The sequence below is a fragment of the Sphaerodactylus townsendi genome, linkage group LG02 (assembly GCF_021028975.2).
Source record: "Sphaerodactylus townsendi isolate TG3544 linkage group LG02, MPM_Stown_v2.3, whole genome shotgun sequence".
Taxonomy (NCBI): Eukaryota; Metazoa; Chordata; class Lepidosauria; order Squamata; family Sphaerodactylidae; genus Sphaerodactylus; species Sphaerodactylus townsendi.
This window is the reverse complement of record NC_059426.1, coordinates 36,966,224-37,095,536: the sequence shown is the minus strand read 5'-3', so window position 1 is coordinate 37,095,536 and position 129,313 is coordinate 36,966,224. Positions and strand designations below refer to the sequence as shown.

Genomic DNA, 129,313 nt, shown 5'->3' with positions numbered 1-129,313 from the left:
TCTGCCTCACCACCTGTGACTTCCTTGGTGGTCTCCCACCCAAATACTAACAAGGGCTGACCCTGCTTAGCCTCTGAGATTTGACAAAATTGGGCTCCACCTTGGGTCTGGGGCCGGGTGCTTAAAGGGGGCACAGGGATAACGTCAGGGAGATGTTTGGAAGGAAAAGGATTCTGAACTTAATGAGTCTTATTCAACTTGTGTTTATCCCTCTAGCACTTCACAGGCATTAAAATACATAGGTTGCAGAGGGGCAGGTGCTTTTAGAGGTTTCTGTGGCATTTCAGTGGCATAGCATTGCAAAGCGGCATCGGGGACAGGCCCCAGGGCACCTCTCTGCATCCAGCTCCTGGCTAAGCCGTCTTGCTGAACTCCCCCCCCCCGCCCCCAACTCCAACAAACCTTGAGTGCTTGCAGGTGATCAGTCCTGCAGAAAGTGGCCGTAGGAAGCAGTGGTGAGATGGCTGAAGTGGTGGGAAGGGGACAGGAAGTGGCAGAAGGAAACAGTGGTGAGGTGTGGGAAGTGATGACAAGGCAGCAAGGGAGTGGAGGGCAGCAGTGGCAGATTGCGCCCCTAAGAATTTTGTGCCCAGGGCATCTGCCTCTGTGACCCTGCCCATGCTACGCCACGGGTTTCTTTGCAGCCCACCTACAGGAAAATATGGTGCTTCGGCCCTGATTAAGAGTAATAAGGCTAGGAAATCTGCCCTGAAGCAATCAAAAGACTGCTAATTAGTTTGACCAAATATTTGTTCAATTTATATTCTGGTTGCATCTAACATGCAGCCATCTTACAGTGCTGCCCATGAAGCAAATATTTAGCATACTCAAGGTGCCATACAAAGAACTGCTATTTTAACCATATACTTACAAAACACAAGTCTGCTGCAACCCTGTAAACAGTCCTTGGAAGGCAGGTTTCAGTTTTACCAAAGCCAACTAATTTACTGTGTTCTCAAATATACCATACCACTGCTCGTAGAAGACAAAGCTTTATTTAACAACATTCAAGTATTAAAATGCTATAAAAAATATAGGTGGAAATTGCAGAGACAATAATTATGGCTGTCTCCGGTCTGTCTTAATACAGACATAATTGGCTTTCAGTTACAAAGTTCATTAGGGAAATGCTTGTAGAACACACAAGTGGTTTTAATATGTGCATGCTGCATCATTTCAAAGATTGATGATGGCTTTGCAAGAGAAGCAGGTACCTATAAAAGGGCCTGCTTGAGCATTTTTGTCCACACCCCACTGTGCTTCTGACAGCTTCCGGTTCAACCAAGGAGATGTGAACTGATACAGAAGGAACCCCCTGGTTCTAATCAACCAAATATTCAAGACAATTCAACAGCAGTCTCTGTCCTTCTTTCCCCAGACCATTGTTACTGTAATACTGGCTGCAGATCTGAACTGGAACACCTCCTCTTTTATGCATGTAAACTGTTTAAAGTAAGACCAGCACAGGGACTTGTAATGTAAAGAATGAAGAATCGCTAGTTGTACGCCTTTATATGTGGAAGAGTTCTCCCCACTCCTGTAATCGGGGCAAACCCCAAAAGACTTAGACATTTTGCTGGATTCGGGTTACTGTAAACAACAGACACGACCCTACCAATTTTAAGTACTGCAGAATTACTGCTTTAGATGGAGAGACTGAAAAAACTGTAAGGTACTTATGACTGGATGTATGCCCAATATATTTGATGTGTTGATATATATCTAATAGTCAACATGGCTCATCTGCAGATATTTAAAGCTGGAGCACAGGGGCCAAGTTGGCAGAAGACAGGCATTTTTTTCAAGCTTGCGGGATCTACTCACGCTTGCAGAAAAATCTGAAAAATTATAAGCCAGGGAGAGAGGTTTAAATCCCTCCCCAAAGACAGGAATGCTAGTTTGGGCATATGTAGAAGAAGGGAGGGAGGAGTCACTCCAGTATGCACAATGGGACCCCCAGCACCAGGGGCAGCTCTGGCGCTGCCACCACCTCTCAGACTCCTAGGGAGGTAGACCCCTGCTTCAACTGCATCACAGGACTAATGTGAACAGACAGGATTCTGCCAAGTGTGGTAAGGGGGGGAATGGTGGAATGGCTATGTAGAGATGTGCAGGGGAGAGGGCAAACAGCCCAGCAGACACAGCACTAGTAAGAAGGGAAGGGAAGCAGAGTGGTCCCACTGAGTGAAGGACAGACGGGCGGTAAGAAGACTAGTGGGGAACGCGATGGATGGGGAAAACGGTGAACAGGCAGGCAAGGCAGCAAGCAGGTCAGCAAGAACCCCCCATTCTGTGAGTCTGCCTGTGAGATGAGATGTGGGAGTGCAAGCTGAGGGCAGGTGTTGATTTTGAGGGAACTGAGGATGAGGTGGAGAAGGGGAGGAAGGATGGGTTCCTCCCCACTCAGTGAACGTTGTGTGTTCCTGCTTGTGTGTTTGCGTGTGCATTTTTGTAATAGAATTTTTAAAAAACCTGGTGCATCAGTTTCTGTCCCCCATCCCCGATGGTTAATCTTCCAGAAGAACAACGTTCCATTTTTGGAACAACCCTTTCGTATGCAGGGAATTGCTTTCTGTGAGAAAGTTCAAATCATTTCACAAAAACAACTGCACAGTTCAAACTGACATTACATACGGAAGATGTTTAGATGAATATTGTCCACCCCTTTGCAGATTTCCTTGTAGGATTGCTCTCAGGATAACCTGTTGTCCCTTTATAGTGTCATGTCTTTATAAATTAATGCAATTTAGGCTGTATGTTCATTTTCCTCATCTATGAGAATCGCTTCATCATTACACGGGACTTGTCTGGAGAAACTGTATACCATAGATGTAGTAGAAGAAACCTTCCTTTGGTACAGGAACCAGAGAAATGCTGCAGAGACTGATACAATGACTGTTGAAGTTATTAATAAGACTGTTGTCCAGATTTTACCTGAAACAAAAGATTTATCCTATCAAAAAAATGCAAAGATTGTGCCCTCCGGGCTCTATTCTGTTATACTTAAAAGCACATTTAGCATTTCCTGCCAGACAAGCTGTATCTCTTAGCTTTATTTTTCTTTACGTTTGACAGTCTTTTCCATTCCACAAGCTGCTGTGGAAAGCCAAAGTACAGCTTAGCATCCACATTCCTGAATAGCTCAGTTAACTTTTAACCAATTTCTCATGAAGTGGGTATTTCTGAGAGTGGTAAATTGTTGCTGATGTGCAAGATGAGAAAGCATGTGAGGCCACTAAAATGTTACAGTGTTCCTTTTATTTTATTGTGTTTCTCCTACATTACCTTGTGCTACCACTCTGAGTAAGTAGCTGAAAGTTCTCTACAAAGGAGACTCCACTCATCCTTATGATCAGCTCTCCTTTTTAACTGTGCTTGACCTTTTTGATGCTGCACAATCAGCACCAAAACAGGACAATATTTCTATTTTTAAAAAAGCCTATCTGGCAGCAGCAAATTCCCAGCTTACTACTAACTTCTGATAAAATAAAATAATCTAAAATCAGAAAAACTATGCCCTACATCACCCACCAAAGCCTACTAAATAGGACTAGTGGCATATCTAGAAAGAGATAATGTATAGTAATATAAGTGAACATATCTAGTTTTTCTTCAAAAATTGTCCAATGATTTAATATTTTACAGCTACTATTGACATGTTAACTTTACAACCATTGTGTGAGTGAAGTTATGCCTGGAATATAAGCCCGCACTATAACTCACATCAAGTCAAGACCCAAGAGTCAATTCATGCTCCTTCTGAATTCGGATAAGCAAACGTGCCCAAATACACAGGCAGCCTGTAAATTGTGATCAATATTAACAGAAAGAGCCACTGTGGAAGTTGGGGGCCCCAAGGCACATGCTAAATTATGTGCTTATGGTTCATAATTGATAAGCTGCAGGCGTGTTTTAGTATCCTGTGAGATGCAAAAGGACCTGGTAGGAAAAGCAATTTGAGCTGTGACACTGAGCACATTTATGTAAGTCTCACTGCTGTGTGGCATTCAACTTGCTTAGGTGTCAGGTGTAGATTCAGTGTTGAATTGCATGATAATTGCTGTAATTTGCTGTTTTCTTGTGGGGATCATTCAAGAAAAAACAACCAATCTCAGTAACCGGAAGAAAACATTGCCTTTAAATTATCTGTGCCAACTTTCCTAGACTTTGTCTTAATCTCTTAATAAAAATGAAAAATGAAAAAAAAAAACATTGCCTTCTCAAAGCTCAACTGTAAACAGCACGAAGAAGAAAAGTTGGATTTATATCCCTCCTTTCTCTCCTGTAGGAGATTCAAAGGGGCTGACAATCTTCTTTCTCCCCCCCCCCCCCACAACAAACATCCTGTGAGGTAGGTGGGTATGAGAGAGCTCAGAGGAACTGTGACTAGCCCAAGATCACCCAGCTGGCATGTGTTGGGAGTGCATAGGCTAATCTGAATTCCCCAGATAAGCCTCCACCACTCAAGCAACAGAGCAGGGAATCAAACCTGGTTCCTCCAGATTAGAGCACACCTGCTCTTAACCACTACACTGCTGCTCCCACCCATCGATGGATATTTTTCATTTATTAAAACATTTCTACCCCATTTTTCCTCATGGTACAAGTTGGCTTACAATAATAATTTTAAAAAATCCCTTCTAAACCAAAATCGAACAACAAATCCTAAATATTGTCCTATCACTGCGTTATAGAAATTGTTTGTAACTGGATTTATTGCCTGAACAGTAAAATTCAGGAGTGAACGACTGTTGTAGAGTGATGATCGTGCACTATTTCATGATGGATAAATATAGCCTGAAAGGAAAAGATAAGACTACACTCACCTGGCAAATATTTGAGTTCATACGCAGCTGGAAACATGCATGAAAAAGAAAGACAAACATGAATGTGCATTTAACATTAGCATTGTTGTACTTAATGCTATAACAGATCAAAGCAGTATCAGGGTGGATCCAATTATCAGTCCGCAAAAGGAAGGGGCGTTTGCAGATCCTTCTTGCATCCCCGTTTCTTAACAGTTCTTTCAACCCTGGAGACATTTATTCTCGGTTGTACAAGACTTGCATGGAGTAAAGTCTGCTCTGGGGAGAGGGGAAGGGATGAGATTGTGCTCATTCGTCTGTTGGCATAGCTGTGCTGATAAGAGACAGGAGAGGAATTTCACCCCTGAGTCCCTCCCTACTCGATCCATATGGCTGTTATTTGAAGAGTGTCCTGCCTAGAACATTGTTTCGTGGCTTGCTTTCTTTACTCTGACATATTCTAATGCTAGTATAATTATAGGCCATCCTTTTCAAATACCTTCTTTAAAGAATCTGCCCATTGCTTATTATTTATATTATTTCAGTTACTGCTCCACACTGCTGGTTTCTGTAATTAATTACAAAGAGATGCAAGGTTAATTCTAAATCCTGAGTACTGACCTCACCACTCTGCAGATTCTGAGGAATATATGGAGCTTCTGAACGGACAGGTTTTCCAAGGGACACCAGTTCTGGCCATAGAATCAGACTAAATGAAACAGTCTCTGCATTTAAGGGCAAGTTCCTCTGTATGCAAGAAGTCCTGTGCACCTATCAGAGCTTTTCTTTGTTGAAGGCACTGAAATCAGTATGTCTTAATTGCATACAGCAGGATGTGAGCAGAAGCACTTATTACTTTATAATGATTAGTCTTACGGTCCTTAAGAAAAGAATATATTCCAAACAGCCATTTTTGCAGCCAAGCAACTCCTCTGGTTTTCCAAGGGTTTTTCTATAACTAACCATCTCATCAGAAGCACTGAAGTAAGTTTGCAAATATATATTCCTGATAGTGGCATGCCGTCTGTCGGAACAAATGGACTAACACAGGGAGTTGTAAGACGTTTGCAGTTTTGCAGCTTGTGTGGTCCTGTCCACATTCTTCAACATGAAACATTGCCGCTTATTCTTGGAAATGCCTGCCACTTATCTGAATGATAAACTGGGTGGATTAGATTGCTGTATTTTCTAATTGTAGAGTGTGGTTTCATTTATCTCTGTTTCTCATTAACTTTCAAGGCACGTTATCTGGATAACTAATACTAAAGAGACCTAGAAGATACATGAAGAGAAGCCACAAGAAAGAGAAAATCATATTTCCCCTTCCCTTTGCTCCCCCATTGCTCTTGTTACCTGAAGCCCCACCCTATCTCTGCCCCCCCACCCCCGCACTGCTGTCATCTCCAACTTCCTACTGCCATTTGCCTCCTTTCTCCCCTCTGCTTTCTGCTGTATATACATCCATTTCTTCCCCACCCCTCTCTCTGCTGGGTGGATATAATTTTACTGCCAAGTCACAGCTGTTTTATGGGGTTTTCAAGGCCAGAGTCATTCAGAGGTGGTTTGCCATTGCTTTCCTCTGCATGGGCTGGGAGAGTTCTGAAAGAATTGTGACTGGCTCAAGGTCACCCAGCAGGCTTCATGTAGAGGAGTGAGGAACTGAAGCCGTTCTTCAGATTAGAGGTCACCACTCTTAACCTCTAGAGGAAGAAGAGTTGGGATTTAAACCCAACCTTTCTCTCCTGCAAGGAGACTCAAGGTGGAATCCAAGTTCCTTTCCCTTCCTTTCCCCACAACAGACACTTTGTGAAGTAGGCGGGGCTGAGAGAGTTCTGAGATCCTGACTGAGATCTGAAGAACTGTGACTAGCCAAGGTCACCCAGCAGGAATGCAGGAGTGTGGAAGGAGACCATGATGGCTCTGTATCTCCCTGCTACCACTTGCCTATATTCTGTTACACAGAAAGATGATGGTAGGGTATATTCCTCTGCTACAGAACACAGCATGCCGAATGTTCTTTGTTGTAGAATGCTCCACCTGGTGCCTACCTAACCCTGTTCCCTCCATCTGGTTGAAAATAAAAATACATTTTGACATAAATGCTCTTGTATCAAAGTACCATGTTCAATAATGCACAAAATAATGGTTTTTGACAAAGGCAGAATGTAAAAATGAATAATTCTCACATTCATTTGGAACTATATTCTAATGCGGAAGCATACAATTTTCTCAACTGCTGCACCTCAACTGGCCAAACTATTGTCTTTCTGTGGAACAGAGTACAGTTCCTTCACCTGGTCTTGCTGTTTCCTTTCCTTCCTTTGTTCCACCATATTTTCTTCCTCATTCCTGGGTGATATTGGGTTTTTTTTTGGTGTGATAACTGCACATGGACAGCTTTTTGTTTTTTCTGTAAATCCAATTTTATTATTAAAAATATTTTCCTGGAAATCTAGTCCTGGTTGGCCCAACTGTGCATCTGTGAAATCTAGTCATTCATGGCATGAGGAAGACATGACTCATACATACAAGTGGCTTCACAAAGGATCTCAGTCAGCGGGAGATGTTCACAGCTGGTTTTTCTCCATCCTCCTGATATAGTGTGCATTGTAGCACATGTGTCCAGGAGCTCATTGCTGTTTCCTTCCTCCAACCAGTTTGTAAAATTTACTTTAGATTCATCGTACCATTTGAAAACATCATCTGCAATAACAAGTTGGGGGAAAAAAACCTATGGTTTAAAAATGTACTTTGGTTCAAAAGATGGTCCAATCTAAATACCCATTTTAATTACTTGACAACTAAAGCATCATTCTGAAACTCGCTGAAACTATGCTCCTGTTGCCATGAATAATCTGCTGCTGTAATAAGCTAATGGCACAGTTATCACGTCCCATCAGAATAGCCCATGTCATTGTGAGTGATCATTGCTATTTCTATGCATCTCTTGCCTTCTTCCACTAGGGACCTCAAGGCCAATTCCATAGGATTCCCAGGAGGTCTCTTATCCACACACTTCAACAAGATTCTCATATCATGGGCCCTCCAACCATTGCCAGGATATCATCGCAGGAGACTGCAATAGCTATTTTTTCACCTGTACTGGGAAGAGGTTCTGGGTCTGCTGAAAGGACTCCATAGTTCAGTGCAGAACATATGATTTGCATGCAGGAGGCCCCCCTGGTCATGAAGCAGAACTTAGAAAGACAACAGATACCTTGGAAAGCTACTGCCAATCATAGCAGTTAATGTTCATCTAGGTAGGTTAACATTCCAATGCAGCATGAGGCCACTTGAGTTGATCTAGATCAGGAGTCACCAGCCTGATAACTAATGAGCAACCCGTTAGAAACCACAATCTTCTAGGCAATAGGTTATTATTCCATTCCCACTCCTCCCTTCAGTTCAATAACAAAATAACAACTTTCACTCTCTTGTTTTGTCTACACCCTTGTAATTTTTTGGTTCTCAAAGATTCTCTACCTTGTGGACCAAACACATACTCAACCCCAGGGAAAAGGTGAGCAGTTGCAAATGAAAGGCCATTTTTGTGTTGATTTCAATACATCTGGAAAGCTTCAAAAGTCTTCGGCTGATTCTGCATGGGCCAAAAACAGCGGTGTGAAAATGGTGTGAAAACACTGTTTTAAACCCTTTTACACCATTTTCACACCGCTGTTTTTGGCCCATGCGGAATTTGCCTTAGATGGAGAGATAGAAGAGAACTCTCCACGAGGAAGTCATTCTTAAATTGAGACATATTTTCAACAAGATTTAATTCAAGGCCAGCCTGCATCTCTACTGGAATAGGAGACACTTACCATCGGTATCGAAATACATGCCCAATGAAATATATTCAGGACCATGCCAATGGGTGTGGAAGGCATTCAAGATAAAAGCGTTTTCCTCTTTACTGTTTATGCTAATGATGCTGGCTCCAGAGGCTGCAAATGAAAGAGAAAAACTAAAGACCATCAAATTCCAGCACTTTTGTCAAATATTAGTTTAAAAACAGAGCGCAAAAAGAGCTGGTGCAGGTAACGATACTTAGTATGTGTTTGCTCCCATCAAGCTAAGCTGAGGCATAATCTTGTAGTTGGTTACGCACAGTTAAATCCTGCTGCTTTCTGAGAGAATTATACACACATAACCAGCCATAGGCGTGTAGGCGTCTAGGTTTAAAGACACTAAACACATTCACTCAGAAGTATGTCCCACTGTGATGAGCAGATATCCGTAGCGATTATGAGCGCTACGCAGTTAGTGAGTCTGATTTCTAACTACACAGCAGAACAGCAATAAGGCTTTTCACAAAGCATTTGGACAACCTATAATTGGGCTAGATTAGTGGTTCATAAACTGTGTTGCGGGGAACCCTGGGGTTCCTCGGAGGTTTCCTAATGAGAAAAAAAATCAGCAGTGGGGAGAGAAGTTTGCCTGAAAACTAGTTTGCCTGTTCACCACCAATCATACCCTGCCTACTGCAGCTCCAGAAAAGTGTTTGGTATTCCTTAAGTTAATTTATCTGTTCCTGTTAGACAACAGTGAGTTCCTATGGTGGTCCAGATGAACTGATCCCAGAGCATGCCAGAAAACCTTTTGCAACGTATTTGAGGGGCGCAGGTTGGCCCCAGTGCACGCTCAGAGGTTCCTCCATTGATATCAGTAATGTAACCAAGCCTTCTGAGCTTGGCCAGTCAAGTCACACTGCTTTCTTTACTGAGAAAGTTAGACAGATGTTTAAGATCAAACAGAATTACAGTTTGGCAACAACACGTTCACATACAATAACAAAGCGACTTCTAAATACTCGCTGAAGACTATAGCATAGTTGTTCTTGAGGCCTTAAGTTGCAAAACATAAGCAAAGTTCTCTCTGGCAGAAACCAGGAGGGAGAGACTAACTATTACACCGAAGACTCATTATGGAAAATACTGGCCATAGTCTGATGACCCCTCTCAACCAATCCTGGGGCTGCCAAACTTTCCAGGCTTGGAGCAAATTGCCCCTTCCCAACTGGAAGTTTTCTCAGCTTCATCAAATACTCTAATTAGAACCAGACTGGGAAAACCTCCTTGAAGATAACAATAACCAAAAAAACCCCCCAAACAAAACAACCCCTCCACCCCACCCCCCCAAAACATTCTGTTCCTGGGTGGGCTTGTGGCTAGCCAAACTTGGACGATTCTCCCAAGATGGATGCTTTCTTGACACTGGCAATACAAAGTTTGAAAACGACTGGTGTAAACTATTAAATAGCAATTGTACCCACCCTCTTTACTCCAGATGTCCCTGAAGACAAAGCTTCCTAAAATCAATTTAATCAACAAGTTTTGCAGTGGTCGGGTTGATTACCAAGAAGACAGGATGGGCAAAACTGAATCATATTGTACCCTGAAGCTTCCAACAAAAGTTAATACTGCTTCAACCATCTACTTTTCTTATCAGTATAATGCAATTATATTTATAATCACAATTATACATCAGAAAAAGATGTTAGTACAGTCAGTTGAGGTGCAGCAGATTGAGAAAATTTTATGCTTCCACATTAGAACATAGTTCCAAATGAATATGAGAATTATAATTCATTTTTTTCATACTGTTTTTGTCAAAACCATTATCTTGTGCATTATTGAACATGGTATTTTGATACAACAGCATTTACAGTTCATTGAGCATTCTGCAACAAAGAAGGTCCAGGATGTTGACTTCTATGGCGGAGGAATATACAACCTTACTAACATCTTTTTCTGAGACAGACTATGCAAACTGTGATTAAAGATGTGCAAGTAGCCCAGCCATCCTTGACACATCACAACAGACTGCACACCTCTTGAGTGAATCAGCAAGGGGATGGGGTTCATGCAGAGGTGGGATCCAGCAGGTTCTCACAGGTTCCCGAGAGTAGGTTACTAATTATTTGTGAGTGCCGAGAGGGGGTTACTAATTGGTGATTTTGCCACGTGATTTTTGCCTTAGTTATGCCCCTCCTCTCAGCAGTAGCGCGCAGAACTTGAAGCAGTCTAGCAGGAGGCACTGGTGAGCGTGGCAGCCTGCGCCTGCGTGCATTCGTTTCCTGCCCAAGGACAGCGCAGTGGCTGTGTCCTTGCCACAGCCCTGCCCAGGAATGCCCCGCCCCCGGAATGCCCGGCCATGCCCCCCTCGTGCCCCACCCAGCCCCATTGGCGCTATGCCACAGTTTGAATCCTACCACCATGGAACCTGTTACTAAAATTTTTGGATCCTACCACTGGACCGTTCATGGAAGACACAAGGATGGCATTACCTTCACAGAACTCTCTAGCATCATCAATACTCTCCAACGTTGTGTGAAGTAAGGCGTAGCAATTACTTGCAAATGAAATCCAAGAGGAAGAAGGGCATGCTGCACAGGAAAAGGAAGCACAGTCACTATTTTTACCATCCTCTCTGTATGTAAAGTGCTGTGAAGTCATTGCTGATTTATGGCGGCCCCATAAGGTTTTTAAGGCAAGAGATGAACAGAGGTGGTTTGTCATTTCTTGCCTTTGCCTAGCAACCCCAGAATTCCTTCATGGTCTCCCATCCTGAGCACTATCCATGGCCAACCCTGCTTAGCTTCTGCTCGCCGGGGCCATCCAGGTCAAGGCAATTACATGCCTACTGATTAATAATAGCAATACTGTTTATACAGCCAACTCCAAGGCACTGGTGTCCAAGCTGCTTCAGGAGATAAAATAAAACACAATTAGCACTCCAGTTATTTATACAAAATGAGGACTATTGTTCAATAATTGAACTTCTGCAACAGTCACACTAAATTTAGCCTGAAATGAATGAAATAAAAGTGGCCAAACTGTTAGGATGTGGGTTTTAGTTCAGGTCTTGAACTCTAGGTGGTTCCCAAAATGTTTATTCTCAATTCTAATGTTTTAAAGAGTACTTTTTGATGCGAAAGAATAAATATTCATTTAATAGATATGCATATCAGATTAAAATTAAGATATACATCAAATCACACGTCATTCTTCCCAATATATATTGCACTGTATTCATTTCCAGACCAGTATGTAAAGTATAAGTTTGCACCCATGAAAGTTTGTTTAACTGAAAGGAACTCCACAGTTCAATGGGACTTTCTGATCAGTGTGCTTCAGAAATGAAGCCTTGTTTCCATATTCTTAAACCAAAGTATTTCACTGGTTCCTCCACTCAGAACAAATGTTGCTTCTGCTCAAAACATGCATCAAATCAGGATTGTTTGCCACACTTTTCAGTCTGGGACTGGACAGCCATTGGAAATAATACCAGGAAACACTGTGAGAATGACTTGTTAATATGTATCATCAGAGACGTAGCAAGGGGGAAAGTGCTCAGTGCACTGGTGCATCCTCTGCCCCCACCCCGCAATGCTCCTGCCCCCCACCCCGGAACGCCCTTGCCACACCCCCACAGAGGCGCGGGCCCGGTATGCCGCGGGGCCCCCTGTCCCCTTGGAGCTATGCCTCTGTGTATCATGATTATCAAAAGTTACCGTAATATCTTAACTTGGGTTTACATGCCTCAAATTTACTTTAGAAATAAAAGATTTACAGCAGTGTAACAGTTCAAGCATTACATCTTCTCTATTTCTTCTGGTAACTATCAATTGGTATAAGTCAAGCATGCAAGCCAGAAACAGAATTGAAGAGTACTGTTGAAGGCTTTCATGGCCGGAATCATTAGGATGTTGCGGGTTTTCTGGATTGTATGGCCGTGTTCCAGTGGTATTTTCTCCTGACGTTTTGCCTGCATCTGAGCTGGCATCTTCAGAGAATTAAAGAGGCTCAATCCTCAAAAATTTAGAGGAACTGAAAGAAATGCAGTGCTTCTCAGAAAATCAGTCGGTTCAGAACTGAAAGCACATTCTCAGCTCAGCTGAACAGATACAGCAGTTCCTCATCAAAACCAACGAGCAACTTAGACTTCCAGCTTCTGGCACCACGAATGGCTGCTGCTCTCCTGAAGGAGAGATGATCCTGTTGTCTCTTTTCCGATTGGATGTTGTTTATGAGCGACTGTAACCCCATGGATTCAATGGAGCTACAAGAAAGGTGCTGTGTTCTGGAAAGATGGGAATGAAGGGGTGAGGGGCACTGGGTGAAACACAAAATGAGGGCCATTTCAATCCCAGCCCTACCAGACCAAATGCAGAGAATTAAATTGATGTTAGTATCCATGCAGAGAGATATATCAGAAATGAAAAATAAGATTGATAAAGTTGATAGATGCCTGGAGGACATAACACAAATAAAGAAAGAGATTAAAGGTCTGACTAGGGATTTGCAAAAAGTTTCAGATGACTCAGAAACAAAACTGGAAGTAAACCAGAAGGAAGTACAACACCAAGCTGAAAAAAATCAATTGATCTGGAGTTAAGACCAATTTGTGTTGAGGAGTTCGTGCCCTGCCAGAATTAAATGGAAAAGATCTGTGTAAGCACTTTGAACCAGAGCTAGCAAAATAGATGTCTCTTCCTGTTCCAGAAATGCAAGCAAAGATTGATAAAATATACTGTGTGAAATCACTTGCTGCACAAAAGAAAAAGGTACCCCAAGACTATGTGATGTACCTGACATTAAAATCAACAAAAGAAGATATACTTTGCATGCATTTTAAAAAGAGAATGCAGTATGTGGTGCAGGACTTGATGATTATGAAGGAGAATCCACAGGAGATATTGGTGAAGAGGAAAGAATACAGGTTCCTCATAGAGGAGATGAAGAAGAATAAACATTTCCTTTAGATGGTGGCTACCAGAAAGACTGGTCTTCACCTTCAATGGAACTCAGTAGAAGATCTTTGATATACAAGAAGCAAGAAAATTCGTCAGCAAGACTAAAAAATACTTTTAAAGGATAGTATATCAAGATAGAAAAGTTAGGTTTAGAAAATACGATGGAAGGGAGAGTCATTGAAATTATTTACAAAATATATTCAAAAAATAGAAGAGGTTATTTAGCAGACTAGGAAGAGCAATAAAATACATACGAATGTGTGGATATGTAGTAACAGAATTCTAGATAAAGAGGTAATGGTATAAAGTAGATTTTGTATGCAAGTATCTGTAATCAGGTTGAGATCTGAATAACGCCAATTAAAATACCAAGGGTGCGTTTTACAATGATTCAGTAGAAATTAAACTAAGAAGTATATCCACCTAATCTAGTGCTAAAGGCTAAAAGGCAATTCTATCTATAAAAGATTGTTTGTTTACAGTCACAAAAGAATGTCTCGGTACTGCATGCAGAAGGTCAGTTTCAATATTTGAAATCTCCAGTTAAAAAGGATCAGTCAGTAGGTGATATGAAAGATCTGAGTTTCAGCAATCACTGACCAAAGGTTTTATTGTATTCCCTTGGAAAAACAAAGATGGATAACATATGTTCAGGGCAAAAAGCAGATGGTATATTTAATTAACATTGAAAATAAAAATTAATTTGAAGTATCACAAACAATTTAACTGTACTTTCTGTCCTGTTGCATATGGCAAAATCTTAAGCACGTGTTGTCCTTTGATTTATAAGCATGCTGAAAATCTGCGCCAGGGCTCTCTGGCCTTTTTGAGCCTGTGAGCATCTTTTATAATTCTGGCACAATATAGTGGGCACACATCTGCAAAATGACTGCAACAAAATGGCTGCTGCAGGAGGCAGAGCCGGTCGCAATGTGGCTCCCAGAGCTTACCTTCAATCACACAGTGAATATCTTTGCGTCGTGGCGGCAGATGTTGCCAAAGCAATGATTCTAAACATGTGCACAATCTATCAAATCTCCAATGGACAAACAGAAGACTTCCTGAGCAAAAATCCCACCTGGCCCCACTTTGCTAAAACACTTGCTGGGTATCAAGAAAGGTGTTTGGTGGGAACCATGACTTCCATGGGCACCACGTTGGGGACGGTGATCTATGCAATGCTCAAATTAGTGTGGGGCTGGGTCCCTACCTGTTTTGATGCTCCCCTTAAATACTATTTTAGAAGATTTCAGAGACAGGGGCATTCCACTCCCTTTCTTCTGCTTGAATATCTCCACCATTTTCATCATAGTTATGTGCCTGGCCAGGAGCAGGACTGTCTGGTATCCATCTCTGCATTGCTTTAAGTTCTTCAGGTCCATTAATATTACGATCCCCATGTGGCACTTCTCATGGTTGTCCGCCTGTCCCCCGCATGCGGTGAGATACCCCTCCCTCCCAGTCATCAGCCTCTTGCCACAAGACTTTACCACATGCACTGGCTAAGGAAACTTTCCAGTTGGGTGTAAGGTGGCTCACTAACTGCTTTAAAATTTCCCTTCTGTTTGTGGCATCCAAAAGACCCTCAAGGGAACAATGCACATTCTTGAACAAGAGGGGAGTGAGCTAGAAAGGATGCGTGAGGGCGGGGGAGTGGGGCCTCATTCAAATGGGATGGAATACTACATTCTTTTTCTCAGGAGGGGGCAAAACCTCCGACCCAAAAGGAATGCTTAGGCTAAACTGGCCTCTTTTCTTAGTGAAGATCCAGAATGAGGGATAAAAGCAATAAACAATTTCCTTAAAATTATGTTTTTGCATTAAAGAGGATGGATCCGCTCCCATAGCCTTATAAATCTGAGAGGAATCTGAGGAATTTTCCTGCTGATATAGTCTGTGCTCAGTCAATGCACTGGTTGACCTATAGAATGGGGAAATAATCTGGGTAACTGACACAATTGCACCTAGACACTCCTTCAAAGGTCAAAGAGCTGAGGTTGATGAAAAGACAATGGCTAGAATGACAATGGCTAGAATGACAGTGGAGAGAGACTTGGGACAAATCTGATAGGGCCCAGGCTAGAGCTCATTTGAAAGCCTACTCCGTGGTAATGACGGTGGTGGCAAAGGAGAAATACATTTCAGCCACCATTACATTCACACAGTGTAGACCTGCAGAGGTCATCCAGGTGATCGGGGCCTATTGGGTTCTGGCCAATAGGAAGAGGTGGACTTCTCTGTAGCCCACCGTGATCATTCTAAGTAATTTGTGGATAAAACTTCTCCAACTTTAGCAGCAACAGGATCAGATGGTCCAGTGTGCCGATTTGTCCAGTTGTGTGGGATACCTTTCAGCATGTAGAGTTTAAGGATGTGGATAGGATTCTGGCAAGTTTGAGACCTACCACCCTTGTCCCTCCTGGTTGCTTAAATCTGCCGGGGAGGGAGGGGGGGGGGGGCTGGAGGACTGGATCTAGGAGACAGTTAATGCCTCCATGAGAGCCAGGGTGGTTGCTCCTTCCTAGAAACAGGAAGTGGGGTGTCAATACTAAAATAAATTTACTCTGCACCCAGGAGAGTTGAGTAACTTCTGTCCAGTCTCAAGTGTACCATTCTTGAGCAAGGTGATTGAACAAGGGGTGTACTGGTATAATGTTACATCAGTTTCACAATTAAAGGGTGTTTCAAATTTTAAAAATACCTTGGTAATGTGATCAGGGAGGAGACAGGAATGGTTGTTGTGCGGGTTGAGAGCATAGAACATGAAGGAAACCCATCATGTGGAAACCCTATGTCAGTGATGGCGGACCTTTTCGAGACCAAGTGCCAAAACTGCAACCCAAAATCCACGTATTTATCGCAAAGTGCCAACACACCAATTTAACCTGAATACTGAGGTTTTAGTTTAGAAAAAAGGGTTGGCTCTGAGGCATGGATTACGCAGGAGTAAGCTTGGTGGTAGTCGGTGGCTTTGCTTTGAAGCAACCGTGCAACTCTTCCAATCGGTAAATCACGACCCTAGGAGGGTTTACTCAGAAGCAAGCCCCATTGTCAGCAACCGAGCTTACTCCCAGGTAAAGGAGTTCTTTGCATGAGTTCTTTGCATGAGCTTTAGTTCTTTGCATGAAGATCAGTGGGGTTTAACAGTGCTTAACAGGGTTACCTACACTGCTTCCCCAAAACTTGGTCTTAGGTTTAATGCTAATAATCGAGCCCAGTGGCCCAGGCCAGCCTAGATGTGGGGGAGGGCACTCAGTTTGTGCGTGCCCACAGAGAGAGCTCTGAGTGCCACCTCTGGCACTCGTGCCATAGGTTCGCCACCACTGCCCTATGTCAGTGCTCTATCAGTGACAATGGCTTAGAATTCTGATGTTGTTCCAAATGGGCACTCATGTGGGCCTGATTGGGAAAGAAGGGGGGGGGGAGCATGATGCAGGAAAACACTAGCAAGGCTTTGTTCTCCATTGTAGCAGTATCTTAATATTTCACACATTTTTAATACTTCATAAATGTACCTTCTCACAATGGAATTATGGAGCAGGAGGAAGGGGGCGTTTCACTCCTTTTTGTGTGCCCTCACGTCACAGTTTATGGCAATCCTGTAGGGTTCTCAAGGCCCAAGAGGTGATTTGCCATTGCCTGCCTCCACGTCACGATTCTGGTATTCCTTGTAGGTTACCTATCAAAATTTTAACCAGGGTCCACCCTGCTTAGCTTCTTATAGCTGACAAGATCAGGCCGGCCTGAGCCTAAGTAGGTCTGAGTGCTTACTCTTACAAACATTATAACAGACGTCTGAGCTGCAAAAATCAGCAGTTGGAACTTTACATATCATGGAGCTAATGACTTATCACCCACTAACAGCTGCAGATAAAACCTGTTCAAACAAAGTTGCGGGACCAGTTCAAAACATGCTTTCCAGTTAGAACTGGCAACCTTTCATATTTCTAGGGGGGCAAACTGAACTGCACTAGCCTTATTGACAAAGGACTGTAGCTAGGAAAATACTGTATCTTCAGATGTAGTGTCATGTACATTCACTCCAATTGTGGCCCTCCCATTGTTTTAAAAATAAACAACCCTAATTGAGCTCACCCTTGTGATTAAAACTTTCATAAGTAGGCCCCAATTTCACATCATCACATTTCTGTGCTATACAAACTGGACTGTATACGTGCTCCCACTCATCATTTAGGTTTGGGAATTCATATAAATGTGTTTTATGAAACAGAATTCCACTTCCAAACTCTATTAAGGCTTTCGCCATGTATCTGGAGGCTTTGTTTGTTTTGTATCTTGTTTCTCAACAGCAGTACATTGGCCAAATGGATCTCAAACAAAAAAAACTTCCCAGCACAACAGCTGGGAGAAAAAACAGGAAATTAATTTGCCGGTCATCTATTTAATCTGATTTCTGGAATGATGAAGCCTGGAAAAAACATAATGCGATTATATGCAGCATTCATTTGCTCATCAATGTTAACTGTCTTCATCTTTGGGCAGATAAATGAGACCCATTAACCTCCTGCTCTCATGAAACAGAACTAATGGTCATCTGGCCTATGGGTTGCTTTAAAAGAATCCTTTAAAGAAGAATTGCTTTAAAAGAATAGCCAATTTTCTAGTTTGTGCTAAATATAGCAAAAGTTTTCAAAGAGATATCAAGTGTCACATTTACAAATATATTATTCTATGCTGAAATTATTAAGCATATTATACTTTCCCTTTGCAATGGTACTGGTATATCTCCCAAAAGAGAAAAATCAATGGTACGGAATAAGATTACAGAACAAGGCTAATTTATCTAATGACTAAATGTGATAATAGATCCTTTAGGTGTAGTGGTAAAGCGTACAGATAATCTTTTGAAAAGAGTTCAGAGGAAACAAAACACAGGGCAGGAGTCCATTGTTTCTATTTCATTCTGAACCAAGAATATGTACAGCAGAGGTACCAGCATTCAAAGGGGGTGGGACTAAGATTAGGGGCACATGATTATGATTACTCATTACACGTCGTATTTACTTAAAGATGCACATTGTTGCTGATGCCTCCCTAGACTGTCCCTACTGTGCCTTTCACAGTGGCAAGCGAGGCAGATACCCAACAGGCAAAGAACTGCTTGCAGAGGCATTTACAGGGAAGTTTTCAACTCCTGAATTCCTCCCCCGTCATGCAACTATTGCAGCCACAAGAACTTTGCCATGAAAAGGGGGACTCTATTGTGGAAACGCTAAACTCTATGATTTTTTTTAAAAAAAATCAGATTCTGGGGCAGAACCTGGTTTCAATTAAGGGTGCAGCCCTGTGATTTTTAAAGCCCCCAACTAAGTAAACATCCTTCAAACTCCGCGCGTGCAATAATACACAGGCACGCCCTGGATTTAGGGGGCGGACAGGCCTCGCCGCAGGACGGGTGTTTGTAAGGGAAGCCAATTTAATGCCGGAGAGCGCCGTTGTTGCAGCCAGGCAGGAGGCAAAAAACGGACGGGCCGGCGGAGAAAGCCACCCCCAGCCAGGCATTCCCCGACCTAGCGGAGACCCCAAGCGGGCAGAAGGAGCTGCCTTACCGTCCGCTCCCGGGAAGGGCAACGCGACAGCCAGGAGAAGGCAAGCGCATGGGAGCAAGGGGCCGCCCATGGCCCAAGTAGGCTTCGTCGGGGCGGCTACAGGACCTTGAAATGGTGGCCGCCAGCAGCTCTCAGACGCCTCCCATTCTCGGCTAGTCGGAGGGGGCGGCCTTGGCCATTGCTGAAATGTTTAAAAGGCTTTCCGGCGGCGGGGAGGAAAGGCAGAAGAGAACTGGGAAGTTGAGCAAAGAGTCTGAAGTGAGAGCATCGGGAAAGCCTGATCGTTTCGCTGCTCCTTTGGTGCAAGGAAAGCGACAGGCCCCTGTTTATGAGCCCTTCATATCTGTGACAAGCAGAAACCCCCTTCCACACATGCAGAATAATACACTTTCAATCCACTTTCACAATTGTTTGCAAGTGGATTTTGCTATTCGGCTCAGTAAAATCCAGCTGCATAGTGGATTGAAAGTGCATTATTCTTCATGTGCGGAAGGGGCTTTAGATGACTGAGGATGGAACCCCTCATGAACAGGTTTATTTACTTTAAAACAATTATTAATAATGAACAAGTGGAGAACCCTTCATGAGTTTCGTTTTCTGTGGCATGCTTGTTAAAAGCCTCCTCAGGAAAAGCACGCTTCCAGGTTCCTTTTCCCTCCACACAGTTAATTCATTGCAGAGGTGTAGCTAGGGAAAAGGGAGCCCCGGGGAAAACCCTGAGTTTTGCGCCCCCCACGCCATATGGGCGGCCACCCTCCCCCACCACGACCAAACAATTTTTTTTCCACCAGGTCATCTCAAAGTCACCATCACATTATAGAACATGCCCCAACACACAAATCTGAACACACCCAAAGCTCCCTTGTTTAAACAACATTGAAAGTGATGCTATTTTTGGAGGGGATCCACCCTGAAACAGCATCACTATTAATGTTGTTTAAACTAGAGAGGCCAGATTCTCCTTTTAAATCCACCTTAAAGGGAGACTCTGGGCTCCCTAGTTTAAACAACATTGAAAGTGATGTTGTTTCAGGGTAGATTCCTCACGCCACCCCCCCACCCCCAAACAGCATCATTTTCAATGTTGATTGTTGTGGTTTTTCTGGGCTGCGTGGCTGTGGTCTGGTAGATCTTGTTCCTAATGTTTCACCTGCATCTGTGGCTGGTATCTTCAGAGGTGTATCACAGAGAGAAGTCTGTTATACACTGTGTCCAGACTTCTCTTATAACAGACTTCTCTCTGTGATACACCTCTGAAAATGCCAGCCACAGATGCAGGCAAAAGGTTAGGAACAAGATCTACCAGACATGGCCACACAGCCTGTAAAACCCACATCAACCAGTTGAATCTGGTTGTGAAAGCCTTCAACAATACTTTCAATTTTTTTTTAAATCTAGGGGGCCCAGATTCTCCCTTTAAATCCACTCCAAAGGGGGTGGATTTAAAGAGAGAACCTGGGAAAAATTTGAGGGTGCCTGACAGGGGAGCAATGTTTAAGCTAACAGTACCAAAATTTTAGGCTATCTTCAGGAGACTTTCCTGATGAAACCACCCAGGTTTAGTGAAGTTTGGTTCAGGGGGTCCAAAGTTATGGACCCTCAAAAGGGTAGCCCTGTCTACCATTAGTTCCCATTGGAAACAAAGGGGGATGGGAGCACCCCATTTGGGGGTCCATAACATTCGACCCCCTTAACCAAACTTCACCAATCTTGGCTGGTATCATCAGGAGTGTCACCTGACAATAGCCTGAAATTTTGGTGCTGCTAGCCTAAAAACTGCATGCCCTGCTGGCCGACAAAATAAAAACACTAAAAATACCCAATAAAATTAGAAATGAGCCCAAATTGTTCTGCTCCCCCAACCCGAAACCTCAAACTGACCATCGTGCTATTTTTCAACTGCGCCCTAGAACTCACTGTAATACTAAGGCAAGCCAGAGCCCTTACTATTTGGTTAACCCTAGCACTAACTGATCATATTGTATTTAATTTTTTCAGTCATAAATTCTTCCCAAAATTATAACAAAAACCCGAAACCTGAAACTGACCCTAGCACTATTATCAGACTGGGCCCCGGAACTCAACGTAACACTAAGTCAAGCCCGAGCCCCTGCCGTTGCCTTAACCCTAACTTATTATTTGTATTAAATTTTTTCCGTCATAAATTGCTCCCAAAATTGTAACCAAAAATAAAGGTAATAAAAAACATAGGTTAGGGTTAAGGGAAGGGCAGGGCAGGGCAGGGGCTCGGGCTTGCCTGAGTGTGACATTGAGTTCTAGGGCGCTGTCCGAGAATAGGGCTTAGGTCAGTTTTAGGTTTCTGGTTTTTTTTCCAATTTTGCAAACAATTTTTGACTGAGTAAAAAAAAAAAAGTAAGGGTTAGGGTTAAGGTTAAGGCAAGGGCAGGGGCTCAGGCTTGCCTTAGTGTTACGTTGAGTTCCGGGGCCCAGTCTGATAATAGTGCTAGGGTCAGTTTCAGGTTTCGGGTTTTTGTTATAATTTTGAGAAGAATTTATGACTGAAAAAATTAAATACAATATGATCAGTTAGGGTTAGGGTTAACCAAATAGTAAGGGCTCTGGCTTGCCTTAGTATTACAGTGAGTTCTAGGGCGCAGTTGAAAAATAGCACGATGGTCAGTTTGAGGTTTCGGGTTTTTGGGCGCAGTCCAAAATAGCACGATGGTCAGTTTGAGGTTTTGAGTTTTTGGGCGCAGTCAGATTTAGGGCTATGGTCAGATTTTGGTTTTGGGTTTTTGTTACAATTTTGGGAACAGTTTATGACTGAAAAATTAAATAAAATATGATAAGTTAGGGTTAGGGTTAAGCAAACGGTAAGGGCTCAGGCTTGCCTTAGTGTTACTTTGAGTTCTAGGGTGCAGTCCGAGAATAGGGCTATGGTAAGTTTTAGCTTTCGGGTTTTTGTTACAATTTTTTTGTGGAACAATTGATGACTGAATAAATTAAATAAAAATAATAAATTAGGGTTAGGGTTAAGGCAATGGCAGGGGCTTAGGCTTTCCTTAGTGCAGAGGTGGCGAACCTATGGCACGGGTGCCAGAGGTGGCACTCAGGGCCCTCTCTGTAGGCACGTGCAAACAGAACTCATCATGTGGGAGGGATCAGCCCCCCCACATCTAGGCTGGCCTGGGCCACTGGGCTCGATTATCAGCATTAAACCTAAGACCTAGTTTTGGGGAAGCAGTGTAGGTAACCCTGTTAAGCACTGTTAAACCCCGCTGATTTTCATGCAAAGAACTAAAGTATGATCCTTTACCTGGGAATAAGCTTGGTTGCTGGCAATGGGGCTTGCTTCTGAGTAAACCCTCGTGATTGACCCGTTCGAAGAGTTGGCTTCAAAGCAAAGCCAACTACTACCACCAAGCTTACTCCTGAGTAATGCATGCCTCTGAGCCAACCGTTTTTTCTAAATGAAAACCTCAGTATTGAGGTTAAATTGCCGTGTTGGCACTTTGCAATAAATAAATGGGTTTTGGGTTGCAATTTGGGCACTCGGTCTCAAAAAGGTTCGCCATCACTGCCTTAGTGTTATGCTGAGTTCTAGAGAGCAGTCTGAGATTAGGGCTGTGGTCAGTTTTAGGTTTCGGGGTTTTGTTACAATTTTGGGAAAAAATTATGACTGAATATATAAATAAAAATTATAAATTAGGGTTAGGGTTAAGGCAAGGGCAGGGGCTCAGGGTTGCCTTAGTTTTACGTTGAGTTCTAGGGAGCAGTCCGAGAATAGGGCTGTGGTCAGTTTTAGGTTTTGGGTTTTTGTTACAATTTTGGGAGCTATTTATGACTGAATAAATTAAATAAAAATAGTAAATTCGGGTTAGGGTTAAGTCAAGGCCAGGGGCTCAGGCTTGCCTTAGTGTGATGTTGAGTTATAGGGAGCAGTATGAGAATAGGGCTGTGGTCAGTTTTAGGTTTCGGGTTTTTGTTACAATTTTGGGAACAATTTATGACTAAATAAATTAAATAAAAATAATAAATTAGGGTTAAGGTTAAGGCAAGGTCAGGGGCTCAGGCTTGCCTTAGTGTGACGTTGAGTTCTAGGGTGCAGTCCGAGAATAGGACTATGTTCAGTTTTAGGGTTCGGTGTTTTGTTACAATTTTGGTAACAATTTATGACTTAATAAATTAAATACAAATAAAAAGGTAGGGTTAGGGTTCAGGGAAGTGCAATGATTAAGGCAAACTCCCAAAACCAAATAGCATCATTTTCAAACTAGAGAATCTGTGCTCTCTTTTTGAAACAGCATTAAAAGTGATGCTGTTTCAGGTTGGATTCCCCCTTTCACTTTCAATGTTGTTTAAACTAGGGAGCCCTGGTTGTGTTCAGATTTGTGTGTTGGGGCATGTTCTATAATGTGATGGTGACTTTGAGATGACCTGGTGCAAAAAATGTTGTTTGGTCGTGGTGGGGGAGCGTGGCCATCCATATTGGGGGGGGGGGGGGGGCACAAAACTCAGATTTTGTCCCGGTCTCCATTTTTCCTAGCTACGCCTCTGTCAGGAGATTACTCCGTATATGCCTTTTCACATGGTTGCTGCAAATGGCGGCTTGTACATGCTGCTGGGTACAAATGAACTATTCGAATCTAATATGGGCAACCTTTTCAAAAACTTTCACTGAGACTACATTACAAAATGAAATGGCATGCAGTTTGAATAGATGGGAGCTGAATTTGGCTACACATTGGAGTAAGTGATCACGTGAGTGTTTTATCAAGATTCCGAGCCCTGATTTTTGTATGTGTTCTTTTAAAAAGGACATGGTGCTATTTTATTATTTGTAAAGATCAGTGATATGTTACGTAAGAAAGTGTAATATTCAAGTATGTATGTGTTTTATATTGAATATATAAATTAGGGACAAATTTGCTCCCTGCTGGTCCTTCTATCTGCTTTTACCTATAAATAAAATTGCTCTTTAAATATTTTCCACTAAGTAGTAAAGATCTATGTCAATGTAAGTTTGTGGGTGAATGTGGCAGTAAAATAAAGATAAATAAAAAAGTAAGATAAATAAAGCTGCTCCTTGAACACCCGCCCACCCACCCACCCACACACACACCCACCCACACTCTCATCAGCAGATGTCATTGTCATTTTATTAGAAGAATATGTGATGTCTTTTCAGTGTATCACATTTTTGGATTCTCTTTAGTTACCTTTTAATAAATGGAATTTTAAGGTGTATAAATTTGACAACATTATAGCCAGTGACCCTGATCCCAATTTGGTCAGTTGTAGACACGTGCAAAATTAGTATAATATTTTCATCCCGATTCATTATTTATGGTTAATGACCAATAATAACTGATATTGACAACTGATATAAAAAGGGATAAAATACAAATAATCAAATATATATAATTATAACATTACTTGAAATTAATGAATAAAATTGATTAAAATCTAATAATAAAATTTACAATTTTTGTCACCTGTTTTACATCCTGCTTTTAAATAATTGTGAATTATGGTCAGTTTCTCTTTGAACATTGAGGGGGATTTATTACATCTGCAAAGCCCCCCCCCCATCCTTCCCTGAGCTCCCCTACACACCTAGGAGGAAGAGAGCAAGAAAGAATGGAAAGAAGATGGGTGTACAGTTATCCCTTCTGGATTGTGACTTTTCCCATTGTGGTTTTGATATATCACAGGTCAGCTTAAGAAATTAAATGGGAATTTTGAGTAGCTTTGCAGAAGTCACAGACGACATCCAAAGGTCAGTAGGCGAAACAGAAAAAGTTTAGAAACTCAGCAATGCATAAAATATATTACAGTATTGTATAATATTGACATATTTTATATTTCAATACCATAAATATACACAATTTCTTTTTAAAATAAATGAAAAAGATAAAATTCAGACTTATTCTCTGGTGCAAAGTGAAGGCCAAATTTTTTTACAAGGATTTCCAGATTGCGGGGGGCGCTGTGCCCCTAACCCCCGTGATGTAGAAGGGATAACTGTATATTTGTACAATTCTATCAGCTGTCACCATTACAATAGAAGTAACCAAATAAGTGCCATTTTTCTCATACATCATTCCTGTTTCTGGGAAACGTATGAGCCAGCCAGGAATGAATAAGGTCTATTTTCTGCCCATGGGCTAATTGTTGCAGAGCTTCGTGTGGCTTGCTTGACTCATCAAGGGCTATTTGCCCTGTAGACATTGTTTTTATATACACCTGCTCTCTCAGTAGCAGATTAAGGTTTGAATTGCATAGGCTAGATGAGGTAACACATGAATTACTCAGCTTCCAAAAAGGGAGATCAGAGTGACCTCTTGGGACCTGCATAACTCTGTTATTTGTGCTACAGCCACTGGAAATGGTTTAATTAAACTGAATAGCCTATATTAATAACTAGCAGGGCCCAGCCACGCGTTGCTGTGGCTTATTGTGGTGAAATGGGAAAGGAACAGTAGCAGCAAATCAATTGCAGAGGCCAGCAGTATGTGCTCATGGAAACGCGCAGGCTGATACTGTGCAATGTCATTGATGTGTGTGCCCGCATTCCTTGGGGGGGGGGGGAATGGAAAGGCACCCCTCCCACACATCTAGGCTGGCTGGTCATGATCCTTTACCTGGGAGTAAGCTTGATTGGTGGCAATGGGTGCCGCTTCTGAGGAAACCCTCTGAGGGGCGTGATGCACCCATTCAAAGTATGTCACGGTTGCTGTACCAAGCTGACTCCTGAGTAATGTGTGCCTGGTTTTCTTAACTGTAACCGCAGTATTCAGGGAATCTAGGGTGCCTGGCCCCTCCCTCCCTCCCTTCCCTTGCATGTCGCCCCTCACTCTCTTCCCTCCCTCACTTCTCTTCCCTTGCATGCCACCCCTCACTCTCTTCCCTCCCTCACTTCTCTTCCCTTGCATGCCTCCCCCTCCGTCCCTTACCTCTCCCTCCCTCTCTTCCCTTGCATGCCACCCCTCTCTCTCCCTCCCTTCCCTCTCCCTTGTGTGTATGTGTGTGTATGTGCTTCACTTCCACTTGAGTTACTGCCTATGTACTGTTTTCACTGCTCATATCTGGCCATCTGAGTGAACATTCTAAGCAGCACGAACATTCTAAGGGTGACAATTACACACAGGCAGCTGCATGTCCTTCACCATGGAGCGCCAGGAAAAAGGCATTTTACCTGGGCCAGGTGTGAAATTTCAGGTATGTGAACATCTAAAAACACTCTCGCCTGGCTGACTGTATTGGCTGGGAATTTTCAGAGGAATTGGCCCAGTGTTAGCTTTTTATATATATAGATTATTTTTTGCTAAACAGCATTAGTGATTTCCTAAATGAGGAGAAGGAAAATCTTTTAGGGACAAGGTGCTTGAAGAATTAACAATTTCGGAAATTGAAAACAAGAACATCACAATCCAGCCAATGATAAAAAACTTATTTCCAGAAGAGACCGTAGCAAGTGGGACTTAAGGGCTACAACCCTAGGCAGAACGAGACCAACGGACAGCAGAGCTTTGCCTTGGAGCGCAAGTTGCTTCCAGACATTTGTTAAGCAAGAAAACGTAGGATGAAAAGTTAGGGATCCCTTTCTTTTGCCTTTTCTGCCCACAATGATTATTTCCCCAGCTGACTTCTGAGACAGGAAATGAATCTAGATGAACATGTTTAGGTGTGCATTTGTTTACAAGGGTTAGCCTGTGTTTTTCTCTTTTATGTGATTGCTTTTATGACTTTTTATGCTGGTTTTAGTGAATGCCCTTTTAAAATATTACAGGTGGCTTTTGTTGTTTAAGTCTGTTCCAGTTTAGAAGAGCATTTTTCAGTTATGATATCAACGCTGCTCTCATGTAAAATCCTGTCCCCCCACTCCACAGGCCACCCAGTTTGAAGTCATTTCCCTTCAGACTGATTCTGAAAGAAGAATCAGGCCCTTTCACCTTTGCAATTCTAAACCGGTTGTTAACTATTGTTGGCTCAATTCCAAGGAAAGCAACATTGGTACAGGGGTTTCATACAGTGAATTTAAATCCATTTATGAGCTGTATCTGAAGCACTTTAGCCATTTCAAATCATGCCACTTCCTCCTTTTTTGTGGTGAGTTTTGTGTATTTTTTTAAATATTGCAATTTTTGTGCTATAGCGCTAGACTAATATAGCAATTAAGTGCTGTATTGCCAGCATTCTGCAAACATCTAAATGCTGGTAATATAGCACTTAATTGCTGCATTGATCTAGTGTGATCATACAAAAGTTAGAATGTAAACCTCCCCCCCAGAATGCTTTGCAAAAAAAGGGAGGACGGCAGTTTCAGAAATGCCTTAGACATTTCCAACACCATACTTCAGTGATTCAGAAATGCAGGAAGATCTGAAAAGATCTGAAAATGGAAGAAAGTCATTTTCAAAAGAATCAATTCAGCCCTGCTTTGCAAATGGGACAGAAGTATCTTTGTACAAAAGGGTACGGAAAATCCACTAGCTGCCAGGATCCAAAATGGTTGTGTCTGAAATGGCACAAAAAAATCTGTGAGCAACAGGCTGCAAAAACTGATTACATAGACTATTAGAAAGGGGCCTCAAGGCCAGCAATCCAGGACAAACCCAATCCTACAGCAATAACATGAAGATGCAAACAGACAGGCATTTCACTGCATTCTGTGGTAAAAACCGCTCTGAAGCGGCAAAATAATCCAACACTTACACAAGTTAGTCAAAACAAGTTGTACAGCTTTATTTATTTCACAAGTAAAATAAAAAATACATCCTTTATTTTAACACACATACCTCTAAGCTTACACCCATTCACATACAGGTATCTTCCAGCTGCTGTATTCTATAGGCCTACAAAAGAGCTCCAAAACACGGCTCTTTTGTTTTTCATGGTCTGTAAACATTTGTCACAATCCTGTAAAATGAAAAGCTGGAAGCTGAAAAAAGTTACTGCTTTCAGATGCCTCCTGCTATAAAGATGTGAAGAAGGACTGCTCTCGGGAAGGAAGGAAAGAGCAGAAAGGCATGTGCAGTGGTCAGAGCATGTTGTTTCTGCAGAGAATCTACAATGGGACAGATGGTGAGGAAATTGTCACCTCTTACTAAAACAGTTACCTGTTAACCAAGGGAAGGGGTATAAAATGCTGGACTCAGGTTCCCCTTCCTACCTAAAAAGGTATCAATGATGCAATAGCCAGTGCTTGTCATCTATTAAGCAGTAGATGAATGGGGAGACTGGGAACGGTAACAGACATAGTACCCTGACATGCTAGTACACTTTTTATTTTATTCTCCCTTTGTGATGTGCTCACTGCCCTTCTTTTCCCAGCCCCCAGCTAGAAAATACATCAGAATACACTCTACTTGTTTCTAGCTTTAACACAGTACTCTTCACGATGAAAACAATTCAAAATATTGCAAACAATGTATTTAATCAGGTAAAAACATCTCAATTTAAATCTTTTATGTACATATCTGAGCCGGCGGGGTGTTAGTGGTTAAGAGCAGGTGCACTCTAATCCGGAGAACTGGGTTTGATTCCCTACTCTGCCATTTGAGTTGTGGAGGCTTATCTGGTGAACCAGATGAGCTTGTGCACTCCAACACATGCCAGCTGGATGACCTTGGGCTAGTCACAGTTCTCCGGAGCTCTCTCAGCCCCACCCACCTCACAGTGTCTGTTGGGGGGGGGGGAGGGAAAGGAGATTGTAAGCTCCTTTGAAAAAGGGAGGATATAAATCCAAACTCTTCTTCTTCTGATGATGATTTTTAATAAATCTGCTATTTCTAAGAACATAATCAGTGTAGATTTAATTGTGAACTCCCAACAATAAGGCTTAATAGTTATATTAAGGCATTTGTACTTATTCACATAATGACATTTCGCAGCTTGTCTAAAAACAGATATTTCTAGGAAAGAAAACCCCACAAACCCAAAACCATTAACTTACAAAATTCAGGTAATTCATAACATCATATAAATCAACAATTTACAGAAACACTGAAACGTTTTGTACATATTTATCTATACCTTGCATAACTAGATAGCCCTAGGAATATTTAAAATAAACTTTCTCAGCATAGGTTCACCTCAAGAGGCGCCTGCAAGTGCAAATAGTCATAAAATCAGTAAGGCAGAGCACACCTCCTTAGAGAATACAAAATGATAGAAGACCCTCATTACCACTGAATCCATGGGACAAAGCTTCCCATCCTGTGCCTTTGCATTTCCCCCTGCATTGCCTAGTTTCCCACGGCTGGTTATATGAACAGTTCCAGATCTTCCCTCTGTCCCCACCTTAAAGGAATTACACTCAAAAAACAACAGTACCAACCATCATTTTTGCCAACATGGAACGAGATCTGTGGACTGGGACCGGTGTCACAAGCAGGCTGCTATCAAATGCAAATTTACAACATCGTGAATAGATTCCACGTAGTGCTAACTTAGAGCAGTGTAGGCTGCCAGGACATTTTATTCCTCTTAATCATGCTTTCAATAAAATCAAAGTGCGTAATATTTTTCTCTAACTTTGGAAATATTAATCTACATCATTATTCTGACCTGGGCTATTCATGTATAGGCACTACATTAAAGGCTAGGTTTTACACTATCAATGGTACCCCCTTTTTTGCCCACCTCGCAGGGTGTTTGTTGTGGGGTGAGGGTGGGGTGCAAAAATATATTATTAGAATGAATACATTTCACGAGATTGGTCAAGGAATCATTTACACATTGGGGTTTTAAGGTGCTACCTGTGATAGCTGACACCACATGGTAATTGGCTCGTGCTACCTTAAAGAGAAAAGATGTGTGGTGGTAGTGGTACACTATAGTTCAACTGTAGGCCTATGTATGCAGAAATTCTCCAATTTAATTTCCAGTTCAAAGGATCTCAAATAGTAATCAGAGACCCTGCAGAACTGCTGCCAATTGTAACAGCCAATTTTGGGTGAGACACATCAATGTTTGATTCAGTGTAAACCAGCTCTCACATCATTCAATTCTTGTGTAAGTCAACTGCACAATAAACGACGAATGGAGCAATTTAAAGCAAGCTCTATGTGGACGTGGATACCTGTAATGTAAGCTTCTTTTCAGTAAATATAGTGAGGAAGCTCAGAGAGCCGGCGTGGTATAGTGGTTAAGAGCAGGTGCACTCTAATCCAGAGAACTGGGTTTGACTTCCTGCTTTGCCACTTGAGATGTGGAGGCTTATCTGATGAATCAGATTAGCTTGTGAACTCCAACACATGCCAGCTGGGTGACCTTGGGCTAGTCACAGTTCTTTGGAGCTCTCTCAGCCCCACCCACCTCACAGGGTGTTTGTTGTGGGGGGGTGGCGAAGGGAAAGAAGACTGTAAGCCCCTTTGAGTTTTCTTACAGGAGAGAAAGGGGGGATATAAATCCAACTCTTCTTCAGCCTCCATACGATAGCATGACGCTGAGGGCCTCTCTTTCCTACTACAACTATCCCTCACTAAAGCTTCTTCTAAATGTCATTGGTTGAACAAATCTTCCTATAAAAGGAAAGGGATTATTTTTTACCATAACCTCTCTCAGCCTATTGCTGGGACCTCCCATTCATCAAGAGTAGCAGAGAGCATATTGGGCTGCAGTGGGTGGATCATAAAGTCACACTAGGCAGGTGAAAATCCTATAGCCCACAGTGCATTCTCGCAGGATGCAAAGTGTCGGGTCCTCCAGATGCAATATATGGAGTTACAGTATATATATATATATATTAAATCACACAATTCCTAGGAGAACCAAGGAATTGTTGGAACTTATGCAGTGCAGATATTTCAACCCGGACAATTAACCAATACATTTCTAATATCCCTTTTTGGGGATGTATACATATGGCAGAAGAAATAAAAATGAACACAACTATCTGGTGCTCTTCTGTTTCAGCATGTTGCCTTCCATTCACTGTGAAGCATTTTGCTAGACAATGAATCTTTGAATTTGGCCCTTAATTTCAATTTGTCTGCTTCCGTTTTTATCTGTGAGGGATGAGGTACGTGGTTAGTCACATAAAGCTATACTGATAAATTTTTGCTTTTTTAAAATTAAAAGGCTCAAATGGACTATAAATAATTAAAGTACCTGAGAAAAAGATAACATTCTACCTCAGAAGGGTATCTGTAAGATGCCAGAAATCTTTGGCGCTTTTATCAAAAGGCCACCAATTAAAAAACCCTGTACCCAATAGATCTTAAATAATTACAAGCTGTCAAATTGAACATTGAACATTTTTCTGTGTAATAATTTAATTCTAAAACAAAAAAAAAACTATTGGGCATTTACTCCATCTTTCTTCATATGTATCCCAACCTTAACATTAGGATATAACATTGTGCCTTGCTGCACGTGCAAATCTCAAGACTGTGAAAAGTGCCAAGCTTGATTAGACGATGCATATATTAGGATCGCTTTGCTCTTCAATTTGGAAAGATGGTTGTTGTGAAATAAAATAAAATCCTACATTACGAACAAAACGCACATTGTACCCACATGTCACAATTTAGCTCTGGGTTGATGCATTCCTCATAGGTTTGTTAAAACAAAACCTATACAACAAGACACCAACACAAACCATCCCAGAAATTGTTTAAAGAACCGCCAGCGGATGTAGCTGTTCAGTCATCATCTCTGGTAAACATGCTATGACTTTCATCTTCGTATATCCCCCGTTCGTAACGTACGGAAGAGAAGCCAGCCCACTGCAGCCGTTGTTTCTTGTACAGGAACCATACCAGCCCGCCAAGGAAGGCCAGCATGATTATAATAGCAAAAGCGATCACCGCTCCTGTTTTATTGGAACCTGGAAGAAGAACAAGGAACAGCATTAATCACCGTGTGCAATTTTACTGAAATTCTTATTCTCTGCATAACGACACAAGTGTCATCATTATTTTCATATACTCTTTTCCACATAAAGATCAGAGTACAATTGTAAATTCATCTGCCACATGCTGGACTGTCTTTGTTTTATACCCTGTTCCTGATAAAGATGAGAGCTTGACTGTAGATCAATCTGGCACTTCTTCCTGGCACTTCTTAGCTGAAGGTCTGGCTGTGGTCCTAGTGTTTACCTTGTTCAGTTCCCCCACTTATGACTATTTATAATTTATGACTTGTCCACATACTGTAACACTTATTGAATTTGATTATAAGACGCAGATTTGTGTATGTGAAAGCATCTTTTGCATAAAGTAGTGATTTAACTTTTTGGCAAGTATCTGGATTCTCTTGCAGTTTGTTCTTCCTTCTGGCAAGCAATGGCTGCCCTCTCCGGCCTCCAGAGCAGCTGGGGAAGTCTCAAGACACCCAGACCAGCAGTGGCTGGCCAAGCCCCGAGCCACCCGGAGCAGCAGCAGCTATCTTTGTTGAGCCCTGAAACGGAACACTACAACAGCATTCCTACCGTCACACAATAATTGTGGGACTGAGTTTGATACTCCTGCTTCTGCCTTGTTGGCCATTTTCACTGCTATTCTCCTGCTGCTGCTCCGTCAGCCATTTTCTATATGGAGAGGAGTGTCTCCAAATGAAAAAAGGTAAGTTTTCACCTGTGTTTGTTTCTGACAATAAAAATGCTCTTTCAAAAATTCCAAGTTTAATTGTGTAAAAGGATATTTTTGAGGAAAGCTGTATATAGAAATGATTCTTCAATGCTTATTTGGATTTGGCATTATTTTCTCTGGCAGAAGCAGCCTCGTCACTTCTGGTGCACAACGCAGGACTGCACTTTCATCTTTATCCCAAACAAGGTACAGAGTGCTCCACTTGGGTCCTAGTGCCTACATAGTTCTGTTAGTGGATGAATTGATGTAGTGGATGAATTGGAAGATTCTACTTTGCTCTTCATGCGGAAAAGAGTACAGCTGCCACAGAAAGCATTCTCCCCACCACTCATTTTCAACAACGAAAACTCTTTTGTTCTTCCACACCCTGAAAATTGTAGCCTTCCTTTTCATTTTCAGTGGCATTTATAACAAAGCCTCTTACTAGGGGTGGAAGAAAGATTTTGCAGACAGATGGATTCCTATCACCTCTGTGGAATTTTTTTTCTGAAGCGGTGCTTATCCTTTTATTTACCATTCTGAGGAGATTAGCCTATCACCCAGTCCATTATGGCCTCCAGACCCTTGAACCCACAACTACGTTTGACAATAATAAAAAGGGAAAATACAGCTGAATGTCATCAGCATATACTTAGACTGGAAAAACAAAACAAAACCCAGAATGTCATCAGCACATTGATGACATTTTATGATTTTTTTTTTGCAATCTAAGTATATGGCTTATGTAGAGTTTTTTTTTAAATCAGCAGAGCCCTGCAAATCTATGAGGGGGGCAATTTTGGAACCTCTCTTCCTAATAAAAGCAGAATCATGTGCATGATTCCTTCCACTCCTAGACTTTACAGATGCTTTGCAACGACTTGTGGATGTTGGAACTGAAATCTACTTACAGATTCAGAATTTTCAGCAGGGCAGCACTTCAACAGTAGCCATTTCCTCAAATAGCTGTATCAGCATCAGCGTACCCTGATGTGGGGCAGCTGCTGGAGCCCAGGGCTTCCAGTGGGGTCCCCTGCCGATGACTCTCCCCATCCATACACCACTTTACCACCTGTTCATGTGCCCTTTCTCATCTTGGAAGTGCTCCAGCAGCCATCTCTTCAGAATTGATGGAGAAATGAATGGAAGTGGTGTACAATGGTGACACTCTTAGTTGGCATAGCAGAAGCACTACCAGCTGCATGCATCAGTCAGAGTTGTTGGGGGAAAAGGTGGTTGTGAGTACAGGCAGTGAGAAAACTGTACGTACAGTGGATAGAGGGCCTGGTGGTAGTGGGCAGAAGGGGGCCCCTGTGCATGGTCTGCCCAACATCTGTCAGGGGTGTGCATATTCGCTGAATGCTTGCATATGTAGCGGAACAGATAATGCTGCCCCAGGGCTATTTTAAGACAGGAAAATGGTGTGTGTGGTAGGGGAGGGACTGTAGTCTAAATCTGAATTGGGCCCTTGCCTCTCTCTACCTCCTACTGCTCCTTAAATTATTAGTTTTAAGCAGCTTATTAAAATATTAAAAAAACCTAGAACAGCTAAGAAAATCAATCACCAGGGCAAAAAATAAAAGGGCCCCTGTGGCACTCCTGAGCTTGCAGATCATCATGGTAATCACAAGGTATCTTTAATGTGTAGTTTGGATCTATGATAAAATGAATAGTAGAAACATATCCAACATCTAGTTCACAGGTGTCAAACTCACGACCCTCCAGATGTTTGGGGGGTGGGGGGGGGGGGGGGTGGGGGGGGGGGGGGGTGGGGGGGGGGGGGGGTGGGGGGGGGGGGGGGTGGGGGGGGGGGGGGGTGGGGGGGGGGGGGGGTGGGGGGGGGGGGGGGTGGGGGGGGGGGGGGGTGGGGGGGGGGGGGGGTGGGGGGGGGGGGGGGTGGGGGGGGGGGGGGGTGGGGGGGGGGGGGGGTGGGGGGGGGGGGGGGTGGGGGGGGGGGGGGGTGGGGGGGGGGGGGGGTGGGGGGGGGGGGGGGTGGGGGGGGGGGGGGGTGGGGGGGGGGGGGGGTGGGGGGGGGGGGGGGTGGGGGGGGGGGGGGGTGGGGGGGGGGGGGGGTGGGGGGGGGGGGGGGTGGGGGGGGGGGGGGGTGGGGGGGGGGGGGGGTGGGGGGGGGGGGGGGTGGGGGGGGGGGGGGGTGGGGGGGGGGGGGGGTGGGGGGGGGGGGGGGTGGGGGGGGGGGGGGGTGGGGGGGGGGGGGGGTGGGGGGGGGGGGGGGTGGGGGGGGGGGGGGGTGGGGGGGGGGGGGGGTGGGGGGGGGGGGGGGTGGGGGGGGGGGGGGGTGGGGGGGGGGGGGGGTGGGGGGGGGGGGGGGTGGGGGGGGGGGGGGGTGGGGGGGGGGGGGGGTGGGGGGGGGGGGGGGTGGGGGGGGGGGGGGGTGGGGGGGGGGGGGGGTGGGGGGGGGGGGGGGTGGGGGGGGGGGGGGGTGGGGGGGGGGGGGGGTGGGGGGGGGGGGGGGTGGGGGGGGGGGGGGGTGGGGGGGGGGGGGGGTGGGGGGGGGGGGGGGTGGGGGGGGGGGGGGGTGGGGGGGGGGGGGGGTGGGGGGGGGGGGGGGTGGGGGGGGGGGGGGGTGGGGGGGGGGGGGGGTGGGGGGGGGGGGGGGTGGGGGGGGGGGGGGGTGGGGGGGGGGGGGGGTGGGGGGGGGGGGGGGTGGGGGGGGGGGGGGGTGGGGGGGGGGGGGGGTGGGGGGGGGGGGGGGTGGGGGGGGGGGGGGGTGGGGGGGGGGGGGGGTGGGGGGGGGGGGGGGTGGGGGGGGGGGGGGGTGGGGGGGGGGGGGGGTGGGGGGGGGGGGGGGTGGGGGGGGGGGGGGGTGGGGGGGGGGGGGGGTGGGGGGGGGGGGGGGTGGGGGGGGGGGGGGGTGGGGGGGGGGGGGGGTGGGGGGGGGGGGGGGTGGGGGGGGGGGGGGGTGGGGGGGGGGGGGGGTGGGGGGGGGGGGGGGTGGGGGGGGGGGGGGGTGGGGGGGGGGGGGGGTGGGGGGGGGGGGGGGTGGGGGGGGGGGGGGGTGGGGGGGGGGGGGGGTGGGGGGGGGGGGGGGTGGGGGGGGGGGGGGGTGGGGGGGGGGGGGGGTGGGGGGGGGGGGGGGTGGGGGGGGGGGGGGGTGGGGGGGGGGGGGGGTGGGGGGGGGGGGGGGTGGGGGGGGGGGGGGGTGGGGGGGGGGGGGGGTGGGGGGGGGGGGGGGTGGGGGGGGGGGGGGGTGGGGGGGGGGGGGGGTGGGGGGGGGGGGGGGTGGGGGGGGGGGGGGGTGGGGGGGGGGGGGGGTGGGGGGGGGGGGGGGTGGGGGGGGGGGGGGGTGGGGGGGGGGGGGGGTGGGGGGGGGGGGGGGTGGGGGGGGGGGGGGGTGGGGGGGGGGGGGGGTGGGGGGGGGGGGGGGTGGGGGGGGGGGGGGGTGGGGGGGGGGGGGGGTGGGGGGGGGGGGGGGTGGGGGGGGGGGGGGGTGGGGGGGGGGGGGGGTGGGGGGGGGGGGGGGTGGGGGGGGGGGGGGGTGGGGGGGGGGGGGGGTGGGGGGGGGGGGGGGTGGGGGGGGGGGGGGGTGGGGGGGGGGGGGGGTGGGGGGGGGGGGGGGTGGGGGGGGGGGGGGGTGGGGGGGGGGGGGGGTGGGGGGGGGGGGGGGTGGGGGGGGGGGGGGGTGGGGGGGGGGGGGGGTGGGGGGGGGGGGGGGTGGGGGGGGGGGGGGGTGGGGGGGGGGGGGGGTGGGGGGGGGGGGGGGTGGGGGGGGGGGGGGGTGGGGGGGGGGGGGGGTGGGGGGGGGGGGGGGTGGGGGGGGGGGGGGGTGGGGGGGGGGGGGGGTGGGGGGGGGGGGGGGTGGGGGGGGGGGGGGGTGGGGGGGGGGGGGGGTGGGGGGGGGGGGGGGTGGGGGGGGGGGGGGGTGGGGGGGGGGGGGGGTGGGGGGGGGGGGGGGTGGGGGGGGGGGGGGGTGGGGGGGGGGGGGGGTGGGGGGGGGGGGGGGTGGGGGGGGGGGGGGGTGGGGGGGGGGGGGGGTGGGGGGGGGGGGGGGTGGGGGGGGGGGGGGGTGGGGGGGGGGGGGGGTGGGGGGGGGGGGGGGTGGGGGGGGGGGGGGGTGGGGGGGGGGGGGGGTGGGGGGGGGGGGGGGTGGGGGGGGGGGGGGGTGGGGGGGGGGGGGGGTGGGGGGGGGGGGGGGTGGGGGGGGGGGGGGGTGGGGGGGGGGGGGGGTGGGGGGGGGGGGGGGTGGGGGGGGGGGGGGGTGGGGGGGGGGGGGGGTGGGGGGGGGGGGGGGTGGGGGGGGGGGGGGGTGGGGGGGGGGGGGGGTGGGGGGGGGGGGGGGTGGGGGGGGGGGGGGGTGGGGGGGGGGGGGGGTGGGGGGGGGGGGGGGTGGGGGGGGGGGGGGGTGGGGGGGGGGGGGGGTGGGGGGGGGGGGGGGTGGGGGGGGGGGGGGGTGGGGGGGGGGGGGGGTGGGGGGGGGGGGGGGTGGGGGGGGGGGGGGGTGGGGGGGGGGGGGGGTGGGGGGGGGGGGGGGTGGGGGGGGGGGGGGGTGGGGGGGGGGGGGGGTGGGGGGGGGGGGGGGTGGGGGGGGGGGGGGGTGGGGGGGGGGGGGGGTGGGGGGGGGGGGGGGTGGGGGGGGGGGGGGGTGGGGGGGGGGGGGGGTGGGGGGGGGGGGGGGTGGGGGGGGGGGGGGGTGGGGGGGGGGGGGGGTGGGGGGGGGGGGGGGTGGGGGGGGGGGGGGGTGGGGGGGGGGGGGGGTGGGGGGGGGGGGGGGTGGGGGGGGGGGGGGGTGGGGGGGGGGGGGGGTGGGGGGGGGGGGGGGTGGGGGGGGGGGGGGGTGGGGGGGGGGGGGGGTGGGGGGGGGGGGGGGTGGGGGGGGGGGGGGGTGGGGGGGGGGGGGGGTGGGGGGGGGGGGGGGTGGGGGGGGGGGGGGGTGGGGGGGGGGGGGGGTGGGGGGGGGGGGGGGTGGGGGGGGGGGGGGGTGGGGGGGGGGGGGGGTGGGGGGGGGGGGGGGTGGGGGGGGGGGGGGGTGGGGGGGGGGGGGGGTGGGGGGGGGGGGGGGTGGGGGGGGGGGGGGGTGGGGGGGGGGGGGGGTGGGGGGGGGGGGGGGTGGGGGGGGGGGGGGGTGGGGGGGGGGGGGGGTGGGGGGGGGGGGGGGTGGGGGGGGGGGGGGGTGGGGGGGGGGGGGGGTGGGGGGGGGGGGGGGTGGGGGGGGGGGGGGGTGGGGGGGGGGGGGGGTGGGGGGGGGGGGGGGTGGGGGGGGGGGGGGGTGGGGGGGGGGGGGGGTGGGGGGGGGGGGGGGTGGGGGGGGGGGGGGGTGGGGGGGGGGGGGGGTGGGGGGGGGGGGGGGTGGGGGGGGGGGGGGGTGGGGGGGGGGGGGGGTGGGGGGGGGGGGGGGTGGGGGGGGGGGGGGGTGGGGGGGGGGGGGGGTGGGGGGGGGGGGGGGTGGGGGGGGGGGGGGGTGGGGGGGGGGGGGGGTGGGGGGGGGGGGGGGTGGGGGGGGGGGGGGGTGGGGGGGGGGGGGGGTGGGGGGGGGGGGGGGTGGGGGGGGGGGGGGGTGGGGGGGGGGGGGGGTGGGGGGGGGGGGGGGTGGGGGGGGGGGGGGGTGGGGGGGGGGGGGGGTGGGGGGGGGGGGGGGTGGGGGGGGGGGGGGGTGGGGGGGGGGGGGGGTGGGGGGGGGGGGGGGTGGGGGGGGGGGGGGGTGGGGGGGGGGGGGGGTGGGGGGGGGGGGGGGTGGGGGGGGGGGGGGGTGGGGGGGGGGGGGGGTGGGGGGGGGGGGGGGTGGGGGGGGGGGGGGGTGGGGGGGGGGGGGGGTGGGGGGGGGGGGGGGTGGGGGGGGGGGGGGGTGGGGGGGGGGGGGGGTGGGGGGGGGGGGGGGTGGGGGGGGGGGGGGGTGGGGGGGGGGGGGGGTGGGGGGGGGGGGGGGTGGGGGGGGGGGGGGGTGGGGGGGGGGGGGGGTGGGGGGGGGGGGGGGTGGGGGGGGGGGGGGGTGGGGGGGGGGGGGGGTGGGGGGGGGGGGGGGTGGGGGGGGGGGGGGGTGGGGGGGGGGGGGGGTGGGGGGGGGGGGGGGTGGGGGGGGGGGGGGGTGGGGGGGGGGGGGGGTGGGGGGGGGGGGGGGTGGGGGGGGGGGGGGGTGGGGGGGGGGGGGGGTGGGGGGGGGGGGGGGTGGGGGGGGGGGGGGGTGGGGGGGGGGGGGGGTGGGGGGGGGGGGGGGTGGGGGGGGGGGGGGGTGGGGGGGGGGGGGGGTGGGGGGGGGGGGGGGTGGGGGGGGGGGGGGGTGGGGGGGGGGGGGGGTGGGGGGGGGGGGGGGTGGGGGGGGGGGGGGGTGGGGGGGGGGGGGGGTGGGGGGGGGGGGGGGTGGGGGGGGGGGGGGGTGGGGGGGGGGGGGGGTGGGGGGGGGGGGGGGTGGGGGGGGGGGGGGGTGGGGGGGGGGGGGGGTGGGGGGGGGGGGGGGTGGGGGGGGGGGGGGGTGGGGGGGGGGGGGGGTGGGGGGGGGGGGGGGTGGGGGGGGGGGGGGGTGGGGGGGGGGGGGGGTGGGGGGGGGGGGGGGTGGGGGGGGGGGGGGGTGGGGGGGGGGGGGGGTGGGGGGGGGGGGGGGTGGGGGGGGGGGGGGGTGGGGGGGGGGGGGGGTGGGGGGGGGGGGGGGTGGGGGGGGGGGGGGGTGGGGGGGGGGGGGGGTGGGGGGGGGGGGGGGTGGGGGGGGGGGGGGGTGGGGGGGGGGGGGGGTGGGGGGGGGGGGGGGTGGGGGGGGGGGGGGGTGGGGGGGGGGGGGGGTGGGGGGGGGGGGGGGTGGGGGGGGGGGGGGGTGGGGGGGGGGGGGGGTGGGGGGGGGGGGGGGTGGGGGGGGGGGGGGGTGGGGGGGGGGGGGGGTGGGGGGGGGGGGGGGTGGGGGGGGGGGGGGGTGGGGGGGGGGGGGGGTGGGGGGGGGGGGGGGTGGGGGGGGGGGGGGGTGGGGGGGGGGGGGGGTGGGGGGGGGGGGGGGTGGGGGGGGGGGGGGGTGGGGGGGGGGGGGGGTGGGGGGGGGGGGGGGTGGGGGGGGGGGGGGGTGGGGGGGGGGGGGGGTGGGGGGGGGGGGGGGTGGGGGGGGGGGGGGGTGGGGGGGGGGGGGGGTGGGGGGGGGGGGGGGTGGGGGGGGGGGGGGGTGGGGGGGGGGGGGGGTGGGGGGGGGGGGGGGTGGGGGGGGGGGGGGGTGGGGGGGGGGGGGGGTGGGGGGGGGGGGGGGTGGGGGGGGGGGGGGGTGGGGGGGGGGGGGGGTGGGGGGGGGGGGGGGTGGGGGGGGGGGGGGGTGGGGGGGGGGGGGGGTGGGGGGGGGGGGGGGTGGGGGGGGGGGGGGGTGGGGGGGGGGGGGGGTGGGGGGGGGGGGGGGTGGGGGGGGGGGGGGGTGGGGGGGGGGGGGGGTGGGGGGGGGGGGGGGTGGGGGGGGGGGGGGGTGGGGGGGGGGGGGGGTGGGGGGGGGGGGGGGTGGGGGGGGGGGGGGGTGGGGGGGGGGGGGGGTGGGGGGGGGGGGGGGTGGGGGGGGGGGGGGGTGGGGGGGGGGGGGGGTGGGGGGGGGGGGGGGTGGGGGGGGGGGGGGGTGGGGGGGGGGGGGGGTGGGGGGGGGGGGGGGTGGGGGGGGGGGGGGGTGGGGGGGGGGGGGGGTGGGGGGGGGGGGGGGTGGGGGGGGGGGGGGGTGGGGGGGGGGGGGGGTGGGGGGGGGGGGGGGTGGGGGGGGGGGGGGGTGGGGGGGGGGGGGGGTGGGGGGGGGGGGGGGTGGGGGGGGGGGGGGGTGGGGGGGGGGGGGGGTGGGGGGGGGGGGGGGTGGGGGGGGGGGGGGGTGGGGGGGGGGGGGGGTGGGGGGGGGGGGGGGTGGGGGGGGGGGGGGGTGGGGGGGGGGGGGGGTGGGGGGGGGGGGGGGTGGGGGGGGGGGGGGGTGGGGGGGGGGGGGGGTGGGGGGGGGGGGGGGTGGGGGGGGGGGGGGGTGGGGGGGGGGGGGGGTGGGGGGGGGGGGGGGTGGGGGGGGGGGGGGGTGGGGGGGGGGGGGGGTGGGGGGGGGGGGGGGTGGGGGGGGGGGGGGGTGGGGGGGGGGGGGGGTGGGGGGGGGGGGGGGTGGGGGGGGGGGGGGGTGGGGGGGGGGGGGGGTGGGGGGGGGGGGGGGTGGGGGGGGGGGGGGGTGGGGGGGGGGGGGGGTGGGGGGGGGGGGGGGTGGGGGGGGGGGGGGGTGGGGGGGGGGGGGGGTGGGGGGGGGGGGGGGTGGGGGGGGGGGGGGGTGGGGGGGGGGGGGGGTGGGGGGGGGGGGGGGTGGGGGGGGGGGGGGGTGGGGGGGGGGGGGGGTGGGGGGGGGGGGGGGTGGGGGGGGGGGGGGGTGGGGGGGGGGGGGGGTGGGGGGGGGGGGGGGTGGGGGGGGGGGGGGGTGGGGGGGGGGGGGGGTGGGGGGGGGGGGGGGTGGGGGGGGGGGGGGGTGGGGGGGGGGGGGGGTGGGGGGGGGGGGGGGTGGGGGGGGGGGGGGGTGGGGGGGGGGGGGGGTGGGGGGGGGGGGGGGTGGGGGGGGGGGGGGGTGGGGGGGGGGGGGGGTGGGGGGGGGGGGGGGTGGGGGGGGGGGGGGGTGGGGGGGGGGGGGGGTGGGGGGGGGGGGGGGTGGGGGGGGGGGGGGGTGGGGGGGGGGGGGGGTGGGGGGGGGGGGGGGTGGGGGGGGGGGGGGGTGGGGGGGGGGGGGGGTGGGGGGGGGGGGGGGTGGGGGGGGGGGGGGGTGGGGGGGGGGGGGGGTGGGGGGGGGGGGGGGTGGGGGGGGGGGGGGGTGGGGGGGGGGGGGGGTGGGGGGGGGGGGGGGTGGGGGGGGGGGGGGGTGGGGGGGGGGGGGGGTGGGGGGGGGGGGGGGTGGGGGGGGGGGGGGGTGGGGGGGGGGGGGGGTGGGGGGGGGGGGGGGTGGGGGGGGGGGGGGGTGGGGGGGGGGGGGGGTGGGGGGGGGGGGGGGTGGGGGGGGGGGGGGGTGGGGGGGGGGGGGGGTGGGGGGGGGGGGGGGTGGGGGGGGGGGGGGGTGGGGGGGGGGGGGGGTGGGGGGGGGGGGGGGTGGGGGGGGGGGGGGGTGGGGGGGGGGGGGGGTGGGGGGGGGGGGGGGTGGGGGGGGGGGGGGGTGGGGGGGGGGGGGGGTGGGGGGGGGGGGGGGTGGGGGGGGGGGGGGGTGGGGGGGGGGGGGGGTGGGGGGGGGGGGGGGTGGGGGGGGGGGGGGGTGGGGGGGGGGGGGGGTGGGGGGGGGGGGGGGTGGGGGGGGGGGGGGGTGGGGGGGGGGGGGGGTGGGGGGGGGGGGGGGTGGGGGGGGGGGGGGGTGGGGGGGGGGGGGGGTGGGGGGGGGGGGGGGTGGGGGGGGGGGGGGGTGGGGGGGGGGGGGGGTGGGGGGGGGGGGGGGTGGGGGGGGGGGGGGGTGGGGGGGGGGGGGGGTGGGGGGGGGGGGGGGTGGGGGGGGGGGGGGGTGGGGGGGGGGGGGGGTGGGGGGGGGGGGGGGTGGGGGGGGGGGGGGGTGGGGGGGGGGGGGGGTGGGGGGGGGGGGGGGTGGGGGGGGGGGGGGGTGGGGGGGGGGGGGGGTGGGGGGGGGGGGGGGTGGGGGGGGGGGGGGGTGGGGGGGGGGGGGGGTGGGGGGGGGGGGGGGTGGGGGGGGGGGGGGGTGGGGGGGGGGGGGGGTGGGGGGGGGGGGGGGTGGGGGGGGGGGGGGGTGGGGGGGGGGGGGGGTGGGGGGGGGGGGGGGTGGGGGGGGGGGGGGGTGGGGGGGGGGGGGGGTGGGGGGGGGGGGGGGTGGGGGGGGGGGGGGGTGGGGGGGGGGGGGGGTGGGGGGGGGGGGGGGTGGGGGGGGGGGGGGGTGGGGGGGGGGGGGGGTGGGGGGGGGGGGGGGTGGGGGGGGGGGGGGGTGGGGGGGGGGGGGGGTGGGGGGGGGGGGGGGTGGGGGGGGGGGGGGGTGGGGGGGGGGGGGGGTGGGGGGGGGGGGGGGTGGGGGGGGGGGGGGGTGGGGGGGGGGGGGGGTGGGGGGGGGGGGGGGTGGGGGGGGGGGGGGGTGGGGGGGGGGGGGGGTGGGGGGGGGGGGGGGTGGGGGGGGGGGGGGGTGGGGGGGGGGGGGGGTGGGGGGGGGGGGGGGTGGGGGGGGGGGGGGGTGGGGGGGGGGGGGGGTGGGGGGGGGGGGGGGTGGGGGGGGGGGGGGGTGGGGGGGGGGGGGGGTGGGGGGGGGGGGGGGTGGGGGGGGGGGGGGGTGGGGGGGGGGGGGGGTGGGGGGGGGGGGGGGTGGGGGGGGGGGGGGGTGGGGGGGGGGGGGGGTGGGGGGGGGGGGGGGTGGGGGGGGGGGGGGGTGGGGGGGGGGGGGGGTGGGGGGGGGGGGGGGTGGGGGGGGGGGGGGGTGGGGGGGGGGGGGGGTGGGGGGGGGGGGGGGTGGGGGGGGGGGGGGGTGGGGGGGGGGGGGGGTGGGGGGGGGGGGGGGTGGGGGGGGGGGGGGGTGGGGGGGGGGGGGGGTGGGGGGGGGGGGGGGTGGGGGGGGGGGGGGGTGGGGGGGGGGGGGGGTGGGGGGGGGGGGGGGTGGGGGGGGGGGGGGGTGGGGGGGGGGGGGGGTGGGGGGGGGGGGGGGTGGGGGGGGGGGGGGGTGGGGGGGGGGGGGGGTGGGGGGGGGGGGGGGTGGGGGGGGGGGGGGGTGGGGGGGGGGGGGGGTGGGGGGGGGGGGGGGTGGGGGGGGGGGGGGGTGGGGGGGGGGGGGGGTGGGGGGGGGGGGGGGTGGGGGGGGGGGGGGGTGGGGGGGGGGGGGGGTGGGGGGGGGGGGGGGTGGGGGGGGGGGGGGGTGGGGGGGGGGGGGGGTGGGGGGGGGGGGGGGTGGGGGGGGGGGGGGGTGGGGGGGGGGGGGGGTGGGGGGGGGGGGGGGTGGGGGGGGGGGGGGGTGGGGGGGGGGGGGGGTGGGGGGGGGGGGGGGTGGGGGGGGGGGGGGGTGGGGGGGGGGGGGGGTGGGGGGGGGGGGGGGTGGGGGGGGGGGGGGGTGGGGGGGGGGGGGGGTGGGGGGGGGGGGGGGTGGGGGGGGGGGGGGGTGGGGGGGGGGGGGGGTGGGGGGGGGGGGGGGTGGGGGGGGGGGGGGGTGGGGGGGGGGGGGGGTGGGGGGGGGGGGGGGTGGGGGGGGGGGGGGGTGGGGGGGGGGGGGGGTGGGGGGGGGGGGGGGTGGGGGGGGGGGGGGGTGGGGGGGGGGGGGGGTGGGGGGGGGGGGGGGTGGGGGGGGGGGGGGGTGGGGGGGGGGGGGGGTGGGGGGGGGGGGGGGTGGGGGGGGGGGGGGGTGGGGGGGGGGGGGGGTGGGGGGGGGGGGGGGTGGGGGGGGGGGGGGGTGGGGGGGGGGGGGGGTGGGGGGGGGGGGGGGTGGGGGGGGGGGGGGGTGGGGGGGGGGGGGGGTGGGGGGGGGGGGGGGTGGGGGGGGGGGGGGGTGGGGGGGGGGGGGGGTGGGGGGGGGGGGGGGTGGGGGGGGGGGGGGGTGGGGGGGGGGGGGGGTGGGGGGGGGGGGGGGTGGGGGGGGGGGGGGGTGGGGGGGGGGGGGGGTGGGGGGGGGGGGGGGTGGGGGGGGGGGGGGGTGGGGGGGGGGGGGGGTGGGGGGGGGGGGGGGTGGGGGGGGGGGGGGGTGGGGGGGGGGGGGGGTGGGGGGGGGGGGGGGTGGGGGGGGGGGGGGGTGGGGGGGGGGGGGGGTGGGGGGGGGGGGGGGTGGGGGGGGGGGGGGGTGGGGGGGGGGGGGGGTGGGGGGGGGGGGGGGTGGGGGGGGGGGGGGGTGGGGGGGGGGGGGGGTGGGGGGGGGGGGGGGTGGGGGGGGGGGGGGGTGGGGGGGGGGGGGGGTGGGGGGGGGGGGGGGTGGGGGGGGGGGGGGGTGGGGGGGGGGGGGGGTGGGGGGGGGGGGGGGTGGGGGGGGGGGGGGGTGGGGGGGGGGGGGGGTGGGGGGGGGGGGGGGTGGGGGGGGGGGGGGGTGGGGGGGGGGGGGGGTGGGGGGGGGGGGGGGTGGGGGGGGGGGGGGGTGGGGGGGGGGGGGGGTGGGGGGGGGGGGGGGTGGGGGGGGGGGGGGGTGGGGGGGGGGGGGGGTGGGGGGGGGGGGGGGTGGGGGGGGGGGGGGGTGGGGGGGGGGGGGGGTGGGGGGGGGGGGGGGTGGGGGGGGGGGGGGGTGGGGGGGGGGGGGGGTGGGGGGGGGGGGGGGTGGGGGGGGGGGGGGGTGGGGGGGGGGGGGGGTGGGGGGGGGGGGGGGTGGGGGGGGGGGGGGGTGGGGGGGGGGGGGGGTGGGGGGGGGGGGGGGTGGGGGGGGGGGGGGGTGGGGGGGGGGGGGGGTGGGGGGGGGGGGGGGTGGGGGGGGGGGGGGGTGGGGGGGGGGGGGGGTGGGGGGGGGGGGGGGTGGGGGGGGGGGGGGGTGGGGGGGGGGGGGGGTGGGGGGGGGGGGGGGTGGGGGGGGGGGGGGGTGGGGGGGGGGGGGGGTGGGGGGGGGGGGGGGTGGGGGGGGGGGGGGGTGGGGGGGGGGGGGGGTGGGGGGGGGGGGGGGTGGGGGGGGGGGGGGGTGGGGGGGGGGGGGGGTGGGGGGGGGGGGGGGTGGGGGGGGGGGGGGGTGGGGGGGGGGGGGGGTGGGGGGGGGGGGGGGTGGGGGGGGGGGGGGGTGGGGGGGGGGGGGGGTGGGGGGGGGGGGGGGTGGGGGGGGGGGGGGGTGGGGGGGGGGGGGGGTGGGGGGGGGGGGGGGTGGGGGGGGGGGGGGGTGGGGGGGGGGGGGGGTGGGGGGGGGGGGGGGTGGGGGGGGGGGGGGGTGGGGGGGGGGGGGGGTGGGGGGGGGGGGGGGTGGGGGGGGGGGGGGGTGGGGGGGGGGGGGGGTGGGGGGGGGGGGGGGTGGGGGGGGGGGGGGGTGGGGGGGGGGGGGGGTGGGGGGGGGGGGGGGTGGGGGGGGGGGGGGGTGGGGGGGGGGGGGGGTGGGGGGGGGGGGGGGTGGGGGGGGGGGGGGGTGGGGGGGGGGGGGGGTGGGGGGGGGGGGGGGTGGGGGGGGGGGGGGGTGGGGGGGGGGGGGGGTGGGGGGGGGGGGGGGTGGGGGGGGGGGGGGGTGGGGGGGGGGGGGGGTGGGGGGGGGGGGGGGTGGGGGGGGGGGGGGGTGGGGGGGGGGGGGGGTGGGGGGGGGGGGGGGTGGGGGGGGGGGGGGGTGGGGGGGGGGGGGGGTGGGGGGGGGGGGGGGTGGGGGGGGGGGGGGGTGGGGGGGGGGGGGGGTGGGGGGGGGGGGGGGTGGGGGGGGGGGGGGGTGGGGGGGGGGGGGGGTGGGGGGGGGGGGGGGTGGGGGGGGGGGGGGGTGGGGGGGGGGGGGGGTGGGGGGGGGGGGGGGTGGGGGGGGGGGGGGGTGGGGGGGGGGGGGGGTGGGGGGGGGGGGGGGTGGGGGGGGGGGGGGGTGGGGGGGGGGGGGGGTGGGGGGGGGGGGGGGTGGGGGGGGGGGGGGGTGGGGGGGGGGGGGGGTGGGGGGGGGGGGGGGTGGGGGGGGGGGGGGGTGGGGGGGGGGGGGGGTGGGGGGGGGGGGGGGTGGGGGGGGGGGGGGGTGGGGGGGGGGGGGGGTGGGGGGGGGGGGGGGTGGGGGGGGGGGGGGGTGGGGGGGGGGGGGGGTGGGGGGGGGGGGGGGTGGGGGGGGGGGGGGGTGGGGGGGGGGGGGGGTGGGGGGGGGGGGGGGTGGGGGGGGGGGGGGGTGGGGGGGGGGGGGGGTGGGGGGGGGGGGGGGTGGGGGGGGGGGGGGGTGGGGGGGGGGGGGGGTGGGGGGGGGGGGGGGTGGGGGGGGGGGGGGGTGGGGGGGGGGGGGGGTGGGGGGGGGGGGGGGTGGGGGGGGGGGGGGGTGGGGGGGGGGGGGGGTGGGGGGGGGGGGGGGTGGGGGGGGGGGGGGGTGGGGGGGGGGGGGGGTGGGGGGGGGGGGGGGTGGGGGGGGGGGGGGGTGGGGGGGGGGGGGGGTGGGGGGGGGGGGGGGTGGGGGGGGGGGGGGGTGGGGGGGGGGGGGGGTGGGGGGGGGGGGGGGTGGGGGGGGGGGGGGGTGGGGGGGGGGGGGGGTGGGGGGGGGGGGGGGTGGGGGGGGGGGGGGGTGGGGGGGGGGGGGGGTGGGGGGGGGGGGGGGTGGGGGGGGGGGGGGGTGGGGGGGGGGGGGGGTGGGGGGGGGGGGGGGTGGGGGGGGGGGGGGGTGGGGGGGGGGGGGGGTGGGGGGGGGGGGGGGTGGGGGGGGGGGGGGGTGGGGGGGGGGGGGGGTGGGGGGGGGGGGGGGTGGGGGGGGGGGGGGGTGGGGGGGGGGGGGGGTGGGGGGGGGGGGGGGTGGGGGGGGGGGGGGGTGGGGGGGGGGGGGGGTGGGGGGGGGGGGGGGTGGGGGGGGGGGGGGGTGGGGGGGGGGGGGGGTGGGGGGGGGGGGGGGTGGGGGGGGGGGGGGGTGGGGGGGGGGGGGGGTGGGGGGGGGGGGGGGTGGGGGGGGGGGGGGGTGGGGGGGGGGGGGGGTGGGGGGGGGGGGGGGTGGGGGGGGGGGGGGGTGGGGGGGGGGGGGGGTGGGGGGGGGGGGGGGTGGGGGGGGGGGGGGGTGGGGGGGGGGGGGGGTGGGGGGGGGGGGGGGTGGGGGGGGGGGGGGGTGGGGGGGGGGGGGGGTGGGGGGGGGGGGGGGTGGGGGGGGGGGGGGGTGGGGGGGGGGGGGGGTGGGGGGGGGGGGGGGTGGGGGGGGGGGGGGGTGGGGGGGGGGGGGGGTGGGGGGGGGGGGGGGTGGGGGGGGGGGGGGGTGGGGGGGGGGGGGGGTGGGGGGGGGGGGGGGTGGGGGGGGGGGGGGGTGGGGGGGGGGGGGGGTGGGGGGGGGGGGGGGTGGGGGGGGGGGGGGGTGGGGGGGGGGGGGGGTGGGGGGGGGGGGGGGTGGGGGGGGGGGGGGGTGGGGGGGGGGGGGGGTGGGGGGGGGGGGGGGTGGGGGGGGGGGGGGGTGGGGGGGGGGGGGGGTGGGGGGGGGGGGGGGTGGGGGGGGGGGGGGGTGGGGGGGGGGGGGGGTGGGGGGGGGGGGGGGTGGGGGGGGGGGGGGGTGGGGGGGGGGGGGGGTGGGGGGGGGGGGGGGTGGGGGGGGGGGGGGGTGGGGGGGGGGGGGGGTGGGGGGGGGGGGGGGTGGGGGGGGGGGGGGGTGGGGGGGGGGGGGGGTGGGGGGGGGGGGGGGTGGGGGGGGGGGGGGGTGGGGGGGGGGGGGGGTGGGGGGGGGGGGGGGTGGGGGGGGGGGGGGGTGGGGGGGGGGGGGGGTGGGGGGGGGGGGGGGTGGGGGGGGGGGGGGGTGGGGGGGGGGGGGGGTGGGGGGGGGGGGGGGTGGGGGGGGGGGGGGGTGGGGGGGGGGGGGGGTGGGGGGGGGGGGGGGTGGGGGGGGGGGGGGGTGGGGGGGGGGGGGGGTGGGGGGGGGGGGGGGTGGGGGGGGGGGGGGGTGGGGGGGGGGGGGGGTGGGGGGGGGGGGGGGTGGGGGGGGGGGGGGGTGGGGGGGGGGGGGGGTGGGGGGGGGGGGGGGTGGGGGGGGGGGGGGGTGGGGGGGGGGGGGGGTGGGGGGGGGGGGGGGTGGGGGGGGGGGGGGGTGGGGGGGGGGGGGGGTGGGGGGGGGGGGGGGTGGGGGGGGGGGGGGGTGGGGGGGGGGGGGGGTGGGGGGGGGGGGGGGTGGGGGGGGGGGGGGGTGGGGGGGGGGGGGGGTGGGGGGGGGGGGGGGTGGGGGGGGGGGGGGGTGGGGGGGGGGGGGGGTGGGGGGGGGGGGGGGTGGGGGGGGGGGGGGGTGGGGGGGGGGGGGGGTGGGGGGGGGGGGGGGTGGGGGGGGGGGGGGGTGGGGGGGGGGGGGGGTGGGGGGGGGGGGGGGTGGGGGGGGGGGGGGGTGGGGGGGGGGGGGGGTGGGGGGGGGGGGGGGTGGGGGGGGGGGGGGGTGGGGGGGGGGGGGGGTGGGGGGGGGGGGGGGTGGGGGGGGGGGGGGGTGGGGGGGGGGGGGGGTGGGGGGGGGGGGGGGTGGGGGGGGGGGGGGGTGGGGGGGGGGGGGGGTGGGGGGGGGGGGGGGTGGGGGGGGGGGGGGGTGGGGGGGGGGGGGGGTGGGGGGGGGGGGGGGTGGGGGGGGGGGGGGGTGGGGGGGGGGGGGGGTGGGGGGGGGGGGGGGTGGGGGGGGGGGGGGGTGGGGGGGGGGGGGGGTGGGGGGGGGGGGGGGTGGGGGGGGGGGGGGGTGGGGGGGGGGGGGGGTGGGGGGGGGGGGGGGTGGGGGGGGGGGGGGGTGGGGGGGGGGGGGGGTGGGGGGGGGGGGGGGTGGGGGGGGGGGGGGGTGGGGGGGGGGGGGGGTGGGGGGGGGGGGGGGTGGGGGGGGGGGGGGGTGGGGGGGGGGGGGGGTGGGGGGGGGGGGGGGTGGGGGGGGGGGGGGGTGGGGGGGGGGGGGGGTGGGGGGGGGGGGGGGTGGGGGGGGGGGGGGGTGGGGGGGGGGGGGGGTGGGGGGGGGGGGGGGTGGGGGGGGGGGGGGGTGGGGGGGGGGGGGGGTGGGGGGGGGGGGGGGTGGGGGGGGGGGGGGGTGGGGGGGGGGGGGGGTGGGGGGGGGGGGGGGTGGGGGGGGGGGGGGGTGGGGGGGGGGGGGGGTGGGGGGGGGGGGGGGTGGGGGGGGGGGGGGGTGGGGGGGGGGGGGGGTGGGGGGGGGGGGGGGTGGGGGGGGGGGGGGGTGGGGGGGGGGGGGGGTGGGGGGGGGGGGGGGTGGGGGGGGGGGGGGGTGGGGGGGGGGGGGGGTGGGGGGGGGGGGGGGTGGGGGGGGGGGGGGGTGGGGGGGGGGGGGGGTGGGGGGGGGGGGGGGTGGGGGGGGGGGGGGGTGGGGGGGGGGGGGGGTGGGGGGGGGGGGGGGTGGGGGGGGGGGGGGGTGGGGGGGGGGGGGGGTGGGGGGGGGGGGGGGTGGGGGGGGGGGGGGGTGGGGGGGGGGGGGGGTGGGGGGGGGGGGGGGTGGGGGGGGGGGGGGGTGGGGGGGGGGGGGGGTGGGGGGGGGGGGGGGTGGGGGGGGGGGGGGGTGGGGGGGGGGGGGGGTGGGGGGGGGGGGGGGTGGGGGGGGGGGGGGGTGGGGGGGGGGGGGGGTGGGGGGGGGGGGGGGTGGGGGGGGGGGGGGGTGGGGGGGGGGGGGGGTGGGGGGGGGGGGGGGTGGGGGGGGGGGGGGGTGGGGGGGGGGGGGGGTGGGGGGGGGGGGGGGTGGGGGGGGGGGGGGGTGGGGGGGGGGGGGGGTGGGGGGGGGGGGGGGTGGGGGGGGGGGGGGGTGGGGGGGGGGGGGGGTGGGGGGGGGGGGGGGTGGGGGGGGGGGGGGGTGGGGGGGGGGGGGGGTGGGGGGGGGGGGGGGTGGGGGGGGGGGGGGGTGGGGGGGGGGGGGGGTGGGGGGGGGGGGGGGTGGGGGGGGGGGGGGGTGGGGGGGGGGGGGGGTGGGGGGGGGGGGGGGTGGGGGGGGGGGGGGGTGGGGGGGGGGGGGGGTGGGGGGGGGGGGGGGTGGGGGGGGGGGGGGGTGGGGGGGGGGGGGGGTGGGGGGGGGGGGGGGTGGGGGGGGGGGGGGGTGGGGGGGGGGGGGGGTGGGGGGGGGGGGGGGTGGGGGGGGGGGGGGGTGGGGGGGGGGGGGGGTGGGGGGGGGGGGGGGTGGGGGGGGGGGGGGGTGGGGGGGGGGGGGGGTGGGGGGGGGGGGGGGTGGGGGGGGGGGGGGGTGGGGGGGGGGGGGGGTGGGGGGGGGGGGGGGTGGGGGGGGGGGGGGGTGGGGGGGGGGGGGGGTGGGGGGGGGGGGGGGTGGGGGGGGGGGGGGGTGGGGGGGGGGGGGGGTGGGGGGGGGGGGGGGTGGGGGGGGGGGGGGGTGGGGGGGGGGGGGGGTGGGGGGGGGGGGGGGTGGGGGGGGGGGGGGGTGGGGGGGGGGGGGGGTGGGGGGGGGGGGGGGTGGGGGGGGGGGGGGGTGGGGGGGGGGGGGGGTGGGGGGGGGGGGGGGTGGGGGGGGGGGGGGGTGGGGGGGGGGGGGGGTGGGGGGGGGGGGGGGTGGGGGGGGGGGGGGGTGGGGGGGGGGGGGGGTGGGGGGGGGGGGGGGTGGGGGGGGGGGGGGGTGGGGGGGGGGGGGGGTGGGGGGGGGGGGGGGTGGGGGGGGGGGGGGGTGGGGGGGGGGGGGGGTGGGGGGGGGGGGGGGTGGGGGGGGGGGGGGGTGGGGGGGGGGGGGGGTGGGGGGGGGGGGGGGTGGGGGGGGGGGGGGGTGGGGGGGGGGGGGGGTGGGGGGGGGGGGGGGTGGGGGGGGGGGGGGGTGGGGGGGGGGGGGGGTGGGGGGGGGGGGGGGTGGGGGGGGGGGGGGGTGGGGGGGGGGGGGGGTGGGGGGGGGGGGGGGTGGGGGGGGGGGGGGGTGGGGGGGGGGGGGGGTGGGGGGGGGGGGGGGTGGGGGGGGGGGGGGGTGGGGGGGGGGGGGGGTGGGGGGGGGGGGGGGTGGGGGGGGGGGGGGGTGGGGGGGGGGGGGGGTGGGGGGGGGGGGGGGTGGGGGGGGGGGGGGGTGGGGGGGGGGGGGGGTGGGGGGGGGGGGGGGTGGGGGGGGGGGGGGGTGGGGGGGGGGGGGGGTGGGGGGGGGGGGGGGTGGGGGGGGGGGGGGGTGGGGGGGGGGGGGGGTGGGGGGGGGGGGGGGTGGGGGGGGGGGGGGGTGGGGGGGGGGGGGGGTGGGGGGGGGGGGGGGTGGGGGGGGGGGGGGGTGGGGGGGGGGGGGGGTGGGGGGGGGGGGGGGTGGGGGGGGGGGGGGGTGGGGGGGGGGGGGGGTGGGGGGGGGGGGGGGTGGGGGGGGGGGGGGGTGGGGGGGGGGGGGGGTGGGGGGGGGGGGGGGTGGGGGGGGGGGGGGGTGGGGGGGGGGGGGGGTGGGGGGGGGGGGGGGTGGGGGGGGGGGGGGGTGGGGGGGGGGGGGGGTGGGGGGGGGGGGGGGTGGGGGGGGGGGGGGGTGGGGGGGGGGGGGGGTGGGGGGGGGGGGGGGTGGGGGGGGGGGGGGGTGGGGGGGGGGGGGGGTGGGGGGGGGGGGGGGTGGGGGGGGGGGGGGGTGGGGGGGGGGGGGGGTGGGGGGGGGGGGGGGTGGGGGGGGGGGGGGGTGGGGGGGGGGGGGGGTGGGGGGGGGGGGGGGTGGGGGGGGGGGGGGGTGGGGGGGGGGGGGGGTGGGGGGGGGGGGGGGTGGGGGGGGGGGGGGGTGGGGGGGGGGGGGGGTGGGGGGGGGGGGGGGTGGGGGGGGGGGGGGGTGGGGGGGGGGGGGGGTGGGGGGGGGGGGGGGTGGGGGGGGGGGGGGGTGGGGGGGGGGGGGGGTGGGGGGGGGGGGGGGTGGGGGGGGGGGGGGGTGGGGGGGGGGGGGGGTGGGGGGGGGGGGGGGTGGGGGGGGGGGGGGGTGGGGGGGGGGGGGGGTGGGGGGGGGGGGGGGTGGGGGGGGGGGGGGGTGGGGGGGGGGGGGGGTGGGGGGGGGGGGGGGTGGGGGGGGGGGGGGGTGGGGGGGGGGGGGGGTGGGGGGGGGGGGGGGTGGGGGGGGGGGGGGGTGGGGGGGGGGGGGGGTGGGGGGGGGGGGGGGTGGGGGGGGGGGGGGGTGGGGGGGGGGGGGGGTGGGGGGGGGGGGGGGTGGGGGGGGGGGGGGGTGGGGGGGGGGGGGGGTGGGGGGGGGGGGGGGTGGGGGGGGGGGGGGGTGGGGGGGGGGGGGGGTGGGGGGGGGGGGGGGTGGGGGGGGGGGGGGGTGGGGGGGGGGGGGGGTGGGGGGGGGGGGGGGTGGGGGGGGGGGGGGGTGGGGGGGGGGGGGGGTGGGGGGGGGGGGGGGTGGGGGGGGGGGGGGGTGGGGGGGGGGGGGGGTGGGGGGGGGGGGGGGTGGGGGGGGGGGGGGGTGGGGGGGGGGGGGGGTGGGGGGGGGGGGGGGTGGGGGGGGGGGGGGGTGGGGGGGGGGGGGGGTGGGGGGGGGGGGGGGTGGGGGGGGGGGGGGGTGGGGGGGGGGGGGGGTGGGGGGGGGGGGGGGTGGGGGGGGGGGGGGGTGGGGGGGGGGGGGGGTGGGGGGGGGGGGGGGTGGGGGGGGGGGGGGGTGGGGGGGGGGGGGGGTGGGGGGGGGGGGGGGTGGGGGGGGGGGGGGGTGGGGGGGGGGGGGGGTGGGGGGGGGGGGGGGTGGGGGGGGGGGGGGGTGGGGGGGGGGGGGGGTGGGGGGGGGGGGGGGTGGGGGGGGGGGGGGGTGGGGGGGGGGGGGGGTGGGGGGGGGGGGGGGTGGGGGGGGGGGGGGGTGGGGGGGGGGGGGGGTGGGGGGGGGGGGGGGTGGGGGGGGGGGGGGGTGGGGGGGGGGGGGGGTGGGGGGGGGGGGGGGTGGGGGGGGGGGGGGGTGGGGGGGGGGGGGGGTGGGGGGGGGGGGGGGTGGGGGGGGGGGGGGGTGGGGGGGGGGGGGGGTGGGGGGGGGGGGGGGTGGGGGGGGGGGGGGGTGGGGGGGGGGGGGGGTGGGGGGGGGGGGGGGTGGGGGGGGGGGGGGGTGGGGGGGGGGGGGGGTGGGGGGGGGGGGGGGTGGGGGGGGGGGGGGGTGGGGGGGGGGGGGGGTGGGGGGGGGGGGGGGTGGGGGGGGGGGGGGGTGGGGGGGGGGGGGGGTGGGGGGGGGGGGGGGTGGGGGGGGGGGGGGGTGGGGGGGGGGGGGGGTGGGGGGGGGGGGGGGTGGGGGGGGGGGGGGGTGGGGGGGGGGGGGGGTGGGGGGGGGGGGGGGTGGGGGGGGGGGGGGGTGGGGGGGGGGGGGGGTGGGGGGGGGGGGGGGTGGGGGGGGGGGGGGGTGGGGGGGGGGGGGGGTGGGGGGGGGGGGGGGTGGGGGGGGGGGGGGGTGGGGGGGGGGGGGGGTGGGGGGGGGGGGGGGTGGGGGGGGGGGGGGGTGGGGGGGGGGGGGGGTGGGGGGGGGGGGGGGTGGGGGGGGGGGGGGGTGGGGGGGGGGGGGGGTGGGGGGGGGGGGGGGTGGGGGGGGGGGGGGGTGGGGGGGGGGGGGGGTGGGGGGGGGGGGGGGTGGGGGGGGGGGGGGGTGGGGGGGGGGGGGGGTGGGGGGGGGGGGGGGTGGGGGGGGGGGGGGGTGGGGGGGGGGGGGGGTGGGGGGGGGGGGGGGTGGGGGGGGGGGGGGGTGGGGGGGGGGGGGGGTGGGGGGGGGGGGGGGTGGGGGGGGGGGGGGGTGGGGGGGGGGGGGGGTGGGGGGGGGGGGGGGTGGGGGGGGGGGGGGGTGGGGGGGGGGGGGGGTGGGGGGGGGGGGGGGTGGGGGGGGGGGGGGGTGGGGGGGGGGGGGGGTGGGGGGGGGGGGGGGTGGGGGGGGGGGGGGGTGGGGGGGGGGGGGGGTGGGGGGGGGGGGGGGTGGGGGGGGGGGGGGGTGGGGGGGGGGGGGGGTGGGGGGGGGGGGGGGTGGGGGGGGGGGGGGGTGGGGGGGGGGGGGGGTGGGGGGGGGGGGGGGTGGGGGGGGGGGGGGGTGGGGGGGGGGGGGGGTGGGGGGGGGGGGGGGTGGGGGGGGGGGGGGGTGGGGGGGGGGGGGGGTGGGGGGGGGGGGGGGTGGGGGGGGGGGGGGGTGGGGGGGGGGGGGGGTGGGGGGGGGGGGGGGTGGGGGGGGGGGGGGGTGGGGGGGGGGGGGGGTGGGGGGGGGGGGGGGTGGGGGGGGGGGGGGGTGGGGGGGGGGGGGGGTGGGGGGGGGGGGGGGTGGGGGGGGGGGGGGGTGGGGGGGAGCGGTGGCGGCGGGGGGGGCGGGGGGGGGGGGGGGGGGGGGCGGGGGGGGGGGGGGGGGGGGGGGGGGGGGGGGGGGGGGGGGGGGGGGGCAGGGGGGGGGGGGGGGGTGGGGGGGGGGGGGGGTGGGGGGGGGCCTGAACATCTGGAGAGCCGCAGGTTCCCTACCCCTGAGCTAACCTAAGCTATTCTGGTTATGGACAATTATTCTGGGCAGAGTCATATATCTGGGTATTGAATATTGATCTCACTATAAGCAGTTTTGGAAGTACCCTCAGGCCTAAAAAGCAATTTTTAAAAATCATAGGAATACAGTCTTGCAAAAGAAGGTACTTAAATAGGAACTTCTTACTCATTGTCTTGCATAAATGGTGAGCGTCACTTGATCGAATTTCCTTCCATCTATCCTTTGTTATTGTGAATGTATAACAACTGTTTTGGAATGGTATCCATGGTGTATTTTTAACCTTGTGTGGACATGTAACAGATCCATATGCTTCTGTTGCCTTTGTTTCGTCTGGAAAAAAAATCACATTTCTTTAAGGCACTTTTTAATAGCTGAACCATAGGCCAAATAAAATAAGTTCACCTACAGCCCTAACTGGTAAATATTGATGGGATTTTTACCACTGACACTATGTGGTCTTTGGTGGCACAGGGCAATTCAATTGGTGTGGTTAACTGAAATGGGAAAATGAAGTTAAATTCAGACAGGAAAAAACTTTCAAATCTGTCCTCAGCAAAGGCGTAGCTGGGCCAGTGTGCGCCCGGTGCACACTCTGGCTTTTTCGCGCCTGCCCCCCCGCAGCGCCCGCTCCCCCTTACTTTAGCAAACCGAGCAGGCTGGAGAAGAGGTCTGCTTGTTCCCTTCCAGGCTGCAAACGACCTGGTGGGAACTACATTTCCCAGGGTCTCCTGGGAAATGTAGTTCCCACCAGGCCGTTTGCAGCCTGAAAGGGAACAGTCAGGCCTCCTCTCCAGACTGTTCCATTTGTTAAAGTAAGTGTGAAGGAGGGCATCGCGGGTGGGGGTGGGGGTGGGGATGAGCTGAGTGGACGAGGGGGGAGGGGTTGGGGGAATTTTCTGCCCCTCACATGACCCAAAGCCGTGAGCCCGGTGTGTGGCGCACCCCCCCCCCCGGTAGCCCTGCCACTGGTCCCCTGAACCAATTTTTGAACTAATAATGTTTGCTGACTGTACTGGAAAACCTCTTTGCACTTCTGAAGCATTTGCTATCCCACTTTCACCATATGACACCATAGGTGACACTCTACGGCCTGTCCATACAGACAGGCCACAAATGACGCCCTCAAAAACACAGTTGGTGCTTTTTGGATGGGTAACGCCACTCAAATCTCTTTAGTTTTTGTTTGACACACCAAGGGCTGGATTAAGATTCAACTGGAAATTTTCACCACATTTCTCCTTCTTACTGGAGACTTCCCTCACGTTGTTCCTCGGGATTCCTCATCAGTGGGTTGTATCGTGCAAGCAGGAAAGCAGCAAAGTTGCGTTCTACTGCTGGGCAATTTAGTCTGGTTGCAACCCAAACAAAATTACAGGCTTTTTGCATCTTCACGTATTACACAGCAAGGCTACTAACTCATTGCCATTCCTTTGTGCCTCTTTTTTTTTATACTGAATATTCCATACTTCCATTCTCTTCGTTTGGAATTTGGATGGCGAGTGCAGGCACTTTTCTGAGCCAGTTACTAGGTTACATTCTTAAATTCCTTCCTGTGTTAACATTCTTAAATTCCACTGCTGCTGCTGCTGATTACCATCTTCAAGTTTCTCTGAGTTATTAAGAATGTTTTCTGTTTAAACCCACAAAATGTAGAATACGCACTCTGTCTAAGCTCATAAAATGTAGGCAGTGGGCACTTTCAATACATCCTCTGGAATGTAGGAAAATGGGAGAAACTGGAGGGTGGGGGAGAGCTACTAAGGAATCTGTTTCACAGACAACCACACTGATGGTTACATTTCAATCAGAGGTGACTGACAACTATTACCAGATTGCCTCTCTCTTTAATTTCAATGTTAAGCTTCAATGGTTGGGAATGGGGTGGGGTCTCAGGATGGCATCTCTCCTTGCATCTCAGACCACAGTGCTAAATTGAAGGTGTGCTTAATCCAGGAGGTGCAGAGCAATCACTTCAATATATTAAAAGAAGGATAAAGATCACCTGGTCTTTCTGAATCACAGTACAGGACAGTCTAAGAGCTTAATGCATTACTAGTAGGACAAAAATGGAGAGAATTTCTTCTCAAATTCTAACTGTGCTTTAACTACTTAGATATCTGGACACTTAACTGTGATTAACACAAACCAGCTTTCTTCATATCAGTTGCTTGCAAATCTATTTCTAACCATGTTTTCTGAAAGAACCATGATTAGTGTCAACCATGATTTGATATATACATGCAACTATGAACCCTGGTTATTGCTGACGATGAGAAGTAAAGTAGAATTCATTCCAGAGGATGCAGGGAAACAGAGAATAAATACACAATGGGGTAGAAAACCACGGTTTTCAGAACCAAAGTTAACCTGAACTTGATCTCAGTGGTCCACTGCAAGCCGCGAATAAGCATTTTAAATACAGATAAAATCCAAATATTCTAGTTTTAGAGAGCATTAAACTATCTAATTTAATTGACAGTTGTTTACATCATCTTTCAACAGAAGTAATTTCAACCAATTTTAAATAATGCAAATGAAAAATTGGAGGATTCCTACTTCCTGGTAAATAGCAAATAGCTCCTGGTTTTTCTACATGACATTCAGATGTTTTCCAAAATCCATCGCTGTCCAAGTACACACAGTCATCTGCTTCATCTTTATCCTCTTCTTCAGACCAGTAACTAAAACGAATATGTTTTCCATCTGACCACTGATAGTAAATTCCATCCTAGTGGCAAAACCATAAAGACAAACTGATAGCACCGTAAAACAAAACATTACTCCAAAGTCAGCTATTTTGCACAAATGGCAGCAAACCGTACACTGAGCCAAATATTGAAGGAGTTGTCTCCTGTGCGTTGCAACAAAAGATCAAAGTCTATTGACGAGACACATTACAAGGGTTCACTGAGACTTTAGAATGATGCTATGAATGGCATTGTTCTTTAACACAGGAAATGCAAGTTCACATCCCTGCTTCAGTATGAGGATAGCTCAGTGGCCCTTGGAAACTTTCAGTCAATTAGAACATAAACAAACTTGAAGATCAGCCAAAGATAAACCACATGATACACTGACGGCTATCCCGATCCAGTTACACTGTTTTTTAAATAGAAAGCGAGACATGATTTAATCTTTCAATATCTGCTAGGTTTTGCTACTAGGAACAGAGTTCTCCATCGTGATCATTTCAAAAGAAAGAAAGCCTTGTCTTAAATAAACAGTCTTTTCCCCTTAAGCTGCTGAGGAGTATGGGGATTCTGGCTTCAAATACCAAAACCAAGCAGGGGAAGGGTGTTTCAAAAGCTTAAATCACTCTATTTTTTTTCCCGCAAAGCCCAAATCAGAATCATAGCTGCATGTACTATTTACATTTCACAGAGGTTTTGGATTATGGTCTGTTTGTACCCTTAACCTATTCTACCTCACGAGGTCACTGTGAAACTAAAAACATAGCCAACCAGTTTTCCACTGGTGAAAAGGGAGGGAGTCTCATCTGAACAGGAGCATCCTTATATCTCCAGGCTGATTACACCTGATTTCAGCCCTGCCAGCATAGCCAACCTTTGGCTGCCACCAGAAGTCCATAATATCTGCGCTACAAGGTTCGCCACCACTGGTATAAAGGCTAGGGTGGAAACCTGAAGCACATGAGGCCTGCAATGAGGGGAACTGGGTGAGACTGAACACAAATGATGTATCCAATCTAATACGAGCCCACTGAAGGAAGAGAGGTGTGTAAACTGAATGTGTCTGTAACACTATTCATTATAACTCTGCAGCAGTGGCGTAGTGGTTAAGAGCAGGTGCAATCCAATCTGGAGGAACCAGGTTTGATTCCCCGCTCTGCCGCTTGAGCTGTGGAGGCTTATCTGGGGAATTCAGATTAGCCTGGGCACTCCCACACACGCCAGCTGGGTGTCCTAAGGCTAGTCACAGTTCTTCTGAGCTCTTTCAGCCCCACCTACCTCACAGGGTGTTTGTTGTGAGGGGGGAAGGGAAAGGAGATTGTGAGCCCCTTTGAGTCTCCTACAGGAGAGAAAGGGGGATATAAATTCAAACTCTCCTTCTTCTTGCAGTAATAAAAATCTGCACATGTGTGGAGCCAGTCAAATGCTTATACATGTCTACACAGTAAACATGGAGGTTACTGCAACTGTTTCAGTGAGCCCCTGGATCACACTTCTGTTTTTCTACACAGTTGTGTACATTTATTTGGTTATAAGCCTGGTGTGGATTTATTTCTAACATGTGGCTATGCAAAATTTCCATCTGCAATCAACAACATCTTGAGATTGATTTAAATGGGACTGAATTAACGTTCTCTGGGTTGCAGCCGTTCACTTATCTAGAAGAGCAACATGTTTATTGTTAGCAACATCAGTACATTTTAAAAACAGACATGACAACAGCAGCAATAAACTGGCATTTAAACATTTTAAATACATTTTCCCACTCTCAGTGGGGTGGGTCTAATGATCTGCTGAAAAGTGAATTTTCCTTGGTTTTCTTTCCTTCCAGCAGCAGTCCTGATCCCAGGAATGTTAATTCCAGTGCACTGGCGTAATGCCCATTGGGCAAGGTGGGCAGCTGCCCAGGGCATCACCTTGTGGGGGGCATCAAAATGCTGGGTTCATTTTGGGGTATTTTAGTGGTTTTCCATTTTTGGCCTGCAGGGGCGCAGGCAGTTTTTAAGTTAAGGCATCAATTTGGCGTATCATCAGGAGATTGTCCTTTATGTTGCCCTCCAAGTTTGCAGGTTTGTTTCAGGGAGTCCAAAGTTGTTGACTCCTTTGCTGCCTTAATTTCCCATTAGCTTCCAATGGGAGCTAATAGGAGATGGGGGCTACAGTTCTGAGGGTCCATATCCTTTGGCCCCCCTGAACCAAACTGTACCAAAACCCGGCAATTAGGGAAGTCTTCCTTATGAGATCTCTTTGAGCGAGACCGTGCCTTCAGAAATGTAGCCATTAAAGCTCGCAACCCCCATTACGATATAATGGCAGTAACCACACGAAAGAACAAAGATTCTTGGGCAAATTTTTAGGATGTTCTCGAAGGGGGTGCATTTTTGGACGTATCGGCACCAAAAATTCCTCAGGGTACTATCTCGAGATGATGGCACTCCCCAAGTTTGGTGCAGTTTACTTCAGGTGGTCTAAAGCCGTGGACCCTCAAAGGGTAGCCCCCATCTCCTTAGAAGCAAAGAATGGGGGATGGGGTAACCCCTTTGAGGGTCCATAACTTTGGGACCCCTAATGAAACTGCACCAAAAATTTGGGGTACCATATGGACAGTTTCCAGATGACACCCTTCTGGAAATTTTGGTGCCGGGATACATCCAAAAATGCGCCCCCTGCAGGAAACATCCGCAAATTTGCCCAAGAATCTTTGTTCTGAATTGAGTTTTCTGTATTTCTGTCCATGGGGGTTGCAGGCTGGGGCATTTCTGAAGGCATTGAAGTCTCAAATCCTTTAAGGGTCTTATCAGGGAGACTGTTCTTTGATATCTCTTGTAGCTTGGTGCAGTTTGGTTCAGGGGGGGCCAAAGTTATGGACCCTCACAACTGTAGCCCCCATCTCCTATTAGCTCCCATTTGAAACAATGGGGGATAGGGGCACCCCCTTTGCGAGTCCATAACTTTGGACTCCTTGAACCAAACCTCACCAAACCTGGGGAGTAGCATAAGGACAGTCTCCTGATGATACGCTGAAATTATGGTGCTGATATGTCTAAAAAGGCACCCCCTGCAGGTACCAATGTCCTGGTGCAAAAAAAAAATTTGGTCGTGGTGGAGTGACCGCCCATGGGGGGGGGGCATCCAACTCAGGTTTTGCCCAGGGCTACAGTTTGCCCAGGGCTGCCTCGTTACGCCCCTGTTCCAGTGTCACGGGATCTAAATGGAGTAATAGACACTTTGATCAGCAGGTTGCAGGGAGGAGTGAAAAGTGGTCTAAACTCCCTCAGGCTGTTTTTGGACGGTCAAAAAATTCCAGGGTGAGCACGGAAAATATCCCTGTACAGCTGGGAATTCCACACGGTTCTCGAAGCTGCACAGGGCCTGCCCTGGTGTTGCCTTGCTATTTTTCCTTTGCCTGGCGACTATCAATAACCACCAAAATGGTGGTTCCTTTAAAATGCCCTGTGTGACCCCGCTACTGTGCAAACACCACAGGAACAGAACTGGGGCAGAACTAGTCTGTTTTTCCCGCCTCGCCACTCTGGCCCGCCCCGCCCCACCCCGCCAATCAACAGGAGGTGGGAGCAACAAATGTTTGTGTTGGCTTAAAAAGTACTTGGAGCTGCTAGCTCTCCTCTTCTTTTTGGCGCTCCCCCCCTTTTTTTTGGTCTGAATCCACGACCACTTGAGAGACTCACTTTCACCCCCCCTTTTTTTTCTGTCCTAATCCATGGTTTCTCCCTCTGTGATTTTTTCCCACTGCAAATCAAAGCCATGTCTCTTATCTTCACAGAAGGAGTTTTCTCAGTATAATTTGGTTCAAAGTCATTTAAAACTAAACTAGTCAAAGTGAGTGGGGGAACGGGGGGAGAATCAGCCAATCAGAACACAGGAAACGGAGGTTCTCGGCGTATGTGCGGAAGAGATCATGGAAGAGATCCCGGTGCAAATGGAAAAAGACCTCGGCAGGTGCGGAACAGCTGGGTATGATCTCCCAGTCCTGCCATTACTCCTTGGAAGAACTGGGGAGCAATGCGGAAGGAGAAACTGGGGCTTTTTGATGGTGCAAAAACATACTCAGTGATCGAAAGACAGAAGAGGCGGGAAGACTGATTTTACTCCCTTCCCACTCTTCCTACTGTTCTTCTTACCTGCATGGCTATGACCCAACACAGGTCTTTCAACCCTAGGAATCAACTTTCCCAAGAAGAAGGACAGCTGAAGAGAGACGGGGAAAGGGGGAAGATCTGGGTCCAATCCAATGTTTCCTTCAACATTTAAATTAGACATGGTGAAAGAAAGAGATAAATCTTACATCTTTGCTGGAGAGTCCAATCCACAGTGGGTAATTATGATGGGCAACCTGGGCAGCAAGAAAAGCCTGCTGGTATTGTTCTGTGATGCTCACTAGCTGCATATTGTGCAGCTGGCACTCCTGTAGGGCGTCATACCAGGTCAGGTTCTTCAGAATTATGGTATATGTTACGTTTAAGTAGTTCATGGAGTTATTAGACCGTTCTTCTGTTTGGTTACTGACAAACTCAGCATCTAATAAGAAAACCAAATACATAAACCAGAAAAATAGCAACATTCACATCAAACTCATGTTTGCTTTAACTCTTTCTGTGGTGTTTTAAGTGTTAAAGGTCTTTATGATAGTGCATGTTATTTTCTGGAAGTGTGAGAAAGGTCAATGCATATTAAATGCACTTTGGCAAATACTAAGCAAAAATACAGACTAGACTTGCTTAAATGCCAAACTACAGTGCTGAATCCCAACAGCTTTTTCACTCAGTCTTACCAAATTCCCCTCTTTATCACAGATCCCATCCCGTATGACTTTTGTTCGTGCAGGTCCCAAGAACCCAGAATAACTTCTTTTTAAAAAGAATTGAAAGACCTTTTTCTCTCCATAAAAAGGTCAGCTAGATCCAAGCCACAGTTTGGTGTTATATAACCTACTCTTGGCTTTGAGCGCTTCTTTCTCCCCTCACGTATTCCACCCATTTGAAATTGGTGCTGCAGCTAGGGCCTCCTTTCTTAACCCCTTCTCCCACAACAACCACCTGTATGCTCTCCACAAAACAAAAATTGCAAACCTGGGGAGAGGTTGCACAGGGTAAAGAATTAACTCAGCCTTCCAACTCAAACCAACCCTCCCTCTCCCCACTAGTAGCTGCTATTTGCAGTTTAAAAATAATGGGGAATATGTGGACTTCCTGTTCTCATATCCAGTTTAATCATACTAGGCAGTAAGTATATACTTCACATTATAGCAAGTTTGGCGTAGGTCTTTGGCACTCCAGATGTTATGGACTGTGCTTCCCATCAGTTCTCTTCCAGCATGGCCAATTGGCCATGCTGGCAGGGGCTGATGGGAATTGTAGTCCATAACATCTGGAGTGCCAAAGGTTCGCCACCACTGTTATGCCATGGAAGGATTTTGACTCCCTGTTTGGAGATCCCCACAGAAATCTCTTTCCTTCTAATGCAGAATGTTTATTAAAAATACTCTCACCTTTCTCCCTTTGACATATAACCAAAGCTTGTTGATCAGCACAAGAAGTAAAATTCCAGGCCCCGATATACATGGAGTTAGGATTGTTGAGCAAAACACCACATTGGTTGGTCACTTCCTCATTAAACACCTGGGGGAGGAGGGATATGTACTGATAATGTTATCAACAGTTCCAGCATTTTCCATAAAATATAATGAAGTGCTAGTGTGTTTATTATAAATTATGAGTTGAAGTCTGCAAAATTCTGTTTGATCAAGCTTGCCCAATTCCCTTCTTCGGAACAGACCCCATGCCATGCGGTCAAAAGGGACCCTCACCTTCATTTTTCATCAGCAGAAATGCTGGTCAGAGACAGCCCTATGTGATTATCCAAAGAAACAGTACAGAACAAAGTGATATGATACTGAAGAAATGAATCACTTTATATGAAGAGTCTCATGCAATTAGATAGGTCTAAGGCAGATATGTTCTCTGCCATACTATTCCTAGGTACTTTTAAAAAAATGTATGTTTAACGTATTACTGACAATAATACAGTTACCACAATACTTGCAGGAAAGAAACCACAATAAACTTAAGAACCACAATGTTATCTTGGGTTATTTTAGTTTACAGGAAGCACTCAACTGCAAACCAAATATGGAAGTTGAATAGATTTAATTTTTGATACTTTTTTGTACTTGTACTTTCTTTGTCCTATCTCAGTAACAATCGAGCTCAATTTGTTCTTTGATTTTTACATTATTTATAGTCTACCTTTCTCACTTAGACTCAAGACAGACTACATGATACAATCAATCTGCTAAGCAATATAATAGGACTAGGATGACAGAAATCTGGAAAAAGTGTTAAACATTTGACATGATATGTTAATGCAGAAAATTGTACTGTATAAAACAGTGCAGAGAAAACAAGATGATACATACAACAAACAGATAACACATACTATATACAGCAATATAATTCAATCTCATTCCCTTTATTGAAGTGTCTTTCTGAACCTTTTTGTTGTAACAGAAGTCTTATTATAGTTATAAAAATGACTTCCAAAACAACTCTGTTTTATACAGTTGCAGAATGAGAGAAGCATGGGAGACCTCCTGGGGGTCACAACAAAGAATGAAAGGGTACAGGAAGTTATTTTAATCAAATTACAATGAAAAACCAGAATCCCAACGACTTACATCAATTAAAATTTTCCTTACTCTTCCTCGGATCAATGGGTGGAAATTGGTATACAGTAATTCACTGTTATCTTCCCATTTGCTTTTGTGTGTCTTCACTGTAAACTGCAAACCAATCCAAATGTCTTTTGGCATATTGGGAAGCAAGGATGTTATAAAATCTGTTGGTTAGAACAAATTTGAATATTAGTATTATGCAGACAGAGGTAGCATTCAGTGTCTTAGGCCCTGCCTAGAATTTCTGCACATAAGAAAAAGAGGGGCAATTTTTGCAGAGAGCAATCAGCGGAAATTGCCCTCCTCTTGCATCCATGAAAATTCTAGGTAGTATCTAAGCCAATTTGTTTGTAATAGGAACAAACCTCAAACCCTTAGGTTTATGCTGTATCTCCCCCTTTCCTGTTTTAGAAAGTCCTCAGTCTTATTTCTAATTTGTTGTGATGCCCAGTTTAGACACTATTGAGATATTCCTTTCCCAGTAACTGATTCTAAATCAGGATTCAATCTTCCAATGCCATATTACAGAGAGAGACTAAGTTGCTTCCTCTTTCACAGAGATAGAAAATTTCTGGAAAATTCTGAAGTCATGGTGGAAAAAATTATTATTTATTAAACTTTTATACCGCCCACCCCCAGAGGGCTCTGAGCCCTACTATTCTTCATACTAGACACATTGAGAACAGTGTCTTTAAAAAGCATTTAACAGATTCCAAAAAACAGAAAACAATTCATAGAAATTTTCTCCCTTGATGCTCCTAGAAAATTCCAGTTTTGCCCTCAGATAAACCGAAAAACAAGTTCTTGGGGAAAAAATGCCCATCCCCTCTCCAGTGTTTTTTTCAGGGCCTTCATGTCCTCACTGAGGGCCTTTTCCCTCAACTCACATACCGCCAAGTCTCCATACCATATCACTGTGATCCCTAGTTGTGCCTCCTAAGGATGGCGGATCTACTGCTACTTTGATTTAGAAATGGACAAATTACTTTATAATAGCTTACTCATGTTCTTCCCCTACGATCCTGCGTTATGGATTCTCTTGTTTTAAGACTTTTATGGAGGATGAATGACTACTCAGTCGCTACACAGCTGAATGGAGAATTTCAGACCAGCTCTTTAACATTTTTATGGAGGATGAAGACCCATGACTATTCAGTCTCTACACAGCTGAATGGAGAATTTCAGACCAGCTCTTATTAAATTCCGTTCAGACAGACACAGATGTGACATACAAAGTTTGTGGAGACTGGGTCAAATGGCAACCAAGGTAAGGATTCATTGGGCAAGTAAATTTCTGTTACCCTTGGTTCCTTAAAGCGGGAATTGCAAATCACCGGTGTCAAAGGATTTTGTGGAGGTATTAATGATCATAAAACTGGAACGCATGCTAAAAATGGAAGAACAGTAGATAATTTTCTACTTATTTGCATCAAGTGGTAACATTTATGGTCAACTTATCATGACGAAAGAACACGTGATCATAGGGGCAAATGTGATTTGGCTCTTAGATGAATGCATGTGGGTGCCAAGTGCTGTCAAGTCGCTTCTGACTCATAATCAAAAGCTTTGCTGTAATCTATACAAGCTGATTTTCTTCTGAAATTCTCTTGCACACCCCAGCAACCCATGTAAATTTGCAATACGATCTCTAATGCTTCTTCCTTTCCTGAATTCAACTTGAACAAGAGGCATTTCTCATTCCATATATGAATGCAGTCTTTGTTGTAAGATTTTGAGCACTGCTTTACTTGCATTTGAGCACATGCTTCCTTTCAAGAGTCATCATATAGTTTTTGGGATATTATTATCATCATCATCATCATCATCATCATCATCATCATCATCATCATCATCATCATCATCATCAACAACAACAACAACAACAACAACAACAACAACAACAATAATATGATTTAATATACTGCCCTATCCCCGAAGGGCTCAGGGCGGTGAACAATATAAATATAATATATAAAACTTGCATACAATTTAAAAACAGTTCTAAAACAATGTCCCACGAAACCCATATACAACTCTCCCCAGAAAGGAATAATGGGTCCCGATGGTGTTAGGACCCCTAGAAGCAGGGGGCGGGGGGGGGGGGGCAGAGGCACCGTCAGCGGCTGGCCTCTCCAAAGGCCCGGTGGAACAACTCGGTTAGAAAGAAGGATGTGCACCCATTCTCATGAAAACATTCTCTATCCTTCATGGTCTGTGGTAGTCCTGAGGAAATCTTGAGAATGTAGGTGTCTGTATCTCTGATCATGCACAATGCATAGCTGTGTTTTGAGGATGGAAACGCCCTTTGTTAAGGAACGTTCAATTGTTATCTTACCTTGTTCAGCTTGGTTCCTAATTGAAGGAAGAAAGCCTCCAAGCGTTTGACAGTGCTCATTTGCTTTCAGATATGTGGTATTCCGAGGGGTTATTTTTTGAAAGCACTGAAAGAGGTATTTTTAAAAAAGATACTGTATCATTTTTATATTTACTATTACCTCAAATGCTTAATTTGATGTGTAGTTCATACAGCACAAAATTCAGAAAAAATTCTATACCTAAACATAATAGTTGGCAGTTCACTGCATTTCTGACAATACTCATCAAATGACTGCAATATGAAAGCCTTACCACTCTTTAAATGCTGAGGTACTTTCTTCCAGATCTCCCCCACCAGCTTGCCACTCAGTCAGGAAGCTGGGGCAGAAAGCTGTTAACTACCCCCTCAGGTAGCATACCACCCCCTTGGGGTAAAATCTGTCCCTCTCTCCTGGGGTCACTCGAGGTCAATACCAAAGGGATGCATTTTGTTTATGTAGTCAAGTGCAAGGTTGTGAGTAAGGAAGAGTGGCTGTTTAGTTAAACAATGTAATGATTACAGGGAACAACCTCAAGGTAGCAATAAGACATGTTCTCAGTCTGGCTAAGCAAAATAAAGGAAAGAAAAATTACTGCTTAGTTATTTACAATTCCTGGACCCTGAGTGTTTGTTGCATGGTGCCCCCACTCCAGAACTCACCTGCAAGCATTATCCAGAGTCATTCTCCTCTAGCATCCCTCATCTCAACCCATGAATGAGTGAGTGTGCTTCTCTCAACAACCAAAAATCCCAAAGCCCCCAAACAAAAGAATAGCTCACTCTTTTAGTCTCCCTCTCCACATGGACCCAATGGAAGACCCAATGGGGCCCTTTCCGCACAGGCCAAAAGCAACCATGTCGGGCCAGTAAAACACCATTTTGGCAGGGACCCTTCGCACAGGTGCCACTGCCAAATCACTGCAGCGGTGCTCTGTTCCTGCCCAAATGGTGTTTTCAAACCTCGCTCGGGGAGCGAGGTTTTTAGCAAACGCCAGCTTCCATTTGGTGCCATGCGAACGGCACTGGGTGGAAGTTGGCATTTCTCTCCCGGCCCTCCCAAATGCTGCTTACCCCTCGTCTCCTTCTATCACATTGTGGAGGCCAGGAGACATGCCTCCTGGCCTCCGACTCCAGAGTCGTCACTGTGGCCAGGGGAGCGTGTCCCCTGGCCTCCACAACGCGACAGAAGGAGACGGGAGGTAAGCAACATTTGGGAGCGGCGCAGCCTGTGCGAAGGTTGCGCTGCAGGCGGTGCACTTAGCGGGACCATCCGTGTGAACGGTCCCACGGGGGTGCATCAGCATAAACTATGCCGATGCACCCCCGCAAGCTGGCCGTGCAGAAAGGGCCTGGGTATCAGGTTCTGAAACATACTACAGAACATAAACCCTCTAGTTAAGAGGTGTAAAACATCCAGAATGTTTTCCCTTATAAGTTGTAAATGACCTTAGTATACCCACAGTATCCAGAGAAGTGCATTTCCCCCCATACTCTGCCCATCCCAGTAATGCTAAAGCACCCTTCCATCGTCATAAATGTCACAACATATCTTGCCCATCTGCCTCCCATCCACAATGATTTTCGAATATGATATAAAACACAAACAAGCAAATGTTTTGGGTTTTTTTTTTCTACCTTATCCTGAAAAACTGTCCAATTTTGAGGGCACCATCTTTTGGGTTGTTTATAATCTGGGTCATGTCTTTCCAACAGTGATGCGTTGTACTTCTCACAGATGAAAGGGAGTTTTGAATTACAGTCTATTCTGGGATCTGCAGGAGTCATAAATAAATGAAATCACTCACACTGTTAGTATTTACATTCACTGTTCACTGTTCCATTCAGCATTTACATTCACTTCATTGTCCACACTTAAAATAATCTCTGGCCCCTTCCGCACACGCAAAATAATGCGTTTTCAAACCACTTTCACAACTGTTTGCAAGTGGATTTTGCTATTCCACACAGCTTTAAAGAGCACTGAAAGCAGTTTGAAAGTGCATTATTCTGCATGTGCGGAATGAGCCTTTGATTCAGGCGTAAGAACACAAGCTTTGAACGTAGAATGTCCCCTTGCAGGTCCTGGGAAACACCTTTTTTTGCCCAATCCTTGAGATTTATTGATAGCTATAGCAAAGGTTTGAAAAGAAGGCAGCATGTTATAGCTGAATCTTGTGAGATCTTGGACACTAAGGCTGATTCTGCATGGGCCAAAAACAGCAGTGTGAAAACAGTGTGAAAATGGTGTAAAAGGGTTTAAAACGGTGTAAAAGGGTTTATACTGTTTTCACACCGCTGTTTTTGGCCCATGTGGAATCAGCCTAAGTAAAGCCGATACATGGATGGAGGGAGGCTGCCAAAGCAGACGCTGTGGAGGAAGGCAAACCACCTCTTGTTTCTTACTTGCCTAAAAAGCCCCCTATTGGGGCCGCCATAAGTCAGTTATGGCCTGATGTGTAGTAGATGTGTAGTAGACATTAAACTTCACAAGAGAGAGGGACGACTGGGAATACAAGTTGCCCAGGGCCAGGCTGAAGTCCACTTGCCTCATTTTACTCTGACGACAGTGCAAGGTACGCTGCCCTGAACTCCATGCAGGAAGGGCAGGATAAAAATTCACCAAGTAAATAAAATCATGGAGAATGCCTGGAATCTTTGGGCTTCAACAGATGGAAGTCTATTTAGGGACTTAAAATTGGTCTTTTTAACCATTTGCTTCCTTTTAAATCAGAGAAAGTATTCTCTTGCTGCAGTTTTCCAGTTAAGCAAAGGGTTACTTTAAAGTGAGTGATCTCTGATTCCTAGAAAAGATAATTCCATATTAATAAGTTCCTGCCTCTTTGTTTCTCTCTCCCTTCTTTAGGAGGTAAAGCTGAAGAAATTTCTCTTCCAGGGCCCATGACGCTTCTCAGTAGCCCTGTGACATGATTTGGAAAAGCAGATATGGAAAATGTTTCATCTGAAAGTGGGGGTAACATCTGGTAGCACTGTCAGAAATGTACCCAGTTGTACCGCATGACTTGCAAATTTATGCACTATGTGCATATTTTTCATTAACTTACATGCTTAATTGAGGTCATGATTCATGTTTTCTTGGATCAGGATTTGGATTACTGTAGTACAAATTGCAAGCTACTTTTAGCAAAGTGTGTACACAGCTTATGCAGTTATTTCCAACTGAATAGGGACAATATTGTGGATCTATTGCCATACTGTGCTCTGCAAAAGCAGCATTTATATCCATAGGTTGCACATCCCTTCTGATGCACAATAATTTCCAGACACAAAGACCACCACTTCCAACTGAATTTTAGTTGTCTTACACATGAAGAACTTCCATAAAATAAAAGGCCCCTTCCGCACACGCAAAATAATGCATTTTCAAATCACTTTCACAATGTATTGTCGAAGGCTTTCACGGCCGGAATCACTTGGGTGCTGTGTGGTTTCCGGGCTGTATGGCCGTGTTCTAGCAGCATTCTCTCCTGACGTTTCGCCTGCGTCTGTGGCTGGCATCTTCAGAGGATCACTTTCACAACTGTTTGTAAGTGGATTTTGCTGTTCCGCACAGCTTCAAAGAGCACTGAAAGCAGTTTGAAAGTGCATTATTCTGCATGTGCGGGATGAGCCAAAATTAAAGTGTGACTATACATACATATCCTTTAAAAATCCCTTCTCAGGTTTAAAAAAAATTCTAAAAATTTCAAGGAAAATTCTGAGTGCAGGAAAAAATAGTTTAGCATTTTTAAAGAAAGCAGAACTAACCACCTTACCTCTATACCAGCTGTGATACGAAATATGCCAACAATCCCTGCCATGTCGTTCATGATAACTTGAATATATTGGAAACCTAGTCATATTGAAGAAATAAGACAGTAAATGCATTGTTTCATAAAATATGGTACATAATACAAGAATTCAAATAACTACAAAAAGAGAAAAACACAGAAAATGCATTTTTATTTCGATTTTGATCCAGACCTTCACACTGAGCTACTCATATAAGAAAAAAAGCCACATACCCACAGTATTCTATAACTTTTATAGATTGTAAAGACGGTTTGTTGACAGTGTGAAGAGAACAGATAATGGCATCTTTATCTCTGCAGCTACCAGACACAGTAGCCCAATTGTTTCTGTTATTTCTCAGTGCGCTAATAAACACAAATCACAAACTGACTGAAACTAAGCTTGTGACATGTCAACCATCCTAAATTTCATTCATTTTCCAAGGTATACTTTATTTTCCCGCCCTCAAGAATCCCTCAAAGCCACACATGTACCCTGTTTCCCCGAAAATAAGACAGTGTCTTATATTAATTTTTGCTCCTAAAGATGTACTATGTCTTATTTTCAGGGGATGTCTTATTTTTCTGTGTTCTGTTCGTCGGGCATGCTTCCAAACAAAAACTTTGCTACGTCTTACTTTCGGGGGATGCTTTATGTTTAGCACTTCAGCAAAACCTCTACTATGTCTTATTTTCAGAGGATCTTATTTTCGAAGAAACAGGGTAATTCAGTAAAACAAGTTATAAAATGCTAAAAAAACTCTCAGAGGAATAAAGACTAGCCATCTTCTTTTTGCTTGCACTTATGCATTCAACGTTTATTGCCTTTTTTTGTTGTTGTAATCTGGTATGCTATGGATATGAGCTGTAGTGAATTCTGTGTGCCTTCTCAATACGGTAGTTTTACTGTGGCATACATTTTCAAACAGCCAGCGTGGTGTAGTGGTTAGGGTGTCAGACTAGGATCTGGGAAACCCAGGTTCGAATCCTCACTATACCATGGAAACTCGCTGGGTGACCTTGGGCCAGTCACTCGTTCTCACCCTTAACCCTGACGAATATTTGGATGGAAGGCATCTAAGGAATACTATGGGCATGAAGTGAAGGCAGGCAACAGCAAACCACCTCTGCCTTGAAAACCCTATGAGGTTGCCACAAGTCAACTGTGTCTTGATGGCCAAAACCCCCCAATGCTTTCAAGAAGTAGAGACCACTTCACCAGACGATTAGCTGAATTCTGTGCCATGAAAGATTATGCCACAATAAACCTCTAAAGTGGTATAAGGCTCATATTAGTTTTGCTGCAACAAAAACACCTCTTTGGAATTATTACAGAATTGGGTTTCTGTCAGAGAGTGATTTTCAGCAGTTTTCCCTTACTACACTAGACCTCTGACTTTTTTCATGCTGCAGGAGGTTTCTCTGTACTACGAGCATCACTGAGGGAACTGTTTTCAGCTGTAGCAGGAAATCCTGTTTTGCTAACAAAAACTGCTACTGTCAGCAGAAATTCTACATGGGATCCAATCCATCATCTATAAACTAGCAGCAAAAGCCCATTGCAGAGGGGGAAGATGCCCTATGAAGCATCCCTTCCTGCAATGATCTAAACTCAGTTTTTGGGGTGGGGGGGGGAGGCTTGACTTTTGGGGTTGTGGGCAGCTGGAGGAGGGTGCCGGCCAGTGGAGCAGGTCGGCTTTTGGGGATGGGGGGGAGGAAGGTGCCAGCCCAGCTTTTGGGGGTCAGAAGGGTGGGAGAAGGATGCTGGCTGGTGGCTCCTCCGCTGCCCGGCTTGGCTTTTAGGGGTGGGAATGGTGGGAGGAGGGTGCCGGCTGGCGGAGCGGCTGCTTCACTGCTTAGCTTGGCTTTTGGGGGGGGGGGAAGGGTGAGAGGAGGGTGCTGGAGGTGGAGTAGCTGCACTGCTGCCCGGCTCAGCTTTTGAGGGGTGGGAAGGGTGGGAGGAGGGGGCGGGCCGGTGGAGCACCTGCTCTGCCATCTGGCTTGGCTTTTGGGGAGGTGGGAGGGCTTCTTGGAGCCCGCAGAGCAGTGGGAATGTCAGGGCGATAAACTGCCACCAATGGGAGAGTAGAAATCACTTTGTGAGTCCTGTTCCCTCACTGGCTGATGGTTTGTCGTCGAAACATTCAATGTTTTAGGGTTTTATTGTTTAAGATTTGACACAGACTGCATACCCATTATTTCATCTCTCTCTCTCTCTCTCTCTCTCTCTCTCTCTCTCTCGCAGGGATGGGCAAAATGGGGGCTGTGAGAAGAGCAAGAAGTAGGGCACTTCCTCTCATGTAGCTAGAGAAACAGTGGGGAGACCGCACTGTGGAGCAAGTAGCCTCGGAATAAGCAAAGCATGCAAAATGGCCTTTGTATGCTACCCTAAACTCCTTGAAAAAAAAGTAATATATAAAAATGTAATAATTGTCCCCATGCTATCAACTAATGTACACGAACGACAGACTGATGATCAGAGGCCCCACAAAGTAAGCTGTTTCACACAAGCAGCTCCGTACATGGAACTGTTTCTATGAGGTTGTATTAAAAGAAGCCACTTCTTCACGGAAGAATAAATTGATCCTAATAGTTTAAGGGCATCTGACTTAAAGTCTATCATTTCATGTCACATGTTTAAAAATAGCCCAACTCTTTAGCATCAGATTGTTGTCGATGGTTCTACATACCATGAATGGAAGTGACCAGCAGGAATCACAGATTTCAGCCACCAATTCTGCCACTTATCTGATAACTGCAAATGCAAATGGATACGCTAGCAAGCATCGGCACAACATTTATTATTCTGGAACTTGATTTGTTTTATTTAACGGTATTGGTCTGTGACTGTAAATAAATAAATACTGAATATCCTTCCCACATAGGTACCCAATACTGAAGCTTCCCAAGACTGAGAAGCCATTTTGGTAGAATATCTGAAACCGTTAAAATGCCTAACTGTGGTTTGTTCTCTCAACCATGAAGGATCAGCTTAAGATATAAATTGAAATTAGACTGTGTGGAAGTGAACAAACCATAGTTTGCCACTTCATCCAATTTGGATTTCACAACAAACTGTGATTAGTTCTTAACAAGGAAGTCTTCAATAGGCCAGTGCTATAGAAGATGGCAACAGACAGACTCAACTTGGTGTTGCGAATTCATGGTTTGAACTGAGCACCAATCAATGGGAGCCAGGAATACACCAGTTTACTGGTGTATTTTAATATTCTCTTCCTGCTCTTAGATATAAGCATTGCACTTCCCATATGCTTTACTAAGGATGGCTTTAAGGTTTTCTGCACAGGTGTTTTTCACAGTAAAATATATGAAATCATAAATTACCTTTTCCAATCTGCTTAGGACTCCAGTTAATTCTGTGAATGAAGCCACAGAAGCTAAATCACTTCCATTATAAGAACAGTAGAGAGCAGCTTCTTGATAGCTCAGGTTCTTATTTGACACAAACCAGAATTCAGACCCGTCAATAACCGTTGAAAGCCCATGAGTTGCATGTTCATCTATAAGGAAACAGAACCATACACAGAGTTTTGTTTTTTACAAATACATACACAAACCATTAAAGCACAGTCTGACAACATTTAATTTGATGGCACCTAATCACTCTCAACACCAAGAATCTACACCATTGTCTTAGTCATTCTAGTTTGTAGGCAGGACAACAAACCAGAATTTCATTTCAACTGATTTTGACTTCATAGAAAATTGTGGTTAGTTCTGAACCAGGAAGTCTTCAGTATCATGTGAGGGGCTGGGAATACAGAGGGGTTGGGAATACAGAGACTCAGTTGTAGTAAGCAGAATTCCATAATTCAGGTTTCTTGTGGCGGGGCAGGGTGGGGAGAGATTTATATCTAAATAAATAAAATAAACACATTTGAAAAAAAGACTGAACAGTAAAGTTGAACATCAGATTTTTGATATGCTTCTCCAAGAACAGAACTCATGACACAATTGACGGCAAGCACAGCAGAGAATGAGGCATAGACATAATTTGAATGTAATGGCTACCCATGGTTTGTCAATATAGGAATGAGCCTGGGGAATCCTTGAAAAGCCCTTTTACATCTAGTCCAGCAGGCCTTTTCCCCCAGGGCCAACCCAGCTGGTTCAGAAGGCCGACGACAGTGTGCAGAGCAAGAGGCCATCTCCTGCTGTTAACTCTTATTCACAGGTTGTTGCTGCTATACTTGGAGGTTCCTGGTACCCACTGATAGATTCTCCTCCATGACTCTGTCTAACCTCCTTTTTTAAAGCCACCCATGATTCATGGGCCTTCATGATATCCACTGGCAGTGAATTCCACACATTTCACACTGAGCTAAGTGTATCGCCTTTTGTCTGTCTTAAATCTATTGCCCATCATCTTCACTGGGTGCTTCTGAGTTCTCCTCTATCCCTCTTCTCTACCCATGCATGCTTTTATAAAACTTAGTGATGGCTCTCTCTCAGTCATTTTTTTTTCTCAAGTCACTCTCTTCCTAATGACCATTTCGTGAAAGACTTCACTCTAAACTATACATGATCCAACTGAACCACATGAGATTTCCACTTGAGCTCAGGATTTCCAAGTAACTTCCCAAAGACATCTAAGATTATTTTAAAATGTAGTTGGCTTTGGTAGTCAGTGATATAATCTCATGAGCCCTGTTGCGAGACCAGTGTGGTGTAATGTTTAAGGTGTTGGACTAGGACCTGGTTCAAATCCCCACTTGCGCCAAAGAAGCTTGCTGGGTGACCTTAAGGGCCAGTCACACACCCTTGGAGAATCCAATGAATACAGGCAATGTCAAATCACCTCTGAACAGCTCTACAGGGTCACTATAAGTCAGCTGTGATTTGATAGCAATTTTTTTAAAAAAATTAACAGCTGTAGTGAGTTTATGATGATTGTTTTACTAAGATTATGTTTTTGTTCCGCAGATTCTCAAAATCTTTTAGTTTACTGTATTGTCGAAGGTTTTCACGGCCAGATTCAACTGATTCTGGTGGGTTTTCTGGGCTGTGTGGTGGATCCACCAGACCACGGCCACACAGCCCGGAAAACCCACCAGAACCAGTTTTGGTTTACTGTTTGGCATTTTGTGGTTGAAAGTCTAGTCTCCCCTTTTTGGTTGTATTTTCATGATGAACAAAGCAAGGAGAAGGAGCAAACTGGCTTGCATTCTGTCTAGCTGACCAGAATCAGCAGGGTTATTACATCAGATGGGACCCTTCTGGGCCACCATATAACCTGATCCACATTGGGCTGAAAGCTGCAGCACTTCTCTGCCCCTCAGAAAGGTTGATCAGGAAGTGCAGCAAAGATGAGGCCAACCTCCACTTGCAAACCATCACAATGATGCGTGCTCCCAATTCTGACTTAAGACTACCGTTAGTAGATTGTTATTAGATGTCTCATGCTACCGAGACCCATTTTGCACCATGTAACTTACCACAATGACAAAAGTAAGCTTTAAATAGAAGTAAATAAATACACCCCACTTATGATTATCACCTAATTCAATGGCATGTAGCAAAAACATGCTAAGTTACCTGGTTTGTACCACTCGGGAGTCTTTATTTTAGTACCTGTTCATAATAGAGGAAAAGATGAAGACATTAAGTAAGTTGCTGTTCTGACCACAGTGAGCCAAATTCTTTTTCTAATGACAGAGAGAATTGGAGGAAAGAGGGAGAAGAGTTTTCAAAAGGACAATTAAAAACAGGGTTTGGATTGTTTTGTTCTTGTAACAAATTCAAGTAATATAATCAAATCACAGACAACTGTAAGTACAACTGAAGAATGTTAAGTCCAACTGCAACTTAAATAAGAATGTAATTCAATTCAATTTTAATGTGGTCATAAACCAATAGAAATAAGAATGTAATGGAAAAAGGTATACTGAATGTAGCGTTGAAAGAGCAGTCTAACGATCCTACAGACTTTCCCTATTTCTAGAGTTCCTTGTTTCTCTGCAGCTTTATTCTTAAAGAGAATAAATATTCTTACATTCTTAGTCTCCACCTCACAGAGTGGCAAGAAGTTCTTATGGCAGTACTTCATGAGAGGGTTTTTTTCTTTATGAAAGCACACTAGAATAAAGTGACAATTTTTTAATTAGTATTTCTTAGTCTTACTACTATCTGTGGGCCTAACTACACATCACGTCTTCTCCAGGTGGGTCCTGGGTCCATCCACTCTCATGTGCATTGCAAGGACCATGCTTGGAATTCAATTCTCTAATATTCAGATAAGGAGTGGGGGGGGGGGGGGGGCAGGGAAGGATCTGTGGGATACCATGTGCCCTGCTCGGCCAAAAGTAAGTATCCTCAACAAAGCAAATCGCAACTTCCCATGGGTTTTTCAGGTCAGGAACCTAACTTCATTTCTCCCTGTAGTCCACTGTTGAATCAGGAAAATACACAACTGGGAGTGAAGTTCTAAGCATGGAATTCATAGAGCTTATGTATTCTGAACGCACACTAAGCAATACACTCAAAACATGTCAAAGTCAAAAATTGATTTAATCATCATTTCTTTAAAAACAAACAAACCACAGATGTTTAAAGAGTTAAGACAGTCTAGACCTGCTGGCATGGTAGATGAAAATAAAATATATCTTTAACAAAATAAGATACAAAACATTACACAACTAATTTTACCTTTAGTGATCTGGCAGACCCATTCCAGTTTAGCGTCACAACGGAAAGGTTTTAAATAGAAATATTCTCTGTCATCAAAAAGATAAGGACGCCAGAACGGTCTCCGTCTTACACTAAGAGACTGAACATACAAAAGAAACAAAAATACATAGTTGTGTTCAAGCCCAGTTCCAGCATTCAGTCAAGAGTTAATAAAAGGTAATGTTTTAATCCTTAAAAAAAAAAAGATGAACTTTTAGTGGATAAAAAGTACAGATGCTTGGTGTGCCATATATAGAGGAATAAAATGAACAGCTGCATCCAATGCATATTCATTTAGAAGCAATCCCACTGTATCCAACAGTATGGAATTGCAGCTTGAAGAGTCAAATGATACATTAATAGGTATATCTAAACCCAAACTGCTGCCCTCTATAATTTAGTATATTTATAAAATATATGATTCTGTAGTCACTACTGCCAACTAGGTAGTCTGTAGTATTTCTACAGAAATCTTAGGAGAAATTCACTGGCAAATTCTTAACAAGCTAGTAGCTTCTTTAAGTCATGTCATGTTGACTTTATTGATTGCATCAATTATTCTAAATTTAAACAAAATGTGTTTTTAAAAAACACAGCGCAAAGTAATTTTCTTCACCCTCTGTATATTAGAAATCGATTTCAACAGCAGCTAATAAAAATGCTAATATGCACCTTGAAGGCTGCACAGTCTCTAACATCGTAGTCATCTTCTTCAAACTCCGGAGGCATAATAACAGTAGATACCTAAGGAAGGAAATGGAGAGGCAGTCAGACATTATTAGTTAATTGCAATTTATTCATATCAGCTAGCATTTTTAACAGCAGTCAATGTAGTAGTCAGCAAAATCATGATGCAAGTTAAAAACAAACACTGAATTCCACAGACCAGTCTGTTGCAACACCTTTTGAAATTTCATACTGATAATATTCTTTTACGGAATAAAACATGACTCCAAGAACAATACTCATTCAGTATAGATCAGTTTCTCAAATGAAATTATTAGGGTAGTACTTATGGTGGGAATTTCCACATTCGGAGCCCTGACACATGTAAGAAATGGCTTTTCTGTGGAGGTTAATTCTAGACAGGTCAAAATAAATGCTTCATGGCCCACTAGTAACTGGATACCAGTCAAACAAAATGGCAACTGCTTCAGAGATTTAAAAATTAACTCAAAATATGTTCAGATGTTCAGCCTTTAAAAATAAATTATCTCGCTGTATTTTGCTTCTGCACAATACATTTTGAAGATGTTGTCCAATTTCCCCAATAAAGATACAGTGTATTTTTTTTTCAGTTTTCACTTTAACCTACAGGCTTATTGTCACTCCACTGCCATGATGCTAGATATTCTGGATTCCTCTTATTTAGGCCAACCCAGACCCATCGGTCATCACTGAAAAGAAAACAACATTTCAATTACATTAAAGTTTCATGCGTAACATCATGTCAGGTTATAGTTCAGTACATACATTCAAACTGTGCACATGGTAGCAGAACTGGGCATGTATATTTAATTGTTGTTGTTGTTGTTGTTGTTGTTGTTGTTGTTATTATTATTATTATTATTATTATTATTATTATTATTAAACATGAAGCTGATACAGAGCATGATCCAAAATATTACTTTTATGCATGGAAAAAGGCTTGGGCATAGCAGATTTTTTTTTCTTTGAACACCATCATTACTTAACCCAAACTGAACTTGAAAGTCTTCCCAGGTTCAAAAAAGGGTCACCATATGGCATGATGGGATGCTGAACACAGCATTTAGACATCACAATAAATCCTTGTGTGTTTAAACTGTGGTTAGCCTCCTAGCCTTAAGTATTAATGCTGATTAACACACAAACCTCAGTCTGTCTGCTTCTATCCTCTGTCCACCTCTCATATGGGCTCCTTCTGCACATGCAAAATATTTCACTTTCAATTGACTTTCAAGTCATTTTGCAGCTGGATTTTACTGTGCAGAATAGCAAAATCCACTTGCAAACAATTGTGAAAGTAGATTGAAAGTGCATTATCCTGCACATGTGGAATGGGCCATGGAGAACATTTCCTATATCCTGTTGCCTCTGTAGTCAGGCAGCCACAAGGAACAGTGCAGATGTCATAACAAACCACAAAACCAGGCAACAGTTAGCAAACTGGCAACAAGCTGTAGTTTGAAGGTTTCATGCCAATTAAGAAACCTCAATTTGCTTGACAGTTTACTTTCAGAATCACATCTATGCAGGATTTGATCAACCTGTGGTTAAGAACATAAGAACATAAGAACTAGCCTGCTGGATCAGACCAGAGTCCATCTAGTCCAGCATTCTGCTACTCGCAGTGGCCCACCAGGTGCCTTTGGGAGCTCACGTGCAGGATGTGAAAGCAATGGCCTTCTGCTGCTGCTGCTGCTGCTCCTGAGCACCTGGTCTGCTAAGGCATTTGCAATCTGAGATCAAGGAGGATCAAGATTGGTAGCCATAAATTGACTTCTCCTCCATAAATCTGTCCAAGCCCTTTTTAAAGCTAAAAGGTTTATTGTGATTTCTGAACACACACTAACAGTACACTCCTATGCAGAATTATTCTAGTCTCAGCCCAATCAATGGGACAGTTATTTCAGTCTAAAATCAACTGACAGACTGGGAGTACCTACGTGGGATTGCACTGTAGGAAACAAGCCCAAACCCCATAGCCATATAGAACTCATTGTGCAGTCATGTAAACTCTAACCATATCTCAGAACGTCTGCAAAAAATCCAGCAGCGGTATTTAAGCATTAAGGAATCATTACTGAAGTCATACTAAAAAAAAAAATCCCTCTGCAAAGATACCTTACTATAAGAAATGTTTAGCAGTTGATAATTGTTTACTTGTGTTACATTTTCTGTAGATTAAAAGAAGAGGTTTGTGGCTTAATGTTAGTTATTTAAACTTTTAAAGTGTCACAGTCCACTGTTTCCCACACAAGGGGATTTGCACAGGTCACAATTTTCTCTCTCTTGAGAGAAATGTTTGGATCCACCAGTGATTTCCACTATGGAAGGCTTTGTATCAGGAGAGTGAGACGCTTACTGGTACAATCCTGCCCAAAATACTGCTTTTGGAATGCAGGGACAGCAAGTGGAAACTTTCCATTTGTGGAAATCCACTGCTGGATCTAAGCCGAAGCAATAATACTGACATGCTGGAATCTTTTATATTATTGAAGTTGAGAGGTATAATATAATTTCAATTACTAAGTGTTCTAAAAAACTTTTTATCAGTCTCTTGTCCACCTCAACAGAACTGTGATATTTATGTCAACAACAAAGGCAGATTTTAGACAGCACCAGATTTGGAACTCTAGCAATTCAAAAATATTACCTGATGACAGTCCTCAATATATTATGGAACTCCTTTATTTCCTCCTTGTGGTTAAAACTAGGAAGATGGCCGCCAAGAGCCTCACAGAACCTTTCCGCTTCTTCCCAGGTTCTGGTTCTCAGCACTCTTTCCTTATGGAATAACTTAAAAGAAAAACAAAAAGAACAATTCAACGTCATTTTTTAAATTTTTGTGCTGAAGATTTACTTTACTTTAAAGCTACTTGATTAAATAATAATGCAGAACCATTTCATTTTGCTAATTCTGTATTCTTGCAGAGAACTCCTACATCTGCTCCATGTCCGCATTTCAAATGAATAAACTTTCCTCTTGTCAGTGTTCTTCACTGTCTAAATTCCACATCAATAAATAGTAATGGGAATAGTATGGTATGAATTATCTTGGTCACCAGTGACACATCCTTACACTTAAGAAGTTCTTCCTAGCTTCTTCATGGTTGCCTGTCCCAATCTCATCTCCTCCTGATTTCACGGTTGCAGTCTCCCTTTTGGTTGATAACGGAGCCAAGGAATTAAAAATCTTTCAACAATTTCAATTTCTTCACTGTTATCCTTAAAGTTGTGTAATTCCCCAGGAGTCATTACTTTTGCTTCTTGATGTTCAGCTGTAATTCTGCTATAGCCCTTTCTCCTTTAACTTTCATCAGGAGTCATTTCAAGGGTTCACTTTTTTTTGTACCAGTGATGTGGTATCATCTTCATATCTCAAATTATGTTCCTTCCACCAATTTGCATTCTACCATCATCTAAATCTAATCCATCTTTGTTTACGATACATTCTGCACAGAGATTAAACAGATAGGGAGATAAAATACGTCCTTGTTTGACACCTTTGCCAATTGGAAACCATTCTGTTACTCCAAATGCTGTCCTATCAGTAACCTATTAACCAGAATACAATTTGTACATCAAAACAATCAGTGGTTGTGGCACATCCATTTTTTAAAAAATCAACAATAGCTTTTCACAATCCACACAGTCAAAAGCTGTACTGTAATCTGTGAAACACAAGCTGATTTTCTTCTGAAATTCTCCAGAAGGTTCCGGTAACCAACATAAATTTGCAATATTAATTCCAATGCCTCCTCCTTTTCTGAATCCAGCTTGAACACAGAGGTGGAGCTGCGATGGGGACATCTGGAGCAGCTTGACCTGGGCACTGCCATTGCAGTCACGTGTCGGGGCCGGGCAGTTCATGTCATAGGCGCAGCCCCCCCATCACTGTTTGAACATCTGGCATTTCTTGTTCTAAATATCGTAAGAGTCTTTGCTGTAAGAGTTTGAACATCATTGCAGTCGTGAAAAATTAATTTGATGGTCAGACAGTTGAAGTCCCTGATGACTCCTTTTTTCAGAACTGAAATGTAGATCGACATCTGTGGGCCATTGTTTCGTTTTCCACATTTGAACAGTGGCAAAGCCTCCCGCATCTCCTGCCCCCACATCACTTAGCGATATACTATTTCCAGTCATCAAGTGAGGCCCCCCACCCCCCTTCACTGGGTCACTTTTTGAATAATACAATAAAAACTGTGAAGAAGTGTTAATTTTTTAAATATTGAAACAAATTTGGTCAGATAAACATGAAAGATAGAAGAAAAAAATCCACTTATCTGATTCATGGAGGGAGGGGAAAGAGGGATGAAATGGAAATCAGTATTTGATTTGAAGCATCTACACATGTCCAGGGAAAGGGAAAACCAGGGAAGAAGCACTGTTCATCTTACAGTAGAGTTCACTGTGTTCTTACTTGCAAGCATGTCTGTTCACCACCCATATTTATAAGCACATGCGTGTCTACATGGGCGCGTATTTAACACATTACATTAGATCAATTAAAACATTTCACAGGAACAACATACTACCTTATAGCAGAAAAGATCTGAGCCGTTGTGCCATCCTGGAGGACAAGGGTCCGTAAATTTAGGCACCACTTCTGTTGGCCTTGGTGGGCCAATGTATTTTTTGCAAATAGAGTAAGCTTTAAATGTGCTGCAAGACTGGACTTTCCACTTCCCGAGGCGTTTTCCGCTTGCCATAGCCACACATCCTCCAGAATATTCTAGAACGTTCACCAAAGATTACCAAGATTTCAGTGTTTATCCAACACTTTCAGGAACAAAAGACGGTTTCATTCAATAAATTATACTTTATTTCTAGCATTTACCTGGCTGAAGACTGTCCCAGTTTGCATATGATAGCTTTTCAGTATTTTCACCTCCGCTTCCCCAACTATACTCTCCCAAAGAGTTGAGGTCTTGCAAGCCAGTCCAGAAATACTGCTCTTCAACTGTGCTATGCTTTCTAATCAAACTATTTATGAATTCTTGTTCAAACCTGTTAAGAGTGTCAAAATCAGAGGGCAATTATCTTTTATCACATACATGAAACTTCTGTAATTGCATAAGAAATATTATATGCCACAAGAACACAGTGGAATTAATTTTTACCCTCACACATTGAAAAAGAAGGGCATACCAAGCAAACTATTTGACCCATACAACCTTCAATACTTACAAGCGCCCTGGCCTCTGCCGGGTGGAACTCTTTGCCACTATCTGTCCGTGCCCTGCGGGACCATGCACAGTTGCGCAGGGCTTGCAAGATGGAATTATTCCACCGGGTCTGGGGGGGGGGGCGGTGGGGGGGTTAGTTGTTGAAGTGTCATCCCCTATATTCCATCTGGTGGTCAAATCTGTAAAATCTGATGATGTTACCATCTTGTTTACCCTCGTTGACACAAATAGGATTGCCGTTTTGCTATTTAATCTTTTAAACTGGTTTGTACTATATCTGTTAATTTATTGATTTTAAGTGGTTTTATATTGTACTTGGTTTTATTTTGCTATATTTATATGGTTTAAACCGCCCATAGCCCTTTGGGGGCGGGCGGTATAAAAAGTCAAATAAATAAATGAATAAATATCATACCTGTTTTCTATCGTGAGATTGCACTGAGTTCCAAAGGACACTTTTTCATTCCCAATCTTGTAGCAAAAATTTCCATGTCTCTTCCAATCCTAGTTTGAAGAATGACAAGTCTTTAACTCAATGGCAGAACCAACATGTACCATACAATCTGACTTCACTACGATGTTACCAAGACATATTGGTGAAAATAAGAATTATTAACTGACACATTTATTCAGCTAATTACTACTGCTCAGAAATTGGCCACAGATTAGATATAAAAGTCCAGAAGCATACTCTCAAAAATGCTAGAAAACAGACACATCTTCAAAATTTATTTTGAAACTCAGAATTCTGAAAAAGGTTATACTATGTTTCCATTTATTACTGAACCATATTCTTAACAAAAAAAAATGTTGAATGGTAAGCAAAAAATGAAGCAATATTACTAAAACATACCAGACTTGATTAAAATAGCATTTAAAAGCACTTCACCTTTGTGGTACAGTCTTTACTAGATGTTGTTTCATTCAAAACCTTTCCTTTTTTCCTACACACATATTTAAGTTGATTTTCACAAGGCAGGACTTTCCATCGACCCAACTGTTATCCAGAAGACAAAGTGGGTTATTCGTATGAATAGGAATAAAACTTAGCATGTATACAATGCTTTTGAACATATTATCTTGCTAAAGTCCTTGCAAAAGGCCTTTAAAATGAGTCAATATTACCCCCATAATATTGCACGAAGCAAGAATAGCTTGTCCAAGGGCACCTAGCAAGAATGAGACATTCATTATTGTGCTCAGAGATTTCAGCCGATGCTCATTAGCTTAAGTACATATTACACTAGCACTTTTATTCCTATAGTCTTTTAATTTTAAAAATCACTTCTTGTGTTAACATATGGCCACTAACAGATTTTTAGAAGTTCTACTTCATTATTTCTTGCTCTTTCAAGAACTGTTATTACTATGAACTACAATTGTGGTACCTTTTATCTTCCTTGATCATCTGAGCTGAAAGATCATTAGCATTTAAGTGTTTTTATCTCTCTCTACGAGAAATAACTATTTATATTTGATACCAAACAGTTTACTGTATATACTCATGTATAAGTCAACCCGCATATAAGTCGAGGCACCTAATTTTATCACAAAAAACTGGGAAAACTTATTGACTCACGTATAAGTCAAGGGTGGGAAATGCAGCAGCTACTGGTAAATTTCAAAAATAAAAAAGATACCAATAAAATTACATTAATTGAGGCATCAGTAGGTTAAATATTTTTGAATATTTATTTCAAAGAAAAACAGTAAACTAGCTCTGTAAGTGGAAAAGGGGGTCAACAAAAACAATATGGTCTCAACAATAATTTTAAAAGTACAAAAACCTTAGCTCAATCAGCAACCAAGCTAAAACACAGGAGTTAAGATCCTTCAAAACTGGATTTTTGGTTAGGGGAGGAATGTTTATGTTAGCAGTACCAACATTTCAGAGTATCTTTAGGAGACCCTCCTGATGATACCACTCAGGTTTGGTGAAGTTTAGTTCAGGGGGTCCTAAGGGTCACTATCCACTCACCATAAGCCGCGGGGTCACCTCTGTAAAAGCCACGGGGGTCCTGGACGCTCCCCACATCTCCGGCGCTCACTGCGCGGCTGCCAGGGATTTACCTCTCTCCCGCCTCCTGGCCGCGCGGCAAATTAGCTCCGCTAAAAACAGCAACTTTTTTAAAAACCCCGCGGGTGCCGCGGGGTTGTGGGGAACCTCGGCTGTTTATGCGCGCTGCCGATTCGCTGTGATGCGCAGCTCACGTGTCAATCAGGGAACAGGGAGCGCCATCTTATTAAGTGGGGCGTCCCCGCCTAAAAGTGCGCCAGAAGATGACGCAGAGACACGTGTCAACACCCATTGCACTTTTCAAGGAAATTGAGATCGCGTACACAACAAGACGCCCTAACATTGCTTTTTTCTTGTTCGAGCTCCACGGTTAGGCAAGGGGCCTTGCAGCCGTTTCATTCAAGACACAGCCGGGTTCTAACGGAGTGCGCTTTTCTTTCGCTTTTATCGTCCGAAATATTTATTTCATTTCGATCTCACAGAGAATTGCGTGTAGCGCCTTTCTGATGACGTTTGCACGTACGCACGTACGAACCAATCACAACCAAAAGTGTTCCAGCCAATCGAGACGGAGACCCGCCCTCGGATGGCCGTGACGCACAAATTCTCCAGCCAATCGGAACGCTCTATTCCCCCTATTTCCATGGAACTTCTGCTCTTTGCTGCCCGTGCAATTTTCCTGTGGGGAACAAATGTCTCCGTGGTCAGAAGCCGCGGAGGTTTTTCACTGCGGGGTCGCTGCGGCGTTGCGATTTGAAGAGGTAAGTGGATAGTGGCCCTAAGTTATGGACCCTCAAAAGGTAGACCCCATTGGTCCATAACTTTGGACCCCCTGAACCAAAATTTACCAAACGTGGGTGGTATTATCAGGAGAGTCTCTTGAAAAATCCCTGAAATTTTGGTGCCTCTAGCCTAAAAACTGCGCCCCCTGGTGGTCGACAAAGAAAAAACCCTAAAATATTTTTTAAAATACACCTGACTCGCGTATAAGTCGAGGGGGGCTTATATGCAAGTATATATGGTATATGCTCTATTCTGTAGCAAATTGACCAGAAGAACACAGAACTTTTTACCTTTCCAGAATAAGCCACGCAATTAGGAGTGCGGTTGAAAGGAACGTTTGGCTCATTCAGATCCCAGTATGTGAAGACTACTTCAGAACCATCTGCCCACTTAAATGAGGCCGGCATGTCCTTATTCATGAAACCAATCCACACTGTGTCATTTGTTTCTATGTTCAAAAGTAAATATAACCATTTCACAGAATGGCAGGGCTAATCAAACAAGTTAGCAAGAGAATAACCATGTAATCTTACAAGCATCTTTTCAAACTGCATGTTTTTAACAAAACCCAAATTCTTTGTAATTGGAGTTTGGATTTAAAGAAGAATTAAAATTTATATTCACTTTTCTCATCACAAATTCCTTCACATCATATACGCTTACAGACATCTTGTGAGGTTAGTGGGGCTGCCAGAGTTCTGAGAGAACTGTGAGTAAGCCCAAGGTTACCCAGCAGGCTTCATGTGCAGGAGTGGGAAAATCAAACACGATTCTCCAGTTTATAGTCCACCGCTCTTAACCACTGCCCCACACTGGCACCTATATTGTATCATATTTCTGTACAGTTTAACCAAGGCTATCTTATTTATGTAATGCACTATCTGAGATCCTAGCAGCAAGGTTTCTGGCCATGGACAAAGACTACCAGTCAAAGATCTGTAGCAAACTTCTGCTATATTACTGATCTCTGAACCTTCCAGAGCTAGGACCCCTTAAACCCCCAAGGGAGCAGTATGGACCTTAATGAGTTACAAGCACGAGATATCGTCATATGATGAAGAAGAGGAATACCCGAAGTTATTGGGTCATTGGAAGACCAAATGGCAAGGGTGGCAAGGCTATGCTGTGATGAAGTGGGGAAGGGGAATAAAGCAAGAAGACATAAAGAGGGCTTTGGTAGATTGTGGAACTCTATCCGCAGGGATGTTTGTCTGTTCCCCTCTATCGCTGTCTTCTCTTTGAGGACGAAGATTTTAGTGCGTGTGTGTATGTGCCCAGCATTCCATCAGTGAAGCTGCTTCCTGCTGTATTTTTAACTGAAACTTTAATCGATGGTTCTGTATTTATATTCAAACGAACCCAACCTTAACTGGCATACCAATAAAAAGCAATACAGTAAATAAAACTTCATTAGAACACCAGTAAAAACATACAACACAGCATATTAGGTAAGTACTAAAATGAACATAGTATATAAAATTCAGTTATTATTAAATAAGTTTAGATTTAACTTTAAAAAATTCTACTAAAAATCTAGAGACAGTACTAGTGATTTCAGCATCGACCACCGATTCTTTATGGGCAGAATCTCTAAGCTGTAAAGGGCTCACCAATTATTGGTATTTATACTGGTTTTATGCTGTTTGTTTTTAGTTGTGTTTAGTTTTATATTGTTTGGCTTAACTTGGTGGCTCTGATTGGGCTGAACTGAGAGAATATACATATTTTAAATAAAGAGAAAGCTGTGTCTCTGAACTTCTCTTTACCAAAAAAAGACTTAGCATGCCATCCTCTCTCCTCTCAGCATGTGTTCAAAGAGAGGCTGGGAGGATGGAGACCATGTCTTTATGTATGTACGCTAACACTAGATCCTTTCAAAAAGCAGCACCCACCACAAAACTTCACAAGGACTTGCAAATCCAGTCCTCTGGTGTGTCACAAGCCATGAGCTAAAGATTTTTTTGTTGATTCAAGTGGTTAACCTCTCCATGGCAGACCTTCATTCTTCAACTCACGCCATCCAGACTTACCATCATGAAGTTGGGTAACAACCAATTCAACATCTGCTAAGGAATGTATGCTGATTAGGTCACTGTTCTTTGCTTTACAAAACTGTTGTGCAGCTTCCCAGGAAGCAGAGATCTTTCTTGGCATATAGCAAAACCCATTGTGAGGAAGCCAGTCAGAATCGCACTCGGTCTCATTGTAGTCTTGAACTTCTGGAGGAGAAAGATAATTAAATGAATTACATGCCAGTTGATTTACAAGTTGCGGTTGGCACAGAAGTACAAACTACTAAAAAAAGGCAACTAGACTATGACAAAAATCATCTCTCTCTACCATCCATCCATCCATCCATCCATCCATCCATCCATCCATCCATCCATCCATCCATCCATCCATCCATCCATCCATCCATCCATCCATCCATCCATCCATCCATCCATCCATCCATCCATCCATCCATCCATCCATCCATCCATCCATCCATCCATCCATCCATCCATCCATCCATCCATCCATCCATCGGGCTCCAGCAGCCTGGAATGGTGCCACTGTTGTTCTGCCGCGCTGCTTCTTGAGAGTTTCCTGCAAACATCAGAAAATCCATGGCGGCTCAAAAAATCCCCAGTGTAGCAAACGAACCCCCCAGCCCCCAGGAATACCCCTAGCACACACCCAGCTGCACCAGCATCTAGGTTTAGGCCAGCAAAGCTGTGGGACTGGGGGCTGCTTCTGGATCAGGCCCAGCCAAGCTGTGTGGCACCCACCACCCTGTTTGCCCCCCCCGCCAGTGCATTTGCCACTTGTGCTGGAAAGGTGGGCACTCACGTTGGCAAGAGGCTATGCTGATTCCATGAACCCCCCCCCCCCCAAAAATAAAAATAAAAATTGGGTTGCTTGTCCTATATTAGTGATGGAGAACCTTTTCGAGACCGAGTACCCAAACTGCAACCCAAAATTCACTTACCTATCGCAAAGTGTCAACATGGCAATTTAACTTGAATACTGAGGTTTTAGTTTAGAAAAAATGGTTGGCTCCAAGGTGCGCATTACTCAGGAGTAAGCTTGGTGGTAGTCGGTGACTTTGCTTTGAAGCAACCGTGCAACGCTTCAAATGGGTGAATCACGACCCTAGGAGGATTTACTCAGAAGCAAGCCCCATTGCCAGCAACCGAGCTTACTCCCAGGTAAAGGATCGCGCATTAGTTCTTCCCATGAAGCTCAGTGTGGTTTAACAGCGCTTAACAGGGTTACCTACACGGCTTCCCAAAAATAGGTCTGAAGTTTAATGCTAATAATCTCTCTGAAATAGTTACACTATTATCACACTGGGGGCCTGGCAGGGGAAGGGGGAGGGGTGCAGGGGGAGAGGGAAGTAAAACTTTCGCTTTCTGAAACCCAATAACCCCACCACCACCAAATAGAAGTAAAAAGGCAGTCAAGGAAGGCAATCTTAAGCAAGAATGCTGTGCGAGGGATGGGATAATTTCAGGAAAGCTAAATTTGTGGAGTAGCCATCTGATTTTTCTTCACATGTCATCACAACACTTGATTTCCCACAAAAATGCAACAGGAACAGAAAAATAAAAGCATGGAGAATATTTTGAAATGGACCTCTCTGTCCCATATTTGCCTCTATTGGAACGGCCCTAATTCTGACAAGGGGGGTGGGGAAGGGATGCTCAGGGCGGTAAGGGATGCTCCTCTCCCTTTCCTACCAGTTGGTTGGGGACTGGTTTAGCTCAATTCTTTATCGGTGTGAAAATTTCGACACCTGCATTCTTGCCATCCCTAGGAACTGGATTGGTATCAAGCGAGCCTAGGGACCTTGCAAGGTCTCTCCTCCCTGCCCTGGGATCCCAGGCACTAAAAGCCCCATCACTCTCTCTCCCAGGGGAGGGGGGCCCTTAACCAACAGTTCACTCCAATCGGGGCGAGCGCCTGAATCCCACCACTGTGCCTGCCCTGCTCTTGGCAGACACACTCCTCCTAAAGGAAGCCCCTCACCCGGACTGCTGCTTTTTAATCCTACGCTCAAAGTTTTAGTTTGGTCCCACAAGTTACACTTCAAGAAAAGCATGCCAGCCTCCAGCCTCCCAAGCTTTGTGGGGGAGGGGGGTACTTGTGGGCTGGTAGATGGTACTTTCAGCAAATCAGGTCAACTCAAGAGGACCTCCCTGAAGCTCAGCTCCAGCCAGCAAAGCGCCTTGTGCATGGCCAACCTGTGCAGCGTGACTCCCAAAGCGTTTGCTGGCAGCCGCCTCTGGCTGGGCGAGGGGGGGAGGGGGAGGGGGAGATGATGGCACGCATGCCTACAGAGAGGGCTCTGAGTGCCGCCTCTGGCACCCGTGCCGTAAGTTCGCCATCATGGTCCTACATGTTCAGTGGAAATTAATCCCATGCAGGTGTATACAGGATTGCACTCTAACTAAACAGCCACATACCAGGAATGAAATCTGCAGTGCACCTCTGATTTACCTGGAAGCTCCACTTTGGTACCATTGAATTGTTTTTTGCAGACATAAGGAAGTGCAGTCTCACAAGGATAACTCTTCCAGAGGCCTGTATCAGCATTCATAACCACACAACTTGTCCCATCCAGCGGTGATGAATTCTGCATCTCTGTGGAAAAAGACTGCTGTTTAGAATCCCATTCGAAATCCAAAGCACACTTTTAAGGAAGTAAGTCCACTGGGCTCAACAGGAGTTGCTTCTGTTTAGTACTGCATTACACTGAATACAACTGTATTATCCATCTTGAAGACCCTGAGATAGGTGGAAGGGTGGCAGAGAAATGGTTTAAATGGATAAATATAGTTATAGGGCTAGAAGGGATGGTGTACACAATATCCTTCCTTGTCCCTTTTGCAAAATATCTCCACCAAGGCACAATCTGAAGAAGAAGAAGAGTTTGGATTTATATCCCCCCTTTCTCTCCTGCAGGAGACTCAAAGGGGCTTACAATCTCCTTTCCCTTCCCCCCATCAACAAACACCCTGTGAGGTAGGTGGGGCTGAGAGAGCTCCGAGAAGCTCTGACTAGCCCAAGGTCACCCAGCTGGCATGTGTGGGAGTGCACAGGCTAATCTGAATTCCCTAGATAAGCCTCCACAGCTCAGGCGGCAGAGCTGGGAATCAAACTCGGTTCCTCCAGATTAGATACACGAGCTCTTAACCTCCTACGCCACTGTGTTGTGTTTATTTACTACAATATTCATATCCAGCTTTTCAGTTCCTCCAGAAACCCCCCTCAGAGAAGCATTCAATCATGAAACTAGCTAAAATATGGCGCGTCAACAAAAATAAACATAGCCAACATGCCGAACAATGGCCAACAAAAAGGAGAACAAGAACAAACATCTGCTCGAGGTTATGGTTTATATAAAATAATGTAATCGAATGTATAATATAGTTACCTTGGCTCCAGCTAACAAAGCTCAAAGGTGTGTGATCTGACCACTGCCAGCCTTCATAACTGCCCAGCTGGTGTAGTCCAATCCAAAATTCCTCTGCAATGCTCCCCTTACCTACAGATGACAAGAAAAAAACTCAACAAGTTGATAACAGAAATATTTCTCTGGTGGAAAAAGAAGAATGTGTTGTTGAGTTGCTACGAACTCATGGTGACCCTATCCACAGGGTATTCCAGGCAAGAGAGAAAAAGACAATTTTTAAATTCCCTTTTAAAAACAGTAGCATGATCCAGTCCAGTCCAAAACACGGTCATTGATCCAACCAGCATCAACCACTGCCTGTATGGTCTCCCAACTGTGGCAAACAGTAGCTCTGGAAATTTGACCTAAGGATGGAAAAATGAGGTGGAAGAAAGGTCTAGGTACCATGCTGTGGCTCAGATCAATGGGATCCCGTACGTCTTGCAGCAGCTGAAGAAATCAGTACTGAAAATTCAGCACAATGCAATTAATGATGGGCCATAAAGTGTTAAAAGGATACACTGGACAGAAGCAGGAAAGTAACAAGCAATAAAATTGCTGTTGTATATAAATATTTTTTATAACCCTAAAAATACCTCAGGTCCAAAGAATTTGCCCAATACATTCTTTCCTCCTCCAAGGCATGGGATACTAACAGTGATGGGATCCAAAAATTTTAGTAACAGGTTCCCATGGTGGTGGGATTCAAACTGTGACGTAGCGCCAATGGGGCTGGGCGAGGCACAACGGGGCGTGGCCAGGCATTCCAGGGGCGGGGCATTCCTGGGCGGGGCTGTGGCAAGGATGCAGTCGCTGTGCTGGTCCTTGGGCGGGAAATGAATGCACACAGTCGCAGGCTGCCACGCACCCGGTGCACCTCCTGCTAGACTGCTTCAAGTTCTACGTGCTACTGCTGAGAGGAGGGGCGTAACTAAGGCAAAAATCATGTGGCAAAATCACCAATTAGTAACCCCCTCTCGGCACACACAAATAATTAGTAACCTACTCTCGGGAACCTGTGAGAACCTGCTGGATCCCATCTCTGGATACTATGCACAATGCTGACCAGATACTGGAGCATTCTGTATTAACTTACTGGTAGACTAACCTTCATTAATTATATTTATTCAACCAGTCCTACTAAAGAAGATGAACATATCAAACGAAGCTGTAGAGTTCAACATCTATATGGAATTTTAAAATAATAGCCAATAAGCCATTTTGAAAGCTATTCTTGCTGTTCCCTATTTCTGACAGCCCAATTCCAGAATGCCCCGGGAATTACAGATAGGCTTACCTTTAAAGTAACTTAACGTAGATGTGTTGGTGATGCTCAGCAAATCTCCACCTTGCCTTTGACATGAGACATAAGCATCTTTCCAAGAAAGAAAAGCTTGAGCGTTTAACTGGTAGCAACTCCCAGAAGCGTTATCATTCTCCCAGGTATTCTGACAACCAGCCTCTGATGAGAGGAAATAAATAATGAAGCAATCAGATCCGAGTCTGCCAAGCCTGGCCATAACATCTATACACAACTTCCACAAATATACAGAGGGCTCATCAAAATGCTGTTTTCCTGGAATGGTCCATCCTCTATGCACCCAGGTAGATAAAGGGGGTTTGACTTGGCAGATGTTGGGATGACCAAGCACCCTTCCTATACCCACATCCAGTTCCTCCTCTTTGCAAGATGCAAATTACAGAGGGTCAAGGTGTCTATGTGCACATCTGGATACAGGTGTGGTAAGTGTACACATACCGGAGAGCAAGTGCTGTGTAGTGGTTAAGAACAGGTGCACTCCAATCTGGAGAACCGGGTTTGATTCCCCGCTCTGCCACTTGAGCTGTGGAGGCTTATCTGGTGAACCAGATTAGCTTGTGCACTCCCAACACAGGCCAGTTAGGTGACCTGGGGGCTAGTCACAGTTCTTTGGAGCATTCTCAGTTCCACCCACCTCCCAGAGTGTTTGTGGGGGGGGGGGGGAGGAGGGAAAGGAGTTTATTAGCCCCTTTGAGTTTCCTTACAGGAGAGAAAGGGGGGATAGAAATCCAAACTCCTCTTCTTCTTCTCCTGCCTCATATTTCCTTCAATGCCTACTTGCATGATCTGCAGTCACATTAATTTACAGCCCTCCTTTCTCACCAAGGCTCTGGGAAGGTTACCAAGTATAAAACAATGCTCTCAACTAGCGTGGGGCCCACCACAAGTGGGCTCAATACCCACACTCCCAAGAATCAGTCCCTATGTTAGTATATGCACTGTTCCAAAAATGTTTTAGATTGCAAGCTAGAAGTACACTGAAACACTAGAGCAAGCACTAGAGCATTTTACTTTTTGAATTAAATTATACAAGCTGTAATAGAACAATTGTTTAAGTTTTTCAATAGATATGGAGTCCCGCCCACCTGACTTTTGAGTATAAATGAACATTAAAATGTACTCAGGATGCTATTTTAGGAATGCCGCTCACCTGGTTTTAAGCAGTACCCCCATTTTCCATCTTGATTGAAATTGTACGTAGTGGAGCACCATTCGCCATCTGCAAACATGTCATTGTGTATGCAGTCATGATGCCATGTGCCATTAAACAGGAAAGGGAATTCACAAGGCTTTCCATAGGAATTACCTTCCCTTGTATATGTCTCTGTAGAAAAACAACCAGAAGTAAATGATTCAATGATAAAATCCAAATATACACAGACACACATTCACAACTAAAAAGGATTCTGGAGGCATTTAGTAGCAGAAGCTGAAACAGTCTTCGTCTACTGTAAACGTGAACTTAAAACAGCAAAACCATGCAGTTAAAGACAAAACTTTTAGTCTTGTGTTCATCAAAACTTCAAAAATCAGCTACAAAAATCAGTGAGAATGAATTTTATATTTGACCTAAAATTATCAATTAAACAGAACCATTTTAAGTCACTTTCACTGTATTCCACAATAATCTTTATACAACACATGTGTATAAAATTAATGCATGCAGTAATACTTCCAGATTTTTGTGGATCCTGGACAAACAGCGCTGATGGATCCCCAAACTGCCACGATAACCCTCCCAAGCACAGTTGCCCCTCCAAACTGTTCTCTGGATGCAAGGAGGCACCACCTTTTGCTCACCTCACCCTCCAGTCTCATTTATAGAGCCTAATATGCACTTACTTGAGAGTAAGCACCACTGAACTAAATGTCTCAGAAAGTGGGACAATACTGTGTGGCACTCTCACACTTTCCCATTACAATGTGTAAGATCTGGTCCAATCTTTTAGAATAGGGGATGAAGAGGTGACATTAGTGCTCCCCCAAGCAGCTAGCCCACCTCACCGACCTTGATGTTGGCCTTGAACACATGGATCGTATCTATAGCACTGCCTAGGTGGATTTGGCATAGGAGTTTGTTTTCTACCAAGATTTCAGTGGCAAATGAGGAGTGATCTTGCAAGCAGCATCCCCCATCCAAATCCGTGTGAGGAACTACTGACTTCTGGAAGGCCTTTTGAGGTCTTATGGAGGGTGCTAAGAGAAGGCAGAGAAATATCCATTCCCAGTATATATTCCAATATAAATTCTAAGGCATAGCTGGCACCAATGTACCAGTGTAAAGTCCTGCATCAATACTTGTCACTTGTTCTTGGCATGGTGTTCAAATGCTACAGCTTCTTAGAGGACTTTCTGAATGTAAGCATTGAGGGGAAGTTGGCACAACCCTGCACCAGCCAGTGACGTAGGTATAGATTTTTTATGGGGTGGGCTTGGTGACTGAGGGCTTTCCGGATGTTCCATTCCATGCATTGTTTCAAGCAAGCTGGACATGTAGTGGGAGGGGTTTGAACTCGAGAAAACCCCTCCCCCCTTTACCTACGTCCCTGGCACCAGCTTTTTCTAACAGTAACTGTCCAAGTTAAAGGATCTCATGAGCGCAACTCTGCCTTGTATATAAGAAATGAGTTAAGGCTAAGATGTAGTTCCTCTGTTCATAAGAACTTTCTATAGGTAGCAATTACATAGATAATCAGGTTTTCCACATTATCAGAGTGCTAAAGAAGCTATTTGTGTGTTGGATGGAGTATACTACCAGACCAGCCATTCTCAACCAGGGTACCCTGGTACCCTTGGGTGCCGTGAGCATGTCCCAGGGGTACCGCGGCAACACTACCACCACCACCCCTCATTTTTGTGGTGTCTCCCACCGGCGCCAGCAAGGACATGGAGCTGGCCCATGGGGCAGGACCTGCCACAAGGTCAGCAGCCGCCACTATCCCCAGTGCTTCCCTTCACCCTGGGAGGGGAAGGTGGGGTGTGTGGCAAGCAGGGGCAATGGGAGGGGAAGGTGGAGGGTGGCAGCAGGGGTACTGTGAGATATGAAGAGTGAGGTCAAGGGTACCCTGACCTCGAAAAGGTTGGGAAACACTGTACCAGACCCTCATTTCCTATGATGTGGATTTTTGTAGTGTAAATTAAAAAAAACACCCAGCTGGCAGTGGAATTGATCGTGCGTGTTATCTAAGTGCATATCAGTTAAACATTTGCAGTAGTTATATATGATTATGCCCCTCTATTTTTAAAAAAGTCAAAAACAGTACAATAAGTGCAATACACAGATGACATTTCCACTTAAATTTTTTAAAAACCCTAGTATATCTGAATGGGGAAGAGGAGAACAGAAACCTCAGAGACTAGATTACAAAAGAGGAGGGCATCAAACTGGTGGTCGATCTCAAGCACATAAGCTTCTCAGGTGGTCCCAATCCAGCTCAATGGGATGTAGAACTTCAAGTTTAACTCTTCAATTTCAGTCAGCTTTGGCTTGTTTTGCTTTTGCAAATCATAGTCAGCCGTCTAGGTTTTTTGTGCAGACATATAGATATTGTATGTTATGACAATACAGCCCCGATACGCTGGTTTGCTTTTCATATATGTGCAGACTCTTCATACTATACTCCTGATGTTAAAGTGGGTTTTTTTAGTATCAGTCTGCCAGTCAAACCATATGCCTGTATTTGTATGTCTGCCCATTATAAATGCAACTATTATGAAATAGTGTAGGCTACATGGTAGCTCTTTTAAATTCAGTCGAATTCTTTGAGCACAGAGCACGCCCAAAAATAACTGTGATAAGACTTTCAATCAAATTCTTCCACAGCAACAATGGACAAAAGAACCCACAAAGTAATCTTCACTTGCTCAGACACGCCAATATTTTTTTTCCCTCAGAGCAGAATTTGCAAAGAGTAGTTTGCCTTGTGAGCTGGAGCGTAACAAGGGCTGGGCATAATAGGCTCTTGTCATGCAGAAATATAAGAGGGCACAGGTAAAACAGAAGTGATATATTGCCTGACCCAAGTACAATTTTTTGTATACCAAAGGTTGGGTAAGAGGATCAGGGGAAAACCCTCAACAGTAACAGCACTCTCACGAGCCCCATGGTAAGGGTGGTAAGCTGCAGTACTGCAGTGAAAGCTCTGCTCACAATCTGAGTTTGATCCCGACAGGAGGAGTCTTCAGGTAGCCGGGTCAAGGTTGACTGAACCTTCCAAGGTTGGCAAAATGAGTGCCTGGCTTGCTGGGGGTAAAATGTAGACAACTAGGGAAAGCAATGGAAACCATCCCATAAACGCAGTCTGCCAGTGAACATCATGATGTGATGTCACCCAACGGACGTCATCCTGATCACTGCACAGGACTATCTTTACCTAATAGCACTCTGGTTTTGAGTTCAATTTTACATGAAATATTTCTATGCAAAATAAGAATATGAAAACAGCTATTGTGTCAGTTTTAACAGCAAAAACCAAAAACCCTCAACAGGGCAGCAGAGGATCTGGGAACAAGACTACCAGTTGTATAACATCAAGACAGAGCTTCTTTTCTTTCTTGAGTGGTATGTTTTATTTGTTTAAATTGTTTCTTTAAATTATACTTATATTTGTAAGCTGCTTTGGGGGCAAAAGTGGGGTGCCAAACTGCCTAAATAAACAGCAAAGGAGCTGGCAAACCAGAGCTGGCATGCCCCAAGCAGCCTTCTGTTTGTCTCCAAAATACTTACTGAGGGTTGAGGGGAAATCACAAACAAAATGCACCACAGTATGGGATCCTGAAGGGCCAAGGGGAACTGAGAAGAACTGCCCCCTCCACTACATTGTCCTCTTTCTCTCATGCTGCCACCTCCTGTCCAAGCTAAGGAGGACCCTGAGCAGGTGATAGTGGAGACGGTGGCGTCTCTTCTACTGCCATCCCAGATCCCCCATCCCAGATCCACTGCAAAGGCATTTCCTCTACACCCTGCCTTGGAGCCTGCCAGGGCAACAACGAGGACGCTTGGGGCATCTCAGTAACTTCCGCCAGGCTTGATTGGCAGAATCATCACAAGTGCTGAATCATGAGAAATAGACTGAGCAGGCACACCTATACATTCTCTGTGCTGGTGGACTTTGCCTGTGGTACTTTTACTAGATAATATGTGCTTATGTTGAAGAAGTAGGTGGTTCAAAGGTATACTACTAAAGAATAAAAACTGGGGAAACATCCTATCTCTTGAGGGCTTCTGGATATTGGAGGCCCCTTCCGCACATGCAAAATAATGCCTTTTCAAACCACTTTCACAACTGTTTGCAAGTGGATTTTGCCATTCCGCACAGCTTCAAAGAGCACTGAAAGCAGTTTGAAAGTGCATTATTCTGCATGTGCGGAATGAGCCAATAATGGCCTATATTCTCAGGAAAAGTGTCAAACGTTTTGTTTGGCAGAAGAGGATTTATAAAACACACAGTACTTAGACATTTTAAAGGAGCACAGTTCCTTGATCTGTTAGACCCTCCCACTTAACCCTGTTGGGTCCTATTCAAGATTTCTTTTTTTAATTTTAAAATTCAGCAAGCCTAATCCTGTACAGTTTTTCCTTATCAACTCATCTCCTAAACCATTCACATCTCTTCATTTTCAGCTTGAGTTAATGAAGGGTGCATGAGGAAATCACAGTGAGCCAACTTTGAATGCGTGTGTCTCCAACTGTTGGACTTGTGTGCATGCATAACCTCACTGTTCTTGTGGAGAGTGGAATGAAGGAATCCTTATTACCTGTATACAGAGAGTTAGCATTCCTCCCCTAAACTAGGATTCTAAGAAAGGATTAACCCAGAATTCCAGTTTTGGTGTGTGTGTGTGTGTGTGTGTGTGCGGGGGGGGGGAGGGGGGGTGTTACTCCAAATAAACCATATGCCTGCATTTGTATGTCAAAGAGAACTAGAGTCAGCTTTAAACCAGGATTCCTTTGTTACTCTCTACAGAAAGGGCAGAGGAGAAAAGAAGGGCAAGGCATACGCACAAATTCAGCAACAACCTGTGTTTGCGAACATACACATGGGCTGGATATGATATTGGAATGCAGGCCGAGACGGCATCTGAAAGGGCTTATAATCTCATTCCTTCTTTTGAGATCCCAATAAGCTTATTAGTCACACTTTACAGAACTTTCGGCCTTGATTATTTATGGGCCTACTACTTCTAAGCCAGCGGTGGCGAACCTTTGGCACTCCAGATGTTATGGACTACAATTCCCATCACCCCCTGCCAGTTGGCCATGAAGCAGGGGCTGATGGGAATTGTAGTCCATAACATCTGGAGTGCCAAAGGTTCGCCACCACGGTTTTAAGCTGTGAAAAATATTAGGCACCGCTCTCTTTTGCTCATGAGCCACGCCCGATGGGAATCGTATGAATGAACCTAACAGCACTGTCCTGAAGACAAGTGAGAAAGTTTGTAGACCGTCATTACAAAGGCTGTTCATGAATAATTGAAGTAATTAAAGGAGTCTGAACATTGCACAGTCATCTGTCCTGGCTTGCAACTCCGTTTCTCTACGTAACTTTTTGTGAAAGCTGCCTTCTCACTCCAAATTGACATGAATATTACAAGCAGAAACAACTTCCATCAAATTATTTGATAATCTGAAACTAAGCTGTAGAACAGATACAAAAGAAGAGCTTCCCTATGTATGCATTACTCAGAACTTTGGTCTAAAGAACACAGAAATTCTGCACCAGTCTTGAAATAAAGTCTGATTCAAAGATTATAGTGTTGGGTAAGAAGGTCTTACCTGCACTGTCAAAAGTTCAGTATCTCATTCACACTAGACTCTCCATTGCTCAGCATACAACATTAGCAGTAGGCCACATTTTACCATGAGAATGGAATCTCTGACCATTTATGCATGCACTACTCACCCCGTAGCTGTTTACTTCGCAGCAAGGTATTCCTGTGATTTTTCATTTGTACAGGGATTCTCCTCCTGAGAAGTGTCTCTAACCAAGCCACCATTTTGCCCACCTGCCACTTCCTTGTTATTTTCGGGTAATTTCCATCTGGGAAGGCTGCCTGCTGCCTTTTCCCCCCTGCCATCTTTGGTCTAGCGTTGCTTTGCTAGACCATGTCAATTTCATGTCCCCTTCACAGGGTCTATCACTCAGCAACAAACCTTCAGCATTTTAAAAAAAGCCTTTCCAATTGTTCTGAAATGGTTGCCCTGAGAAACTGCTCTTGTGTGGGCAGAGGAAGGCAGGGAAAATGAGAAAACTCAAAGAAAGCTTAACACACAGTGATTTCCTTCACTTTCCCTGCGAAGGGAGAGAAAAAGTCACACTTCAATAGCTTTCAGAAACTGCAGGGATTCTCTGATCTGAGAGCACAGTGAGTTCTGAAGAGCATTTATCTATGTGTTTACTTAAAATTGAGAATAGTGTCTCATTTTTCATTCCTGGCCCACATTTGTTACATTTTGTACTTAATAAGAGTCTCTATTTGCAACCTCCTTTCTTTCTCCAAGTAAGACTACGAACCAAAGGAAATACATACCACGATAAGGATATTTACAAACAACATCACTAGAGTTGTTTCTTCTCCAGCTGTCAGAAGAGACCTTGTTTGCAGTAACCAATTCCTCCTTTAATGCCAACTTGTTCTCATTTGCAGTAAGTATGAAGTCATCAGCACATCTCCACCAGAGAATAAGGTTTGAGTCACATTCTACCATTTTCAAAGGTTTATTGGTTTGGGTAATATCCAGTCCAAGGCACTTTTGAGAGCCCAAGTTAAAGAGGCGATGTTGGGAGACCCAAGTCCATAAAGTCTCTTTTGATCTTTGGCAATCCCCTGCCAATATCTGCAGGTTTTTAACTTGAATGCATTTGTTGGTCTTTTTATGTAGAATGGTGAAGGCATTGTCATCTGCATAGAAGAGAGAAACATATATTAGCTATCTGTAATCTGTGGTCTGCAGTAAGACCATATAATACTATAGTGAAACTTTTCTAAAGAATACTTTACTAGACAGTATTGCAAAATATTTCAGTTCAAACTATTCAGCCATCTTCTGCAACATAATAGGTATCTTCCTACCTCCGTAAATGACTATAAGGATATGACCCTTAGCACACTAACAGTGTAATCTTATACAGAGTTACACCCTTCTAAGTCTATTGACTTCAATGGACTTAAAAGGGTATAATTCTGCTTAGAAATAAATTCTACTGATGCCAATAGGTTTTACATCCAAGTGAGTAGGCTGTGGACTGAAGTGCATTTACTGTTAACACTCTTATTTCAAACTTGTCAAAAGTAAAAAAAAATGTTTAATTTAGGATAAATTGGCAAATACCCCAATTCTGTAAAGCAGCCTTCCCAAATGCCAGATGTTAGATTGATTAACACACCTTTGATTCTACAGAAAAGATCATCACTGACTTCACATTGGAACTATTTTGAAAATAACTTTAATTAATCCTTATGCTGACCCAGCTAGTGTCAAGAACTCTGATGCCAGAGTTAATACTTTAATATACACTTATCCAAAAATAAGCTAAAGTAATAGATACATTGCGTGAAACTTGTATAGAAGAAAATAGCTCCAAGTGAACGTTTAGTCCCATAATTTCCAAATTCTATAGAAGTGTCCTCCGTACAGAGACAATCAACTTTGAGTCTGTGATGTGCAATGGTACCTCTAACCGCGGGAGGGAACTGCACAGAATTTCCCTACCTCTGTGCAGAAGTGCAGAGCCTGCGGTAGCTCCCCTGGCCAGCGGTACCCGAATTCTGTAGCACCAATACAGTGCACGTGGCTTACAGGGAACATTGATGATGTGTACATTATTACATGAATTTTTGCACAAATTCTTGGAGACTTACAAAAAGTGGGTAATTGACTCAGGGAAAATGTAATGCAGAACTTACAGTACTTTTGTCACAATAGGAATACAGTACAGTCTCTGGAACCAGCAGAGAGGAGTAGCAGCAGTGGGAAGAAGACTTGGCCAGGAAGAGCAGAGTGACCTGCTGGTGTTCATTTTGGAGGGCTTTTCTCAAAGCCACAGCTTTTAAAACAGTGTATTTTAACAGGGGTTATCTCTTTTTCTCCTTGTAAGGCTCCTGTGAGCTAAGGCTGCTGAATCTGGAAGGTGGGGCTTAACAGGGGTTAACAGAGTTAATCTCTTGTTCCTCTTTGTCCTAAGAGGTGGGGCTTTTGTCCTGAGAGGTGGGGCTTTAGTTCAGTCTCTGGAACCAGCGGCAATTTTAATTTAATTTTTTTTGTTTTTTAAATTAATAAGGACATATTTGACAGATAGTACGCGCAGATAGCTCCAGGGGGGCACTGACTAAAAGCTTAATATTTAAATATCTAAACAAATCAGGATATGAAGGCAGAAAAGCCAGCAGGGGGGAGGGCTTTCCAGTGTTTTTTGCACTGAAGTGTCACATGTATGACTATCTGCCACTAGGACCAGAAGTGGGTAGGTGTGCCTACGCTGCAATGAGCTCCTGGCACTCAAAGAACGTCGTATGCTCTCTGAAGCCAAGGTAGCGAACCTGAGAAGCTGAAGAGGCAGAGAGGGTGACAGGCGAGGCTTTCAGGGGCTTAACAGCGGGTCCCACTCCCAAGGTGAAATCTCTTCAGATGTCATGGAGAATGAAGGCCTTGGGGATGGAGGGTGCCAGTCACCAGAGGTGGGGAAGATGCTCCTTAGATGGGATCCCTTCCCTTAACTGGTGATCAGCTATCCTCTCAAGCACTGAGGATGTACCCCCTGGGGAGGTGGGGGGGGCTCCCTTGCTTAGTGGGTAGATCGATCATTAGAAATGTAGAGAGTTGGGTTTGTGAGAGGCGATGACTGACAGCATGGTGACTTGCCTGCCTGAGGTGCTTGAAGGTTAGGGATGTCGCAGCCGCTCTGAATAGGCTTTTAGACAGTGCTGGGAGGTGGAGTCAGCAGTTGTGGTCCATATTAGCACCAATGACATTGGGAAATGTAGCGGGAGTAAGTTCTGGAAGCTAAATTTAGGCTGCTAGAAACAGGTTGAAGTCAGGACCTCCAAGGTGGCATTCTCGAGAAATGCTACCCGTTCCATCTTGAAGTGAGCTTTAGGCAAAGCGTGTTTTGAGATACTAGGGTCTCCAATGTGTGTGGATGAGAAGGTGGTGTAAGGCAGAGGGTTTCAGATTTGTCAGGAACTGGGGAACCTTTTGGGACAAGGCAAGACCTGTACAAGCGGGGCGGGCTTCATCTTAACCAAGAGGAACCAGGGCTGCTGGCGCCTCAGCATTAAAAAAAGGTAAGGCAGAACAGCTTTCAAACCCGGCAGTCACTGGGGAAAGCCGACATGGTGAGCTGAGGTGACCGAGTTCCGGATACAGTATCTATGAGGATTTGAACAGAGAGGAGAGTTTTTCTTAAATCAACCACATACAAGCGAGGAACATGAAGCAATGTGCGTAGCGACAAGGGATGAGTGTCTGCAAAAAAGGAGCTTGAGGGTAAAACACCATAAATCCGGTAGGTTAAGGGACAGAGACAGGGTATACAGGTGTCTCTTATGCTAATATTAGAAGCATTTTATCTCGACCTAAAATGTGGGAGCTTAGGAGTACAGGAGTTTTGAAGGAGGACTTTGATATGAGTGGGCGTACATGAGGACATGGTGGAATGAGGAGAACCAGTGGGATGCTGTTATGCCAGGCTACAGGCTCTATAGGAAGGGATAGGACAGAGCTTATTGAGGTGGGTTGCCCTTTACATCAAAGAGAGCATAGTATCACACATAAAATAGACAATGCAAGGGGGAGCTGGTTCCCCTACAGAATCGCACTATTGGATATCAATGCCAGGTGTGAGAAGGACAGTTTACGGGGATCAGTAGGAATATATTATAGTCCCCCCAGACCAAAGTGCACAAGAGGATTCTGGAGATGGAAAAAAAAAAGAAATTAGAGAGGCCAACATGAAAGCAAAAAATGTGGTGGGTAATGGGTGATTTTAACTATCCCCATATAAAACTGGAAAAATGCATGTTCAGGGTCATAGCAAGGAGAGGAGAGCATTCCTGGATATGCTAAATGACTGTGGCTTTAGAGCAGATGGTTGTGGAACCAACCAGGGGAGAGGTGATCCCCTAGATCTAATTCTATGTGGGACCCAGGACCTGGTGCAGGAAGTCAGTGTTGTTGGAGCCCGGAGAGGAATGTTTTGTACCACAATGCTGCCGGGGATTCAGTATCTCAGCATGCTAACAAGTGGCAACTACTAATGTAGTTACATTCCCACCTTCAGAAAGGGAAATTCTCAAAAGATGAGGGAGATAGTCTTGCAGGGGAAGCTGAAAGGGAAAAATCAAGAGAGTTAAAACTGTCCACCAGGATGCTTGAGGTTATTTAAAACACAGTTATAAAAAGCTCAGCTGGAATGTGGTTCCACAGGTTAGAAAAAAGGCAGCAAATTCCCCAGTCCAAAAGAAAGCCACCGGCAATTTATGGTTAACAATAAGAGAGGTTGAGGAAATTATCCAGAAAAAAAGAAAAATGTCTTTAGAAAATGGAAGTCCAGTTTGACTGATGAAGAATTATGAGAGGGAACACAAATGGTGGCAAAAGAGAAGCAGGATGCTAGGCTGTAAGTGGAGGCAAAAAAAGGATTATGAGGAACGATGGCTCTGTAACATCAAGACCACCAGCAACAAACAGTTCTTCAAGCTACATCAAAAAAGCAAGTGAAGCCAGCAAGGAAGCGGTAGAGCCGTTAGATGACAAAGGAACAAAAGGGTGTGCTAAAAGATGGCAGGAGATTGCAGAGAGGCTGAATGAATTCTTTTGCATGCATCTGTCTTCACCCAAGAGGAGGTGAGGAACATTCCTGCACCTGAACCAAGCTTCTTAGGGCCCAGCGAACTGAGGGAACTAAGCGAAGATAGTGGTAGACAAGGAAAGAAGTTCAGGCAGCCAAAGTGATAAACTAAATATTACTTTAAATCCCTTGGCCCAGATTGGGTATTCACCCAAGAGTTCTTAAAGAGCTCAAGCATGGAAATTTGCTGGATCTTTTCACTTTAATATGCTGTGAATTCTATCTCTGAAATCAGGCTCCATCCCTGAAGACTGGAAGATGGCCATAATGTCACACCAATCTTTAGAGAAAGGATCTAGGGGACCCGGCAAATTCACAGGCCAGTCAGTTTGACATCTGTTCCTGGTAAATTAGTAGAATCTATCATTAAAGATAAAATTATAAAACATGTAGAAAAGCAAGACCTGCTGAGAAAAGAGTCAAGCATGGCTTTTGCAGAACAAAATCCTGTCATACAGAAACTTACTAGAGAGTTCTTTGAGGGTGTAAACAAGCATGTGGACAGGGGTGAACCGGTGGACATTGTCTACTTGGATTTCCAAAAGGCTTTTGACAAAGTTCCTCACCAGAGACTGTTGAGAAAACTCAGCAATGAAGGAATAAGAGGGGAAGTCCTCCTATGGATTAAAAACTGGTTGAGAAACAGGAAACAAAGAGAGGGTGTAAATGGGAAGTTCTCACAATGGAGAGATGTTGGGAGTGGTGTCCCCCAAGGATCCGTTTTGGGACCAGTGCTCTTTAACCTATTCATAAATGACCTGGAAGTAGGGGTGGGTAGCGTGGTGGCCAAGTTTGCAGATGATACCAAATTATGTAGGGTGGTGAGAACCACAAAGGTTTGCGAAGAGCTCCAAGCGGACCTTGATAAATTAGGTGAGTGGGCTCAGAAATGGCAAATGCAGTTCAATGTAGCAAAATGTAAAGTGATGCACATAGGGGCAAAAAATCCAAACTTAAGAACATAAGAACATAAGAACAAGCCAGCTGGATCAGACCAGAGTCCATCTAGTCCAGCTCTCTGCTACTCGCAGTGGCCCACCAGGTGCCTTTGGGAGTTCACATGTAGGATGTGAAAGCAATGGCCTTCTGCGGCTGTTGCTCCCGAGCACCTGGACTGTTAAGGCATTTGCAATCTCAGATCAAGGAGGATCAAGATTGGTAGCCATAGATCGACTTCTCCTCCATAAATCTGTCCAAGCCCCCTATAAAGCTATCCAGGTTAGTGGCCATCACCACCTCCTGTGGCAGCATATTCCAAACACCAATCACACGTTGCGTGAAGAAGTGTTTCCTTTTATTAGTTCTAATTCTTCCCCCCAGCATTTTCAATGAATGCTCCCTGGTTCTAGTATTGTGAGAAAGAGAGAAAAATTTCTCTCTCTGAACATTTTCTACCCCATGCATAATTTTATAGACTTCAATCATATCCCCCCTCAGACGTCTCCTCTCCAAACTAAAGAGTCCCAAATGCTGTAGCCTTTCCTCATAAGGAAGAAGGTGCTCCAGTCCCTCAATCATCCTGCAATTTGCCCTTCTCTGCACTTTCTATCTCTTCAATATCCTTTTTTGAGATGTGGTGACCAGAACTGAACACAGTACTCCAAGTGTGGTACTTCAAATGTGTGTGCTATATAAGGGCATGACAATCTTCGCAGTTTTATTATCAATTCCTTTCCTGATTATCCCCAGCATAGAGTTGACATTCCCATGGAACTATCAATTAAGACGCCCAAATCCCTTTCCTGGTTCAGACTGATAGCACTGACAACCCTGTAGCGATGTATGTGAAGTTTGGATTTTTTGCCCCTATGTGCATCACTTTGCATTTTGCTGCATTGAACTGCATTTGCCATTTCTGAGCCCACTCACCTAATTTATCAACGTCCGCTTGGAGCTCCTCGCAATCCTTTGTGGTTCTCACCACCCTACATAATTTGGTATCATCTGCAAACTTGGCCCTGCATACCCACCCCTACTTCCAAGGTCATTTATGAATAGGTTAAAGAGCACTGGTCCCCAATCACGGATCATGGGGACACCACTCCCACATCTCTCCATTGTGAGAATTTCCCATTTACACCCACTCTTTTGCTTCCTGTTTCTCAACCAGTTTTTAATCCATAGGACTTCCCTCTTATTCCTTCATTGCTGAGTTTTCTCAATAGTCTCTGGTGAGAACTTTGTCAAAGCCTTTGGAAATCCAAGTAGACAATGTCCACTGGTTCCCCTTATCCACATGCCTATTTACATCCCTCAAAGAACTCTGTAGTAAGTTTGTAAGACAGGATTTGCCTCGCAAAGCCATGCTGACTCTTTCAGCAGGTTTTGCTTTGTACATGTTTATAATTTTATCTTTAATGACAGATTCTACTAATTTACCAGGAACAGATGTCAAACTGGCTGGCCTGTAAATTTCCGGGTCCCCTAGATCCTTTCTTAAAGATTGGGTGTGACATTGGCTATCTTCCAGTCTTCAGGATGGAGCCTGATTTCAGATAAATTGCATATTAAAGTGAAAAAGATCAGCAATTTCATGCTTGAGCTCTTTAAAGAACTCTTGGGTGAATGCAATCTGGGCCAGGGGATTTGGTAATATTTAGTTTATCAATGGCTGCCAGAACTTCTTCCTTTGTCTACCACTATCTTAGCTTAGTTCGCAGTTAAGCCTCCTAAGAAGCTTGGTTCAGGTGCAGGAATGTTCCTCACCTCCTCTTGGGTGAAGACAGATGCAAAGAGATTCATTCAGCTTTTCTGCAATCTCCTGTCATCTTTTAGCACACCCTTTGTTCCTTTGTCATCTAACGGGACCTACCGCTTCCCTTGCTGGCTTCTGCTTTTGATGTACTTGAAGAACTGTTTGTTGCTGGTTTGATGTTGCAGCCATCGTTCCTCATAATCCTTTTTTTGCCTCCTACAGCTAACTTGCTTCTCTTTTGCCACCATTTGTGTTCTCTGGTAATCTTCATCAGTTGTTGGACTTTCATTTTCTAAAGACATCTTTTTTTCCTAATAATTTCCTCAACGTCCCTTTGTTAACCATGGTGGCTTTCTTTTGGACTGGGCTGCCTTTCCTAACCTGTGGAACACATTCCAGTTGAGCTTTTAAGACTGTGTTTTTAAATAACCTCCAAGCATCTTGGACATTTTGACTCTCTTGATTTTTCCTTTTCAGCTTCCTCAAGCACTATCCCCTCATCTTTGAGAAATTTCCCTTTCTGAAGGCCGAATGTAACTACATTAGTAGTTGTCACTTGTTCGCATGCAGAGATACTGAATCTGACAGCATTGTGGTCGCTGTTCCCTATCGGATCAACAACACTGACTTCCCGCACCAGGTCCTGGGTCCCACATAGAATTAGATCTAGGATCACATCTCCCCTGGTTGGTTCTACAACCATCTGCTCTAAGCCACAGTCATTTAGCATATCCAGGAATGTTCTCTCCTTACTATGATCTGAACATGCACTTTTCCGGATTTATATGGGGATAGTTAAAATCACCCATTACCGACATTTTTTGCTTTTGTTGGCCTCTCTAATTTCTTTTTTCCATCTCAGAATCCTCTTGTGCTTTGGTCAGGGGACGATAATATATTCCTAATGTTAAACTATGCTTCACCCTGATATCCACAGTGCTTCTGTAGAGGAATCAGCTCCCCTGCATTGTCTATTTTATGTGACACTATGCATCTCTTTGATGTAGAGGGCCACCCCACCCCAACGCCCTGTCCTATCCTTCCTGTAGAGCCTGCTAACCTGGGATAACAGCATCCCACTGGTTCTCCTCATTCCACCATGTCTCTGTGATGCCCACTATATCAATGTCCTCCTTCAAAACTCTGTACTCCAGCTCCCCATTTTAGATTGAATGCTTCTACTATTAGCATAGAGACACTTGTATACTCTGTCTCTGTCCCTAACCTGGGATTTATGTGTTTGCCCTCTAGCCTTTTGTAGACACTATCACTTATCCACATTGCTATGTTCCTCACTTGTATGTGGTTGATTTAAAAAACCTCCTTCTCTGTCTGCATCCCCATGGACTCTGTATTTCAGGTGATACTCAGCTCCTGTCGGCTTTCCCCAGGAATCAGTTTAAAAGCTGTTCTGCCACCTTTTAATGTTGGCGCCAGCAGCCTGGTTCCTCTTTAGTTAAGATGAAGCCGGCCCCTTTGTACAGGCCTGCCCTTATCCCAAAAGGTTCCCAGTTCCTGACAAATCTGAAACCCTCTGCCTTGCACCACCTTCTCATCCGCATTGGAGACCCTGTATCTCCGCTTCTAGCTTCGCCCTGCTTGGCGTGGAACAGGTAGCATTCAGAATGCCACCTTGGAGGTCCTGGATTTTAACCTTTTCCTAGCAGCCTAAATTTAGCTTCCAGAACCTCCGGCTACATTTCCCAATGTCATTGGTACCAATGTGGACCACAACTGCTGACTCCACCCCAGCACTGTCTAACAGCCTATCTAGACGTGGCGTGACATCCACTTGAACCTTCACACCAGGCAGGCAAGTCACCATGGGAGTCATCAATGCAGCCTGTCACAAACCCAACTCTCTATATTCCTGCTGATCGAATCACCCACTACAAGGCGCCCCCCCCCTCCCCGCGGGGTATCCTCAGTGTGAGAGGATAGCTGATCACCAGTTAAAGGGAAGGGATCCCATCCTAGGGAGCATCTTCCTCCACCTCGGACTGGCACCCACTGTCACCCAGACTCTCATTCTCCATGACATCTGAAGAGATGTCTGCACTTGGGAGTGGGACCGGCTGCTAGGTCCCCTGAAAGCTTGTTTGTTGCCTCTCTGCCTCCTCTCAGCTTCTCAGGGTGCACACCTTTGGCTTCAAGAGCACCGCGTTCCTTGAGTGCCAGGAGCTCATTGCAGCGAGGGCACACCTGCGGCTCTGGCCTAGTGGCAGATAGTCATACATGTGACACTCAGTGCAAAACACTGGCAAGCCCCCATCCCCCTGCTGGCTTCCTGCCTTCATATCTGCTTTTGTTTAGATATTTAGATATTAAACTTTTAGTCAGTGCCCCTTGGAGCTATCTGTACCTACTATCCCTCAAGAAATGTCCTTATTAATTAATTAATTTATTTATTTTAAAAAAGAAAAAAGAAAGAAATTGCCGCTGGTTCCAGAGACTGAACTAAAGACTGAATGACTCACCTCAGGAGCCCCACCTTTAGCAGCCCAGGACAAAGAGTAACCTCTGTTAACCCCTGTTAAGCCCCACCTCCAGCAGTCTCCGCTCTTAGTAGCCTTAAGGAGAAAAAGAGATAACCCCTGCAAACTCCTGTTAAAAATACACTGTTTTAAAAGATGTGGCTTTGAGAAAAGCCCTCCAAAATGAACACCAGAGTCACTCTGTTCTTCCTGGCCCAGATGCCTTGTCCACTGCTGCTCCTTTCTGCTGGTTCCAGAGACTGAACTAAAGACTGAATGACTCACCTCAGGAGCCCCACCTTTAGCAGCCCAGGACAAAGAGTAACCTCTGTTAACCCCTGTTAAGCCCCACCTCCAGCAGTCTCAGCTCCTAGTAGCCTTAAGGAGAAAAAGAGATAACCCCTGCAAACCCCTGTTAAAAATACACTGTTTTAAAAGATGTGGCTTTGAGAAAAGCCCTCCAAAATGAACACCAGAGTCACTCTGTTCTTCCTGGCCCAGATGCCTTGTCCACTGCTGCTCCTCCTTCACATACACGCTACAGGGGTCAGTGCTATCAGTCACAGACCAGGAAAGGGATTTAGGCGTCTTAGTTGATAGTTCCATGGGAATGTCAACTCAATGCATGGCAGCTGTAAAAAAGGCAAACTCTATGCTGGGGATAATTAGGAAAGGAATTGAGAATAAAACTGCAAAGATTGTCATGCCCTTATATAAAGCAGTGGTGCGACCGCACTTGGAGTACTGTGTCCAGTTCTGGTAGCATCTCAAAAAGGATATTGAGGAGATAGAAAAAGTGCAGAGAAGGGCAACAAGGATGATTGAGGGACTGGAGCACCTTCCCTATGAGGAGGCTGCAGCGTTTGGGACTCTTTAGTTTGGAGAGGAGGCGGCTGAGGGGGGATATGATTGAAGTCTACAAAATTATGCATGGGGTAGAAAATGTTGACAGAGAGAGAAATTTTTCTCTCTTTCACAATACTAGAACCAGGGGGCATTCATTGAAAATGCTGGGGGGAAGAATTAGGACTAATAAAAGGAAACACTTCTTCACGCAACGTGTGATTGGTGTTTGGAATATGCTGCCACAGGAGGTGGTGATGGCCCACTAACCTGGATAGCTTTAAAAGGGGCTTGGACAGATTTATGGAGGAGAAGTCGATTTATGGCTACCAATCTTGATCCTCCTTGATCTGAGATTGCAAATGCCTTAACAGACCAGGTGATCGGGAGCAACAGCCACAGAAGGCCATTGCTTTCACATCCTACATGTGAGCTCCCAAAGGCACCTGGTGGGCCACTGCGAGTAGCAGAGAGCTGGACTAGATGGACTTTGGTCTGATCCAGCTGGCTTGTTCTTATGTTCTTACTTTCCTCACAATTGTTCTGATAAAGGCCCCTTCCGCACACGCAAAATAATGCATTTTCAAACCACTTTCACAACTGTTTGCAAGTGGATTTTGCTATTCTGCACAGCTTCAAAGAGCACTGAAAGCAGTTTGAAAGTGCATTATTCTGCATGTGCGGAATGAGCCAAAGTTTGCTGCGAAAAATTATTGCAAGATAAGGAGAATATTACTAAACTGGTAGCAAAATTCTGTTTATTCATTATGAAAAAGAAAAAATAATCTGAATATGGCATCCTGCTTAGCTATATACATATATATGGTTACTGCGGTTACTATATACATATATATGGTTACTGCGGGAGTACTGGTGAGAGATTTGCATTTGCTGCTTTGTTGCAGATGTTTCTGCTATATTGGAGAATTATATTTGGTCACTGACCATAAATAAAGACTTCACTTCACTGGTAAATATTAAAATCTTTAAACCCTGGATATGAATATGGTACAACAGAAATTAATGGGATAGACTGAGCTTTTGGGAAATGTTTTGATAAAATGCTGCCGGTACTTGCTGATGTGGGTGGTATAGAGAACATAAGAGCTTGTCTTTGTTTTTCTGTCAGGTCACTGTAGGGATGAGCCGCTGACCCAGCAGAACCGTAGGCAGAGTGCTTGGCATGCCGGTGCTTCTGACCTTCTGGTCGCACCCGCTCCCCGCTCCCCCACCCCCCCGGTGAGTCACAGGTCATGAACTACCTGGCTCACAGCCACCAGGTGTCCCAGACAAAGGGATAATGGGGCCCTTGCCCCCAGGTGTGGATTAGGCCCAGACACGGACGGTTCCTCCTGCACGTACCAGCCCGATGAGATCATGCATCGCCTGATGATCTCCCGGTCTCCCGTTCTCCCGACCTCCCATGCGATCCCCTTGCCCCCCCCCCAGAGAAACCCTAATAAAAGGTGCCAGGAACTAGCATCGGCAGAGTTGCCAGGATCACGGACTGGCCCCGCTGCTGGCTCTCTCCTGAATGATATCTCAGCGTCGTCTGCGTCTCCACGGTGACCCCTTGGGCCGGCTACATCTGGTGCGAAACCGAATCCTCGAACCTCCCACCCTGCTTACCGTCGCATGGAAAGGGCGGCGGTACCGACGTCAGCTGGATCGGCACATCCAGGGGACCCACTCCCGCAGGCCACGCCCGTCCGGCTGGATCGGCATCCAGGGACCCGAGTTCTAGGACACTCTCTCGTCCGGACGAAACAACGGTAAGTATGAGGGGCTTGCAAAGCAGGGCTTATGACAATGCACGCTAAGCGAATTAAGCTAAGCAGCGGCAGGGTCTCGATAAAGAGAGGAGCTGCGCAAATTGGTTGAGGAGATTGAAGCTCAATGTCCATGGTACTGAAAGGGGACATTGAATCTTAAAGTTGGGGAAAACATCGGGCGACTCTGCACAGAGAGCCTCAGCGCCCGATATCACACTGCTACTGACGTGGAGGCAATGCTTTGTATATGCGCCATCAGCCTGCAGGTCTATGGCTCTCTTGCCATAGTCGCCCTCCTTTCGACCCTTCAGCTTCAATTTCACCCCAGAACTTTCTATCAGCTAAATTGGGCGCCTGTCTCCTTCTGCCCCTTGCTTCCCGCTCCTTCAAATCCTCCGTGGCTGCGACGCCTTCTCCCTTAAGCCCAGCCTTCATTTTCTGAAGCCACCGCACCTCCGTCAGCCGCGTAATGGCTGGTTTCAGCACTAGCAGAGCGATAGCCACGATCTGCAAAAAAAAGGAAACCCTGACGGAAGACGATGCATTTATCCTCGCCATGTGCCCCGATCCATTACACTGATCATGAAGGGGAGAAGATGGCATGGATTAAGCAGTTGTCAGTACCGCCCTAGGTTAACATTCTCACTGAACTCCATAAAGCAATGCAGGACGTAGGAATCACCAGCCCCTATGTGAGAGGCATGTTGGAAGCGATGTGAGGGAATCACCCTAATGGTTCGGAGGACTGGAAACCACCTTTCACATGCTCTTAAACCCGCTGGTATGTGGTCTGGGGAAAGCGAGTACCGCCAGCAGTGCATAAGCAGAGGAGCAGCCTCTGGCGGCCTACACCGCCCGCAAGAAGCTTTCACGGCTCTTAGCTTTTCGCTAACCCCAATGATCAGATGAGTCTGCGAGAATGCCCTTACACTCGCCTCTGAATGCTATAAAGGCGTTTGTGAAGATCTCAATGCGGACAGCCAACCCAAAGTTTCTCTAGCATCCGACAAAAACCTCAAGAGCCCTATGCTGAGTTTGTGAACAGGCTCCAGGAGGCCCTCAGGAGGCAGGTTGACGAGGCTCAGGAGGCGAACTTTCCTTAAGCCTTGCCAGGAGAGCGCCTCAGCTGAGTGCGCCAAAGCAATCACAGGTCTGGAGTAGGAACCCCAAGCTGGCCGACCTGCTTAGGGCTTGCCAGGATATCCGGGTCTTTAAGCCCATCAAGCCAGCCTTCTAGCTGCGCCCTCTCCGCTTCACCATGAGGCGCCCCGAGGCTAATGTTTCAATTGCGGCAGGACAGGGACATTTCACGTAGGGGTGTAGACTGCCGGCAGGGGGCCTACAGCCGAACGGTGGGGTCTTCCCCAGAGGCGCAGGACCCCCCAGGGAGTCACAGGATCGGTGCTCCTAATGTCCGCTGGGAGGCCCGTGATCTGGGCACCTCCCAGCCCAGAACCAGAATCCTCCAAACCCTTCCTCCGGGCTCCCCCGCGAGATCTTCGCGCTCCAGCCTGGTATGGGGCCCCACCCCTCAGGAGCGTCCCGGAGTCAGCCGTCCGAGGCCTCTGCCACTAAACGGAACTGTCCTTGTTTCAGGGTTGTTGACTCCGCTTTGTCTGGGGCATGCACGCCCAGGTGTGGGCAAGCTGCCCTACAGGAACTGCTCAGCGGGATCAGCCGTGAGCGCTGATCCCCCAGGAGCCACCACGCCCGTCAGCTCAAGCGCAGAGCTCGCAGTGAGTAGCCCGCCGGGTGCAACTGCAGCTGGACAGCCTGATCAGTGGCCAGCAGAGGTTTGCCGATGCACCTGGGGAGGGGCGGGCCGCGTGACAGGACACCCACCGGCTTGCGGTTTGCGGCTCGAGGTTCGGGCAGCAGCCCACGTCCGCCTGCGCCCCTAAGGGAACCGAGATGGATACACCCCACTTCCCCGCTCTCCCCTCACATGGGACCACCGAGACCCCTGTTTGGAGCCAGAGCAATGGCCGCTGCCCAGGGAGAAGCTGGCTGCCATGCACCAGCTTCGTGGAAGAACAGCTAGCAGCAAACCACATTGAGGTAGCCCCACCTGCGTGGAACACGCCCTGTCTTTGTAATAAAAGAGTGGCCGATGGTGACTACTCAGGATCTCAGGAGCAGTAAATGCCTGCATCCAACCCATGGGCCCCTCTTCAGTGCAGTCCTACCCAACCTAATCTTATCCCCTCAGACTACCAGGTCACAGTGCGTTGATCCTGAAGGATTGTTTTTCTGTATCCCTCTTTCCCCTGAGACCGGGCCAGCCGCCTTCACTGTGCCGGTTCTCAACCATCAGCAACCCGGCCAGGTACCAATGGAAGGTCCTGCCCCAGGGGATGCTCCAACAGCCCCACCTTATGCCAATATTTTTTGTTCATCACGCCCTAGCTCCATTTACCCAGAAGCTCAAGTCTCTAATCATCCATTACATGGACAACATCTTGATCGCGGCGCCAACTATCCCCACAATGGGTGGCTGCTGGCCGACACTTTAAAGCGAAGTCGGGCCTGCATATCGCCTCCCTGAGAAGGTGCAGAGGGACGAGCCATTCTGTATCTGGGGCACAAGCTCCTTCATTCTTATTCGCCCCATCCTGCAGAGATGCAAATGCGGACGCTTCCGGCTCCTTCAGCTACAGCAACTTCTTGGAACCCTTAATTGGGCCGCCCTTTTAGCCTCTCCACCACCCCTCTGCTTAGCCTATTACGGCGCTTACTCCCGCACTCGCTAAGAACTGGGACAAAATCCAACTCTCCCAGAAGCACAAAGACGCCTTTCAAGCAATAAAGGCAGTTCTGGCTCGCCCGATGGGTGGATCGAGTCCCCTCAAGGATCAGCCCCTCTCCCTCTTTCTTTTAAATATCCCCCTTCCAACCGGTTTTGGGATATGCCAAACCACCCACAGAACTTTCCTAGTGGAGTGGCTCTACCTGCCTCATGTACCACGCCAAAACCTTTTCCACCCCAGGCCAACTTTATGCTGACCTTTTATCAACCAAAGAAGTGTCAACGCGACCATGGTAATGGTCGGGTGGGACGAGAAAGATCATCATACCCTTCAACAGATCAGAGTTCCAACATCTTTTGGAGATGCCTCCTTGCCCCTCAGCTGGCCTTAGGGTTTTGGGTGGGAAGTCCTCGCTCCACCTCCCCAGACCCTCGCTTCACTCTCCTGCACTCTCTTGTCCCCATCCGCCCCTGGCAGCTTTTACACCGCTCCAGAAGATAATCGCTTCGCCAATGGCAGTAAATGCATCGGCCATCGCCTTTCAACAAAATGGGCAGTGGCAAACCGCCATACACGCCACCCCAAGCCTCAGCCCAGCGGAGCGGCTTCGCCTTGACCATCCTAGCCTTCCAAACCTTTCCCTCAACCTTTCAATCTCTTGGTCGACTCACAATATGTAGCGCGCGTAATTACTCATCTGCCTGGGGCTTACGTCGCTCCCCGAATCAACTCAAACCTCATGAGTCTCTTCCTAACGTTGCAGAATCTGCTGTCACACAGAACCTCGGTACTTTGCTTAGGCCATGGCGCAGCCACACGCCACTCCCGGCCCCCCTCAGCGAGGAAACCTCTTGCGCGGATGACGCTACCCACGTCTCTATCTCTTTCTCGATCCCTTTCAGTCACATGACTTCTTCCACCAAGAGGCAGCTCTCGCCGGTCCTGCCGCATTCCCCTCAATCAAGCACAATCGATGCGTGAGATCTTGTGCGCCCAGTGTTCCTTCGCCCCTCCTCCAGATCCCGGAGTAAACCCAAGAGGAGCCTGGCGAATGATTTATGGCAAATGGGCGAACCCTGGTCCCTGCCCTAGCCCCTGGGAAACACCTGCTGCGAAACTGTAGATACATACTCAGGGTACGTTTGGGCCACACCACTCCGTGGCGAAACTACCAATCACGTCATCCAACACCTCTTCACATGTATCACCGTCATGGGCCGCCCCCGCCACCTAAAGACCGATAACGCACCCGCATACTCCTCCGCGGCCATGCTCCAATTCTGCACCAACTGGGGAATCGTGCTAACACACGGGATCCCTTACAATAGCACAGGCCAAGCAATCGTTGAAAGAGCCAATCGCAACTTTAAGGAAATTCTAGCCAAACAAACTAAAGAAAGGGGAGCAGGTGCCCCCCCCCATTTAGGTCGCATCCAGCAGGCCGTATCAAAAGTGCTCTTCACCATCAACCACATTTTAAACCTGCTTACCCTCCGGGCAACAGATCACCCCGTCAGAAGGAACACTTCAGGCAGTCAGAACCTCTCCCCCCGCGCCCGAGTCTACTACCGCCAGCTCCCGGGCCCCAGGCCTGGCGGGCCCGCCCCCTTATAACCTGGGGAAGGGGTATGCCAGTTCTTCTCCCTACAGGTCCCCTATGGATCCCAGCCATATGTTCGGCCCAGCCCGAGAGGACACCAGAAGCCGAGACAGGCCCCACCCGGGGCAGGGCGATCCCCTGGAGAACCCCACCCCGCGGGCCTCAGCCCGGACCCACCAGCCACCAGAATAGCCCGAAGGCCGGATGACCCGGGGAGACGTCAGAGCAACAACCAGCCTAACTCGGAAGCTGCCACAACAGCAGAGCTGTCTCGAGCCACCCAAAACCCTCCAAGTTGCCATCTTTGCGGTTATTGCTGCGAATTCCGCAGCCATCGGCGTCTATTTGCACGGCTGCGCCCCCCACCGGCGACGATCGGTCGCCCCCTGCAGGATCTTAACCCTTGGAACTCACCACTACCTCCAGTCACTTGATCGTCATGGGAGCGTACCTCCTCCCGCAGCCTCACTTGCAGGAGTCATCGAACTTGTGATACCTCCTAGCTTACGTACCACTTAGCAATGTCTATGAGTTCTACCATATCCATTGAGTATATTACTTGTTGTTGTTGCATCCCCACCTATCTGTCTGCCGGAACCCTCTGCTGCCACCTCACCATCGTTTTGCCTCAGGCTCCACTCCGGGAGCCCAAGCGCCGCCGCCGTTCCGCCCTCTCTTTTGACCCCTCCTGCCGGAGCAACGCGGTCGCCCTCTCCAAGGCGGAGTTCGTCCCCCTCGCAATTCCCCTAGTGAGAGTTCCTGGACTTGCTTCCTACAACGCTAAGACTACTGGCCAGCTGGCCTGTGCCCTTGCGAAGTCCATCAATCCCACCTCCACCGCTCCGGATGCCCTGGCCTCCGAGCAGGAACTTCACCAAGCGACTTTAGATAATCGTGCTGCTATTGATTATTTGCTGGTGTTGCATCGCCAAGGTGGTGGGAATGTACATAATATGTGTTGTTTTATCTCTCTGATAATTCCCATTTAATTCATATGAAAGTGCATGAGGCATGGGCGTAATCTGAAATATGATGTATTGCTCCCACCTGGGCCTTTGGAGTTGGCTGCCGGCAGGATGAGATTACATTATTGTACAGTTCTGCATTGGGTTGATTGTGCGCTGACCGGGATCCTGCCTTATTGCGGCTGTAATTTTCTATTGCCTGTAGCGTGTAAGAAACCCTTTGACTTCACCGCGGCAGGTTCACTATGTTTTCAAGCAGCTTCGACCAGCTTGGGCAGAGTGCTGAGGTGGCGTCCCCTTGTGTCATCCCAACCAGTGCGGCTTCCTTCCTAAAACGTAAAAGGAGGAGATGTAGGGATGAGCCGCTGACCCAGCGAGGCAGAGTGCTGGCATGCCCGGTAACTTCACGACCTTCTGGTCGCACTCCGCTCCCCATCCCCACCCGGTGGAGTCACAGGTCATGAACTACCTGGCTCACAGCCACCAGGTGTCCCAGACAAAGGGATAATGGGGCCCTTGCCCCCAGGTGTGGATTAGGCCCAGACACGGACGCTTCCTCCTGCACGTACCAGCCCAATGAGATCATGCATCACCTGATGATCTCCCGGTCTCCCGTTCTCCCGCTCTCCCGCCGATCCCCCCTTTGCCCGCCCCCAGAGAAACCCTAATAAAAGGTGCCAGGAACTAGCACGCGGCAGAGTTGCCAGGATCACGGACCCCGCGCTCCCGCTGCTGGCTCTCTCCACCAGATGATATCTCCGCGTCTCGTCTCGTCCTTACGGTGACCCCGCGGGCACGACTACAGTCACAACCGTCTTAAAAGGGGTTGTCAAGGCAAGAGACATCCATCGGTTGTTTGTCATTGTCTGTCTCTGTGTCAGGAGACCCTGGACTTCCTTGGTGGTCCTCCATCCAAGCACTATCCAGAGATGACTCTGCTTAGTTTCCAAGATCTGATGAGAACAGGCTAGCACAGGCTATCCAGATCTGGGTAGAGCTTGTACAATAACTGTTAATACTGGGAAGAAAATTTAGTTCTTTGGTTCTAGCAATATGTGCCCCGACCTGGCTAGCCCGCTCTTGTCAGATCGTGGAAGTAAAGAAGCCTGGCCTTGGTCAGTATTTGGATAGGAAACTACCAAAAAATACCAGAGCTGCTATGCAGAGTCAGCCAATGGCAAAGCCACTACTGAATGTTACCTGCCTTGGAAACTCTACAGTCAGTAGTTCTCAACCTTCCTAATGCTGCGACCCTTTAATACAGTTCCTCATGTTGTGGTGACCCCCAACCCTAACACTTATCCATTTTACAGATGGAGAATGCTGATGCAGAGAGTCTTAGGCGACCCCTGTGAAAGGGTCGTTCGGCCCCCAAAGGGGTCGCAACCCACAGGTCGAGAACCACTGCTCTACAGGGTTGCCATAAGTCGGCTGAAATTTAACAAGAAGAAAAAGAAAAGGAATATGTGGATAATGGTGTCTAATATATCAACGTTAGGATACATTTGAAAAATAAAGAAGGAACAATAGAAGAACAGTTTTGGTTACTAAAGGAGGAAGGCATTCTGTAAGTTGAAAGATAAAATTGAGCAAGAAACAAAACCGGGGATATTAGACTGCTGGGTCTTACAGTAGCGAAAGTTATTATATAAAATCAAGGTACAGAAGAAATATATAAATATGAAGATTTTATTGCAAACACGTAGCCTAAACAGGAAGATATCTGACAATCACCAGTTTGCTTGATTCATGTTCTCTCTCATACATGATGCTCCTGTTCCTTCACTCTGCTGTCTTGCTTTATTATCTTTTTTTTGTGAATGGAGATATGAACAGTTGTTTGTATGTGTTAAAAAGTGTCAAAAAGCTAATATTTTTAGCAGGGAAGAACATTCTGAGCCCCCTTCTGCACATGCAGAATAATGCACTTTCAATCTGGATTTTACTGTGCGGAATAACAAAATCTACTTGCAAACAATTATGAAAGTGGATTGAAAGTCCATTATTCTGCACATGCGGAAGGGGCCTTAGAGGAGTTAAATGTGCACAGGCTATATTGAAAGGAAGGGGAGCTTTGGAATTAAATAGGAATTTAAAAGTTATGCACACGGTAACATTAGTTTTTAAGCTACACTGCTTCACAGACATTTAGTAAAACTGTTAAATGTGATTTGGGGTAGCTTCTCATAATAATAGTTTTTAATAGAAAAAAAATATGTGAAACAAATAGTGTTAATTGCCTTTTTACAGGATGCTATGGGATATTATCAAAAGCTTCCTTGAAACTGTCTAAAATAGGAAGATAACTGGGGTGTTATACAGGTATTGAAAGTATCACCCTAGCTGCTGCTGTTTTGCATACAAAGATACCAGGTGGGGGAAAAAAAGATGTTTGTGCACTTACACAGTCACTCAGGACATATCCCCCAGAGTCATGCTCTCTAGCAATTTTCAGGAAGAAAACAACTGTGCTTTGTTGAAAAGCATTCAGCCAAAATGCACTATGCAAGGTCCATTTAATTGACAAAAATGTCACCCACCGCAAAAACTGTTTGAAACACTCCAGTGAATAAACCCATCACCCACTGAGTCCCCATAGATAGCTCTGTGTGGAATATAAGCGAGGTCACCTTTCCAACTATTAGCTAGACTGAAATGCAAAAGGCACAGAAATTACTGGACCTAGAGGCTTGAGAAAGAACGAGAATGGGATGGCAGCTTTCACCTGCAACCCCCCCCCCCCCCGGCTAAATGCATTTACAAACTTGAAGTAGTGCTGCCTCATTAAGCATGCAACCATTGGGTTAGATTTATTTTTGATTTATTGTTGTCAGCCTATCAGATATTTCTATTTTGGAACAAGGCAACAACACTGACTTAATAGACATAGCATGATGGTACGCTTTTGTTGAAGCAATAAATGAAGTCCCTTTGAAAAAAGTTTTTAAAATTAGCTTATCGATTACACAATTTTATCCTTCACAGAGTGTACAGGAAAAGACTTCTATTAATACTAAATGAAGGAAAATGCAAATGTTGCAAAAAAAAAAAAGCCTCTAAAGCCTCTTGTGGTTGGCAATGCACTCGTAAAAGCACACCCGACAAAGGCAGAGAACAGCACCATCAAATTCAATTTAACCTCTGTGGTATTTCCTCTGTTATAGAAGAAGCTGTCTCTCTATTTCCGGAATCCCAAACCTATTTGAGCCTGCAAGCACCTTTGGAGTTCTGACATAGCATGATGGGCAAAGCCACAATACGGCTGCCAAAAATAGAGGTTGCAGGAGGCGAAGCAACTGCTTACCTTCAGTCACATGGTGGCAATCCTTATCCTGAGGGGGCAGCTAGCAAGCCTTTATTGGCATAGACAACAGTACAACAATAATAAAAAACGGATTAAAAGGCATATACAATACAGGAAATAAATGTTAGGTCGAAGGAAATCTACTGGCATTTAGTAATTACCAGGAGAAAGTCTGCCACTATCATACAGAGAGAAGGATCAGGATTGTCCAACAAGTAGTGTAATCTAATTAAATTGGGGAGATGGGGTAAATGTAAAGGAGTAAGATTCACATACTTGGATCTGATTTCCTTGAATCTGAGACAGTGTAGTAATTGGTGGGTCAGAGATTCAACCAAGCCATTGTTACATGGGCACAATCTTTTAGCCTTTTCTTGCTTATTAAATCTGCCATGTAACAAGGCAGAAGGCATAACATTAAACCTGGCAAGCATTATGGCTCTCCGTTGAGCAGGGTTTATTAAGCAATACAGGTAGTGTGCCAAGTGGCCCCGTTCAAATGGGAGAGAAAAATACAGGGATGAGGTGGCAGCTGTTTTTTTTAAAGTCTGCACAGCCAATCAATTCTAGATTGGTCAATCAGAAGCACTGCCAGGCAGAAGCCCCATTTAGCTCCACCCACTTTCTAAAGACACTTGGGGACCTCCATCTAATTCTTTTTTGTCTGTCCAAAGACATCATCACAAGAACCCTGTAAAGTAGGTTTGGCCGAGAGACACCGATTGGCCCAAGGTCATCCAATAGGTTTTATTTATTCATTTACAATATTCATGCTCTATCTCCACTCCAAGTGGCTAACAAGACAGCAGAATCTGCAGGACAGAGGCAACACAAGTGTCCAACAAGTTAATACCAGTAAAGCATTAAAAGAGAGTTAAGCCAGTATACAACAGTGCTAATGGAGATTAAACAGTTTGGTGGTAGAAAGGGCTGTCAAGTCTCAACAAACTTATGGCAACGCCACAGAGTGTCAAGGCCTGAGATTAACAGAAGTAGTTTCCTAGTTAAAACAACAATACTCCTTTTATTGAATCAAGCAATTTGTCACTGCCAACCCAGGAGTCACAGCAATTGCTCCAGTGGAAGTAACTGAGTGGTCACTATGCCGAAACTATCAACAAAGTCAAGGATACAGACAGACTGAATACATGAAGCTGCCTTATTGGGCAGTAGCTCTCCAGGATCCCAGGCAGAGGTATTTCACCTTCTCTGCTACTTGATCCTGCGAGCACCAGGTGAAGGCACATCACAACATTTACTAGACATGGGGTGAAGGCACATCACAACATTTACTAGACTGACTTTGCTTATGGGGTGGTTAGCCATTGCCTTCCCCAGTCGGTTACATTTTGTCCCTAGCAAGCTGGTTACCCATTTTATTAACCCCAGAATGACTGAGCTAGCTACCTGAAACCAACTTCTATAGGACTGAACTGAGGTTGTGAACAGAGCTTGGACTGCAGAATGGCAACTTACCACTCTGCAGGTTTTTGTGCATGTAATGCTTCCTGTGTGTGTATGGGGGGGTGTATGTGGGGTGTGTGTGTGTTAGACTATAAATGTCATGTCAATTTCAATATCTAAATGATAAACCCAGAGCATTTTAATGTTTTTTAAGAAGGGCTGAAATGTTTTTTAAAAAAGGAAACCCTTTGGATCTCTCTGGAAAGCTGGCCTGGAGTGTGGGCAGAGGAAGGTGGGATGAGCAAGAAACCCAAAGAAAGCGCAACACATTCTGATTCCCTCCACTTTGCACTTTACCAGGTTTTGGAAACCACTGAGATTCTCCAATCTGAGAGCACAATGAGTTTTGAAGAGGGGAAAAATTGTGCATAACTGATAATCTAACCCGAAGGGTCTGAATGCTCAATACAAAGGGGACCACAAGTATATAAATCACATGTGTCAAACTCGCGGCCCTCCAGATGTTATGGACTACAGTTCCCATCATGCTGGCAGGGGATGATGAGAACTGTGGTCCATAACAACTGGAGGGCCGCGTGTTTGACGCCTATGATATAAATGATCTGTAACTCTTCACATATAAAACAGATTCTCTACTACTGGGCCATCTCCCCTTCCCACTGTATACTGGCTTTTTAAATAAAAAGATTTGTTTTTTAAAAACAAAATCCTTCATCAACTATTCCCATTTAAAGATAGCACTCACAGCATGGACAGATCAGCTGGTATTTTGTGCCTTTTTTTTTTTTGCTTGTGCTATTTTAATCAGTTTTCAAAGTGACAAGATGAATGCCAACAAGGACAGTCCCAAAGGATATGCGTTCTGATCTTTGCTATTTAGCCTCATCTGATGTCAGGTGTGAACAATAAAAGTAATCAAGTTTATGAACGAAGCTCTAGGCAGGCAGGAAAAGGACTTTTATGAACAGCCTGCGCTCACAGCAAAAAAGCTGATTGAAAATGGTAGCTTAGTTGTGCACAGAAAATCCATACATTCACTTTTAGAGAGACCAGTACGAAGTATTCCACCTAGAAAGTGCAGAGATGGAGCAGAATTGGGGAGGTCACATTTGAGAGATGTGGAAAGGAAGAAATTATTATTTCACTCTGAGGACACTAGAAGACAGCATAAGACAATGACATGTATTGATTGGCAGCGATTCAGATAAGCAGAGAAATTAGAGGTTGTTTATTATAAAGTACCAATTATACTATACAGTCTAATGCTTAATTAGTCCAGTGTTGTGGTCTACTGATTTCATAATGGTTCAGCAAAAAAAAAAAAAAAAAAGTATTCATCGCCTGGTAAACAGAACATCACTTGATAGCCTTATAGCACCTTTTGTTTCGCACTGTTTAGAATGTACACTTTCAGCAACAGCTTCTGCTTTCTGTTTTGCTCAAGCATAGCTTGCAATCAAGTCTCATTCATTTTCTCTCCCAACCCCTAAGCTCTTAAAAGGAAGGGAATCAGCCTTTGTGACTGTGCGTAAATGACTATTCTTCGCTAAGAAGAATGGTGACCTCCAACCCTAACATTTATCCATTTTACAGATGGAGAACACTGATGCAGAGAGTCTTGAAGCTGCACTTCCTGTGAAAGGGTCATTCGACCCCCAAAGGGGTCCCGACCCCCAGGTTTAGAACCACTGCTCTATTGGATCAGACCAGTGGTCCACTCGGTTCAGAATCCTGTTTCACACATATGTCTACTAGTTTCCCTGGCGGACCAACAAATAGGGAGCAGGGGCCCACATGTTGCCTACTAGCACTAGTAATCTGAGGTTTACTGCCTGTGAATGTGAAGGTGCCCCTGAGTCATCATGGCTAGTAGCCATGGGTGGATCTATATCCTTCAGGAATCTAATTTCCTTTTAGAGATATCTAAACAAAAAGTAAATGCTCTGCTCCTGAGCCATGCCAACACTCCAACTGCCCCCTGGATGGCTGTATATGTACTGAGACAGGAGAGGCATTTAAAACTTAAATCTGGGATGCTTGGGAACCAACGCCTAAACCATTAACAGTGTCCCGGCTTGAGCTGCCAGGCAGAGATATCTGGTTACAGCAGGGAGCTGCGTCCAGTCCAAGAGTCAGGTTTCAGCGTCAGAAGCCCAGTCAGAAGTCCGATCCGAGGAGTCCAGAATGCACACAGAATCCACCAAGTCAGAGTGAGCTGCGTTTGCAGCAAAGTCACCAACGCCTTTGTTGCATCCAGGCCGGGATATTCTGTGAATCTGCTTGTTATAGGCTCTCCCCACATGTTAGGCTTCATCCTGTGAAGACTCTGCTTCCCACTGCTGCAGAAGGTGCCCTCTCTGAGCTAGCAGGCGCGGGGTTCTTCGCTTAACACGCAACAATTCCCTCTGTCTCTGCCTTTGCTGACATGTGGGCTCAGGTGAGCTAGGTGCTTGAGTCTCTGCAGCTGAATGCCCGGCCTGCTTCTGCAGGCACTTCTGGCTCTGAGTTTTGACCTGGCTGTTGTTCACCCTGTAAAGCCTGCAGGGGCTCTGGCTGCTCCAAACCCAGCCCTTGTTGGTTCCCAACCTGGTCTGGGCTTACTGGGCTCTGCTCACCCCCTGAAGACTCATCATTCTCCAGGGGATGGCCCATGACAAACAGCAGCACAGGTAAAGAAAAGAGGAAAAGCAAAAACATCCTAATAGCATGCTTCTGTTATCTATTTTTGCAACCAAAGGGAGCCACCCAAAACTCACTGGGAAATACCCAGTCATTGGACTCCTTTTAACATGAAAATTTTCAGTCTGTGACTGTGTTTTATAGACAGAGGCAAGTTTTCTGCAAATATAAGAACCATGTCTGGCAAACAGTTTTATCTGCGTGTGAGATCTGCAAGGTAGAACTTCACACCCTTGGATGGATGTGTACTCAGAGATACAGCATCATAACTCATCTCTGAAGGAGTTATTTGGGACTACGTGTTCATGAGCTCTAAACATGTTTTCCCCCTTTTTTCCTTTGTTTCTCTATCCACCCCTGACCCCTCCCTTTCTACACCACACCAAACATTCAAAGTCACTTTAAGCTAGAAAGCAGTTATCCATTCTCTCTCTCTCTGAGCAGGATGTGGGTTCTAGTTATACCACAGGATACGCGTGGAGTCCACAATTACAACAGGGAAGAAATGTAAACTTCCTTTTACTGTAAGGTCGAAAGACTGAGAGAAGGGCATTTACAGATCTTAAAAGTCCTGCAAGTTGTTCCCCACCTCCTGGCAACAAGGTGCTGTAAGTGAGAGGCTCAAAGTACACACCTGTGTCATGTCCATCTTGGCAAGTTTTGATTGAGCAATTTTGTAGCTGAATATTTGTGGGCACATTGTTTGGTAGTGGAATGTGCCATCAAACCACAGTAGACTTATGGTGACCCTGAAGGATTTTCAAGACAAACAGAAAAACAGAGGCTCCTCGGCATTGCCTAGCTCTGATAGCAACCCTGGACTTTCTTCATGAGCTCCCATCCAAATATTGACCAAGAATAACCCCACTTAGCTCCCCAGATCTGACGAGACCAGGTTAGCCGGGCCCATCCAGGTCAGGGAGGCACATTATTTAGTACTATTTATTCCCCACCGCTTTTTAAATTGTTTTTAATATGTTTTTAATTGTTTTATTGTTTTGTAGAACTGTCAAGCGCCATCTAGATTGTTGTATCATTTGTATTCTTATAGGTTTTTAATTTTTCATAGTTTTGATTGTTTTCTAGAATTGTCACGCACTATCTGGACTGTTGTATCGTTTGTATTTTTTAGGTTTTGTTGATGTAATTTTGGGGTTTAATTATTTTATGATGTTACCAGTGGTGGGATCCAAAAATTTTAGTAACAGGTTCCCATGGTGGTGGGATTCAAACTGTGGTGTAATGCCATTGGGGCTGGGCGGGGCACGATGGGGGCGTGGCCAGGCATTCTGGGGGCGGGGCATTCCTGGGCGGGGCTGTGGCAAGGACGCAGCTGCTGTGCCGGTTCTTGGGCGGGAAACGAATGCACGCAGGCGCAGGCTGCCACGCAAGCCGGTGCACCTCCTGCTAGACTGCTTCAAGTTTTGCGCGCTACTGCTGAGAGGAGGGACTTCCCTCTGTGATACACCTCTGAAAATGCCACAGATGCAGGCGAAACGTTAGGAACAAGATCTACCAGACCACGGCCACACAGCCTGGAAAACCCGCCACACCCAGTTGAATCTGGCTGTGAAAGCTCTTTGACAATACAACAAAGTGGATGTTTGCCCACTATTCTAACTAAACAGCTGCCTCTCCATTCTCTATGGACCTAACCGAGGAGCAGCTTATCTCGTAAGTCTCTGCTGCAGAACCACATCAGGGAAGTGGAAGTTTAGAGCACGTTGGAGGTCCCAGTTTACCCAGGAATATCGCTTGACAACCCAGGCGAGTCTGATCTCTTCAGATACCAGAAGTTAAGCAGGTTGGGCCCCTGGTCAGTAGTTGGATGGTTAGACCATCAAAGAACACCAGTGTCATGATGCAGAGGCAGGCAAAGAGAGCTGCAACTCAATGACAAAACAAACAAGCAAAAACAACCCATGTTTACCCCTCCCTTTCTTGCTATCTGAGCAATCTTGGAAGTTTCCAATCTGATCTCTGGAGCAGCAGAGGTCAGCAGTAAACACCCTTAAAAGAAGCCAATCACCTTTCACCTAAATCTAGCCTCAGGCTGAAACGAAACAGGCTCAGCAGCTAGTTGCGAAGTGGAAATGCAACCGAAGGAGCACAAACTCTGCCAGGCCTTCTGCCCAGTTAGGCAAGAGTTTCGCTGTTGTTTTCTTAAGAGCAGAAGGAGGAAGGGTCAAGCTTACAATACAGTAAGCCTTTACTGGCATAATAATAATGGGGGGGGGGGGAGTGAATATAACAATAAGTATAATAATAAGAGCATAAAATAAACAACATAGAATACATTTTTAAAATACTAATGACTGTATTATTTCCAAAACAAAATCTGCAACCATCACACAGAAAGAGGGATCTGGATTATTTAATCAGGGAAATCAGTTTGGAATAAGGCAGTAAGGTTCACAAACTTAGATCTAATTCCCTTAAATCTACAACAATGCAATAATTGGTGGGCCAAGGATTCAACTTGTCCAGTATTGCAGGGACACAATCTGTTAAGACTTTTCTATATTGCTGAATCTGCCTAATGAAAAAGCAGAAGGCATAACATTAAACCTAGCAAGCATTAAGGCTCTCCTTTGAACAGGGTTAACTAAGCAGAGTAAATAATGGGCCATATGAAAGGATCAAGCTTGCTGCAGGACAGGGAGGGGCGATGCTTCATTTTGGCAGGCCTGGAGGAGATCCACGTTTGTTTTCCGCGTCCAGCTTGCCGGAGAGGACCAGTGGCCACCATGGAGCTGCTGGAATTCCCCCGCCTCCGCCCACGGACCGCGCGCCTGTCTTGGCACAATAAAGTGGGTGGGAACCCAAGAGCGACCCAGCCCTGAGCCACGCTGCTCCAGGCTTCCTCTTCGGCGCTTGCTCCAGATTTGCAACCGAAAAGGGGGTCCTTCACAGCCCCCACGGCCAGTAAGCTCTTCCAGGGCTGCGACCCGCTCCAGGGCACCTTCGCCACAAGGCGCGGCTTCTTTCCCCGGGGCAGGTAGCTGCTGCACCTCCGCTCCTTGCGGTGGAACTCTGCACATGCTCTCTCCACCCGGCGTTGCATTTCCTGATCCTCCAAGCCAAGTCGGGGCGCTACAAGCTGCTAAGTCGTGTTTTCCACTCTGCTCCGGGAGGCGTCGGAAAGGCACTCCCATCATGCTGCATGGCATGGGAAAGGGGCATCTGTTTGACACAGGGGACACCCACCGCTTGGTGGCACGCAGCCCCCGGGGGGCACTGGCGCCACCCTCGGAGAGGAGGGGGGTAGTTTCACTTTCTCACCAAGGGGAAATTCGCACTTTCTCTTCCTGGTGTGTTGCTTTTTTCCCTTCACGCCCTCAAACTCTTTTTCTGGACCTTGCCTGGCGCTACCCGCCTCCCCTGGAAGGAGTGATCTCCAGCCAAGACCTCCAGACCCCTTTTGTTCCACCATCCGCTCCTCCCTTTCCCCGACCCATACCCAGCGCAATCCCAAACACCAGCCCATAAGCGCAGCCTGCCCCTCTGCACAGCCCGTCCACTGACATGGGTCTGCCACCCCCAGCCCCCATCGCTGCTCGACACTCCGCTACCAGGGAGGGGGCGCCCGTTTGGGGACAGGTGTTACCTGGGGCAGCCCAGTGCGGGCAGCAGCACAAAGTGACGAGCAGAGGCACCCAGCAGGGGAGCAGGCAGCGCCGGGGGGCCCTTGGCATCCTCGGGCAGCAGACGGGCCGGCGTGCGGCGGCAATAGCAAGGGCAGGGGCGGCCGCCTGCTCCGAGAAATCCCCTCCGGCACTTCCCAGACTCTGTTAGGCTCCCCGCTGCCAGCTCCAGCGCCGACGACAGGCGAGCGCAGCCGATTGGTGGAAGCTCACGCCAATCCCGTTTTATTACCTTTTTGCCTGGCTCCAGTCTTGAAAGGCGGTCGCCAGGCGAGGAGCTGGTGCTGCTGGTTTCATATGGGGACGGAGTTCCCAGGATCTCCTCCTCCCTTTCGGGTCAGCTGCCATGGAGGAAGCTCATGGGAGAAGTTCACTCGCAGTGTTCAGAATAAAGCAGGAATCTGGGAGCAATCTAAATATCCAAGCATCAGTTTTCTGAGTCAGAGCTCATTTCATCAAAGGCACATTTTTGTTAGTCTTTTTTTTATGATAATTTTTTATTTATTTGCTATGGATGAATTAAACTGGGAAATCCTCTTATGCATATATGCTTTCTAAATTAAGTTTGCATAGGATTGCAACATATGCTACTCACAGTTCCTGCACTTCACTGTTCCTATTTTCCTCCCAGGCCCTATAAGGCATGGTGCTGGTATTGATCTCTAAAGTCCTATATGGTTCTGAAGGACCTCCTATTCCTGTAGGAGCCTGTCTGTCTACTCTGATCATATTTGGAGACCCTGTTTTGAGTGCCCCTAAGAAGGTGGTAGGACCTTCTCCATCATGGCACCAAAACTTTGGAACTCCCTCTCTTGGAAGGTTTGTCTCTAGCATTGCCTCCTGCCAGTGAAGACTTTTTTTTTTGTTTGGTTTGGCATTTGGTGTTCCTTTGCTCACTGTTATTGGCCCTCCTCCTTGGTTGTGTTATGTGTGTTTGTGCCAACATATGTTAATGAACAGTGTAATTACACTTTATTTTCAATGCTGTTACAACATATTGACATGTTTTAATATTTTAATGTTTACCACACTGGGGACCCTGGCTGGGTGCAAAGGTTTGCACCACTTCCGCAGAACCAGTTTTTAAAATGATGCTTGTGAACGACCAGTTGTTAAATTATTTGAACCCCACCATCAGAACCGGTTGTTAAATTAGTTAAATCCCACCACTGGTCACGTGGCCTGAGCACCTCCCCA

At 51.3% G+C, this 129,313-nt stretch overlaps 2 protein-coding genes across 2 annotated transcripts; both read right to left on the bottom strand.

The window, feature by feature from the left end:
* Positions 1 to 976: 976 nt before the first annotated feature.
* On the bottom strand, positions 977 to 19,309 carry CD302 (CD302 molecule). The gene is made up of 6 exons (XM_048485507.1): positions 19,131 to 19,309; positions 11,092 to 11,190; positions 8,627 to 8,749; positions 7,335 to 7,508; positions 4,827 to 4,853; positions 977 to 2,934 (listed from the first exon to the last, which is right to left on the bottom strand). The coding sequence occupies exons 1-6, from the start codon at positions 19,198 to 19,200 to the stop codon at positions 2,747 to 2,749; spliced, it is 681 nt and encodes a 226-aa protein (XP_048341464.1). The 5' UTR covers positions 19,201 to 19,309; the 3' UTR covers positions 977 to 2,746.
* A 12,432-nt stretch (positions 19,310 to 31,741) lies between these two features.
* Positions 31,742 to 128,250, bottom strand: LY75 (lymphocyte antigen 75). Its single transcript, XM_048484484.1, has 28 exons — positions 128,080 to 128,250; positions 99,650 to 100,021; positions 93,270 to 93,443; positions 92,096 to 92,260; positions 90,781 to 90,891; positions 89,844 to 89,987; positions 87,392 to 87,580; positions 85,652 to 85,809; positions 83,451 to 83,558; positions 82,977 to 83,065; positions 82,213 to 82,382; positions 81,911 to 82,107; positions 80,026 to 80,168; positions 77,983 to 78,064; positions 77,340 to 77,411; positions 76,647 to 76,767; positions 75,537 to 75,572; positions 73,326 to 73,501; positions 72,671 to 72,735; positions 69,966 to 70,042; positions 67,828 to 67,964; positions 66,172 to 66,277; positions 63,840 to 64,000; positions 62,655 to 62,784; positions 61,452 to 61,684; positions 57,012 to 57,183; positions 54,621 to 54,785; positions 31,742 to 31,926 (listed from the first exon to the last, which is right to left on the bottom strand). The coding sequence occupies exons 1-28, from the start codon at positions 128,165 to 128,167 to the stop codon at positions 31,742 to 31,744; spliced, it is 4,026 nt and encodes a 1,341-aa protein (XP_048340441.1). The 5' UTR covers positions 128,168 to 128,250.
* Positions 128,251 to 129,313: the final 1,063 nt, after the last annotated feature.

Coding starts and splice junctions, on each gene's coding strand:
- CD302 (XM_048485507.1), bottom strand. CDS start 19,200: ATGGGCGGCCCCTTGCTCCCATGCGCTTGCCTTCTCCTGGCTGTCGCG. Junction 8,750..11,091: donor TGCTAGAGAGTTCTGTGAAG/GTAATGCCATCC, acceptor TTTCATTTGCAG/CCTCTGGAGCCAGCATCATT. Junction 4,854..7,334: donor GATCCTTTGTGAAGCCACTT/GTATGTATGAGT, acceptor GCATGTTTCCAG/CTGCGTATGAACTCAAATAT.
- LY75 (XM_048484484.1), bottom strand. CDS start 128,167: ATGCCAAGGGCCCCCCGGCGCTGCCTGCTCCCCTGCTGGGTGCCTCTG. Junction 100,022..128,079: donor CCCGCACTGGGCTGCCCCAG/GTAACACCTGTC, acceptor TCTTCTATGCAG/ATGACAATGCCTTCACCATT. Junction 54,786..57,011: donor TATTTGCTATTTACCAGGAA/GTAGGAATCCTC, acceptor TTTTTTTTCCAG/ACGAAACAAAGGCAACAGAA.